Below are 142292 nucleotides of genomic sequence, written 5' to 3'. Positions count from 1 at the left end.
CTCTTTCGTGACCCACATCAGGGACTCAGGGGCTCCAGTGCCAGGGAAAGACATGGCAGAGTGCAGACAGCAAAAGAGAGCCGGTTGACCCCTCCTGGCCTGCCTTCATGGTGGAAGAGCGCACGGGACATCTTCAGAAGCCACAGAGTTGGTGTCGGCAGTGCTCACTGAGGAAGCCAAAGGCTCAGAAGGCATGGGGGCATGAGCGGCTGATGGAGTCACTGTTTGTGAGGCCCCCACAGGCACTGCAAGACTGATGGGGCCATGTGCAGATGCCTGAGCTCAGCATCCGACACCCGGGTGCATCAGGTCAATAGTAAACGCTGTCCAGGGCTAAGAAACCTAACAATTGTTCACAAAGCCAGGACCCTCAGCACACCCCGCCTTGCTCCCTCGTCTCCTTCCCTTCTCCCAGTTCCAGACAGGGCACCGGGCTCCAGCCTGAATCATACCTGGTGCCTGCTCTTGGGGACTTCACAACGTGATTGGGGAGGCACACAGGTGAACAGAGAGTGACATTAGGGAAACAGGTTCTCCCAGAGAGGTGCCTGGAGCTAAGGGAAGGGAGAGCTGCTGGCTGGCGCTGAGGGAGGAAGGCTGCCCGGAGGACACCCTTCAACTATCCTGCCAGGTAATAGAGACAGCAATGATCATAAATGCTACTGAACGCCTACCATGGGCTAGGCACTGTTCTGGATGGAAGGACTTGCTGAACTTCACAACATCTATATAGAGTAGGTATTATTTTCCCCAAGTTAAAGATGGAGAAGGTGAAGGCACAAAGGGATTGAATAAATTACCTCGAGAATTCAAAGCCTCCTCTCCCATGTGCTGGCTGTGAGGCCCTTCAACTTCACCCTCGCCTCTCTGTTTCTCAAGTTGCCTACCTGAGAAATGGGACCAGCACCATCTGCCTTAATGAGAACTGATTCGACATGCTGATTCCTGGGCCCTACCCAGGGGTAAGGCCCTGGGGTAAGGGCCTTTGGGGTAAGGCCCAGGCATCTGTTTTCACACGCCCTCCTGTGCTTCTGGTACACCCCCAAGTTTGAGAAGCACTGTGCTAACCCTGCGGGTCCAGGCCCAGGCTGCCCAGCAGAATCACCTGAGATTTACACCTGATCACACCTGATCAGATTACACCTGATCAGTTTTGTAAATCACCTGAGATTTACAAAACTGCTTCCTGGGTCCACTTCTGCCTCAGGCTCAGTGCGGGTGGGGCCCTGTTATTCCATCTTCTCTAAACTCCCCCACGTGATGCCAATGCGTGACCAGCAGGGCATGCTGCCCCATGGCATGGCTTTTCATCAGGATTCATGAGAAGAAATGCCAAACGCCTAGCACATAGTAGGACTCCAATACCTGGTGGGGCCAGGTGAACCCCAGTCCAAGCCTCTTGGCTTCAAGAGCCGCACTTGCCTTCCCATTGCATGGCAAGCCTCCTAATCCAAAAAGAAGAGATACTTTGTCTCTCCAACTTTTAATCATACCACTTGCTCATTAAAATCCCAGGCTTTTCTAAATTACTGAAGGTCTCTTGTGATCATATTTTAATTTATCTTTATAAATGTGACAAAGCTCCAATTGTGTAGCTCCCTAAGCAGGGCCTGCCTCAGAGATGTCAAGGATCCGTGATGAGGCTCGCTGGAAATGCTGTGGACCCGGCAGGAGGGAGCGCTGCAGGGACGGGCTGGTGGTTTGCTGGACTCCCCAGAGGGGAAGCCTCTGGGCCAGCCCTGAGCAAGATTCACAAGTTTTATACCTGCTGTCAGGGCAGGAGGACAGTAATGACCTACAGAGAAATCTCCTAATGACTTTTAGCAAATAGCAAGGGGTGAGGGGGATAGCTTTGAGCGAGAAGGATCAAGCTGACAATCTCGTTATCAGGTTGTCAGGAGAAACAGAGTCAGACAGTGGCTTTGGCCAGTCAGGACTTTAACTCAGGCCGGGAGCAAAAGTCTGATGTGGAGACCAAAGGGAAGCGTATCCACATGTGGAGGAAGGAAAGGCACCCACAGGGAAACAGAAGAGGTTACTGGCCGCGTCCAACCAGAAGACAGAGGGCAGGAGGGGAGGAAGGCTCAGAAGTTCTTCTTAGAGGGGTTGTTGCGTTTTAATGGAGGCAAGGAGTTCTTATCCCTTGGACATCATCTCTGTGGACCAGCCGGACCCCTGATGTGTAAGAGGGGCAGTTAATGCACCACAAAAGTGTCGGTTCCTTTCTTCCGTTCACTAAGTATTTACTGAGCACCTGTTCTAGGCCCTGGGGAGATGGCAGGGAACAAACTCAACCAGATCTCTGTCCTCATGGACTCACGTCATGGTGGGGACACAGACAAAAGGCAAGGAGAAGCAGCTCTAGCAGCCTCCAGCTGGACAGGCACCCAAGATGGGATTGCAGGCAGCAGGACCACAGAGAGGCATGAGTAACCTAGACGGTCATTGGAAGCTTACCCAAGAAAGTTGCCTCAGAAGCTGAACCTAGGAGGACAAGCAGCGTTTAAGGAATTGGGGAAGAGATGGTGGAGGGGGTTGAAAACCAGCCGGTGCAAACACCCAGAGACAGACGGCACAGGGGCCTTTGAGGAACTGGAGAGCCACGGGGCGGCAGAGTTCAGCACGTGGAAGCAGGTAGTGAACAAGCCTCCCCAGGTCTGCCCAGCGTCCACTGAGGCGTCAGGGGTCTCAGGCCCTGTGGCAGGTACTTGGAGGCCAGGAGGTGATCAGAACCAGTCCCCATCCTCTGGGAGGTTAACGCCAGGTGACAGGGACTGGCAGATCGATATGACGCCACAGGGGGGCAGCAGAGATGGTGATGCCTCTCCAACGTGGGCCCGCCAGGGGCCAGCTCCGCTCCCGGTGCCACGGTGCTAGCTCGCCGCCTCTCCCGATACGGGGGCGAGTGGGGCTGGGTGGGTGGGTTGCATCATCACCTCCTTCTTATCGAAGAAGAAACCAAGGCACAGCACCAAAAGGCAAGGGGACTTGCTCAAGGTCCCAAAACCAGCAAGGGGCATCAGCAGGCCCTGAACCCATCCATCCAGCTAAAGAACCCCTGCGCTTCCCCCATACACCCACAGGCTCCTGAGGGCTGACATGGGCCTGCGTGACGAGTGGCCTGAGCCCTGCTCCATGCCAGGGCCCCTGCCTCAACTTTCTCATGCATCAATCCTCACCCCACCCCACGGGGCCAGGATGATTATTACCACCAACAACACCTGGGGAGACTGAGGCCAAGCTCTGTGATCCACCAGCTCTGCAGCACATAGCATGGGCCCACCCTGAACCCCACTGCTGCCCAGCCCCCTATGCACACATATAAAGTGCCATGGGAACGGAGAGCAGGGGGCAGCAGCCAGCTCTGGCCAGTGTAGGTTGGAGGCAGGGAGTGATTTCTTCTCCTCCCACCAATCGGACGTTCCTATTCTCACTGGGTGGAGCATGCTATTTCTTAGAGGAAACCCTCAGCACGTTGGAGCCTGGATCACACATGGTCCTCTCCTGATGGGCACTGGTGGAAGTCCAGGAAAGTGGCCCATGGCTGAAAGGGGCAAATCTTTAGGATGAGAGTGCTGACTGCAGTGCTGACTGCACCCTTTCAGGTGGTCCTGAGGGGAGATAACAACAGCTGCCTAGAGGCGGCTGTAAGGGCTGCGACAAAATACCAGACTGGGTAATTACAAAGAACAGGCCAGGTGCAGTGGCTCACGCTTGTAATCCTAGCATTTTGGGAGGCTGAGGTGGGAGGATCACTTTAGCCTAGGAGTTCAAGACCAGCCTAGGCAACATGGCAAGACCCCATTTTATATTTTTCAATACAAAATATATTTTAAAAAATTAGCTAGGCGTAGTGGTGCATGCCTGTAGTTGCAGCTACTAAGGAGGCTGAAAGGGGAGGATCTCCTCGAGCCTGGGAGGTTGAGACTGCAATGAGCCACAATTGCGGCACTGCACTCCAACTTAGGCGAGAGAGACCCTGTCTCAAAAAACACCCCAGAAATTTATTTCTCATGGCTGTGGAGGCTGGGAAGTCCCAGATCAAGGTGCCAGCAGGACTGGTGTCTGGTGAGGGCTGCTTCCTGCTTCCAGGATGGTGCCCTCTTGAGCGACAAACACAGTGTCCTCACTTGGCAGAAGAGAAGGAAAGGTTGGAAGGGCAAGAGAGTCCACCTTTCCACTTCAAGCCCTTAATAAGAGTGCTAATTCCATTATCATCGCCTCCCAAAGGCCACTTTGCACTGCGTTGGAGATTGCATTTCAGCATGAATTTTGGAAGGGATGCTATCATTCAACCATAGCAGAGGGGGTAGCGAGGGCAGTAATGACGCCTGCCTACAAAGTGGTTGTTCTGTAGGTGAAAGCGCCCATCACAGTCAGTGTGTCCTAAGTTTTTTTTTTTTTTTTTAAATGAGCCCACAGAGATGGTCGAGAGACTGAACTCAGGTCCTGGCCCTGCAGGAAATGAATCACCGAATGTCTCTGTGCCTCAGTTTCCTCATCTGTTCAATGAGAATGATGATGGTACCTGGGTTGTAGGTTGCCATGCAGATAAATGAGTGTCTATGTAATGCTCAGAAGAACACCTGGAAGGCATTGACTGTGTTGTGTGCTACAGAGGGGGTCTTCACATGGACTTATGATGAGATAACCCATAGTAAATCCCTGTTGCATCACACAACCTCAACTATGGGATGACAATCCATGGAGTCTATTCTGAAGTCTCATTCCAGTCCCCTGAAATGCCTAGCTGGGGTACAGTGCATATTCATTCACAAGGCAAATGCTTCCCAAGGCTGGGAGCTGAGCACTGAGTCCCTCACCTGCCCGAAGAGCAGCCACCCAGCAAGCACACTTCACCTCCTCACCCACTCTCCCAGCTGGCTCCACTTGGCCACTCCCAGCTGTGCACTCCAGGCCTCAGTTTCCCCTTCTCTCAAGTGAGAGGGCGAGTTACATTAGGACTTTCATGGAATGTTAGCCTTAGGAAGTGCTCTCTAGAAATGCACTGTGTTAGGAAGGACCATGGGCTCCATCATACCGTTTACAGAGTCATGTGATGCTTGCATATTAAGGCCTGCAAAGTTCTGCAATTTAAAAACCTGTTTGACTTTGATTAATTCCATTGTCCCTCAACTCTTTGACCCTGTGGTTTTTATTTCTGCTTAACAGCTAGTTACACCCCAGAGAACATAGGCCATTATGGAAATATGTGCTGAGTATGGTAGAAGGAAGACAGAGGGAAGAATTTATTCACCTGACATGTTGGCATCAGAGAAAAATACACTGGAGCAGGTCTTGGATGGTGAGTAGGATCCCAGGGGAGGTGAAACAGAGAGTGCAGCACACACAGGGACAAAGGCATAAAGGCGTGTGGTCCACACAAGGAGTGGCAAGTAGCCCCGCCATGCGGGGCCGAGCCGTGGCCATGACACTGGAGGGAGGCAGGCCCAAAGGCCACAGGTCTTGGGTGCTAAAGGGTTTGTGCCTTGTTCTAAGTTCAAAGAGGACCTTCTAGGGATTTTAAGAAAAGGAATGGCATGGTCAGGTTTGTGTTTTTAAAAGTTAATGCTCGGCCGGGCGCGGTGGCTCAAGCCTGTAATCCCAGCACTTTGGGAGGCCGAGACGGGCGGATCGCGAGGTCAGGAGATCGAGACCATCCTGGCTAACACAGTGAAACCCCGTCTCTACTAAAAATACAAAAAACTAGCCGGGCGAGGTGGCGGGCGCCTGTAGTCCCAGCTACTCGGGAGGCTGAGGCAGGAGAATGGCGTGAACCCGGGAGGCGGAGCTTGCAGTGAGCTGAGATCCGGCCACTGCATTCCAGCCTGGGCGACAGAGCAAGACTCCATCTCAAAAAAAAAAAAAAAAAAAAAAAAAAAAAAAAAAAAGTTAATGCAGTCAGCTTCTGAAAGTTGGGAGGCCATGGGGAGGTGTGGAGAGGAGGAGACAGAGGTGGGTCCCCAGAAGCACCTCTTGTGCAAAGTGAGAAATGGAGGAGTCAAACACAACCCGAAAGTGGTAGGAGAAACAATGATGCCACTTCCCTAGGTCAGGAACACGTAAAGGAGAAAGTGCCTGGTGCAACTTTGAACATGTGGCCTCTGAGGTGTCTGTGGGACATCCTGGAGGTATGAGTCAGGACAGGCCAGGCTGAGCTGCAGTAGCAGATTAACCCCAAATCTCAGTGGTGTAACCCAAGCAAGGTTCATTTCACTCATTCACAAAGTCTGATGCAAATGCAAAGTCAGGTGGCCTCCTCTATCCTGTAGTTTTGCAATCTGGAACAAGAGGCCTCTAAAGTCACATAACAGGAGAAGAGAGAGCTAAAGAATCACACAGGATGTTTTATAAGGATGGGTCCTAGAAGTCGCTCCATCCCTCACATCCCAGTGGCCAGACCCAGGTTCGTGGCCTCTACCTACAAGTAAGGCTAGGAGATGTGGGAGCACTGGACATTTGGTGAGCCCTAGCGACCACAGACCATTATGGAAATATGTGCTGAGTAAGGCAGAAGGAAGAGAGAGGGAAGGATTTACTCGTCTGAACGAATTTGCCTGAAGTGTTACCTTGCTATCACGGAAGCTTGGGAGGTCTTTGGAAATGACCAGATTTTAAGGGCTTGGGATACAGATTTGGGCATGACTGCTGAATGAGATCACCCAGGAAGAAAACAGAGAAGGACGGAATAAAATGAGTAACACCGTAACTTCCTCTAAGGTTGTATTTAGAAATTTCCAGAGGATGACTCAAAATTTAGTTAAAAAAGAAACTCTTGTTTCCAAATATCTGATTATTTGTTGTCATATAGAAAAGGCGTCCAGATTTTTGCTGAATTTTTCAGTTTCCATATGGTTGCTTGGCGTCGCATAGGAAGCTAGCAGTAATTGGCAAGTGTTTAAGTATCAGGCCACTCTATGGCATTCTCACGGTAAAGGGCCAATGGCCTCATGATGATAGGTTTCTCTGAAGGAGAGATTTTCAAAGCCCTCAAGTTTAACAGACATTTTGAAAGAGACCTCACGGTATTCCTGCCCTTGAGATCCATTTTGGAAATCAACATTTTTGCTACCAAACTCTTGACTATGAAATTGATTTTTTATTTAAATGTGTTGCGCATTTGCAATTTTTCACAGAGAAAATTTTGGTTGAAAATCATGGTTTGAGACATTTCAGCTTGGGAGTCAATTAAAATTCAGTTTTCCCTGGAAAAAGCTATATCCTTAATCAACACTAACAAATCAGCATGAGACATTTCTTCAAACTAGCTCTTGCAAGGCCCTTTCTGGCAACTGAAGTGTCCGCAATCTGAGACTATAAGGGTCATGAGCCCTGGGACCGTGTTTTCATTTACCTCTGTATTGCCAGAGCTGCGTGCAATGCTGGGCACACAGTGGGAACTCAGTCAGTATTTGTTGGATGGATGCATGGATGGGTGGATGGATGGATGAATGAGTGGATGGATGCATGGATGGGTGGGTGGGTGGATGGATGCATGCATGGGTGGGTGGGTGGATGGGTGGATGGATGGATGGATGGATGGATGGATGGATGGATGGATGGGTGGATGGATGAATGGATGGGTGGGTGGGTGGATGAATGGATGGGTGGGTGGGTGAATGGATAGATGGATGGAAGAATGGGTGGGTGGATGAATGAATGGATGGTGGATAGATGAATGGATGGGTGGGTGAGTGGGTGGGTGGGTGGGTGGATGGGTGGGCGGGTGTGTGGATGGGTGGGTGGGTGGGTGGATGGATGGGTGAATTGGTGGATGGATGAATGGATGGGCGGGTGGGTGGGCGGATCGATGGATGGATGGATGTGCCTGTCATACTGAAAACTGGATGTGGACTTCTAAACTACAATTACTAATGCAATTTGCTGGATGGGGGAAAAGCAATTGACTGGGAGTCAGGAGATCCAGATTCCAGTGTCATCTCTCCATTGACTGAGGTTTGAGAACTTGGGAAAATCCCTTTCCCCAAAGGTGCTACCTCTTTTCTCCTCTACTAAATGAGGTTTCATCCAGCCCCAGGCAATCTTTTCAGCCTCATATCCAACCACTTCTCCCCTACCCTATCCTGCCAAGGATGTTCATCTTGCCCACCACATTTCCCAATCAGGAATGTACTTCTGGATTCCCAGCTATGGCCAGGCAAGGAGGTTAACAAATTCTCTCCACAAAAGTCAAGTATACAGCTGCATAAAATTGACCAAAAAACCCAGCCATTTCCACACTCTGAAAATCATCCAACAGCATGCACCAATCTGAGAAGTGCTTATTCGTGAAAACTGCTGAATTTCAGTTAGAAGCAGTGGGAGTTTGTAAAATTCTGACCCAGGGCTGCTCCCATACTGCCCTCCCAGATGGATAGACTTAGAGATTCTTTAGGGCAGGACAGGCCCTGAGGACCAGCAGCTGGTGGGCCACAGTTGACAGGAATCACACAATTTGAAACAATGGGTAATGCTCACGCCTAATGGCATTGTCAGCAAAAGTGGCAATCTGACAGGCTGTGTGGAATGGCTGGGGTTGTGTCTATACATGATGGAGACTGGAAAGGATCCAAGCCAGCCATGATTTCTAGCTAGCTGACCCTAAGGCCACATGCACACACGCAGGAAACATGAACAGCCTAGTAAAAAGTAAAAGCCAGGCAGACTTGGAAGTGGCCAGAATTATGAATGTGCTCCCCTACCTGTGTACAGGTCTTTAACAGAATATAGAAGCCTTATTAGCTTGAGGTGTTTCAGAATAACCTCTGATCAAACACCGGCTGACCTCTATACTATGGACACACAGGGGAACAAAAGCCAGGCTTTAAAAAAAAATAAGGAGATATATATGGCTAAAATATATACATATTTCATATATAGCTTATATATATATATATATGTATGTGTGTGTGTGTGTGTGTGTGTGTGTGTGTGTATTTTTTTTTTTTTTTTTTTGAAATGAACTCTCTCACTTGTCACCCAGGCTGGAATGCAATGGCACGATCTTGGCTCACTGCAACCTCCACCTCCTGGTTCAAGTGATTCTGCTGCCTCAGCCTCCTGAGTAACTGGGACTACAGGTGCGTGCCACCACGCCCAGCTAATTTTTGTATTTTTAGTAGAGAGAGGGTTTCACCATGTTGGCCAGGCTGGTCTAGAACTTCTGACCTCAAATGATCTGCCCGCCTTGGCCTCCCGAAGTGCTGGGATTACAGGCGTGAGCCACCACACCTAGCCAGAAATACACATTTTTCTAAAATCTGAGCATCAGCAGCTATACACAGCAAGGAAAATGAATTTCCTAGATTTAGCACAGGCGAGTTACTAAACAAATGAACAAGCAACAAACAGTAACAAGCTTCTTGGGGAAAATCAAAATCCAAAGTTGATACAATATGTTACCTAAAATTTCCAGTTTTCAACAAAAAAATAGAGAGAGAGAAATGCAAAAAAAAAAAAAAAAAAAAAAAAAAAAAAAAAAAAAAAAAAAAAAAACTAGGACTATATGACCTATACTCCAGGGGTCAGAGGGAGGGAAAAGTAGTCTCTGAAGGTCTCCAGAAGTTAGATTTGGTAGTGAAAAACTTCAAAGCAACTCTTATAAACATAGTCAAATAATTAACAGAAAGTATGACAATAAGAAATCAATAAATAGAGAACCTGAATAAAGGGGTAGAAATAATATTTTTAAACCAAATGAAAATTCCAGAGTTGAAGAGTACACGAATGGGAAAAAGTCACCAGAAGGGCTCAGTGGCAGATTTGAGATAGTAGAAGAATCAGTGAGCATGATACCAGAGCAATAAAAATTAACCAATATGAAGAACAAAGAGGACAAAAGGGTGAAGAAAAATGAATAGAGCCTCAACAGCCTGTAGCACATCAAGCACATCAATATGCATTTAACAGGAGTTCCAGAGGAGAGGAGAGAGAGAAAGGGGCTACAAAAAAATACTTGAAGGAATAATGGCCAAAACGTTTCCAAAACTGATGAAAAACTTTAATCCAAACATTTGAAAAACTTAACAACCCCAAGTAGGTTAAATATATAGAGATATATACCTAGACACATCATAATCACATGGCTAAAAGACAAAGAGAAAATCGTGAAAGCAGCAACATAAAAACAATTCACCATGTATTAGGGGACAACAATGTGACAAGCAGCTGACTTCTCATCACAGAAGAAAATGGAGGGCAGAAGGCAGTAGAATGACATATTCAAAATGAAAAAAAAAAAAGTCATCCAATAATTCTATATCCAGCAAAACTATCCTCCAAAAACGAAAGTGAAATAAAGACATTCTCAGATAAATAAATATTGTTGGAATTCATTGCTAGCAGGCTTGCCTTTCAAGAGATACCAAAGGAAGTCCATGAGGCTGAAAGGAAATGATAGCAGATGGATGGAAACTTAAATTCACAAGAAGAAATTAAAAGCATTAGAAATGGTAAATATTAGACCAGGCACAGTGGCTCATACCTGTAATCCCAGCACTTTGAGAGGCCAAAGTGAACAGATCACTTGAGACCAGGAGTTTGAGACCACCCTGGCCAACATGGTGAAAACCCGTCTCTACTAAAAGTACAAAAATGAGCTGGACATGGCAGCACGTGCCTATAGTCCCAGCTACTTGGGAGGCTGAGACATGAGAATCGCTTGAACCTGGGAGGTGAAGGTTGCAGTGAGCCAAGATTGTGCCACGGCACTCCAGCCTGGGCGACAGGGTGAAACCCTGTCTCAAAAAAAAAAAAAAAAAAAGGGTAAATCTTACAGTTAATATAAAATACTCTGTAAATATATTTTTCTCTTAAATTCTTTAAAAGACTTGAGTAATAATTATAACACTACACTGTTGGGTTTATGAGAAATATATATAGATACAGATATTTAGATAATATGTATGTAATATATGCGTGACAGTAATAGTACAAGGGGAAAAGAGTGAAGCTGTATTGAAGCAAACTTCCTGTATTTGGTCAGAAGTAAGTTAGTATTAATCTGAAGTAGATTATGACAAGTTAAACATATTTTGTAGTCCCTAAAGCAACCATTAAGAAAATAACTCAAAATACAAGGTTTAAAAAAAAAAAAAAAAAAAAAAACAGGAATTAAAATGGGATACTAAAAATATTTATTTAAAAGAAACAAAAGTAATGAAAAAGGAACAAAGGAAAAAGATGACAACAACAATAACAAAGAGATGTATAGAAAACCCAAAATGGTAAATGTAAGCATAAGGTAATATAAAGTATATTAAGTGTACGTTAAATGTGAATAGTCTACACAGGCCAGTCAAAAGCAGAGATTGCCAGGCTGCATAAACAAGTGATGTGACTATATACTACCTACAAGAGACATATCTTAGATTCAAAAATGCAAATAGGATGAAACTAAAAGGACTGGACAGTAATACACCATGAAAAAATAAATCGTAAGAGAGCTGGGAGTGATCATTTTAATATTAAACAAAAGAAACTTGTAGACAAGAAATAGTGCTAGAAACAAAGAAGAACATTTCATAATGATAAAAGAGTTAACACATCAGGAAGATATAAAAATTATAAATGTATACACCCCTAATAACAGTGCTTCAAAATATGTGACACAGAAACGAAATTAAAAGGACAATAGTTGGAGATTTTAAATCCCACTCTCAATCACCAATGGAACCAGTAGGCTAAGAATCAGCAAAGATATAGAAGACTTAAACACATTAGTAACTAAACCAACATAACTAGCCTAATGACCGCAGGATACACTTTTTTTTTCCCAAGCACACACAGACCATTCTCCAGGAGAGAACGTTGCTAGGCCTTAAAATGAGCCTCATTAATGTCAACAGACTGAAATCACACAAAGCATGGTCCCTAGCCACAATGAAATTAAATCACATATTAACAAAAGTCTATGAAAGCCCAAATATTTCAAAAATAAGCAGCATATTTCTAAATAAATCCAGGGTCAAAGAAGAAATTACCCGAGAAATTAGAAAATATTTTGAAGTGGATGAAAAATGCTAACAATATATGACAATGCATGGCACACAGCTAAGCAGTATGTAGAGGGGAATTTATACCATTTAACACCGATGTCAGAAAAAAAGAAAGGTCTTAAATAGCTTAAGCAACTCGCTAAAGGAGCTAGAAAAAGAAGGGCAAACTAAACAAGCAAGCAGAAGAAAGAAAATAGGAAAGATTAGAATAAAATCAGCAAAAGAAAATCAATGAAACCCAAAGGTGGGTCTTTAAAGAGATAACAAAATTGATAAACTTTTAGCTAGATGAGCCAAAAAAAAAAAAAAAGGAGGAAAAAAGATACAAATGGCCAAAATCAGGCATGATAAAAGGAACATCATTGCCAATCATATGAAATTATTGGTTTATAAGAGATTACTGTGAACAATGCAATATCAACACATGAGACAACTTAGATAAATGAACACGTTCCTGGAAATGCACAGATTACAAAAACCGACTCAAGATAAAATACAAAATCTGAACAGACTTGCAACAATATAAAGGAATTGAGTTAATAATTAAAAATCTCTCCACAATGAAAAGCCAGATCCACATAGCTTCGCTGGTGAATCCTAACAAATATTTAAAGATGAAATAATACCAATCCCTCACAGATTATTTTAGAAAATAGAGGAGGAGGGAACACTTCTCACTCATTGTATGAAGCTAGTGTTGTCCTAAGCAAAGCCAGACGAAAACATGAGAAGAAAACCACAGACCAATGTTCATCATTAAACAAATGCTAAAATTCTTAACAAACTATTAGCAAGCTGAATCCAGCAACATATAAAAAGCACTAGACACTAGGACCAAGTGGGATTTACCCTGGAAATGCAAGCCTAGTTTAACATCCAAATATCAATTAATCTAATACATCATATTAATAGAACAAAGCGGGAAAAAAACACACGATTATCTCAAAGGAAATGCATTTTTTAAAAATTCAGTACCTACTGATTTTTTAAAATTCTCAACAAACTAGAAATAGAAGGGAACTTTCTCAGCCTGGAAAAGGGCATTTACAAAAAACCCACGGCTAAGATCACACTCGATGAAAAAAACACAAAGCTTTCCCCACGTGACCAGGAACAAGGCGAGGATGTCCACTCTCACCACTTTTATTCAACAAACTACTAGAGGTTTAACTAGGGCAATCTGGCAAAATAATAAAAAGTATCAAGATTCAAAGTGAAGAAATAAACTATTTTAACTCATAGATGACATGATCCTCAACATAGAAAATCCCAAGAGATTCATTTAATAACTCACAGGATAAACAAGTTTAGCAAGATTCTATAATACAAGATCAATTTGCAAAAACCAATTGTATTTCTATATTTCTATATACTAGCCACAAACAATCCAAAAATAAAGTTAAGAAAACAATTCCATTCACAATAGCATCAGAAAGAATAAAATGCTTAGGAATAAATTTAACAAAAGTGCAAGATCTTCACTGAAATCTACCAAACATTGTTGAGAGAAATTAAAGATGACATAAATAAACGGAAGAACATTCCATGTTCATGGATTGGAATATTCAATATCGTCTAGATAGCAAATTCTCCACAAAGTGGCCTATAAATTCAGTGTGATCCCTATCAAAATACTATCAAACCTTTTTGTAGAAGCTGATACGCTGATCCTAAATTTTATATGGAAAGGCAAAGGACGTGGAAGAGTTATATTCCCTGATTTCAATCTTAATATTATGCCTTAATAATCAAGACAGTGGAGCATTCATGGAAGGATAGATGTATAGATTGGCAGACCAGAATTGTAACAGAGTTACAAACATTATGGGCAGTTAGTTTTTGAAAAAAGTGCCAAAACAATTCAATGGGAAAAGGATACACCTGTATCCAGAATACATAAAGAACTCTTAGAACTTAAGAAGACATCTCCCTAAAGCAGACCTACGTAAATGACTACTAAGCACAGGAAAAGATCCTCAACGTTGTTGGTCATTAGGGAAACGCAAATTAAAACCAAAACAAGCTGCTATCACACATCCACTAAGGTGACTATAATGAAAAAGATAGACGTGAAAAAGATACAGAGAAACTAGACGTTCATATGTGCCTGGTGGGAATGTACAATGGCACAGCCATACTGGGAAAAAACTTAGATTCTAGGTCAGGGGCGGTGGCTCACGCCTGTAAGGCCGAGGTGAGGCCGAGGTGGGTGGATCACTTGAGGTCAGAAGTTCAAGACTAGCCTGGCCAACATGGTGAAATCCCATCTCTACTAAAAATACAAAAATTAGCTGGGCGAGAGTTGTGTGCACCCATACTCCCAGCTACTTGGGAGGCTGAGGCAGGAGAATCTCTTGAGCCCAGGGGGCAGAGATTTCAGTGAGCAAAGGCCATGCCACTGCACTCCAATCTGGGCAACAAAGTGAGACTTTGTCTTAAAAAACAAAATTAAAAAATAAAAAATAAACTTAGTTTCTTAAAAAGTTAACTTGAACTTTGCACAATATATTCAACACCTCTTATTTTTAATTATTTTTTGAGACAGCATCTGGCTCTGTCGCCCAGGCAGGAGTGCAGTCGCGCAATCCTGGCTCACTGCAGCCTTGACCTCCCAGACTCAAGCAATCCTCCCACCTCAGCCTCCCGAGTAGCTGGGACTACAGGTATGTGCCACCATACCCAGATAATTTTTCTTATTTTCTGTAGAGACAGGGTCTCACTATGTTGCCCAGGATGGTCTTGAACTCTTTTACTCAAGCAGTCCTCCCGCCTCAGCCTCCCAAAGTGCTGGAATTACAGGTGTGAGCCACCCTACTCAACATCTCAAGCCTTACTCTCCTCGTCAGTGAAACGGCATGATGATAATAGTACCATATCACAGAGATGTGAAAGCAATTTCACTCTTAAGAACCTACCCAAGAGAAATAAAACATGCATCCCCACACAGACCTGTATGTGAATGCCCATAGCAATACGATTCACAGTAGCCAAAAACTGAAAACCATCCAAATGCCATCCACTGAGCAATGGGTAAATAAAAAGTGGCAGATGGATACAATGAAATTCTATTTATCAATCAAAAGAAATGAGTAACTGATCCATGCTACAGTACAAGTCAACCTCAAAAACATTTTGCCACATAAAAGAAAACCACAGAATACTACTCCATTTATTTGAAATGCTGTGTGACTCCATTTATTTGAAATGCCCAGAAAAGGCAAATTTATAGAAACAGGAAGCAGGTCAATGGTTCCCTGGGGCTGGGCATGGGAACTGTGAGTGGCAGCAAGGATACAAACTGGGGAGATGGATGTGTTCCAAAACTGGACGTCAGGAGGGGTGCGCAAATCCGTAAACTGACTAGAGCCCATTGAATGATACACTGAAAATGAGTGATTTCATGGTGCATAACTTGCACCTCAATAAAGCTGCCTTTTTTTTTTTTTTTTAAAGAAAGCAATGTGCTTTAGGCTTTTATTGTTTGTTGGTTCAACTGCCATTTCTTGAGCGTCTAGGCTGCACCAGCTCCGTGCTAGCAGCTGGGGGTACAAGGCTGAAATAATACTGCAAGTGGCTAATGATGGCTGAAAGGTCACTGTGTCTCTGTTTTCCTTCCTTTACCCTCGTCAGCACTCATCTCCCTGTGAAGTGGGGATGGTCGCTGTCATTCCATTTCACAGGTGAGAAGAGTAAGGCTCCATGGTATCAAGATGTTGTCCAAAGTCACTAGCTGCTACATGTAAGAGTTGAGCTTTGAACTCCACATCCCGCAGCCCTGTCCACACTTCTGACCCCCCATCCTAACCCAGCTCATGACCACAGTCGGCCCAGATGCCCCTGCCGCAGGAGCTCGCCCTCGCCCTGCCATGAGCAGAGGCAGAAGAGCCGTCCTTGAGGCGTGGTGCCCTCTCACACCCCCTGTGCCCTGCAGTGCAGCTCCTCTCACTCCGCCTCCCCACTTCCCAGCCTGTCTTCAGGACTCAGTTCTGATACCTGCTCCTGTGTTGAGCTTCCTGCCCCCTGCTCAGAGGCACACACTTTCTCTGCCTTGGCTTGGTTATTGGGGTGCCCTAAATCCAATGACATGTTTCCTTATAAGAGACAGAAAATAAGATGCAGAGAGGAGGGCCATGTGAAGACAGACGCCTAGACTGGAGTGACATATCTATAAGCCAAGGAACATCAAGATTGCCAGAAACTGCCAGGAGAGAGTCCTGGAGCAGATATTCCCCTCCCAGCCTCAGAAATTGCTGATCCAGCCAACACCTTGACTTTGGACCTCCGGCCTCCTGAACTGTGAGAGAGTGAATTTCTGTTCTTTTAAGCTGCCCAGTTTGTGGTCTCGTGCTACGGCAGCCCCAGGAAACAGATACAGGGTCTATGCCCAGTTCATGCCTGTTCCCCAACCCAGGACTGGCCCCATAAGGGTTCAGCACAAACTGGTTCTGTTCAGATGAACCAGATCTGTGTTTGAGCCAAAACCTCATTGTCTCCCCAATTAATCTACTGGAGACCCCTCTCTGAGTCAGCCAGAGGCATTTGGTGGATGGTTTTATGTTTTCTAGAAAATCAGACATTATACCAGTGACCCGCTGGCCCCCGACTGCCCTTTCTTAACTGCAAGCTCGTTGCCTTTTTTATAACAAGAGGCTCCTATAACATGAGCAAAACCAGTAACAGGAGAAAGGCCACTTCGAGTGAATCTGCTTAGAACAGAAATCAAAATGTCATGGTAAATATTGGGGGGAAAGGTGTGGTGGACTTTATGTTAAAAATGAAACAACAGAGGCCAGGTGCAGTGGCTCACACCTGTAATCCCAGCACTTTGGGAGGCTGAGGCGAGTGGATCACCTGAGGTCAGGAGTCTGAGACCAGCCTGACCAACATGGTGAAACCCCATCTCTACTAAAAATACAAAAAAAAAATTATCAGGGCTTGGTGGCGGGCACCTGTGATCCCAGCTACTTGGGAGGCTGAGGCAGGAGAATCACTTGAACCCAGGAGGTGGAGGTTGCAGTGAGCTGAAATCCCATCACTTCACTCCAGCCTGGCCAACAGAGCGAGACCCCATCAAAAGAAAGAAAGAAAGAGAGAGAGAGAAAGAAAAGAAAGAAAGAGAGAAAGAGAGAGAGAGGGAGGGAGGGAGGAAAGAAAGAGAGAGAAAGAAAGAAAAGAGAGAGAGAAAAGGAAGGAAGGAAAGAAAAAGAAAGAAAAGAAAGGGAAGGAAGGAAGGAAGGAAGGAAGGAAGGAAGGAAGGAAGGAAGGAAGGAAGGACAAAGTTGGCACTATGGCTCATGCCTATAATCTCAGCACTTTGGGAGGCTGAGGCAGGCAAATCACTTGAGCCCAGGAGTTCTAGACCAACCTGGGCAACTTGGCAAAACCTGTCTCTGCAAAATATACAAAAATTAGTTGGGTGTAGTGGTGTGCACCTATAGTCCCAGCTACTCAGGCGGCTAAGGTGAGAGAATAGCTCAATCCCAAGAAGCAGAGGTTGCAGTGAGCTGTGATCTCACCACTGCACTCCAGTCTGGGTGGCACAGTGAGACTCTGTCTAAAAAAAAAAAAAAAAAAAAAGAAGAAACAACAAAAGAGAGAAAGCAAGGCTTTTGGAAGCTGAATACTTTCCTCTTCATCATCTCCATCGCCACCATGGTTTCAGGCCTAGATGGCTAATAGTTTACACCCATGCAGTGACTCTGATCCATTGGGAATGTCTGCCTGGAGCTCCCTGTCAAAAATAAGCCTTTGTGGAAAACTGTGCCTGATCAATTAGCAATGTCTGCCCTGGGCTTGGAAATGTCAGCATCTGTATGGCATATTTACAGTCTTGGTTTAAGGTGTTCAGCCTCTCAGAGACATTTGACTTTAGTGGAAGGCTTGGGGGTTGCATGCCGGGTGGGTAAATTTCTAGCACTGTATATAACAGAAAGAGTTATTTTGGGAAGGGACAGGAGGAGAGAGGAGACAGAACTTTTACGGAGCCCCCACCTGAAACTACAATGCTGATTTCCAATTCCACATAGAGGTCAGGTCTGCAATGGAATCCTCCATCAGCCTGCAGGACATCTGATTTTCCATGCAGAATCACAGGTAATTTTCCCTGCTCCCTTTCCAAATCAATGAAATCAAATATGGTTTGAATGGAGAAAAGGATTGCTGAGCTGTCAAGGCAAGTTCAATTTCAGTAATCACATGGAGATCTGTTAGATAACTGTGCCAAGAGGTGAGTGACCATATGATTGAAATACATTTATACTAAAAATATTTTAAAAGCCCTTCTCTTGATTTATACCCAGAAGAAAATATTGCAAAGGAGAATGAGTTTTCATCTCAAGTAGCACTTATTCCTGATCTAACTAAATTAACTCTTATGAACAGATAGTCTTGCTCGGGTGCCCATAATAAAAATAACAATAATGTGCATTTAGAAGGTGTTTTATCCTCTCCAAAGCACAGATCTTTTGCAGTGTGCAATTCCCCTCATCCGTGCTGGCGACCAGCATGACAGGGAAGGAGAGAGAGAACGGAGTCGAGGACATGCGCATCCCTGTGGCTGATCACATTTGGTAAAATCAGCAAATTTCAAATACACGAGAAAGCTGATTTCATGGTGCTCTGAAAGGCCTAGAGGCAAACAGGCCAGAAACTGGGTCTTCCCTTCTGTTATAGACTGAATATTTGTGGCCCCTAAAGTTCATATACTGAAATCCTAACCCAAATACCCAAGGAGATGGTGTTTGGAAATGGGGCCTTTGGGAGGTGATTAGGGTTAGAAGAGGTCGTGAGGGTGAGGTCCTGATCTGATGGGATTGCTACCTTATATGAAAAGACTCCAGAGAGCTTGCTCATGCTCTCTCACTTTCTGTCACTCTCTCTCTACCATATGAAGATGCAGCAAGAAGGTAGCTGTCTGCAAGACAGGAAGCGAGCCCTTGCTGGAACCTGACCATGCTGGTGCCCTGATCTCGTACTTCCAGCCCCCAGAACTGTAATAAATACATGTCTGTTGTTTAAGCCACTCCATCAGTGGGTTTTCTTATGGCAGCTCTGGGAGACTAAGGCAATCCAAAGTTTGAATCTGGGGCTGTGTTGCTCAGCCTGCTGTAGAGGCAACTGGAGAGGTGGCTTCCAGTCTCAATCCTGCCCTAACCTAACCACGGGTGGCCTCAGGACACTTTTTTTTTTTTTTTTTTTTTTTTTTTTTGGGACGGACTCTCACTCTGTTGCCCAGGCTGGAGTGCAGTGGCACCATCTCAATTCACTGCAAGCTCAGCCTCCCGGGTTCATGCCATTCTGCCACCTCAGCTTCCCAAGTAGCTGGGACTACAGGAGCCCTCCACCATGCCCAGCTAATTTTGTTTTTGTATTTTTAGTAGAGACGGGGTTTCACCATGTTAGCCAGGATGGTCTCGACCTCCTGACCTTGTGATCCGCCCGCCTCGGCCTCCCAAAGTGCTGGGATTACAGGCGTGAGCCACCGTGCCCGGCCAGGACGCTTTCTTTCTCAACTGGAGAACATTACCCATTCTCTGATCTGCTCACCTGAAAGTCGTACAGGTAAAAAGAAGTGACTTGTCCAACACCGAAGTGCTGAGGTTCCCACCATCTGTCTCCCACTGCCTCCACGTCCTGCAGTAGTTCTTGGGCAATTATTTTATTCACATTGTCCTGATCTTTTGCCCTGTTTAATTCCTCCCTACTCTCCTTTTAAAAGTGATGCTCATTCAACATCACTTCCTCCAGGAAGTCTGCCCTGACCACCCACATCCTGACCAGGTTCACCCTTCTCCCCACCACCACCACTTCCTGCAACCTCCTGCAGGTCCCATCTATGTTGTCACTGTCTGTTTGCATGTCTGTCTCTCCCGCTGGACCATGAGCTGCTCCAGGGCACAGCCTGGGAGTTATGCCCCTTCAAAAGCACACAGAATAGCCTTCATAGATGCTTATGGAACTGAGTTCAGCATGGGGGTCTCTGGCTGCCACCTGCAAGTTCGGCCCCATCATAGGCTCTGGGAACAGGTAGGAACAGACCATCTCTTAAGTCCAGGGGGACTGGAGGAGACTGAAATCTAGCTAAGCAGATTATCATTAGTTCATAGCCCAACCTCCAGTTCAAAGATCTGACTATCATGACTTTGCAAAGCAAGTCCCCACCCTAAAATCTGCCCCCAGACAGACACAGGAGTCATGCTCTACTGCCAAACACCAGCCCTAAAATCACAACAAGAACCATTGATTGAGCGAAACCTGTGTGCTGGCCTTCAAGCCAGCTCTTGACACCAGTGACCTCCTTGGGTCTTGTGTGACAGGCATCAGCACCACCATTTCACAGATGAAGAGACTGAGGTTCCAAGAGGGACTGACTCAGGGCCCCATTGCTCTCAAGTGACAGAGCTGGGGTTGGATCCCACGCCTGCCTGACTCCAAATCTAGGGGTTCTCACCAGGGTCTGGCCCACCAAGAAGGCAGTCGGATGAGTAGGGGGATTGGGCAGCCACAGGGAGCCAGGCATCGTCCCTGATCCCAGAACTCATGTCCCAGAGCCAATGTCTTCCCTGTGGAAGCTCTTGGTCACTCACTCACAAAGGAGTGAGCTGTTCTTTCTTTTACCCTTGACATTTTTCTTTATGTTGAGATTAGTTTAATTGCAAGAGGCAGCATCACAAGCTGAGCCCACAGCACAGCACAAAGGCACAGAGGTGTAACGGCACAATAAATTTAGGAAACCATAAATAATTTAGGGAGGGGTTTGCTGTGCAGTGGGCAGGGAGTGGCACAGTGGGCGTGAGGCTGGCGAGATGGGCTGGGAGGGTTCTGAGGGCTTCAAGCCTTATTCTAAAGGCAGTGGGGAGCCACAGCGGGTGCTTGAGGCAGGGAGAGGCTCACCCCCAGTGGCCTTCAGAAAGGGTCTCTGGTGGCTGCTCACCTGGCACATTGGTGGGTGACTCTGTGCCCTCGCAGCCTCCATCACCACCTCATTCCTCTTCTCTCTAAGAAGTGTCACCTCCTAGGCCAATGCCAGGAGTAGCTGCCTGCAATCCACCCCAACCCTGCAACATTCTGGGAAGCCAAACCCAAACTCGCTCTTTTCCCTTGGGTTTCCAGGCATTTTTATCCTCAGGTAGATTTTGCCTCAACCCTACTCATGTAATGATGATCATATAGAAAAGCGCCAGGAAAGAAAGCTCAGGCCAGGCCATGAGAGGCATTTGCTCCCATTACAGAAAACAAACAAGACTCCGGAAAGCCAGGGAGGCCATGACAGCTACAATTCCAAGGCTCCCCACATGAATCACATACCTTTGCACTTTTTAACTGCTTTAATCCAAAGGCCCTCAGGCCCTTTGAAAATCTTGAATTAGATTCAGGGAACATTGGCTGCATACTTTCTCTCTAAGCCACGCACCAAGCTGGGCACTGGGTAATTCCAGAATCATCGCGCATTGAGGAAAAACCTGCAAGTCTGCCTGCGTGCCTCACTCAGAGGGGCAATGGAGACGGTTCAAGGGATGGACTTTTGACCCACGTGGGCTGGCTTCCACCAAGCCTCAGAGGCAGGTGAAGCTGCCCAGGTCAGCAGGAGGAGATGTCACCTCTTCCAGGCCTGAAGGAACAAAGGGAGGGGCCTGTTCATGGAAAATAGGGTAATCTGTTGCTATAGGAGGGGCCGCCGGAAGGAGCTGCAGGCCAAGAAGGAGAAGTGCAAGCCAGGAGTGAAGCCTTCCTTGCAGCCCTCCACAGGGACCAACCTTGCTGTCACTACAACCTGGGGTTTCTGGCTTCCAAAACTGCAGGAAAATAAATGCCTGTTGTTCAAGACCCTGTGGGCCTTGTGTGGCAGCCGCAGGAAACTGACACGAAGGAACTTGTCAGGAGCGGCGTAGTCAGCAAGGGTGAGCTGGAACAGAAGCCAGGTCCTTCTGCCTTCAGGACCTGCATCCAGGCCGGGTCACCAACTGTGCTGCTGCCCCAGCCGAGGAGTGCAGCGATATCCAGGCTGAGCCAGCAATGCCTGAATGCTACAGGGTAATAGACGGCTGTGCATGACGCTATGAAGTGGCTGCTGCCACCACAGCCCATGTTGAGGGCCTGATGGACTCCCAGCCAGACCGGGCAAGTCTCGTTCCCACTGCTCCATAAAAGGCCCTTATTAAGAACTTTGCTTAATGCCCCGCGAGACACAGTCTGTGCCACCCCTTATGTCACTGGGGGCTGCTGAGACAGCAGCCTCAAATTCCCCAGATCAGAACTCCAGGGCATGGGGTAAGCCTGAGCCAGGACTCACCAGTGAGGGTCCCTTCTACTCCCTCGTGGCCTTTCCCTCAGGAGCAAAGCTTCTTTTCGGAGCTTCACAGACCAAAAGAGCTGGTCGAGAGAATGACCCAGGGCATTTGGGTTTGGGGCCTGGGTGCCGTTGTCCACCCTGATTTAAATCAAAGTACCCGGCCTGAGACTTGAATACAAGACATTTTATGTATCCTGAAGTCACTGTAACAAAGTCCCACAGCCTTGGTGGCTTCAACATCAGAAACGTATTCTCTCACAGTTCTGGAGGCCAGAAGTCCGAGATCCAGGTGTGGGCAGGGCTGATTCCATCTGCGGCTATGAGAGGACTCTGTCCCAGGCCTCTCACCTGGCTTCAGGTGCTTTGGGGGCCGCCCTTGGAGTTCCTTGGCTTGTGGAAGCCTCACCCCACCTCTGCCTTCACCTGCACACGGCATTCTCCGTGTGTGCCTCCGTGTGCAAGGTCTGCCTTTTTATAAGGACGCCAGGCATACCGGATTAAGCCTGCCCTAATGACTTTAACTTGATCGTCTGTAAAGACTGTGTCTCCAGATAAGGTCACATGCTGAGGTCCTGGGTGTTAGGACTTTAACACATGAATCTGCGGGTGAGGAGACTACATCTGAACCCACAACACAATATAATACACACACAAAAATGCACATGAGACAGACATGCCCAGCTTCCCAATGACCGTGAAGCATTGGCCCATGCAGCCGGGACCACCACCCAGGTCCAGAAACAGCCTCCCCCGCCCCAGAGCCCCGGATGCGCCTCCTGCTCCTCAGCCCCAGAGGGGACCGGCCCCTGGCTCTGATGCTGTGACTGCCTTGCTGTACCTTGTAGTTTTACACCCCACTGTGCACCTGAGCCCAGAGCTCAGCTGGGCCTGTCACCATGGAGGTTCTCACTCAACATCCCACCTGGGAGGTAGGGTCCCACCACACTGCACAGCTCAGTTGACATCCATTTGCCCTTTATGAGCACAGACTGTGCTACAGGGGGCAGGTGTGGGGGGTCTCCTGCTGGAGCTACTACAGGTGGGGCAGCCAGGGCCTCCAGAGCCGGCCTTGCAAGCCTGTGTCTCTGCCCAAGAAGGAGGAGGGCATCGGGCGAGACGGCTGGATCACAGAGGCCAAGGTTTGTACTCGGGACGTTCCTGCAGAAGGGCACATTGGTTTCCAGCGGGCAGTAGCCGCAGAAGGCAAGTTTCAGATGGAGAAAGCAAAGTTAAAGCTCTCTTCTCAAGGGCAGGCTTTCAGTGTTAGAGGGAAGGCCGGCTGTTTCTGGATGCCATCTCTGAGGCACCCATTAGTCAAACTTCGCTGGAGTCACCTCCCCACGGCCTTCACATCTGCCTCACCTGGAGTCACCTCCTCACAGCCCTCACGTCACCCTCACCTGGAGTCACCTCCTCACAGCCCTCAGGTCACCTTCACCTGGAGTCACTTTCTCACAGCCCTCATGTCACCTTCACCCAGAGTCACCTCCTCACAGCCCTCACGTCACCCTCACCTGGAGTCACTTTCTCACAGCCCTCAGGTCACCCTCATCTGGAGTCACCTCCTCACAGCCCTCAGGTCACCCTCACCTGGAGTCACTTTCTCACAGCCCTCATGTCACCTTCACCCGGAGTCACCTCCTCACAGCCCTCACGTCACCCTCACCTGGAGTCACTTTCTCACAGCCCTCAGGTCACCCTCATCTGGAGTCACCTCCTCACAGCCCTCAGGTCACCCTCACCTGGAGTCACTTTCTCACAGCCCTCATGTCACCTTCACCTGGAGTCACCTCCTCACAGCCCTCACGTCACTCTCACCTGGAGTCACCTCCTCACAGCCCTCACGTCACCCTCACCTGGAGTCACTTTCTCACAGCCCTCACGTCACCCTCACCTGGAGTCACCTCCTCACAGCCCTAATCAGCTGTTGTCCAAGGTCCCCACCTCACAGGTGCGAAGTGAGGACATTCGGTGACTTTCCCATCAAGTCACACAGCAGGTCCGAGGTTGGAGCTCAGACCTATTCAACTCCAAACCACATTCAAATATGAAAGAAATGCACAGAAGGCCAGCAGACACTGAGAAGCTTTCCAATCCAACCCTCTTGTCCCAGGAGAAAACCAGGAAGGAAATACTGGACAGCAGCCCAGGAAGGAAACATGCTCCAAACAGGCAAAGCTTTGCCTCCTTCCTCCTCACCCAGAAGCCCTCGCACTCTTGGCCCCTGGGCAGTAGGGAATCGATGTTCCTCTTCTGTTGTATTTAATTGGCACATAGTAGTTGTACATTTGTATGGGGTATGGAGGGATGTTTTGCTACACAGATACAATACGTGATGATCCAATCAGGGGATATATCATATCCAGCACCTCATATGTTTATCCATTTCTCTGTGGTGAGTTCATAACCCTCTTTCCGTTATTTTGAAATATGATTATAATATTGCCATCTACAGTCACCCTGCCGTGCTGCGGAACACCAGAACTTGGCCAGATGTGGTGGCTCACACCTGAATCCCAACACTTTGAGAGGCCAAGGCAGGCAGATGGCTTGAGCCCAGGAGTTCCAGACCAGCCTGGGTAACATGGCAAAATCCCATCTCTACAAAAATGCAACAATTAGCTAAGCATGGTGGTGTGCACTTGTAGTCCCAGCTACTCGGGAGGCTGAGGTGGACTGCACTCCAGCCTGGGCGACAGAGCAAGACCCTGTCCCCAACAAAAAGGAAAAGATAAAAGGAACACCAGAACGTATTCCTCCTAACTGGAATTTTGTACCCATTAACAAATCTCTTCCCATCATCCTCTCCCCTACCTCTAGTGACCACTTTTCTGCTACTTCAGCTTGTTTTTTGTTTTGTTTTGCTTGTTTTTGTTTTTCGAGACAGAGTCTCACTCTGTTGCCCAGGCTGGAGTGCAGTGGCATGATCTCAGCTCACTGCAACCTCTGCCTCCTGGGTTCAAGCAATTCTCCTGCCTCAGCCTCCTGAGTCGCTGGGATTACAGGCACGTGCCACCACACCCGGCTAATTTTTGTATTTTTAATAGAGATGAGATTTCGCCCTGTTGGTCAGGCTGGTCTCGAACTCCTGACCTTGTGATCCACCCGCCTCGGCCTCTGAAAGTGCTGGGATTACAGGTGTGAGCCACTGCGCCCAGCCTTCCACTTGTTTAGCTCCCACATATGAGTGGCGTCATGCAGCACTTGTCTTTCTGTGCCTGACTTATTTCACTTCACACGTCCTCCAGCACATAATGTCCTTCATCTGTTACCAAAAGTGACGAGATTTTATTCTTTTTCATGGCTAATATTCCATTGTGTATTAGACCACAAGTCCTCTGTCCATTCGTCTGTTGATGGGCACTCGGGTTAGTTGCATATCTTGGCTGTTGTTCAGAATGCTGCCATGGGCATGGAAGTGCAGACCTGTCTTCAACATACTGATTTCATTGTCTTGGGAGAAACAGCCAGTAGTGGAATTGCTGGATCATGTGATGGTTCTACTTTTAATTTTTTTTTTTTTTTTTTTTTTTTTTTTTTTTTTTTTTTTTTGAGACAGAGTCTCGCTCTGCCACCCAGGCTGGAGTGCAGTGGCCAGATCTCAGCTCACTGCAAGCTCCGCCTCCTGGGTTTACACCATTCTCCTGCCTCAGCCTCACGAGTGGCTGGCACTATAGGCGCCCTCCACCACGCCCGGCTAATTTTTTTTGTATTTTTTTTAGTAGAGATGGGGTTTCACCATGTTAGCCGGGATGGTCTTGATCTCCTGACCTCGTGATCCACCTGTCTCGGCCTCCCAAAGTGCTGGGATTACAGGCTTGAGCCACTGCGCCCGGCTCTACTTTTAATTTTTTAAAGAACCTCCATACTTCTTTCTATAATTTACCTTCTCACCAACAGAGTACGAGCGTTCCCTCTCACCCACATCCATGCCAGCCTTTATGTTTTGTCTTTTTTATCTTAGCCGGTCTAACTGGGATTCAGCGGTATCTCATTCTGCTTCTTATTTGCTTTTCCCCGATGGTTAGTGATGTCAAGCACTTTTCCATGTACTTTTGGTCATGTGTAGGTTTTCTTTTGAGAGGTTCCTATTCTCCTTCACTCATTTTTTTATCAAATTATTTGTTTTTCTTGCAATTGAGTTGTCGGATACCTTATGTATTTGGGGTTTTTGTTTTTGTTTTTGTTTTGAGACAGTCTCGCTCTGTGGCCCAGGCTGGAGTGCAGTGCGCCTCCTTGGCTCACTGAAACCTCTGCCTCCCGGGTTCAACCAATTCTCCTGCCTCAGCCTCCCGAGTAGCTGGGATTATAGGCACTCATCACCACGCCCAGCTTATTTTTGTATTTTCAGTAGAGACAGGGTTTCCCCATGTTGACCAGGGTGGTCTTGAACTCCCGACCTCAAGTGATCCACCCACTTTGGCCTCCAAAAGTGCTGGGATTACAGGCATGAGCCACAACGCCCAGCCGTCACCTTATGTATTTTGGATATTAACCTTTTATCAGATGTACAGTTTGCAAGTGTTCTCTCTCATTCTGTAGGTTATCCCATCACTCTGTTGATTGTTTCCTCTGCTGTGCAGCTTTTTAGCTTGATGTCACCCTGCTTGTCTATTTTTGCTTTTGTAGCCTGTGCTTTCCAGTTCTTATCCAAAAAAAACCCTTGCCCAGACCCATGTCATGAAGCATTTCCCCTGTTTTCTTCTTGTAGTTTCTTCTAGTTGTAGTTTCAAGTCTTACATTTAAGTCTTTAATCTGTTGTGAGCTGATTTTTGTGTACAGTGAGCGATCGGGGTGTCGTTTTGTGTTTCTGCATGTGGATATCCAGTTTTCCCGGCAGGGAGTCCGTGTTCTGACTCCAGCACACTGCCTCAGGTGTGGGAAACACTCAGGACCACTTCAGTGTGTTTCGTGTGCCATGAGTTATAGATGAGGCCCCTAAGGAGCCCGGTCATGCAGCCGCAGCAGGCACACTAACACGGGAACAGTGGTGTGAGTTACTTCTGGTCTACACAGCAAGTGGACCACACCTCTCTGTTCTCGAAACCTTTGAGGATCTATTCTCACCAGAGACAGCTCAGAGAATTTATTCTTAGGCAGAATGGGGGCTTTGCCCACCTGGTTTCCTGATCATCTCTCCTGCAATCATTCTTACAACTATTCTCAGAGACAAAACCGTGCTGATGTTTAATCCAAAACAGAGTCCCCCGGGAAGAACTTTCAGCACCAGCCATTAGTACCCTGGTAAAATCATGAACACAAACTAAGTACTTCCCCCTCCTCTCAACTGGGGCCTCCCCTTACGAGGTTGTGGTGGCCGTCAACCCAGAATCAGTGCTGTGCAGGTCACAAAGCCCATCCACGATCCTGTGGATGCTCGGGGCTGTCACGGGGAGAGGACAGCAGGAATTTCTGTGGGCTCCATGCTCCCAGTGAGAAAAAGGAGTGTCAGGGAGGCCAAGCCTTCCCTGGGCACGGAGCTAAAAACAGGCCTGAGCTGGGGCCCTCGGCTCACCCTTCTTCCTCCACTCCCTGAGAGGCCTCAGCATGGCACCAAGGATATCCTTCCTTCCCAATCTTCACAGACGGTCAGCATGGCGGGATGGAAATGCTAATGAAGCAGTGAGGTTAAAAATAATAACTGGCCAGCCAGCCGCAGTGGCTCATGCCTGTAATCCCAGCACTTTGGGAGGCCAACGTAGCCAATCGCTCGAGCTCAGGAGTTTGCGACCTGCCTGGCCAAGAAACGTGGCGAAACCCTGTCTCTACTAAAAATACAAAAGTTAGCCAGGCCTAGCGGCACACGCCTGTAGACCCAGCTACTTGGGAAGCTGAGGCAAGAGGATCGCTTGAGCCTGGGAGTCAGAAGTTGCAGTGAACCAAGATTACATCACTGCACTCCAGCCTGGGCGACAAAGCCAGATCCTATCTCAAAATAAGAATAATAACTGCCTGTTGTGGGTTGAACTGTGTACCCCCAAAATCCATATGCTAAAGTGCTAACCCCTGGTACTGCAGCATGGAACCTTATTTGGAAATAGAATCGTGGCAGATGTAATGAGTTAAGGTGAGGTCACCCTGGAGGAGGGTGGCCCCTAATCCAACAGGACAGGTGCCCTGATAAAAAGGGGATAGCTGGACACACAAAAACACACAGGGAGAGCGCCGTGTGAAGAGCGACGCAGGGGTCAGGGAGACAGAAGCCACAGAGCGCCAGGGATTGCCAGCAACCACAAACAGCCAGGAGAGAAGCCGGGAAAAGGCTCTCTCCCTAACCACACTCCAGCCAGGCCCTCCAAAGCCTCTTCTCAAGCAGCCTTCAACCTTGGCCAACAAAAATATAACCTCCCACATGGTTTCTGACAGCTCAAGGCCACATTCCTAGGATGGCGCCAGCTCCCTGAAAGTGCCTGCCTGAGAAACTCAAAGCTGCCAGAAGAATCTGCTGTTGGCTCCTGCCATGCCCAGAGATACAGCCCCATCCCCCAGCCCGTTGGGAGGGCAGGAGCCTGACTTCAATGGGCACCAGCTTGCAGACTCAGGCGGGTTTCACAGGGACTGACCCCCTTCTGCTTTCTGTAATGTTTCACTCTCTGGCTCTACTGAGCTCTGCTCACCCTCTCCCATCCCGTCATTCTCCCTTTAAAACACCCAGGTGGCTGGGTGTGGTAGCTCAGGCCTGTAATCCCAGCACTTTGGAAGGCCGAGGTGGGAGGGTCGCTTGAGCCCAGGAGTTTGAGACCAGCCTGGATAACACAGTGAGACCCCATCTCTACAAAAATACAAAAAAAAAAAAAAAAAATTATAGCTGGGACTGGTGGCAAAGCTCATGGCCCTACTGCTGGGGCTCACTGCATCCTCGACCTCCCAGACTCAGGCGATCCTCCTACCTCAGCCTCCCGAGTAGCTGGAAGCACAGGCGCTTTGCTGGGGCAGGGCTAACCCATGCACCAAGCACCGCCCTGGGCTGGCCTTTCCACGCCTCATCTCATTTACTGCCCCCACCACCCAGACCAGTGACAAATCCACTCCTGAGTACAGCTTCCCCTCCTCTGAGCCACCTCCTCATCTCCCTGCTCACACCCCTCCTCCCACATTGGACTCTTTAACTCCACAAAGACTCAGTTCAGCTGCCACCTCCTCCAGGAATTCCACCCTGATTCCTGAGTCTTGATTCCCTGTCCTGAGTGCAGACAGAGGTCGCTGAGCCCCTGCCCTCTAGAACAGCTGGCCTGGGCATTGCCACCAGGTGGGAGACTGGCACCCACTGAATGGCTCTGGGCACTTCTCATTTGCAAGTCTGTCTCCCCTACTAGCCTGGGAGTCCCCTGAGAGCAGGGGCCATGTCTTATGCATCCCTCACTCATGGTGCCCATTACAGGGCTTGGTGCAAAGTAGGCCTTCAGGGATTGAAGAACGAATGAATGAACAAAGGCATGAGGTGACTCGTCCAGGGTCATACACATAGTTAACAGCCCCAGTACTTCTGACTGCAAGGGCACATCACCACCCTGGCAGCAGCCACTCTAGAGATATGTGCCAGTTCCCTGGGAACAGGCGTCCTGGATTCTCTACACCCAGCCTTGTGCCAGCCTGCAACAGTCATCTTTCAGCAGGAGCAGCTATGGAGTGGTGAGGCTGGCAGTGATCCACCTGTGCTGACTAGAAAGCAAGCTCTGGCTCCAGCCAGCCTCCCTCTGGGGCAGCACCCCTAGCCCCTGAGATGCAGCAGCCCCAAGGCAGGCCTAGCAGGGCCACTCTGCCCTGGGCTTCTCTGCAGCCTCTGACTCCAGGGCCTGGATTGGCCTCAGAACTGACATTGACTCTTCCAGATCTTCAAATTGGGCTTTTCTTTTTCTATTTAAAAACAAAATACTTAATGTAAAAGGAATGCATGCTTGTTAGAAAAGAACCCTGACAATATAGAGGTATATAAAGAAACGTGTAAAGTAAAAACTTGAAGCGCCCCCACTCCCCAGTCCAGCCACTGTGAACCTGTGAGTGTTGATCCTCCCAGACATTTAACCCCCCCATGCACACACAGACACAATGATTTATTTTACAACCTCTCAGTTAAACATTCACACTCTGCCTTCTAATTCCAGTGAAGTCTTATGTACTTTGTCTAGGAGAAGATTCTAAACCATGGAACCCAGCACGTGGCACTCATCAGGATATGGTTAAATTAATGTTCTGCAGTGCACGGAACCCAGAAATGGCAGCCAGGTGTGTTGGCTCACACCTGTAAACTTTGGGAGGCCAAGGCGGGAAGATCACTTGAGGCCAGGAGTTCAAGACCAGCCTAGGCAACATAGCAAGACCTCATCTCTACCAAAAAAGAAAAAAAACTTAATTAGTCAGGCGTAGTAGTGTACCCATAGTCCCAGCTACTCTGAAGGCTGAGGCGGGAGGATGAATCGAGCACGGTAGTTCAAGGCTGCAGTGAGCTACGATTGCACCACTGTACTCCAGCCTGGGAGACAGAGCAAGACTCTGTCTCTGAAAAAGAAAAATAAACAGCATTAGACTCATAGAGAAAAACACGTAATCCTACAGCACTGACACTGCCGTTCCAAAAAGGGAGCTTTGGAGCGTCCGCCGCAAAGAGTCCTCTTTCATTGTTTCACTGAGCAGGTATTTCTCGAGTGCCGGGGACATGTCAAGCATGGTCATAACCACAGGGAATGAGGCCGTGAATACACCAGAAACTGAGCAGTGTGGGGAGAGGGACAATCAATGGAGAATCAATAAAACCCTAAGCATGTCAGACCCCAGGTTCTAAGCCGAAAAGCGGGTAAGGAAGGTGGTGAAGGGCAGGGTGGGAGTGGGGTGAAGGCGGCTGGGTCTCTAATTCCCTGGCCTGTCTCCTCCCTCTCTCTCAGTTGACACCCACCTGCGTTGCCCTGCACTTGCACTCTTGGATAAAACATCACACCCACTGCCTGCCGAAGGGCCAGCCAGGAGCTGGAGAAAATAGCCCAGCCTGCGGGTGAATGTGCTCCCTGCGGGTGAAACTTGACCAGTGAGAAAGAGGAGATGACAGAGCTGGACAGAGGCATCCCCCGCCGTGTGCTGTCACCTGTGGACGCCTCCCAAATGTGATCCCTGCCTGCAAACACCTGCAGGATTCCTGCGTGCTGCAGACCCGGCGGCCGAGTGCTTTGGGGATGGCCATCGCAGTTCACTATAGAACTGGGAACATGTGGGTCCCCTCCTCGTCATCCTCACCACCCGGGGCTTGCACCCCCCAAATGAAGCATTAACACCCCAATCCCAGCCTCAGACTCTATTTTCTGGAGGAGCTCAAACAAGAAGTCATTATAAACATCCCAAGAAGGCAGCAACCCCGTGAAGAAAGGGCATTTGGCAAAGACCTCAAAGAGTGGAGAGAAGCAGCCATGTGGCTATTTGGAGAAAGTGTGTTCTAGGCAGATGTCTTAGTCTCTTCAGGCTGTTACAACAAAATACCATGAAGTGGGCAGCTTATAAACAAGATACACTTATTCTTGACAATGCTGGAGGCTGGGAAGTGTAAGACCAGGGTGCCAGCATGGTCTCGTTCTTATGAGGACCCCTCTCCCAGGCTGCGGACTGCTGACTTCTCACTGTGTCCGCCGCGTCGTGGTGTGAACCCAGAACATCTGAGACAGGTCTCAGTTAATTTAGAAAGTTTATTTTGCCAAGGTTGAGACACACCCGTGACACAACTTCAGGAGGTCCTGACGACATGCACCCAAGGGGTTCGGGCACAGCGTGGTTTTATACATTTTAGGGAGACAGGAGACATCAATCAATATATGTAAGAAGTACATTGGTTCGGTCAGGAAAAGTGGGACAACTTGAAGTAAAGACAGGAAGACTCCAAGCTGGGAGGGGCTTCCAGGTCACAGGTAGATGAGACACAAAGGGTTGGGTTCTTTTGAGCTTCTTATTAGCCTTTCCAAAGGAGGCAATCAGATATGCATCTAGCTCAGTGAGGTGAGCAGAGGAATCACTTTGAGTAGATGGGAGGCAGGTGTGCCCTAAGCACTTTCCAGCTTGACTTTTCTTAGTGATGTGAGGGGCCCAAGATATTTTCCGTTCACAGTGGAAAGGGTCAATGCATCCCCTCAGGCTGCTTTTATAAGGACGCTGATCCCATCAGTGAGAGCTCTGTCCTCACAACCTCCTCCCTCCCAAAGGCCCCGCTCCTAAAACCATCACCTTGGCCCTAGGATTTCAACACCTGAATTTGGGGAAGACACAAACTTTCAACCACTGCAGCAGAGGAGGCAGCAGGTACAAAGGCCCTGAGATGGGAACATTGCTTGGTTCGTAAGAACAGCAAGGAGGCCACCGTGGCTGGAGCAAGTGAGCAAGGAGGAGGGGAATATGAGACGCTATCAGAGAGGAGGCTGGAGAGGGAGCCATGTAGGGCCTTGGAAACCATCATGGCCTTGGGCTTTTGGTCTGAGTGCAGTGGGAAGCCATTTCCAGGCAGATTCTAGGCAGATGTCCTTGTCCATACCCCAAATTTTGAGGTCTTCAGCAGTGGAATGATGTGGTCTGACTTAAGTTTTAAAAAGATCACTCTGGCTGCTGACTTGAAAACAGACTAGAGGACAGTGATGGTGGAGGCAGGGAGGCCAGGGAGGAGGCTGTCTCAGTAATCCAGCTATCAGAGGGTAGGGGCTTAAATCAGGGTGGAATTAACAAGAAAAGAGACACTAGAAGAGGGTATATTTGGATGGCCCCCTGTGCTGACATTCTGACCGTGTGGCATGGGAGGAAGATGCCATTCCAGGATGACTCCAAGGCTTTTGCTCCGAGCAAGTGGTCTGATGTCATCTCTGTCTGCTGGTGGCCTGGGGCACTGGCTATCCAGGATGGCCCGGATGGCCTGGTGAAGTTGTAACTTCACCAATTAAGATGATTTGCCACAGTGCAGTATCTGCAAGGATCTGTCCACTTCTGGCTCACTCTCACCGGTGTGGTCCAGCCCCTCAGGGTTCCAGCTCATGGCACGTTTCCCAAGACAGTTTCCCAGGAAGAGTCCTTGCATTGGCTTCCCGTGGCTGCTCTAACAAACTACTGCACACTTGGCAGCTTAAAGCAACACATATTCACTTGCCTATAGTTCTGGAAGCTAGAAATTCAACATCCCTTTCACTGGGCCAAAGCCAAGGAGTGGGCAGGGCTGCACTTCCTTGGGAGGCCCCAGGGGGAATCTGTGTCCTTGCCTTTCCCAGCTTCCAGAGACGGCCACATTCCTTGGCCCGTGGCCTTCCCTCCACCTTCAAAGCCAGCAGCACTGCATCCTACTGCGGTGGTCACGTGGCTTCCCCCGGAGGGTGCAGTCCCCCTCTGCCCCTCTCACAAGGAGCCTGTCACCACATACGGAGCTCACACAGCTAATCAGGACGTTCTTCCATCTCAAGACCCCTCATCACAGCTGCAAAGTCCCTCCTGCCTTGCGAGCTAACAGTCTAGTTTCCAAAGACCAGGACCTGATATCGTTAGGGTCCAGCCTACCACAGCCCTGGACTCCCATCCCTTAGCCATACGATGCTGTCAAAGCCCCCCACCAGTGTCTCCAAGAGCGTGCTGTAGAATCACAGTACCCCAAATGCTGCCCTGACTCACCCTGAGCCTCTCTCCTCCCTGGATCCTGCCCCACCATTTCCTGTCTGGTTACTTCTCCAGCACCCCCACACAGAAGTCCCCGTTGTTATCGCTGTTGCATTCTCTAGCTGTCCTTGGAGGCAGGGTCAGTCCCACTCCGACAGGAAACAGAAGTGCATCTTACTCTTTCTGTGCTGAAGCGGTCGCGGCCGGGAGTCAGGTCCCGAGGGAGAGCCTCCCGGGACTGACCATTAGGTTTTCTATGTGCCAGCATTGACAGTAGACTCCTGTTAGTGCCCATGGTTTTAATTTAAAAATCAACAACTTATCGTAATTACAGCCACTTTAGGGCTGATAATCATTACCCCATTTGGTAATACTTAGAGCCATTATTTATTAATTACAAAAATACGTGACAGATTCCGGGCAGGCCCTTTCCCAGTTATTCTTTTAACTCTTACACTAAGCCTGTGGTGTCAGGACCATCATCATCACCCTGAAATGGAGAAACTGAGGCTCGACGAACTTGGGTAGGCCGCCAGGGCGGTACAGCCAATAAGCGGCAGAGCAACGGTTTGGAGTGTTTCTGACCCTGCAGCCTTCACCTGCGTGACACTGTGCCTAAGAACTCGAACTCAGGAGAAATTGAGCAGGGTCACACAGCACATGCACTGCAGAGCCCGGGCTCCTCAAGTCACATCCTGCCCCCTCCCCAGTAGTTCTTCCCCTTTCAAATGCTTTCTCCAGCACAAGCAAGTCAGCAGTCTTGGAACTCAGAAACAAGGTCAGTTCAAGCCACCTTAGAGGAAGAATTTTTCTTCCCATGAGTCTTCAGAAAACTTGGCTCACACAATACAACCCCAGCCTCCCTGAGCAAGGGGAATTCTCCCGGAAACGCACTCAGACTCCACCCGCACCATCAGCTCTCCTGGGTCTCTACCTGTGCCCCGTACTGCAGATCTCAGACCTGCAGGCTCCATACTCATGTGAGCCAATGCCTTGTAATAAATCTGTTTCTACATATCTACACATCCTACTGGTTGTGTTTCTCTAAGAACCCTGACTAACACAATTGTGCTGTGACTGGACAGGAGAACATCCTTGCTCCTGAGGTGCAGGCTGCAGCATTTGGGGATTAAACATCATGATGTCCGCAACTCGCTTTCAAATGGCTCAGCAAACCAAACTGTGTGTGTGTGTGTGTGTGTGTGTGTGTGTGTGTGTGCACGCACACGCGCGCACATGTGTGGGCGTGTGTGCATGTGTATTATAGATACTATTCCATGTGCATATGCCCATAGAATATAGAATATATACACACACATATACATACAACATGTGTGCATGTACATCCTATGTATATGTGTGTATATATGCTGCATTTTTTTTCTATGTATGTATGTATGTACTAGAGACAGCGGGAACAACCACGGGTAAATGCTAAAGTTGCTAGACCGAGGGAAAAGCATACAGATTAACATGATTCTATGTTGTCAAACTTTCTTTAGATTTTCAACGTTCCAAAACAAAAATACAGGGCAGGGGCTGTCTGACCCCTTTCCCTGGCTCTCAGGATCAAGTCAAGACTCAGAGCCTGCTCTGGGAACAGCTGGGTGTTGGAAGGGATCCGATAAGCTGCCCCCACTTTCCTGCCCTGATTCTGAACCAGCTGAGACACAGAACAAAGGAGCCAGCAGATGGGAACAAGAAGTCACCTTGAAGATGGGCAACACTGGGGCCGGAAGGAATGGGGATTAAGAGTCATACCCAGTCTAGACCGAAGCAGCCTGCCCCTGAACGATTTGCTTCTGCACACTCGGCTCCGCTTCCTACAACACTGGACCAGGTAGAGCAGAAAGGAGAGCAGATCCAAAGATCCCCCTACCCCACACCCTGGACCTTTGGTATCCAGAAACGTGGAGCCAAGAGAGTCAGCCAACTTGCAGGTAACCGCCCCATCCCTGGGGAAGAGTCAGGGACAGAGCAAGGAGTGAGCAGCCCCGAGGAAAAGCCCAGCTCAAGGAAGCCAAGGTGCACCCCTGAGGCCCTGCAGCTCTGCCCACCTCACATCTGACTTTGCCCACCTTCTACTCTGTGCTCTACTCCCTCCTGAGCCTCTTAGGGACCCCAGACCTACCATGGCCTCAGCTGAGATTCTCGTCCTTCCAGTCTCTGTTGCTGTCACTGGCTCTCTGGGGCCTGTGTGCCATTTTACACAGGGGTGGGTCCCTCCCCCAACCCCTGGGGTCACTGCTGGTGGCATCTTTGCCTGCTGCCCAACTGCCTTGGAAAGGGAACTTGAGAGGTGACTCAAGCCCAGCCACCTTCCGTGATGGAGACAGGGACACAGAAAACTCACCATCATTGGCACAGCAGACTCCTGCTGTGACCCCTGCTAAAATAAGCATGAAGGCCAAGCTAGATACCAGATAGAGCTGGATATGGGTGTAAGGTGAGTGTGAACAGACCTGGGCATGAGATGAGCACGCAGGACGGATCAGCACTGCTGCTGCACCAGGAGCTCCTTACCTCCAGCCTCGCCATCCACACCTCCCTCTAGTATGTGGCTTCGACTTCTGCTTAACAGGAGAAGCTCCGTCTAGCACCTATGGCGTGGCTGGACCCCAATCATCATCCCCCAATGTAGGGACACAGAGAAGGCTGCTCACTGCTGAAGCCGCCAGAACCAGAGTGAAGCAGCCAAGGCAGCTACCCTGAGACCTGCTCACCCCTGGTTGTACGTACCAGAGAAAACTACACACTGGATGGGGAGGGGACTGGGTGAGGACCCTGTAACTCTGCAGCATTATTCAGGGTGGCAGGAGTTGGAGATAGCCTGGGATCCTTTCCTGGCATGCAAGGTGGGTTAGACCACAGGGTGCCCTGCAGTCTCTGGAGGCAGCAGAGATGTCCCTGAAGTTCATAGGGATGGAGCTTTAAAACCCAAACCCAGTGAAAGCAAGTAACTGGGAGCTGTACAGTACAATGCCACTGACGTGGATATAACTTACATGCCTATGCAGGTGTTTACCAAGAGCCACATGTACATATCGGGTACAGCAGCACCATGCCTGATAGCTCCAAACCAGAAACAACCAGTACCCATCCTCTGTAGAACAAATAGTTTGGGGAAGGAGGAGCAAGGGGGGTCTTTACAGATGCTGGTGAAGTTCTGTTTTTCCAACTGGGTGCTGATCTCACAGGCTAGTACATTTCGTGAAAATCCTTCCAGCTGTGCACATGACCTGTGCACTTTTCTATATGTATTCTCTATATGTATGTTATTCAATTAAAAGTTCACTCAAAATACATGCACATTATTAGAGATCAATATACACTTTACAACTGGGCGCAGTGGCTCATGCTTGTAATCCCAGCACTTTGGGAGGCCGCAGCAGGAGGATCACTTGAGTCCAGGAGGTTGAGGCTGCAGTGAACTGAGATTGCACTACTGCACTCCAGCCTGGGTGACAGAACAAGACTCTGTCCCAAAAATACACGCATATAGATTTATACACACGCACACCGTACATAAGCAAAAATGCACATTAAACAACCTGAAGAAAAGTGAATGAAGCGAGGGGTAAAATAAAGGTGAGCACCCAGGTAGACGTGATGCGCGAGAGGCCCGTGGGAAGTGTGTGCCGTGAACCGAGGTGGACAACAGACTCAACAGTTGGCCACTGATGACAGAACAGAGGAATCAAGGGGGTGAGGTGAAAGGGACACAACAGGGCAGAAGCAGCCCCCGGGCCACGGTGGCCAGACTGGGTTACATAAAGAGCCAGTGCCTTCCCTTGTCAGATAGGTGGGAATTTAAAAGGTTGCCAGCATTCAGCACCACAAAAGTGTGGGAAAATGGGGACTTTTGTGCCTTGTGCAATGGGACTCTAATTGGAATGGCCCTTTGCGGTGATTTCGACAATCCCTACGGAAGCTTTAAATATGTGACTTCGTTGACCCAGATATTCTGCTTCTGGAAAAATACTTGGTTGAAGACTTGCAGGCACACACAAGCATGATGTCCCCCGATGGTGAGGCAGCAATGTGCGTGCTAGCCAGAAAACCATAAAACACGGAAGTATCTCTCCATATTGGACCTGTGAAGTAAGTGGAGGGTCGATCCGATGGAGACAGACCCCACAGCCACTAAAGAATGGGGCGGCTTTGTGCAAACTTACACTCTAAAAGCCATTGACAGAGTAAGCAGGGGAGCCAGGTGCCAAACAACAAGTCCCACACCCTCCTGTCTCTGGAACGTAGAATTATGATTGAATACCTGCATGCACATCTCAAGGACTCCACCAAACTGTGACGAGTGGTCACTGCTGGAGTGGAGTTAGGTGGTCAGGGGTTTTCTTTTTATACCCATCTAATGTTTACATTCTTTATGGAAGGCACACACCATTTCTGCAATTTTTTAATGAAATCTGGGTATAAAAGATCCTCCCATATGGTTTACATCTGCTGGGACAGAGTTAGTCTAAAGCTATATTTCAATTCCCTATCATGAGATGCAACAGGGTAAAACCCTTCCTGACCGACAGTTCTGTTTGCACATTGAGAAAGTTTGCAAGCTGGGAGCGGGAAGGTCAGTTCCTAGTCCCGGAGGTACGAACTGGGCCCTGGGTCTCAGGTTTGCTAGCAGATTGCAGTTCGAGGAGCCGGACAAGATCATTTTCAACTTCCCCTCCAGAATCTTGTTCTAGCAGTCATCCCCTCTCCCGGACACCTCCTCAGCTCAGCCCCTGCACCCGGCCCTCATAACCTGCAGCCCAGCCCCAGAAAGACTGTGGTTTCCTCACCTACTGGAGGGCCGTGACCTCCGAGTGCAGTGAAGGCTGAGCGAGACCCAGGACCCAGTGTTGCTGCTGAGCTGGGACGACACGGCTTCTTGGTTTCCTGCTGTAACCTTTGCCCTCACAGTTCCCCTTGGGGTGAAGAACACACCTCAGCCCTAGCTGCTGCTCCTTCCCTCCTAGACGGCTTCTTGTCACCCTTCAGAACTGAGCTGAGATGCCATGGGGCTGGAGGTGGGAGCTTGTCACCCCCAGACCATCCCTCCGGCTCTCAGTCATCTGTCTTGTCATTAGCAAGTTACTTGTCAGTTACGCCCACAGGTCTGGGGGCCACTGAGGTTTGCAAGGGTGTCAACTCATCTCTTTTATTATCCTTCAACTTTTAAGTTCAAGGCACATGTGCAGAATACACAGGTTTGTTACATAGGTCAGCGTGTGCCATGGTGGTTTGCTGCACAGATCACCCCATCACCCAGGTAGCTCAGATATGGTTATGGGAGGAAGGGAGGGAATTGCCTGACTGCCACGACCACTTCTTTCCCACTTCTCTCGGGGCCTCCACTGGTTAGTTCCTGTTTGCCCTGTGGATACCCCACCTTTCTGACCTTCGAGGACCCCACCCGCACCTCCCCTGCCCTCTGGCTTCCAGGTGGGCTCAGCAAATGGGAGACTGGAGGCAGGAAGGTAGGATAGAGGATTTGCTCCCCACAACTTTCCCCACTTCCGGCCCTGGCACTGGGATCTGCAGCCACTGTGCTCCTCTTCTGCCCACAGCCTCACTGCTCGGGTCACAGCCTCCCATCCTCGGCCTCCTCAGACCAGCGCCTCCCCTACCTGGTGGGGCCCCTCAGCCTCACCATGCGTCCACGGTCTTTCATTAGTCCCTTTTCCATCGAGCCCCTCTGGAGGGGGTCCCTAATCCCCGGAAACTGTGATTGTGACCTTATCTGGAAATAGGGTCTTTGCAGATATAACTCAGGTTCTCTGGATGAGATAGTCCTAGCTGAGGTAGACCCTAAACCCACAATGACTGGTGCTCTTCTCAGAAAGAGGAGACGGGAGAGAGACAGAGACACAGGGAGAGGCCATGCGAAGATGGAGGCGGAGGCTGGAGTGCAGCAGCCGCAAGCCAAGCAGTGTGGAGGATGGCCCACAGCCACCAGAAGGCCGGCAAGAATCAGACCCGCCCTCAGTCCCGGGCAGGGCCAGCCCTACCTACACCTGGACTTTGGACTCCTGGTTTCCAGAACTGTGAGAACTGTCGCTTGAGGGCAGCCAGTTTATGGTGACTTGGTTCTCCCACCTTAGGAGACAGAAGCTCCCCCTCGTGGGCTGCCTGCTCCCCTCTGGGGCCCGGGCAGCCGTAGGGCTAGGGGAGCAAGGTTGACAGCTGATGGCCTCCCCTGCCCTGGGTCCCCCATCCCGGGAGAAACCCAGCATCGTTCAGCAGCCACCTTGTTTTCCCCGAGCTGCTCCACTGGAGCGTGGATGGCAGACGCCCACCCAGTAGAACCCGTCTCTAAGAACAAAGCCGCGGCATAAGGGGGAGAAGCCAGGGGACCTGAAATCTGCCCCCGATGAACGTCCGCACTTCACATGGCATGTGACGAGACCACATCCTCCGTCACAGCCCTGCTGGAGCCACCTTGGAGAGAGGCTGTCGGAAGCCCGTGGCCCAGGCCAGGGGCGAGTCCCACCAACCCTTGTTTCTGAAGGGGCTATCCTGTGGTGCATTAGCCCTGCCCTGCTGGGTTCCAAGCAGCTTCTCCTCGAAGCTCTCAGAAACATCAGTGTGGCCAGAGCTTAGGGCGGATCCCCCAGGCCTCGTGCCAAGACATAAATCTTGGCGACCCCAGTTTTCCCACTGGCCTTTAGCTGCTCAGAACTGCACGACGCTGCTTCTGGACACACACATTTGGCAAAAGCAAATGTTCACCAGGGCTCTTCCTCGTCAGGAGGAAAAATGGCAGAAGCGTCCTCAGTTCAGCCAGTGTGGTGCACTTGTCTTCTCCTCTCCGTGGGTCTGCTCCTGAGCCCCGCTGTCCTCTGTGTTTAGCTAATCCCAAGGCTTTACGGGGTTCATCTTTTGTCTTCCTTTGCTCAAGGGCAGTAGTCCCTGCCAAAGACAGGCTCTTCCAACAGACAGCCTCCTCCTTCCCCAAAGTTTACCCCAGTAAGAAACCCAGCCCTAACCTGGCTGGGCACCTGCCCAGGGCACACCGGCGCCTCTGTGGTGAAGCTGAATTTTCATGCTTAGTTCAGCTCAGCTGGACACCCCAAGCAGACCAGAGCACGAGTAGGCAGCAGGGCTGGGAGGCGTTTACTCTTACGCCCCTTAACAAATGTGCGCTCCCAACGTGTACTGGCCTTCCCCAGCAAGACTTCACCTGACTGGTTTACATGAAGCCCGGGGACCCCAGTGAGTGCAGAGAGCCAGGCCCATGTGAAACAGCAGCAGGGGAAGGTGGCTTGAGGCCCCTGGACACAGACACCAAGCTCCCCCAGTGCCAACCAGGACCTTCCCCACAGATGTCGGATGTGTTCCTGTGAGGCTCCGACCCACCCAGAAAAGCCGCCTCCCGTGCCAAGTCAGGAAACGTAACCTAATCGTGTGTCCTAATCTCTTTCCATAAGGACGCCAGTCCTATTGGATCAGGCTCCACCCTAAAAACCTCATTCTGCCTTAATGACCTCTTTTTTTATTTTTTATTTTCTTTGAGACAAAGTCTCACTCTGTTACCCAGGCTGGAACACAGTGGTGTCATCTTGGCTCACTACAACCTCCACCTCCCAGGTTCAAGCCATTCTCCTGCCTCAGCCTCCAGAGTAGCTGGGATTACAGGTACACACCACCACACCGGGCTAATTTTTGTATTTATAGTGGAGACAGGGTTTCACCATGTTGGCCAGGCTGGTCTCAAACTCCTGACCTCAAGTGATCCTCCCGCCTCGGCCTCCCAAAGTGCTGGGATCACAGGCGTGAGCCGCCACGCCCGGCCTGGACTTAATGACCTCTTTAAAGGTCTGTCTCCAAATGCAGTCTCATTCTGAGGTCCTGGGACTTAGGGCTTCAGTATCGGAATCTGTGGGGGACACAAGTCAGTCCACAGCACTGAGCATCTCCATTCACTCAGCAGAGTGAGAACCCTCCAGGTATTTCTAGGGGGTTCCTTTGACGGAAGCTGTGAAGCTCGGAACATTCTTCCAGTAGCAGAGTCCGTCCAGGTCCGTTGTTTCCTTCTCCCCTCCCCTTTCCAGGCTGAGACGAGCAGCACCTCCCAGCCCTCCTTGCGTCTGGGTAGGGCCGTGGGCCTGGGTCTACCCCCCCACACAGTGTGGGGAGATGTGAGGTGCACCACTCTGGGACCCAGCCAGAGCATCCCAGGGGTCACTGCCGCTCCCCGGTCCACCTCCATTCCCCACGGTGTAAGGGAGGGCGCCCCGGTCCGGGGCCACTGCTTAGAGAGAGTTGCCAGGAGGGCCAGTGCCAGAAGCTCCCATGCCGGGCTCCTCGGTGCCAGGCTCTGAGCTCTCGGGTTATTTGTTACCGCAGCACATCCTTGTGTCCCTCACATTCCCATGGGCCAGATAATCGCTCGTCACCCCACGGCAATGCCAGCAGCAGCCATTTACCAACTCACACAATCCTCTCTCGTGCTCCAAACAAACATCTCCTGGGCACCAGCATGCCAGGCTCTGCAGCTGAGTCCCGGGGTGAGAATCAAACTGACTCGTGACATAGGGGAGATAGGGAAGCCCAGGAGGGACACCGACCAGGAACTTGGGACGAGGGAAGCCCCAAGTGTCCTGGTTAAACAGGCAGATGCTGGCTTCAGACAGGCCTGGTTTCAAATCTCAGCTCCACCTTGTGATAGCTATGAGACCTAGGCCATTCCCTTAAACCTTCTGAGCCTCAGTTTTTACACATGTGAAATGGGGCCCAAAGTCACAGCAATCCTACAGGGTGGTGTTGTGGGTTGAGACAATGAATGGCAAGGGCTTACTTAGCTCTACTCCCAGCCCAGTGGAAGAGAGCAATGAACACGGACAATCATTGTCACTATTGCAATTGTTTTGCCATAAGCTGAAACCTGAAACCTGAACCAGGAAAAGCAGTGTCCTGTGCTCAGGCACAGAGGCGAGAGGGAGGGCAGCGACACACCCAGATCACAGGAGCCAAAGGGTTGGAGCCAGGGTGCCTGGGTGAGCGTGGCCAAGACAGCCCTGCAGAGCCAGGCTACAGACCTGGGCCCTCCGGTCCTGCAGAGCTGCAGGGTCAGGCTTGCCTATGATGGACTCACTCCCACTAAAGTGTGAAGGGCACACAGAGGCCAGCGACGAAGGAGGCTCTGGAGATCCAAGTAGGGGATGGGGGTCCCAGGCCTGGGCAGGGACAAGGGAGGATGCCACAGAGGTGAGAACTCTTTAGAAGGGAGAAACAAGAACTGGCACCTGTTGCAGCAGGCAGGATGAGGCCGAGGGTGGGGTGGAAGTGTCCACGCCATCTTTCGCCATCCACAGCCATCTGGAGGCTCAACTCTCACCCGGTAGAGCACTCGGGCCACCAATGCACGAGGCCACTGAACACCAAGGAGACGTGGGAGTTGGGTGTTGGGAGGCAGATCCCTGCACCCACTGAGCTTCCAGACCCTCTAGCAGTCTGAACTCACAGGATGGTTCTCATCTATGTACACAAGTGAAGACAATCAATCTCTATTTGGGGGCGGGAAAGGGGGATAAGCATTGTTACCCATGGGAGACATAGAACGATGGCTCCGAGACACAAACATGATGAATAGCTGGGGGTGTGATTGATGAGGGGAGATTCAAGAAACCGAAGCTGGATAGCCAGAGGGGGAAACTGTGTCAGAACAGAGGTGCGCGGAGGGGAGGAACACTGGCTCCGAGAAATTCCACTGCGGGGCTGATCCATCAGGTGACACCGGGAGAAAAGCTGACAAATGAACAAGCAGTCTGTAAGAAATGACTTTTTCATGTCTAGAAGGGATTGCCTGCCAGGTAGCAGAGAAATGCCCCATGAGAAGCAGAGACAGGCAGCCCCAGGCCCAGGATGGCAATTAACACGGGGCCTGCCCATGGGTGGGAAGCCAGGCCCTTGGTGCCCAGAACTGGCATGCACAGTGTGGGATGCAGGACTCTGCCGCTGACAGAGGGGCTGATGGTCCTGTGACCTGGCCCTCAACTGTGCCTGTAGTAGTCAGGGCTCTCCAGACGAACGGAACAGAACCAGAACGCAGAGTAGAGGGGCTGGTTATTTTTAAGAAAATCTGCAGGGCAAGCTGGAGACCCAGAGAAGAGCTGATGGAGCAGATGTCGCAGCTTGAGTCCTAAGGCTGCCCACGGAGAGAATTCCTTCCCCCTTGAGGTGGTCAGGCTTTTCCTCTTAAAGTAATCAACAGATTGTATGAGGCCCACCCACATTGTGGAGGGTCCTCAACATTACTCAAAGCCCAGTGATTTAAATATTACTCTTGTCTTAAAAAATTACCTCCATAGCAATATCCAGACAGGTGTATGACTACATGTCTGGGTAGCGTGGCCCCGCCAAGCTGACACATTCCATTAACCATCCAGGGCCCCCGTTGGGGCATATTTGTCCTTAGAGGCTCCTGTGTGCCCCGCCCGGTGGGGGGATGTGGTTGCAGAGGACACAGTACCACTCTCAGGAGCCCACAGTGAGATGTGCAGGAGGATAAATAGCCCCTCTCCTCTCGGCCCACACTCCTGTCCAGCCGACAGCCCGACGCAGGGTTCACACTCTCCTAGCTCAGAGTATGGGCTTTGTTACAATTAGGCCAGGATGAAAGAAGGGGCTCCTTGTTTCTCTACCCCAGAATGAAACTCACTCAGCAGGGCTGAACAACCACGGGCCCCTCCATTCACCCCAGCAGCTGAGGGCAGTCCAAAGCTCACCCTCTTTCTCTCTCCCTCTCTCCAGGCAGATCCTGGAGAACCTTAATAACAGATACCTACTCTATGCCAGGCACCATTCTAAGTCCAGTAAGTAACAATTCACAGAACCCTCTCAAGAGTGCAATGCCCATTTCATAGATAAGTAAACCAAGGTGGGGAGGTGAGGTAAGTTGCCCAAGGTCGCAGCCAGGATTTGGACCCAAATGGTCAGGCACTCGCCCCCAACCCTGCAGACTGCCTTTCAGCAGGAAAGCAGGGAAGGGGCTGAGCATGCCATCCTCCCCGCCAGACTCACTATCTGGGAGTCCCTCCTGCTTCCCAAGGGAGGTGAAAAGGGGCTGGGGAGAGAGGCAAGGCGGGGTGGGCGCTGGACGTCAGTCCACCACAGGGTTGCCAGATACAACCGGGATGCCCAGCTAAACTTGAGTTTTAGATAAGCAACAAATAATTTTTCAGTATATCCCAAATGTTGCATGAGACATACACTGAAAAATTGTTAATTGTAAATCTGAAATTTAGGTTGAGCTGGGAGCCCTGTGTTTCTGAGTGCCGAATCTGACCCTGCTTCGCCAGGATTCCCTCCACGTGGACATGGTGGGTACATGGGCTCATGTTCCTGCTGACAGCCATCAGTGTCCATTAGAAGGGAGCCCCAGGGCTGTGGGAGCCTGAGGGGACATCCTTGCAGGGAGTAGATCTCAGGGGTGTTACCCTCATCCATCATTCCCCCATGCTGGGCCCCCACTCAGCGCCAGGCTCAGGCTTGGGTGCTGGGACACAGACAGGCTTGTGAGGCACACACGGAATCACAAAGCCGATGACAAGGGCAGGCCCGTGGACTTCGTGGAGGAGGCGGCTTAGCTGCCCAGGGGCAGCAGAGGAGTGACACCAGGCTGGAGACTTGAGAGACCCTGGCACGTCTGCATGGGCATGGCTGGGCCTCCGCTTCCTCACCTGTGAACTTGGAGTGATAACCCCTCTTCATAGTGGAGCGAGGCACGTCACTGCTCTTGGGGAGCTCAGGGCTGGCTCCATCCTAGGCATCCATGCTGTGGAATCACAGGGCATGAACAGATGCCTCCTCAGGCAATCGCCAAGGTCATGGGGGATGATGGGAGGCCGGGAAGGCCTGAAACTTCCCTCTGGGACCAGGGACTGTGTTGGGGCTGAGGGGAGCCAGGTGGGACAGGCAGGGAAGACAGCAAGGTCTCCCAGGGAGGCCAGCGCTCAGAGAGCAGCAAGGACAGGAGCAGGAGGGCTGAGAACTTACAGGTGAGAAGCCATCAGGATGGGGTGGGCACTGCTGAAGTCGAGAAACCTGGGTCAAGCAGACCCAGCCCCCAGTAGGGAGCGAAGGCAGGTGTGGCCAGCCCTGGTTAGCCCAGGAGAATCTGGGCTCTGAGCCGGCGGCAGGTGGCCTCGAAGCTCCCAGTCCTACTTGGGGGTTGGACCTCCAGTCCGCCACTTACTAGCTGTGTGACCTCAGGCGAGCCACTGAACTCAGTTTCCTCATCAGTAAATGGAGACAGTAACAGTGCTTGCCAGTAGGAATGTTGTGTGACTTCCAGGAGATCACGGGAAGAAAAGCACTCAGGCCTCACCTGGCTGGAAATGAGCCACCTCTTGCCATCACACTAACAAGGCCACCCCAAGGCACCTGCTTTCTTAAATTAGGTCTAAAATATGACACCTTGGGAAACATAAGGCAGTAACTACTAACAGCTGGACACGCCCTGATACCATTTTGGTCCATTTTTTCAGGATTTTTCTTCATATTTTTTTCATGTATGGATCCTATGGTATGCCTAATTCTGTTTTGCTTTTTTCACTTAAAAAGTAACCATAAGCATTTTTCTGTGTTACTAAATTTTTCCATCACCATTTTTATTAAAATGATATAAAATGTTCTAGCATTTAAATATATAATAATTAATTATAGCCTATTGTTTCGAGAATTCTGATAAAAATATTTCAATAAATATCAGAATATTGATTCTGATAAATATCTTTTCTCTTGCTTTTGTCCAAATTATCTTTCTTCCCTTAATTCCCCAAAGTGGAATTTCTAAGCCAAACAGAAAAGCTTTCGAGAAACAGTGACAAATCACCTTCCAAAAGCTTGTTTCAACGTGGCTACCTAAAAACTGGGTGATGGCCTCTCTACAGCCTCAGGACTCCACAGTGCGCGCTTCTGGGGGCTACTATCAGCCTTGGCTTTATTTTGGCTCTATTTTCCCTTACTCAACTCCCACACAGCAGCAGTGTTGAAAACGGCCCCAGATGGGCAGAGCAACACGGCACACACCTGGCTACTTACAGCTGTTTGAGATCTTTTTTTTTTTTAACTTTTTATTGTATTTTATGTTTTATTTTTGTCTCCAGCCTCTTGGAGGAGAGATCTTTTTATTATAAGGAATAAAACATGGCTACAACAGACCTGCTCCGTGTTCCTCCGAGGGCACTGTCCTTCCTCCCTCTTCCCAGACAACAATTACGGGAAGCTGGTACGCAGCCATCAGTGTTCCACTGTTTTTACTTTTGCTACTTATGTGTCCATAAAGAAAATAGAGAATTATGTTGTGTTTTTAAAATGCACTTGGCCGGGCGCGGTGGCTCAAGCCTGTAATCCCAGCACTTTGGGAGGCCGAGACGGGCGGATCATGAGGTCAGGAGATCGAGAACATCCTGGCTAACACAGTGAAACCCCGTCTCTACTAAAAATACAAAAAAAAAAAAAAAAACTAGCCGGGCAAGGTGGCGGGCGCCTGTAGTCCCAGCTACTGGGGAGGCTGAGGCAGGAGAATGGCGTAAACCCGGGAGGCGGAGCTTGCAGTGAGTTGAGATCTGGCCACTGCACTCCAGCCTGGGCGACAGAGCAAGACTCCGTCTCAAAAAAAATAAAATAAAATACAATACAATAAAATAAAATAAAATAAAATAAAATGCACTTAAATGACTTAAATCATAACTCTGCAATCTGCTTCTTCTCTCAACATTGCATTAATCCAAGCTAAATAACAAAGCAAACAAAACAAAAAACGCCTTCTCCGAGGCCTCTTAACAGCCCCGACAGGACCTGTGAGTCACCTGCACCAGAAACTTCACTTCCCCACTATTTCTCTCTTCCAGAAAACAAAGTTTGTTCAAGGGAACACATGGATGTTTCCTAATTCCTTGAATCGTATGGTAAGGGGGAAAACGCTATATATCAAAACTTGCAAAGTGCAACAGAAGTTGTTCTAAGGGGGAAATTTGTAGCCTTAATATTTTGTTTGTTTGCTTGACACAGAGTCTCGCCCTGTCGCCAGGCTGGAGTGCAATGGCGTAATCTTGGCTCACTGCAATCTCCACCTCCCGGGTTCAAGCGATTCTCCTGCCTCAGCCTCCCGAGTAGCTGGGATTACAGGCGCCCGCCACCACATCTGGCTAATTTTTTGTATTTTGGTAGAGACAGGGTTTCACCATGTCGGCCAGGATGGTCCCTAACTCTGTCCGCCTCGGCCTCTCAACGTGCTGGGATTACAGGCATAAGACACCACACCTGGCCGTCTTAATATTTTATATTAGAAAAGAAAGGCTGAAAACTAATGAGCCAAGTAGCCAATAAAATAAAAATAACAACTACAGAAACCCAAAGTAGAAAGAAGATGACACATAAATGAAACAGAAAACAAAGAAGCAATAGGAAAAATGAACGCCAATGTTTGCTATTTGGGGAGACTGATAAACACGTATGCTAATCTCTGGCAAGAGCCATCAAGAAAAACATTAGAGAATGCAAAAATAAACTATATTTGGAGTAAAAACATGAACATGAGTACAGATATACTAGAGATTAAAATACTAATAAAATATGATAAGCATCTTAATACATTTTAAATGTAAAATGAAATAGGCATTTTTCTCAAAATAACCATAATAACTGAACTGACTCATAAATTAAAAATTTGAAGAACTCCACTATTTAAAACAAGATATGCAAACCAATCGTTTCTCATAAGGGGCCAGGCACGGTGGCAGTGGCTCATGCCCATAATCCTAACACTTTGGGAAGCTGAGACGGCTGGATCACTTGAGGTCAGGAGTTTGAGACCAGCCTGGGCAACATGGCAAATTCCCATCTCTACTAAAAATACAAAAAAAAGAAAAATAGCTGGGTGTGGTGGCATGCGCCTGTAATCCTAGCTACTCAGAAGGCTGAGACAGAAGAATCACTTGAACCTGGGAGGTAGAGTGAGTTGATATCACGCCATTGCACTCTAGCCTGAGCAACAGAACAAGACTCCATCAAAAAAGAAGGAAGGAAGGAAGGAAGGAAGGAAGGAAGGAAGGAAGGAAGGAAGGAAGGAAGGAAGGAAGGAAGGAAGGAAGGAAGGAAGGAAGGAGGGAGGGAGGGAGGGAGGGAGGGAGGGAGGGAGGGAGGGAGGGAGGGAAGGAAGGAGGGAAGGAGGGAAGGAGGGAAGGAGGGAGGGAAGGAAGGAAGGAGGGAAGGAAAGAAGGAAGGAAGGAAGGAGAAAAATCTAAGAAATATATGTAAAACCTTTATGAAGATTTTTTTAATGGAGGTATCATACATACACAGTGAAGCTCACCTTTTTTAGTGTATAGTTTTATGAGTTTTAACAAATCCATATAGTCATGGAGCCACCACAATCAGGATAAGGAACATTTCCATCAGCCCAAAAGGTTTGCCCTGAAGCTGTCACTTGTGGCCAACACTGTGTACCCAGTGGAATGTGTATGATACACAGAAAATTCTGTCCTGCTCCAAGGGGCTGAACCAGGGCTGGGTCAGTGGTGACAGGCACAGGACAGATAAGAGACCTTCCGTTAACATGACTCTGGTTAAAACTAAGGTTTTCAGGCATGAAGGAGTTGGACGTTCTATACAGCGGAGCCATAGCCCTCGCCACCCTGCGGGTTTCTCTGACCCTGAGACCTGATGTACAGAGCGGTTAAGAGTCACACAGCCCATAAGCGGCAGAAGTCCCAGCACTCTGCCCCTCAATCTGCCCATCGCAGTCACTTCCTCCCAACCGTGGACTCTTCTTCCCGCCCTTTCCCTTCAAGCTGGGGGCCCAGAAGTGTGCGGAGGACAGTAAGGGGCCTCAAGTGTGGACATCACATGAGTACTGAAGAAGGACCCCCAGTGCTTCCATGAAATGAGGCCTCCAATTGCAAAGCTGCTTTCTATCAGATGAGGTCATGGACAGTAGCGAGGGACAGCAGTGGGGTGAGTGGGAGGCAAACAGTCTGGTCTGCTGGAGACTTGGCCACCGGGTGTCCGCAATGCCAGCCTCTACCACTAAAACATTCATGTTCCCGACAGAAGGGGTGCCTGGCTGCCGACCCACCCCACCCGGGACGAGGCAGCCCCCAGTGGAATGAAGGACTCTGTGCCCAGTGCTGTCTGGGGCCTTGGCACCAGGTCCTCAGCAGCTGGGCCAGCCCTGCTAGCCCCTTGTCCTGGAAGAGCCCCAGAGAATAGGGACCATGCCCACACTCAGTGTGTCCCCAGCACTGCACGCAGGCTGGCACACAGCAGCCACAGGACTCAGGGGCAGGGTGAGTGGGGCTCCAGGGAAAGTGGGCACCCTCAGGCCTTGGCACACGGAGGCTTCCTGCTCCCACCTCCTGGGAGGCTGCCCTGTCAGGCTCCTACCTGGGTTTCCAGGCGCCTCAGTGCTCCCCTGGGATCCTACAGCCCTGCGTGGTGACAGGCGCACTCCTCTTGTCTTCCCCGCTAGCTTTGAATGTCTCCAAGACAAGACACAGCTGGGGCCAGATCCTGTCTTCCTTCACCACTTACTCGCTGTGTGACCTTAAGCAAGTCACTCAACACCTCTGTGCCTGTTTCTTCATTTGGAAAATGAAGTTACTAAAAGCACCTTATATGTGTTAACTATGGAAGATTAAATGAATTCATACAAAAAAAAAAAATGTTGTTCCCATCTCTATTTCTAGTGTCCAGGGTCTCAGAATTGCTTGCTGAATAGATGGCTGCCTGGACAAAGGACTTCGTCCCTCTGGCCCCCTCATGTGGACTCTCTCTGGTAATAAGGCTGTTGCCGACCAGTGATGAGAAGCTGAGGAGCATAGACGGGCACCTGCCTGGGTTCAGATGCCAGCTGCCCCCCTCCTTGCTGTGTGACATTGGATGCTCCCTCAGCCTCTCTGTTTCTGCTGTGTAAGTGAGGATGGCTGTGCTCCTGCCTCCCTGCAGAACTGCTGGCAGGTGAAGCAGGCAACACTTAAGAGGTGCAGTGTGGGCCCTCATGCAGATTTGAATAAAAATAACTCCCCTTCCCCTTGGTGTCCCCTTCCTCCCTCTAAAGGCTGATAAAGAAAAGCAGGGAGGGCCGGGCGCGGTGGCTCAAACCTGTAATCCCAGCACTTTGGGAGGCCGAGACGGGCGGATCACGAGGTCAGGAGATCGAGACCATCCTGGCTAACACGGTGAAACCCCGTCTCTACTAAAAAATACAAAAAACTAGCCGGGCGACGTGGTGGGTGCCTGTAGTCCCAGCTACTCTGGAGGCTGAGGCCGGAGAATGGCGTAAACCCGGGGGGCGGAGCTTGCAGTGAGCTGAGATCCGGCCACTGCACTCCAGCCTGGGCGACAGAGCAAGACTCCGTCTCAAAAAGAGAGAGAGAAAAAAAAAGAAAAGCAGGGAGGAGCGCATTTGGAAGCTGGGAGCACAGGAGAGTCATGAGGCCGTGATCGGCACTGTCAGTAGGGACGGACAAATGGAGCAAACCCAGAAAAGGTTCAGCCTGCCCCCCAGTCGGCCATAAAGAAAGCGCTGGAGCCTCGGAAGGAGGTGCCATGCGGAGATACGATTATAGCAACACATGACCCGCTGGCCCCTCCCAAGGGCAACCAGAGACCCTGCCGAGGCTCACAGCACCACAGCAGGCCACCACATAGCCGAGTGGGAGGGGGGCCAAGGAGACCTGCCCCAGATCAGAGCAACCCCACCATGTCCTGGGTCATGTCTTTGACGGACTTGGCTACAGGCAGGTCAGTGGGCCCCAGAAGAGCAGGGAGGTGGGGGCAGAACCAGGGACCACCCTGAAGGCAGCAGTCCCAGCCCAGGTGGCATCTGAAGGCTATAGGAGGAAGGGGACATGAACCAGGTGGGGGCTGGTTCTGTGCACACATGCCAGAGGTCTAGGCATTGCAGTTCCAAAGGCAGCCAGGTGCCAACTGCACCCCTGCCCACAGCCCAGACACCACATGGGGACTCACAGCTGCCTTCTGGTCCCACTCTGGGCAGGTTAAGTCAAATCAAGGGTGACTCTGGGAAATACTCATTGACCTACTCAATAACCAGCATCCACTACATTCCAGGCACTGGCAGGTGCTGCGGACACCGTGGGAAATTAGGCAGACCCTGATCCTGGTCCCTGCTTCGTGGAGCCCACAAGATACAAACAGATGCTTCTTCCAACACAATCCTCCTCCTATTTGCCAAATGGTCCAATGATAATAGGCACATGCAGTCTATTGTAAGTGGCACTGGGCGAGGCTGAAGCCACCTTGAGACCCCTGATTCCAGGGAGGGAGGGGGAACCCGGGGTGTGAAGCTTACAGCAGCCCCAGTGACACATTTGCAGAAAGCCACCCCAGAACCCATGGGGTACAGCAGACAGTGATCACTGATGAAAGGAGCGAACCCCAGTGGCTGTCGGGGCAACAGCTGAAAGGTGCAATCTCGCATAAACACATCTCCCCAAAAGTATCTCCTAAAAAATTACCCAAGCAAGGGATGCTCTGACTCCACGACCCTGCCCAGCTCCGGCTGAGTCCCCTGAGAAACTGTTTGCGCTTGGTGCACATTTTCAATCACGCACGTAACAAATATTTCTCAAAAGCCTGCCATGTCCAGGACCGTGCTCCAGGCAGCAGCCCTGCGGCAGCGGCGAAGCCCACGGGCCCAGGTCTCACGGGGCTGCTGTGCGAGAGGGAACTGTGACGGTGCACTGGGGAGGGCACTCCTGGTGGATGTCTTCTCCCAACAACCCGGGAAGGGCCCGGCTCCTGCCTCCACCGTGGCCAGCACAGAGTAGGTGCTTCAATAAAGAGACAATGGAATCAATAAAGTTGAATCAGTAAAGAAACAAGTGGAAAATAAGATAAGCTTTGTAGAAACCATTTGCTGGATATGAATAAAGTAACTCAGATACAGATCATCAGAGATAGGGCGGCAGCCCAGAGGTGCCGGCAACCCCAGCCCTTTGCGAGATTCACTTTCTATTCTTGCAGCTGACTCTCTCCTGCGGGCCTCCTCCTCTCCTTGGCAGAGTTGCTGATTTCATAAAAACACAGGATGCCCAGTTAAATCTGAATTTCAGGTAAACAAATAATTTTTTAGTCTAAGTGTGTCTCATGCATTATTTGGGATATACTTATATTTAAAATATTCATTGTTTGTCTGGAATTCAAATATAACTGGGCATCCTGCGTTTTACCTGGCAACCCTATTTCCTAGCAAAGCCAAGAGGCACTGGGCTGGTGACCGTAGGATGAGGTGAAGCCCAAAACTGTGGCCGTGACTGCCCGCCAGGAAGAGCATGGGCTCTCTCCCACTACCCCTCCCTCCTCTTGGACTCCCTTCCCCCAGGAGCCCCTCGGTGACCTCGCTCTCTCCTTCTCCCTTGGCTCTCACACCTCTCTGAGGAGGCTGGTCCCTACCTGAAGCCCCAGCACCCGGGCCCCATTCCCCTGTCCTCCCCTTCCTCTCCGCACCACTGTGTCACCCGGCATAGGAGGCGATGAGCTTGTTTATTGTTTGCTGTCACTCCCCACCCCGCCCTGACACACACACACACCATACATCATAAGGGCGGGGCTTCTGGCTGTTTTGTTTTCAGCTGTATCCCCAGCACCTAAAACAGGGCCAGCACCTCGCCAGAGCTTAAAACCTATTTGGGAGATGGAGACACGTGGGGTGGGTTGGCGGGAATAGAAAGCAGGTTCCTGACCCCCCACAGAACAGGGGCCATGACTAGCAGCCTCAGAAAGTGCCATGAACAAAACAGGTGCTGTGGATCTGAAGGTCAGGCTGATGCCTCCCCTCGACTCCCACAGGCACACGCACAGCAAAACTGGAAGTCTTGTTCCCTCCCCTGCACAGTCCCCACTCAGATCAGTGAGTAGCACCACAGCCCTCGCTGGTTCTGGAGCAGAACCCTCTGCACCCCCCGAGTCCTCCCTTGCTTACCCTGACACGGCATCTCCAAGCCAGGTTTCCTACCCTCTTCTCTCCCTTGCTGCAGGCCCAGGCCCAGGCCGCAGAGCATCGGCTTCCCAAAGACTTGAGGTTTTTGCAGAAGCCAAGGACAGCCCTCAGCAGCCAGCAACTCTGCAAAAGTCCCTGCAGGGAGGGGCTGCTGGGGCCTGAGCCACCCTCTAGAAGAGTGGGCCAGAGGAAAAAAGGTGATTGATTCCCCCACATGGACTCTGTCTCTCGGGTTGTAAAGCACTCTCGTGGGCGTTATTTTTATTTCAGCCTCACCACAGTGAGCTGGGCAGGACTATTCCCATGTCACTGGTGTGGAGGTCACTCACAAACCACAGGCCAGCAGCCCCCGCGTTCCAGCTGCAGGTCCCGGGCACCCTCCCCCAGCAGCACATCCACCGGGACGCACATTGCGGGCAGGGCCAGCAGGCGACACGGAGGAAGAGAACAGGAGGGCTGCCTGCTCTGAAAAGTTGGCAGACGACTGCATCCACAATAAAAGACGGGAGTTAAAATATTGAACCAAAAAACGTGAAAGGTTTTCATACAGAAATCCCTTTGGATGCTAAACTTTCACGAGGTACTTGAAAAGGCAGCTATTTTGACTTCAATCACTTTGCAGAGTGGGTTCGCACACAAAGAAGATGAAAAGCGTGTGGGGCTCTGCTGCCCGTAATAGACTCTTCGCTCCTGTTCCATTCTCGTCTGGGCTCCGTGCCCCAGCTCTCCTCACCCTGTGGGGAAAGCCATGCCTTTCCTGCCAGTCCGCTTCTCCACCCTGACCCTGGGGCCTGACCGGTGCCTCCCAGCTAACCCAACATCTGCTCAGCTCCTTGACTGGTTCGTGTGAGCCTGGTCACCAACCTGGGTCTGAAAGAGTGTCTCGGAATCTGCTGCACGGGCCCGGGAAGGGGTGGGGCAGGTGGGGGGTGGCTTGCTCTGCTCTGGGATCTGAGTCCTAAGGGCGGCAGAGACCCAGCTTGCTGGCAGTCAGCTTCCCCAGCTGCATGGAAGAATTGCAAACTGAAGCCAAGGCGGAGAGGATAGCAGACCCAGGAGGTGGAGAGAGACGCAAGGAAACAGCCCCGGGCCCCAGATCCAGCAGAGCCCACAGCCAGCCCGACCCCTGGATGTCCCAATCACCCGAGCGTCTGTCCCTCTCTGCTGGAGCTGGCATGAGCTGCTTTCGGGGACCTGTATTTGCAGGCTCTGCCAAAAATGTCCAAAACCCAGCTGCCTGCAGGGCTTACTTGAAAATACTTCCGTGGTTGGGCTCCATTGACCTGAATTCTGGCACCAGTTTTACAACTAACTGCCCAGGGAATCTTAGCCAGGGCATTGCATCTTCTTGTGACTCAGTTTCCCCACTATAAAACGGATTAAATAACAGAGGTGAGAGCACGTTGAAGTCAAAAGCACTGTGCAGATGAATGCATTGGTGTCTCCACACCCCATGGTCTCTCCCTCCAGACTAAGGCTTCTTAGGAAGAGGAACCTCATCTTCACCTCCTTACCCTCAACACCTAACACCAGATCTGGCCCTCACAGAGTGTTTTAAAAGAATTCTGGATGGATGTAAACCCTAAATGATTGAAAGGTGGTCTCATAGAAACGTGCACACCTGTGTGCATCGCAGGATTCTTCACAATAGCCGAGAGGTGGCAGCAAGGCAGGGTGAGGTGGCTCACGCCTGTAATCCCAGCACTTTGGGAGGCCGAGGAAGGCGGATCACGAGGTCAGGAGTTCGAGACCAGCCTGACCAACATGGTGAAACCCCGACTCTACTAAAAATACAAAAATTAGCCGGGCGTGGTGGCGTGTGCCTGTCATTCCAGCTACTCAGGAGGCTGAGGCAGGAGACTCGCTTGAACCCAGGAGGCAGAGGTTGCAGTGAGCCAAGATTGCGCCACTGCACTCCAACCTGGTAACAGAGTGAGACTCTGTCTCAAAAAAAAAAAAAAAAAGCCAGGTGCGGTGGCTGATGCCTGTAATCCCAGCACTTTGGGAGGCTGAGGCGGGCAGATCACAAGGTCAGGAGATCGAGACCATCCTGGCTAACACAGTGAAACCCCGTCTCTACTAAGAATACAAAAAAACTTAGCCGGGCGTGGTAGCAGGCACCTGTAGTCCCAGTTACTCAGGAGGCTAGGCAGGAGAATGGCGTGAACCCAGAAGGTGGAGCTGGAAGTGAGTTGAGATGACGCCACTGCATTCCAGCCTGGGCGACAGAGTGAGACTCTGCCTCGAAAAAAAAGAAAAAAATGAAAATTCTGACACATGCTACAGCATGGATGTCGTGACACTGAGGACGTTACGCTAAGAGAAATAAGCTGTCACCAAAGGATACATGCTCTGTGATCCCACTGACATGAGGCCTCTAGCAGTCACACTCACAGAGCAGAAAGTGGAATGGTGAGTGCCAGGGGCTGGGAGGGGGATGGGGAGTTGTTGGGTTGTTTAGGGTGTTAGTTTGTTTTGAGATGGAGTCTGGCTGTGCCGCCCAGGCTGGAGTGCAGTGGCGCGATCTCAGCTCACTGCAACCTCTGCCTCCCAGGTTCAAGTGATTCTCCTGCCTCAGCCTCCTGAGTAGCTGAGATTACAGGCACGTGCCACCAGGCCCAGCTAATTTTTGTATTTTTAGTAGGGATGGGGTTTCACCATGTTGGCCAGGCTGGTCTCAAACTCCTGACCTCAGGTGATCCACCCGCCTCAGCCTCCCAAAGTGCTGGGATTACAGGCGTGAGCCACGGCACCTGGCCTGGGGAGTTGTTATTTAATAGGGACAGATTTCAGTTTGGGAAGATGGACAGAGTTCTAGAGAAAAATGGTGCTGATCACTGCATAACATCATGAATGTATTTAATTTCACTGAACGATACACTTACAAATGGTTAAGATGGTACATTTTATGTTAGATGTTTTACCACAATTTAAAACAGAAACCTGGAAAGCATGAGCTTGAAATATATGGCACGGGAAACATTAGGCGATTTCAGCAAACAAAACTGTGAAGCCCAACACACCCGGCTTATTTGCCGTGGAAATTGCTCTTGGAATCATGACAGGAATCCTTTGGCCTTTGCAAAAATAATAGTCATGACTAAAGTAGGCTCAACAAAATATCTCCCTCACTTTGAAACCACAGCTGTGGGCCCAGCGGCACTGCCTGAGTACTCACCCTCACCGAGCCAGGCGACGCGATCGCTCAACCTTCACGAAGGCAGTGAGGTGGGGCCGTTCTCCTCCCTACCATCAGTGTGACACCCGTGAGGCCTCAATCGCTCCCGTGACTTGCCAAGAACACACAGCCAGTGAGTAGAGCCAGGCCAGGACTGGCCCAGCCACCCCAGCCGAACCTCCTTGCTTTTTAGCTGTTTCTGCATTTGCAGAGGTTACAGAGTTAACAGCAACAGTCTTCGAGGTTCAGAGTGAGCCCTTCCACGTTATATTTTATCAACTTATATGTGGTTCGGAGGTAGGAGATGGGACTCGACTCCAGAGGGGCTTGGGCACGAGACCAGATTGAGGACTGGCTAAAACAGACTGGGCCAAAGCAGCTTTCAATCAGGCACACCCACCGGTAGGCTAGATCGATTTACTGTTGCCATGGCAACACCCAGACGTTACCACCCCTTTTCACAGCAGTGACCCAACGATTACTACCCCTTCCCTAGAAGTTTCTGCATGAACTGCCCCTTAATCAGTTCCCTTAATTGCCTGCCCTGCGTTGGTTCCAGCTTTTTCAATGCATGTGTTTCAGTTTTGCAATCTAAAAAAAAAAAAAAGTTTCAACAGGAATATTCATTTACACAAGGAGGTAGGATTCAACAGGCAACATTCAGTACAGGTTTTTATTATTTACAAAGATCTTAGCAATTAAAAGTGGGTATAGGCGGGGCACAGTGGCTCAGGCCTGTAGTCCCAACACTTTGAGAGGTGGATCATGAGGTCAGGAGTTCAAGATCAGCCTGGCCAAGATGGTGAAACCCCATCTCCACTAAAAATACAAAAATTAGCCGGGCGTGGTTGTGGGCGCCTGTAATCCCAGCTACTCAGGAGGCTGAGGCAGGAGAATCGCTTGAACCCGGGAGACGGAGGTTGCAGTGAGCCGAGATCACGCCATTGCACTCCATCCAGCCTGACAGCAGGCTGGAAAAAAAAAAAAAAAAAAAAAGTAGGTATAAATATGGCTGGTACTCTCTGCCCACGGGGTAGCCCTGCTCTGCGGGAGCAGTCACGGAGCTGTAACACGGCCACTTCAGTAAAGCTGTTTTCTGCCACCTCTGGCTGTCCTTGAAGTATTTCCTGAGCAAAACCAGGAACACTCGCAGGCCAGGCTCCACTTTGGGGCTCGCCTGCTCTGTGTTGGTTCCAGTTTTTTTCAATGCATGTGTTTCAGTTTTGCAATCTAAAAAAAAAAAAAAAAAAAGTTTCAACAGAAACATCCATTTACACAAGGAGGTAGGAGTCAACAAGGCAACACTCAGTACAGGTTTTTGTTATTTACAAGGATCTTAGCAGCTGTCTTATCTGGTCTTCAAAACAACCTGGCAGGTACATATTGGCCCATTTTGGAGATGGGGATGGAGTTCGGATGAGATTTACTTCACTGTCCAACTAAAAAGTAATAAATTTGGCACGAACCCGGGACTTCCACCTTCCAGATTCAGCAGAGCCCAGAGCTCAGCAGCTGCGCCTCCTAATTATGTGAGCCAGGAACTCTTCCTCCCACCTGGCGGCCTCTCCCCCTCCAAGGCTCCTTTCACACCCAGGTCATCACACACCTCTGGCGCCCTGCTTTGGAATTGGAATGACCTCCTACATAAAGGCAGGGTGGTGATCCATCCACCTCTGAACCCTGAGCACCTGACGCTAAAACCAGGGGCTTAAAAATATACTGAAGGAGCAGAGGGAAGAAACGGGGAGGGAGGAAGGAAGAGAAGAAAGGAGACTGGGGGACAATTGTTGGCATATTGACCAAAGGGAGACTACTGGGCTGGAGAGTCCCAGCAGGGGTACTGTCTTTTCCATGAATCTCTTGTGATTTTGTATTGTAGCTATTCCAGAAGCATCCAGGATAGTATCGGTAAAACAACAATTGTCTGTGAACGACACACCCACAAAGCAGCCAAGGTTGAAAATTAGATAAGAGTTCTCTCCGCCGAGACTGGTGGCTCACACCTGTAATCCCAGCATTTTGGGAGGCCGAGGCAGGCAGATCACATGAGCTCAGGATTTTGAGATCACCCTGGCCAACATTGTGAAACCCTGTCTCTAGTAAAAATACAAAAAAAATAGCCGGGCATGGCGGGCGCCTGTAATCCCAGCTACTCAGGAGGCTGAGGCAGGAGAATTGCTTGAACCGGGGAGGCAGAGGTTGCAGTGAGCCAAGATCACGCCACTGCACTCCAGCCTAGGCGACAGAGCAAGACTCCATCTCAAAAAAAAAAGGAAAAACAAGAGTTCTCTCTGCCCAAAGTCTGCCACCTGTGTCTTTGTGCAGGGCAGGCTGGGCATGCCGGCGAGTTGCCACCTCTGGGACCAGCCCCCAGGCTGTGATGGGCAGGGCTATTCCCAGCTTTCTTGCCCCTGGGCAGTGCAGCTCCAAGGCAGGTTCCACACAGTGGGAGTGAGTCCAGTGACCCACGGTGGTCACCTGCCCCAGAGAAGGCGTCCCTGCTTGGCTCCTTCCTCTCCCTCTCTCATTCCTCCACTTTCCTACTGGCACTTCCCAGGATCGTCTCCCAAGTAACCTACTTGCATGCAAAACTTTATCTCAAGGTTGGCTTTTGGGAACCCAAAGACAAAAAGCCAGGCCTCTCCGGGCCCATGAGGGGCACTGAAGTTGAGCAAGAAATAGGCCTTTGCTTCAAGCCCCTGGTTGGAGGTTGGCGTCACCTGTGGCAGCAGCATGACTTGTGGAGCTGGAGGTTAGGAGCCTCATTCGGAGGTGAGGGCATCATGGCCCAGGGAGGCAGAATAGGTCGCCTGAGGCCACAGGCCAGGAAATGGTAGGCTGGGATGGTCCTTGGAGCTGTCTCACTCTGGAGCACAAGCTCTTAACCACCTACTCCGCTGCAGCAAGGAGGGAGGGAGGGACAAGGACAGAACACGGAGGGAGAAAGGGGACCTCCCCCAACCTTAAAGGCTCCCTGCAGCTTGTGCCTCACAGCAGGGACCAGGCCGGGGCCTGTGGTGGGGGCTCTGGCTGCACCATGAGCCAGCCAAGGGCACACAAGCCTGCCCAGCCCCCATGTCCTCGGGCCACTGCTTGCCTTCATTTCTTGCCCCTGCCGTCCGTCAGAGGTGGGGACACAGCCTTCACCTTGGCAGGGTCTAAGAGAAATGGTGATGCTCAGAGTCTCCCAGCACAGCAGCACCCCCTTCTCAGGTGTCTCAGGAGAAAGCGGGCTGCCCTCGGCATGCAGGCACCCCACTGAGGATGGCCTTGGCACCCCCTCCTCAGGCCTTCCTGGGGACGGAGCTCTGTCTGTGGGGGGTCGGGAGGGAGGTGGAGACCTGGATCTTTGCTCGGACACTGCCTTGGGTAGGCTGAAGGAGCCTCGCCAGTGGCTCGGGGTTTGCTTTCCAGAGGCTGTGGTTTCCCTGGCAGCTCAGCACAGGCCCTGGAAATTCACAACGTGCTTTGGGGTTTGTTTTTGTTTTTTTTTTTTTTTTTCAGAATCTCATATAGTTTGAGAGAGAGAAATGAGAGAGAGAGAAAAAAAAAGAGGAGACGGCAAGGAGAGAGAGACACACCTTCTAAAGACCTCTAGGGTCCTATTCACTCCTTGCTCCAAGCCTGGGGGTTTCCGGGAGGCTGCAGAGGCTCATGCTCAGCCCGTGTGCCCAGCAGGAGGCCCTGTCCACAACTGGACAGCCTGAGGGCAGGGGCTGGACGAGCCGGCCCTGACTGTGGCCATGGCTGGCAGGCCTCGTTCCTCTGAGCTTTCTCTCGGCGCCTGGACCAGAGCCTGAAGTGCGCTCAAGACTCTCCGGTCTGGATTTCCATTGTGGCTGCTTTCCAGTGGCCCCAGGGGCTGTGAGGTCCTCCAAGGTGGGCAGGGCCTCCCAGTGCCCACCGTGCCTGGTGCGGGCGAGTGAGGAACAGAGCTGAGCTGGGAGCCACGCACCCTTGCTCCAGGCTCCAGCTCTTCCCTGGCCTGGCCATTCCAGCCTCGGCTCCCGGCCCACTCACTCCCCACTCTGCCAGGAGGAATCTGCAGGGCCTGGGACCGTGGCCTACAGGGAGCAGTGGGACGAGCCAGGGCCTTTCCTGAAGGACACCTGACTCATAAGAATGGTGGGAGCAGCCTTCTGCCATGTGAAAGGCCACCGTGGTGAGGAGAATGGCCAGGGAGGGCCCTTCACTGACAGGTAGACCCTATGGAGCCAGAATTCAGTTCAGTCCAAAGAAAAACTTTCTGAGAGGCCCGAGCCTCCAGGCCTGGGCAGATGGAGAGTTCCCCGTCACTGGAGGTATGCAAGTAAGGGTGCCCACCTACAGAGAGGGTTTAACGGGGGTAATGAAAACAGGGTTGGAGGCCTAAATCAGGTCGTGTGTGTCACATGCTTTGTCCAGGGTGGGTAGAGTGGCAGGTGCTGTCCTTCACCTCCCCAGTAGCCACCATCCATCCTGCTTTCCAAACCCCAAACTGTCAGAAAACCCCCCGAGATTTCCAGATCGCGAGGAAGGTAAGGTCCACCCCCAGTGAAAGGGGGTGAATCCTGATTGGTCCACGTCAGCCCTGGTAACTGCTCATCGTCCATGATTGGTCAAAAGGCAGGCATATGACCCAGTTGTAACCAATGAGGTACAAGGGAAAATCTGCTGGGAGGAGCTTTCCTTCCTGAACGCAAAAGCAAAGACCTCAAGAAGAAAACTGTCCTCCATCTTCCTGCCTGGGACATGGATGTGATGTCCGGAGACACAGCAGCCTCAGCTCTGGTGGCATGATGCAGCAGCCCAACCCTCCAGACTTTCTGTTGCGGAAGAAACAAGAATTCCTGTAGGTTCAAACCTAGCAGGTGGGTTTTCTGTTACTTGCAGCTAAAGTCATTTTCTACGTTACCTACAAATGGTCAGCTCAGACCCAGTGACTATAACCACCCCCACCCCCATGCACCCAGAAGCCAGAACCACAAGGAGGGGGCTCTAGATACACAGCCTGTTTTCCTGTCCCACGTCTTCATTCTTCCCTCTTTCCTCCTCCCAGGTCTGACTTCCCACAGCTACCCAATGCCTGTACCCAGCCTCCCTCCTGTTCCCAGAGCTCCCACTCATCCCTCAGACCTGAGGCAGATTTCAGGGGCTGCACACCAGGTCCATACCCCAACCACATCAAGGGGGAGCAGTGTTTCTGCAGACCCCACACAATTAATCCTACAGTCCCCAAAATGTGGCGGGCACGCCATTTGCTCACAACAGGGACAAGGGTGCAGGAGGGGCAACCACCCCGCTGATGGATCACCACACACGCTCTGGACGCCAGGCCTCCCCTGGGCCCTCAGCATCTTCCCCAAGGCGGCAGGGAGCCATCTGCGGGGCTGGGCAGGACCTTAGCTCTGCAAACGGCTGATCCCAGTGTGCGCTTCTTGCTTCGCTGACTTCCTCTCAGTGCTGAAGGGTGCAGCCCTGACTGTGCTCTGATCATATTTTGATTTATAAAATGTGCCTGGATTATAAACCCTCAGAAACTGGTGACCCTCAGAGTGTGAAGGCTGAGTGATAGCACAACTCAAACCATCACCACTGCAATTTTCCTCTCCATTACTGAAGCAAAACACCCTGACTTGCGCTGCATCCTGAGGGCTCATCAGCTGCAGCCCTGAGAGGAAGAGGGAAGGTGAGCTTTCTGAAGAAGACCCCAGCTTTACCCCGTGTCCTCTGCCAGGGGGACGGCAACTTCACATGACTGCACTTTATTCTTGGCCTCTTTCTCCCACAGAACCACAAGATTCTGCAGATGAGGAAACTGAGGCTCAGAGCAAATAAGCAGTCTCTCCAAGGCCACACAGTTAAGTAGAGCCTGTTTCAAGTAAAGCAACCAAGCCAGCCTTCTCCTTGCCGTCTGTATTGCCTGTCTCAGGCTCAGGAAGTTGCCAAATTTAGGAGCTGGAAGTGCAGCAGGAGTCTAGCACAAGACTGCATGCTCACCCTGAGAACCTGGGACCACAGAGGAGCCACACTGGCAAAATCCCTAAGGCCTCCTGTGGAAGATGGTGGAGGGAACTTGGGGCAACCAAAAAACCCTCAAGAGACCAGGACTTAGACATTCAAAGAAAGGGAAGGGCAGAAGTGAAAGAAGACGATGACTCAGCTAAATGAAATGTCAACCTGAGACTAGAGAGAGCACATTCCCACAGAGACTTGCCAACAAAATGTGCTGAACTCAAGCAACCTTCCATCCATCCATATAACCGTGCATCCATGCATCCTTCCATCCCTCCATCCCTCCATCCACCATTCCTCAGTCCATTCCTCCATCCATCCAACCTTCCATCCACCCACTCACCAACCCATTCATCATCCATCCATCCATCCACCCACTCACCAACCCATTCATCTATCATCCATCCACTCATCCATCTACTCATCCATCATCCATGCATTTATCCATCCAATATCCCCCATCCCTCCATCCATTCATCCACCATCCATCTTTCCATTCATCCATCCATCCATCCTTCCATCCACCCACTCACCAACCCATTCATCCATCATTCATCATCCATCCATCCACTCATCCATCCACTCATTCATCATCCATGCATTTATCCATCCAATATCCCTCCATCCATCCACCCACCACCCATCTAAACATTCCTTCATCCATCATCCTTCCATCTACCCACCAATCAACTCACCCACCCATCATCCATCCATCTCCCATCCATCTCTCCATTCCTCATCCATTCTTCCATCCACCCACCCACCAACCCACTTATCCATCATTCACCCATCCATTCACTCATCCATCATCCATGCATCTATCCACCCAATATCCACCCCTCCCTCCAACTATCCATCCACTCACCGTCCGTCTATCCATTCCTCTGTCCATCCATTCTTCCATCCACCCACCCAACAACCCACCCATCCATCACCCATCTATCCTCCATCCATCCATTCATCCATCATCTATCCATCTATCCATCCAATATCCATCCATCCCTCTGTACTTTTGTCTGTCCATCCTCTCAACAAGCATTTACTTCCTCTGTGTTGGGCACCACCCTCAAGAAAGTCAGTCCAATAAAACAGAAGCACAGAGACAACCTTGGTAAAAGTTAATAGGGCTGTGACAGAAAGAAGCACTAAGGTCTGAGGAGACCCAGGAGGCACCCAGCCCACACAAGGATTGTCTAGGAAGGCTTCCTGGAGGGGGTAGCACCAGATCCAAATCTCAGAGGATGAATAAGGCACCCAAGCAAAAGAAAATGGGCATTTCACACCAAGAGCAAAAACAGGGCACTGCAAAACTGCTTGTTGCGTTCGAGGGACTAAAGGTGGGTCCATGTGGGCTGCAGGGAAGGGCATCTGTGCAGGGGTGGGGAGAGAGAGGGTTGAAGAAGAGGGCTGTGATGGAGGGTTAAGCTCCCTTTTGAGAATCTTGATGTAGAACTGAAATCTGGGGAAAATGTGGTCCCCAACTTTGGGGAGATAAGCACCAGGGGCAACCAGTGTGGCCCTTAGTGAAGAAGACCAGAGAGAGGAGCTTAGAGCCACAGCCACCAAAGAATGCGGGAGAGGCATGAAGGCTGCCCACCCCTAGCTGGGAAGAAAGAGCAGGGCTTGTGCTTCTAGCCACGGCCAGGTGAGGGCTGGAACTCCAAGACCCCCATCATCAATGTCTCCTTACCCCAACACTGGAGGTCCCAACCAAGGACAAATCAAGACTCGGATGTGTTTCACTGAGTCAGCACCGTGTTTTTAAAACCGTTAATCTGAATGTCTTTAGTCAGGAGTGAAATCAGAAATAGTTAATAACTGCAACAGCCCAGCACCGACTGATCCGAGTGGACTCGAGCCTTGGTACTGGAGCAGGTTCCAGAAGGCCCTGCTGGCCAGGGGCTGACCCTTTCGCTGCTGAGTCCAGAGGGGTTCGTGGGGGTCCAGGGCAGCAGAAGTGCAATCAGGGGCTAAGGGCCACAGCTTCTGACCACCCAATGCAGAAGCATTTGATCATCTTGACAGCTGGTGTGGCCATGTCAGTGCAGGCAGGCCGTGTATCAGTCCTGCCTTTGAACGGGGTCCGCAGGCTCCACCCAGTCGGCCACAGTCCCCACAACACCCTGTCGTCTTACACCTGGCAGATGACGTGTTTGGGTTCTTAATACTTCGTCTTACAGAGCCCAGAGAAGCCACATCAGTGGCCAGTGCCCCCTAGACCACAAGCTGTAGGGTCTAGATAAGAGGACGGCTGACACCAGCAACATGTGTCCTTGGCACAAACTACACGCCGGCCTCTCAGTGTGTGCACGTTCCTGGAACAGGTGTCCACATCTTCAGCCCAGTACAGCGCCCTTGCAGGGGCAATACTGGCAACCGTGCCCGCGATCACTGAGTGTGCACTGTGAGCCCCGTGCAGGGCTGTAGCTTCCTGGACCCACGCAACGTCCTGGGGGCCTGGGGTGTCCCCTATTGTTTTTAGGTGAGGAAGTGGAGGCTAAGAGGTGTGGGTAAGTGAGTTGCCCCTGGCCACATAGCCCAGTGGGGCTTAAAACCTGGGTCCATCAAACTCCAACACTGGTGCCCTTGCCCCTTGCCCCAGACATCCCCAGAGAAGTCTTCGGGTAACAGAGCAGCCTGTGACAGCAGCGAGGGGCCAAGAAGCCACTGGGGTCACCGGCCATGCCGAGCAAAGGAGCAGGATAGATGGGGAAGTCCCAGGTGACATCACACTCACCTGCTCCTCTCAGAAGTGATTCGGCCGCTACGATGACCCTGGAGCTCGGCTTGCCAGCTCGGTGGATTCTCCCACAGCCCAGAAGGGAAGCCTGGTGAGCCCCATCTCCTAGGCGGAATAGAGGCCCGAGTCACATGGCAGAAGGTGGTGGAAGCAGGGCTGGGACCACAATATGCCCCATGGCTCTTCCTCATCCCCTCCACATCACCTCCACACTGCCCTCATGTCACCTCCCCGGCATCTGCACGTCGTCACCTCCACATCCCCTATCCAATGCCTTCATGTCACCTCCACGTCACCTCCATAGCATCACAGTGACATCCCCTCGCCTCCATAACACTGTCACATCACCTGTACGTCACCACCACGGTATCTCCACATCCCCTCCACAGCAGCTCCGCGTGCCTCCTCCTCACCTCCGTAACACCTCCACATCACCTGAGCTTTACTCCACAGCGCCTCCACATTGCCGTCAATATTGCCCTCTCTGGCTTATATCTTCTTTCCATCTTTTTTTCGTTCCGTGTTTAATAATTCTTTTCTTTTCTTTTCTTTGACACAGAATCTCACTCTGTTGCCCAGGCTGGAATGCAATGGCACAATCCTGGCTCGCTGCAACCTCCGCCTCCTGGGTTCAAGCAATTCTCCTGCCTTAGCCTCCTGAGTAGCTGGGACTACAGGTGTGCACCACCACGCCCAGCTAATTTCTGTATTTTTAGTAGAGATGGGGTTTCACCATGTTGGCCAGGCTGGTCTCAAACTCCTGACCTCAGGTGATTCACTCGCCTTGACCTAATAATTCTTTCCATTTTTCTGACTTCATTTTTTCTGATCGCACTAAGTCCCCCAAATATCATTGTCACCCCTTGGACTTTTAGCTCCTCCCTTGCAGGGATTCCTCAGTGCCTTTGTTCATGTCGTTGCCTCACCCAAGGGCTCAGGGCCCAAGAGGGCATGGGGCCTCCACCAAGAAATGACATTAATAATTAGATAATTGATCATTAATCGTTGTGCTCCATAATAGACAACGCATATTTGCCGTGGCAACTGGAACATCACCCAGACCTGGCAGAACAGCCAGAGGAGGCTGAAAGTGCAGGGCTAGCCCCGCCGATGTCTCAGGGAACGGGCAGGTGGACATGGCTCTGCACTTGGTGAGCAGGGGAAGGGGGCAAGAATCCCCAACTCTACTCTCCCTGTGGGAAAGTTCACTTCCCGTCTATGGCTTTTTTTTTTTTTTTTTTAAATCAATTAATAAGTGAGCCTTCTTTTCTATCAATTTAAAAAATTCATCTTGGCCAAGTGTGGGGGCTCTCACCTATAACCCCAGCACTTTGGGAGGCCAAGGCTTGAGGCCAGGAGTTTTGAGACAAGCCTGGGCAACATAATGAGACCCCATTTCTATAAATAATAAAAAGAATTAGCCAGGTAAACTGGCAGTGTACACCTGTGGTCCCAGCTACTCAGGAGGCTGAGGTGGGAGGATCCCTTGAGCCCAGGAGTTAGAAGTTGCACTGAACCATGATGGCACCACTGCACTCCAGCGTGGGTGACAGAATGAGACCCTGTCTCAAAAAAAAAAAAAAAAATTGAGTCTCTGTAATGATGCTTTTGCCAAATACATAACAACCAACATAAAAAGTAAATAAATAAGCCAGATGCAGTGGCTCTGGCCTATAATCCCAGCAACTCAGGAGGCCGAGGCAGGGGGATCCCTTATGTCAGAAGTTCAAGACCAGCCTGGGCAACATAGTGACACCCCGTCTCTTGAAAAAAATGTTTAATTAGCCGGGTGTGGCGGTGCATGCCTGTGGTCCCAGCCACTCAGGGGGCTGAGGCGGGAGGATGGCTGGAGCCCAGGAGGTGGAGGCTGCAGTGAGCCATGATGGCACCACTGCACTCCATCCTGGGTGACAGAGGAAGACTCCAACTCTAAGAAAAATAAATAAAATTAATTAATTAAATAAAATGAAACCTTCAACAACAACAAAAAAAACTCCTATTTCAGGCCCACATCTAATGCCACCTCCTCGGAGAAGCCTTCCATGATACGCCCCTGCTCAAAATTCTCCCTCCTCCTCTGATCTGCAGCCTCTGACAGCTTCCCGCGGTGGGGTCCGGGTGGCTGTGCAGGCCGTGACTCATGCTTGTTGAGGACCCTGGCATGACACCCTCCATTCAGGTGGGATCAGGGGCAGAACAAGGGCCAGTGGCCAGAGCTGTGGGAGGGGTGGTTGGCTCAGTCCCAGGGAGAGCTTGCTCTCGGAGTTGTCCACAGAGGCCTCCTGGTCAGGCAAGGAGCTCCCTGTTCCTGGGATGGGCAAGCCAGGCGGGAGGGGGACCGTCCTCCTGCGCAGCCGTAACAAAGCCCTGCAGACCACAGGGCACAAACAACAGAAATGGTTTCCTCATGCTTCTGGAGGCTGGGAGTCCAAGGTCAGTGTGCCGGCAGGGCTGGTTCCTTCTGAGGCCTCGCTCCTTGGCCTCCGTCCTCACAGGGTCTTCCCTCTGTGTGTGTCTATCCTAATCTCCTCTTCCTATAAAGACACCAGTCAGACTGGACTGAGGCCCACCCAAATGACCTCACTTTGCCTTAATTATCTCCTTCAAGCCCCTCATTCCAAATGATCCTGGGGGGCTGTGAGGGCGATCTGGCTGCGACGTCTGTCACACCATCGATTGCTAGGGTTGATTCAGCTGACCTTGCTGACCAGACGGGTATCCCCCTCCTCCCTCACTGCTCCACGTGCGTCCCGCCCAAAGCTGCATGCTGTGTCGACCATCCTGACAGAGGAGGACCAGTCTTCGGTCAAGCATATATGAGTAGCTGCACTCCCCTGCTAAAACTCCAAACAAGCTCTCAAGGTCCAAATGACACTGGGGATTAGGGTTTCAACACAGGAATTTGGGGTGCCCAGTGCAACCCATAAGCTATGGCCTCCCGTGGGATGGGTAGACTTCAACCATTACAGCTGCAACTTCCAGCTGGAAGCCATGACCCGTCTTTTGTGGCTACCCTAGAGATCAGGAGACCTGGGCCCTCATCCCAGCCCCTTTGTGCCTGTGCTTTGGAGCCTTGGCTGAGTCTCTGCTTCCGTGAGCCCCTCGTCCTCCCCATTCTGTCAGGATATGTGGTCCAAGGCCCATTGTGGCCCAGGAAAGGGAGGGTGTCCACCCAGCACCTTCATGGCCAGCTCCAGGGCCGGCACAACTGGAGCAAAGCCACTCCTGGTCCCCGAAGATGTGGGCACAGAAGGCCAGGAGGGCATCCCCCTTCACCACTGCTGCCATACTGGCCACCGCTTGGTGATTCCACAGCAGTCATGCATCACAGACGACCATTCAAGTCACTCTGCCTCAGTCCACTGGCCCTGCCTCAGAAGGCTGAGGCATTGCTAAGGTCATGGTTCCCTCACCGCTGGGGGGAGGCCTGAACCACGCCACAGTAGACAGACCCATGGTGCTGCCTGGTTTGCTAATACTGTTTATCATTCCATCCTTATTAGAAAAACAAAGCAGCAAAGGTTCATTGCGGAAAATTTAGAAAATGCAGAAATGAACAGAATTAAAGTCACTTGCCATCCCCATGCCCAGCAAAATGACACCTTGGCATCCTCACCTCTCTCTTGCTTTGTGCAAAAATGGCCCGATGGCAGCTGGCCCACCAGCCTTGGGCTCCCCAGCCACAGAGCATGGCCTGGCACCAGGGACTTTGCTGCAGGTTCTGCAGGAGCCTGGGAAGTCGAGGCTTTCACGGCCACACCCACGACAAGCCTCTCGACAGCCTGTCCCCTCAGAGATCACCTTCTCCGAGCTCTCCCTTGGCCACACCATCCCCCAGGGCTGCCATCCTTCTCTGTCTTTGCCCCACCCCACGTCCAGCCCCCTTGTTCCAGCTCCTTCTCTGCAGGGTCCCCAGAATCAGGCCATAGCCACACTCTCATCAGGCAGCTTGGCACACGTGCCTCCCCGATCAGAAGCCAGCTTTCATCAAGCGAATGCAGCTCAACTCTCATTAGTTCAGCAGCTGCTAGGTGCCAGACCCTGCATCAATGCTAGGGATACACAGGGAAACAGTCCTCAGCCTTAAGGACCCTGTAGTCTGAGGGTCACAGTTGGAACGAACCCATGGAAAGGCGCAGGCACGGCATGTGATGGGCCACTCTGCAGAGGAGGTCGGCTTAGAAACTGCCTGTCTAACCATGGACAGTAAGCACCGTGAGGGCAGGGGCAGGCTCGTCCTCCTGCCCCCTCCAGGCCCCTTCACAGTGGTGCCCAGCCCAGAGTGGCCCCCATCCTAGGCTCAGCACTGGCTAAGAGCTGCCCCCAGGGTGCACTCATTCCAGGCACTGGAGGCCGCTGTGCACATGGACAACAGGGCTCTGGAAGCCCCGGCGTGGCCCCAGAAGAGACTCGGGTGCTGGCCAGGAGACCTGAGGACTTGCGTACAGAGCCCTCTGCTCCACGCCCTGAGATAGTCCCTCCATCTCGTTCCTTGATTTTCTACAAAATTAGAATTTTGCTGTATAAACATCTCACATTTTGCCTTTTTGGAAAGTATAACCCATGAGGTGTTCTGTCCAATTTAGAATGTTCCCACCCACGGCTGCAGGATGCACTTGGCTGCTTCTCTTGGCCAATGTCCAGGTGTTGTATTCGTCCATTTTCATGCTGCTCATAAAGACATACCCGATACCCGGCAATTTACAAAAGAAAGGGGTTTAATGGACTCAACAGTTTCACAAGGCTGGGGAGGCCTCACAATCATGATGGAAGGTGAAAGTCACTTCTTACGTGGCAGCAGCAAGAGAGAGAACTTGTGCAGGGAAAATCCCATTTTGAAAACCATCAGATCTCTTGAGACTCATTCACTACCACAAAACAGCACAGGAAACACCCACCCCCATAAATTCAATCACCTCCCACCGGGTTCCTCCCACAACACATGGGAACTGTGGGAGTTACAATTCAAGATGAGATTTGAGTGGGGACACAGCCAAACCACAGCAGGTGTTTTGTTTGGTTTCTTCTGTTGAGATGGCCTCAAGGCATAGGGAAGCATCCTGGCCCCCACCTAAGCTCAGTGCCCTGAAGGCTGAGCTGCTCTGGGATCCGGCAGTGTCCAGCTCCTGCCTTGTGTGTCCCCATTCAGTGACAGGAGCCCTGTGGCCGACCTATTGCGCCCCACCCCCATCCCCAGTTAATGGAAGGAGTGAAGGGATTCAGGGAGAGGCCTGGGGGCCAGGGCAACCTGGCAGCAAGGCCTACTCCCTTGGAGTCTAGAGCAGACGCAAATGATTTGTATCTGCCAAGGGCTCTGAGGACTAGGAGGGAGAGGGTCCCCTCCCAGGGCACACAGCAAGGGTCTCGGCCCCTCCTGATAGCTGCCTCCACCTTCCACCTAACCCTGCTCAGGGGATGGAGAGCTCAGATTACTAAATTAAAGAGGCAGCACCCCCTCTGGACTGGATTCTGCTCGGCCAGCGGCATGGGTGGGTGCACCTGCTTCCGTAAAACCTCTCTTCTGCCAGCCTAGGGCTTCTATCTTTATGGGGAAGAACCCCCAGTGTGGGAAGACAGGAGCAGGCTCGGGGTGTCAGCAAGAGCCTAGAGTAGGGTAGGGATTGGGGCCCGGCAAGAGGCACCTGGAGAGAGTCATTCATTCATTCATTCATTCATTACCTCCCTCACCGGGTGAGTGGCACCTACACCAGCCAGGTTCTGTCTAGGTGCCAGGGACACAACAGTGGCCAAGTCCCCACCCTCACGAGCTGATGCTCCAGTGAGGGAGGAGGAGACAATAAGCCTGTGCCCAATACAAAATTCAGTAACTGATGAAGACAGAGAAAAGCAGGCCCCGATCCCAGAAATCGTCTAACACCTGCAGGGTTTGGACTGGCCCTGGAGGAAGCGGGGGCAGGGATGGCTGGAAATGAGAGAGAGCCAGTTCCACCTGCGATCTAAAAGCCTTCTCTGGAAGGGATGGACAGAGACATATTGGAGGGAGGTGCCAAGACCAGGCAGAAGGTGGCTGTAATAACCCAGGGAGAGAGGCTGGTGGGCTGGCCCTGGCAGCTCGGGGAGCAGACAGGAGGGGTGGGTGGAGGAAGCAGCCAGGGCCAGGTGACCAGCACGCACTGCTGCACACCCGCACCAGGGAGCAGGCAGTGAGCTGGCCCTCAAAGTCAGACACCACCCACCACTGCTGCCCCGGGGACAGGCTGGACAGCAGGGCATCTTCCTGCTGACCCTGGCAAACCTCGTGTCAAAGGTCAAGGTTTTGAGCAGAAAAATTCACCAAAGAATAAGGATCTGGTGGGGGGAAACAGGAAAATGATTGCCTCTGCTTGGTGGATTCCATGCTGCTTTAAATAAGGGGCTGAAATGCGCATGACTGTGTTAGGAGACGGGAGATCTGTGCACAGTCACAGTCAGTCCTGGGGAGGGGGTGTCCACAGGGGTCACGCCGGCTTAAAGAGGGGAGGACAAGAGCCGAGGTGTGGTAGGGGTGGCTGGAGCGGAGCCCAGTGGATCCGGCAGTAAGAACTGCGTGCCTCTCAGGTGCTGCCCTGCATGTCGGGGAGGAGAGCAGGGGGAGTCCGAGGCCGGACAGGAAATGTCCCTCCTGTGACCTGGGAACCCCAGCAATGGTGCCATTCTCATCCTCACTGTCAACAGGACAGGCGCTGTTCTCACCCCACACCGAGCAATGCATGTCATCCTCTCTTCCACTCTGCCAGGGAGGAGCCATTCCTCCCCCGTTTACAGATGAGGAAACTGAGGCCCAGACTACTTAAATAACTTGTCCAAGTTGTGGTTTGTGAGTCACAGACCCAGGACCCAACATCAGCCCACCCTTGAGCCAATCAGCACAACCCCTGCCTTCTAGGCTCGGAGGCATGAGAGCAGCCTATGTGAGCTGTCTCCGCCCCGCGGTCCAAAGAGGCGCGCCTACTTCTCCCCATCAGATTGGCGAGTCCTGAGTGGAACCCTGGCACGTCCACAGGGATTCAGAGGAGACTCTGATACAACCACACATGTGCATACACACACTCACATACAGACACACACACTCATACCACACACACAGACTCTAAACCAGAGAAACAGTAGCTTCAGCCACCGAGTGGCCACAAAGGTGTCTCCGCTGGGGAGATGGTCTGAGTTAGTCTCTGACTTCCCTGTGGATTGAAAGCCAAGACAGAGAAAAGGGAGTCTGGCTGGGAAAAGGAATGAGGGCTGGTGGGGAGTTCCGGGAAGCCACTTCCTATCCTGGGACACCAGGCCCCAGGAGTCCCCAAAGCCCAGGGCCACAGGTGCCCTCTCCATGGCACTCCCCAGCCCTGGGACAGCAAACCCCTCTGCCCGCCTCCCCTGGAGCCTGTGCTTGCCCCTCTCGGGCTCCCATCACAGGAGGCCCCCTTGTCTCTAGGCACCCACCAGAGCCCACGCCAGATCCATTGAGTCACCAGTGTCTCAGAAAGCTGGAAGGACCCTGCACACAGGGGAGGTAGTCTTCTCAGGGCCTTCTAGGGGACCAGAGGGGCATTTAAGAGGAAAGAAAACCCACCCTGAGCTATAAAACGAAAGCAGGGGCAGCTACTCACCCCATGCAGGGAGCCCCAGGCTGGGCACTGTCCTGGAGGGTCAGATGTCCAGCCCTCATATCTGCCTTAATGCCCACAAGCCCAGAAGCGGTCTGGCCAGAGGAGGCCAGTGAATGCTCTCAGCTCAAAGTCTAGATGATGGGTTCCGGAAGAGCCAGGGCCAGCAGGAATCCGGATGGGGCCCTGGGGGATCATATATGGGGGTGTGCATTTGATCATCACCTTCTCTGGCTCCTGGGAGCTACAGTGCTCTAACAGCGTGGAGCGCCCAGGCCCAGAGTGAGGGGTCTTGTCCGAGTCACAACACAAGGTCCCCAGGTGCCGTTGCCAAGTCCAGCGATAGGGCAGTGTGTGAAGGGGGATTTTTTTTTTTTTTTTTTGAGACGGTGTTTCGCTCTTGTTGCCCAGGAGTGCAATGGTGCAATCTGGGCTCACTGCAACCTCTGCCTCCCAGGTTCAAGCATTTCTCCTTCCTCAGTCTCCTAAGTAGCTGGGATTACAGGCAGGCGCCACCACACCCAGCTAATTTTGTATTTTTTTAGTAGAGACGGGGTTTTACCATGTTGGTCAGGCTGGTCTCGAACTCCTGACCTCAAGTGATCGACCCGCCTTGACCTCCCAAAATGCTGGAGTGAGCCACCGCACCAAGTCAACAAAGGTTTTTGTTTGTTTGTTTTTGTTTTTGTTTTTGAGACAGGGTCTCACTCTGTTGCCCAGGCTGGGGTGCAGTGACGCAGTCTTGGCTCACTGCAGCCTTGACCTCCAGGGCTCAGCTGACTCTCCCACCTCAGCCTACTGAGTAGTTGGGACTATAGGCGCATGTCATCACATTCAGGCAACTTTCATATTTTTAGTAGAGATGGGGTTTCACCATGTTGCCCAGGCTGGTCTGCAACCCCTGGACAGAAGCAACCTGCCCATTTTGGCCTCCCAAAGTGCTGAGATTATAGGGGTGCACCACCTCACCCGGCCAGGAAGGGGGATTTCTACCTCACCCTGCCCCATGGCTGCTCCACCAGCCTCAGAGATGGCGGGGTTCCCCACCAGCCCAGGCTGAATGCAGAGCCCCAGAGAGCAGGTAATTCAGGGCACACATATTCACATAGTTCCCTCAAAACACTCATGGGCCAACGAGTGCAAATGTGTTTGACCACTGGCACAAAACAGTCAAAACTTGACCAGGCGCGGTGGCTCAGGCCTGTAATCCCAACACTTTGTGAGGCCAAGGCGGGTGGATCACCTGAGGTCAGGAGCCTGGGCGACAAGGTAAGACTCCATATCAAAAAAAAAAAAAAAGTCAAAACTCCCGCTCCGCCTGGGCTTTCTGAAGACAAATCTCCCAAGGCCACCAGCCACTGTCAGGGAGGATGTGGCTACCACAGGGTGTCTTCTTTGACAGTGGGAATAAAAAAGCAGGGACAAGGATAATTCCACCTTCTCTAGCTAAGGAGCATATTGCACACAGTTCGTTGCATTGATTTTTTTCAAAAACATAAATAGCATGTGCAAGATATTTCCAAAAACAAAGACAAAATGGGGGGAATGTACTTCAGTCCTCTGTCTTGGCTGAACTCTTTGCAGAGTCAGGGGAAGGTGCATGGTGGCTCATAGCCAAACAACGTGTGCTGGCTCAGGGCCAAGCCCAGCAAGCCACGCTCATCACCTCGAAGCAAACCACTTGCTTCCAGACGGGGCCAGACACCTGGCAAATGGGCCCAACGCGTCCCATAATTCAAGGCTGGCATGGAGGAAGTGAAGGCAAGGAGGGCCCGGAGAGAAGGCTGGACTCCAAGGGGGTCAGGGGCTTGAAGGAGGCCCCTCTGCCGCTGGGTCATTAACCCCAGTGTGTCAGGAATCAAAAGAGTATAGGAGGGGCCGGGCACGGTGGCTCACGCCTGTAATCCCAGCACTTTGGGAGGTCGAGGCGGGTGGATCACGAGCTCAGGAGATCGAGACCATCCTGTTAGCAATACGGTGAAACCCCGTCTCTACTAAAAATACAAAAATTAGCAGGGCCTGTTGGCGTGTGCCTGTAATCCCAGCTACTCGGAAGGGTGAGGCAGGAGAATCACTTGAACCCGGGAGGCGGAGGTTGCAGTCAGCCAAGATCATGCCACTGTGCTCCATCCAGCCTGGACAACCTTGTTTGAAAAAAAAAGTGTATAGGAGGTGAATGAAGACAACGAGGAAGGGAGGGACAGGCAGGGGCAGTGACGGGAGAGGAAAGGAGAAAAAGAGTTCCCTCAGACCTCTCGGGGCACCTGCTAGCTCTGGGTCACTGTTCTGCCCAACAGCCCTGACAGGCCCTTGTCCTCAGCCCAAGAGGCAAAGACCTCCCACTGTAGCCAGGACACTGATGGAGAAAGGCACAGAGGCAATGCCTAAAGCAGCTTGGGCAATCCAGGAATGCTTCCTGGGGGAAGTGACAACCAGGCTGGGACCTGAGTCAAAAGATAGCTATTAGCTAGGCAATGAGCTTGGGTTGGGGTATTCAGGAGGGGAGGAAGGAACATTCCAGGTAAGTCAGCAGAATCTTCAAAGGCCAGTGCAGCAAAGTAGAGGGTCTGCAGGAGCTCAACGTGGCAGAGGGCTGGGGTGCAGGCAGAAGGTTGATGCTGGGGTGGGCAGGGGTGCATGGGGCCAGCTATCCTAGGGATGTGAACTTCATCCCATTGGCAGCAGGGAGCCACCCAGGACCGTGAGAGGAACCACCTGACTGGACACATGGAGTGGCCAGCCAACAGCACCTCTCCTGTGTTCCAAGCCAGGGGAGAAACCACACACAGGACTTGGCAGATGGGAAACCAAGATACCCCCTTATTGCTAAGGAAAGGGATTTTGGAGAATATGGCTTCTGTCTGCAGGCCAGTGAGAGGCCTAACATGAGCTCCAGTGTTGGACAAACTGACCATGGGCCTCCACAGCCTGGGCAGGTATCTGTCGTCATGGGGCAGAGGGAAGATGGTAGGCCCTGTCGGCCGATCTCATCTACAAACTCTCCCTCTGAGTAGGAGGAGGGCGCCCGGGAGAGGCTGAAGGAGGCCCTCCCCAGTGGAAGGGAACATCAGGAGGGGTTGTCAGGCGCCAGCTCCTGGCAGAGCCCACAGGCTGGATGGAGGAGCTTGGGCGTACAGAAGCCCAGAGCCCCGCCAGTCCTCCAGACAGCTCCTCTGTAAGGACTGAGCCAGATGCGAGAACCTGAGGCAGCGTCTGTCCCACAGTGTTTAGGACTCAACTGCCATGTAATCCAGGCATAGAAAACTAACACCGGGGGACAGGCTTTTGTGGACTAGCAAGTCAGGGACAGGACTAAACCCATGCCCTGGGCTCCTGACTCCCTGCCCCACAGCTTTTTCCCTCACAGCGTTGTCCTCTTACACTTTGCCCCCCAGGACTTCCTCATGCTGAGTCTGGTGCACACGGCCAGTGCTCCCGGCAGCTGTCCACAGTCATCTGCGTGACCAAGTGCTGCAAAAATGTCACCAGAGACACGAATCCCAGAGTGACAAACAAGACACGATCACCATCAGGCCTGAGCCCACTCTACAGATGGGGTAAGAGGCCAAGCAGCCTGACCAGCGAGTTCTCAGCCCAAAGAGCATCCCTGCACTCCTGAATCCTCAAAAGAGTATAGGAGGGGCCGGGCACGGTGGCTCACTCCTGTGGGAGGCTGAGTCCAGAGAGATGTCCCAGGCTAGAGCCAGGCTCCGCGACGAAGGCGGGGCAGGGGCGGAGCCAAGGAAGGGCGGGGTTCAGGGCAGGGGCGGGGCAGGGCGGGGCCAGGGCCCAGGTGGGCGGGGCCCAGGTCTTTCCCACCCTCCCTGCCATTAACTCGGAGCCCGGTGCAGTGGAAAGCGGGCCAGGAAGCAGAAGTCCAGGTTCTAACTCTATCACAAAGCAGTGCACCCAAGCAACCAGGCAGCTTCCGAAGACCTCGTATGTGCCCCGCCATGTGCTGGGTGCTGGGGATACAGACATGAAAAGAAAAAGACTCAGCCCTGCCTCCAAGAGCTCACAGTCCCGCTGACGGTTCAGTCCTCTTCTCTCTCCGGGCCTCACTGCCCCCATCTGGGAGAATGACAGATTGGACTATCATGACCCGCCTCGCCACCGCTGCGGAGACGCCCCTGGATCACGCCCCTGCCTCTGAGGCCCTGGACAGGGCTCAGGGCCCAGCCCCCAAAATTGCTCAGGGTGAGGTTGAATGGATCGACCACAGCAAGGGTCACCTCACAGCAGGAGACAGGGAAACTGAGTCCCAGAGAGTCAAGAGAGTGCTTCCCTGAGACCTGGGTAATACTGGAAGCTGGGCTTCCTTCCACCAAGAGCTCTTCCCCCTTTTTTTAAAAAAATTATTTTTATTTTTTGTTTTTGTTTTTTGAGACGGAGCCTCGCTCTGTCGCTCAGGCTGGAGTGCAGTGGTGCAATCTCAGCTCACTGCAACCTCCACCTCCCGGATTTAAGTAATTCTCATGCCTCAGCTTCCCAAGTGGCTGGGATGACAGGCATGTGCCACCACACCCAGCTAATATTTGTATTTTTAGTAGAGAAGAGGTTTCACCATGTTGGCCAGGCTGGTCTCCAGCTCTTGACCTCAAGTAATCCACCTGCCTTGGCTTCCCAAAGTGTTGCAGTTACCAGCGTAAGCCACTATGCCCAGCCCAAGAGCTCTTTGCCTTCTGAGAGCAGCATCCTGCGGAGGCAGAAACAAGTATCTGCCCTCTCCAAACCTGACTTCTCACTGGCTTCCCCCAACAATCGCACTGCAGGTTCCGCAGGCTTTTCCTTCCTTTTCTTCTCATCCTGTCCCCTCCCTTCCCACAGCTCTGGAACAGCAGCCTTTATCTGGGCTGTCTGAGCTCCTGGTTGCTCCCCAGAGACAGGGGCCTGGCTGTGTATTGGCATCCACAGCACATGATAAGGGCTATGGGATTTGGGCGACCTGGAGGGTGAGGAAAGGAAAGGTGCCCATGTGAGGACCAGGCTTCTGGAGAGAGGGACTGGCAGGAGGAAGTGCTGCCTGCTCTGAAAAACCACAAGATGCTTGTGAACAGCCAATGCTGCTGCTATCCAAGCTGTTATCCTGTGAGGTGCCTGAGCGGCGCCCTGAAGTTTTGGAAGGTGGAAGATGAGTTCTCTGCAAGGAGAGTCTTCCTTGGTGGGATAGGGGCCTCACCCAGAGCCGGAGGGCAGCATAACACTCCTCGCAGGCCACCTGTCCGCAGAGTTCACCCTCCTCGGCCTCCTCTCTCCCTCCTCCCACCAAGGTGGGCCCTTTGTTCTCCATCTGACTCACCAGGGCTCCTTCCCCCATCCTACCCCACATCAGCCCTGCCTCAAGCTGGAGGGGACATGCTGGGGGAGCTGGGGAGTCGGTTTGGGTCCTGCTTCTGAGAGGCGAGAGCTCCAAAGGACCCCTCCCTGTCCAACCTGTTTCATCCCCAGATCGTTAGAGCTGACAGAGGGTCTGCCTAACTAAATCCCACTCCCCTACCCCTCCACTAACCCCTGCCCCCAACACACACACACACACTGGCTCCAGCTGTCCTCAGGGTCCCAATGCCCTCTGGACACTATCCCAGGACAGCCCCTCTAAGTCTGCCAGTAGCTACCATACCCCTCCCTCCTTCTCCAAGCTAAATGGCCTCTGTTCCCTCAAAAACAAAGAACTAAAGGCAAGCGCTAGAATGATGAAGCTCTTAGAAGCAACAGAGTGCTGTGTCTCCAGGACTTCATGGAGGCAACGGCCTCTTAGCCTTGACACCAAAGCATGAGCAACAAAAGGAAGAAGAAAGAAATTGGATTTCAGCAGATTCAAAACAGCTGTGCTCCCAAGGACACTATCAAGAAAGTAGGCTGGGTGCAGTTGCTTACGACTGTCATCCCAGCACTTGGGGAGGCCAAGGCAGTTCAATCACTTGAGGCCAGGAGTTTGAGATCAGCCTGACCAACATGGCAAAACCCTGCCTCTACAAAAAACTATAAAAATTAGCCAGGTGTGATGGTGCGTGCCTGTAGTCCCAGCTACTCAGGAGGCTGGGGTGCAAGGACTGCTTGAACCTGGGAGGTAGAGGTTCCAGTGAACCAAGATTGCGCCACTGCACTCCAGCCTGGGCAAAAGAGTGAGACCGTCTCAAAAAAAAAAAAAAAAAGTAAGTTAGTAAAAAGATAACCAACCAGATGGGAGAGAATATTTTCAAATCTTATTTCTAAGAAGGGCTTTGTATCCAGAATTTGTAAAGAACTCAGGTAACTCGACAATAAAAAGACAACCCACTTTAAAAATGGGCAAAGGATCTAAGCAGACGTCCTTCCAAAGAAAATATACAGATGGCCACCAAACACATGAAGACACCCTAGACATTATTAGTCACCAGGGAAATGCAAATCAAGACCACAAGGAAATGTCATTTCACATTCAATGAAAGGCTAGAATCAAAGTCAGGGGGAAAAAGAGGCAGATAAGTGTGGGTGAAGGTGTGCAGAAATAAGAATCTGATACACCGCTGGTGGGAAGGTAAAATGCTGTAGCTGCTCTGGAAAAGTCTGGTAGTTCTTCACAGGTGAAACACAGAGCTACTATAGAACCCCACAATTCCTTCTCTAGGTACACATCCAAGACACGTGAAAGCAGGCCAGGCGTGGCGGCTCACACCTGTAATCCCAGCATTCTGAGAGGCCAAGGCGGGCAGATCATGAGGTCACGAGTTCGAGACCAGCCTGGCCAACATGGCGAAACCCTGTCTCTACTAAAAATGCAAAAAGCAGCTGGGCGTGGTGCCGGGCACCTGTAATCCGAGCTACTCAGGAGGCTGAGGTAGGAGAATCATTTGAACCCCAGAGGTGGAGGTTGCGGTGAGCCAAGATCATGCCACTGCACTCCAGCCTGGGCAAAAGAGCAAAACTCCATCTCCAACAAAAGAAAAAAAAAGGAAACATACGTCCACACAAAATGTACATGTAAATGTTCATGGCACCATTATTCATAATAGCCGAAAGGGAGAAACAACCCAGATGTCCATCCAATGGTGAATGGAGAAACACAGCGTGGTCTACCCACACAACGGAGCATTATTCGGCCATAAAAGCAAGCAGGCCCTGACACAGCATGAATGAACCTTGAAAACATTATGCTCAGTGAAGGAAGCTACACACAAAAGATCATATATGATTCCACTTATAGGAAATGTCCAGAACAGGGACAACTACAGACACAGAAAGTCGACTATAGGTTGCCAGGAGCTGGGGGAAGGAGAAATTTGAAGTCATGAATATAGGTTTCTTTTTGGGGTGAAGAAAATGTTCTAAAATTAATTTTACTGGTGGTTGAACTTGTCTAAGAATATACTACCAGTGACTTACATACTTTAAAAGGGTGAATTGTATGTGAAGTATATAAAGATGTTTTTAAAACAATTTTTTTTTAAGACAGAGTCTCATTCTGTCACCCAGGCTGGAGTGTAGTGGTGCAATCTCAGCTCACTGCAACCTCTACCTCCTGGGTTCAAGCGATTCTCCTGCCTCAGCCTCCTGAGTAGCTGGGATTAGAGGTGCACCACCATGCCCAGCTAATTTTTGTATTTTTAGTAGAAATGGAGTTTCACCATCTTGACCGGGCTGGTCTTGAACCCCTGACCTCAAGTGATCTGCCTGCCTCAGCCTCCCAAAGTGCTGGGATTACAGGTGTGAGCCATCACACTCAGCCTAAAACATTTTTTTTTTTTTTTTTTTGAGACAGAGTTTCATTATTGTTGCCCAGGCTGGAGTGCAATGGCACAATCTTGGCTCACTGCAACCTCCACCTCCCAGGTTCAAGTGATTCTTCCACCTCAGCCTCCCAAGTAGCTGGGATTATAGGCATCCAGCACTACGCCCGGCTAATTTTGTATTTTTAGTAGAGACAGGGTTTCACTGTGTTGGCCAGGCTGGTCTCAAACACCTCACCTCAAGTGATCAGCCTGCCTTGGCCTCCCTAAGTGCTGGGATTACAGACATGAGCCACCACACCCAGCGAACACATTTTTAAGGAAAAGAAGAAAGGCAAATTATTGACCTCAGCTTTCACCTTAACAAACTAGAAAAATAAGACCAAATGAAACCTGAAATAAAAAGGAGAAAAGAAATAATAAAAATCAGAGTTGAAATCAATGAAACAACAGAAAATAATAGAGAACATCAATGAAAGGGAATGTTAGTTCTTGAGAAAATTGTTAAATTTATAAATTCTAGTTAGATTGATCAGGAACAAAAGAGAAAATAAGAATGACCATTATCATAAATGAAATGGATAACTTTATTACAGATTCTACAGATATTTTTAAAGTCTGAAGCACAGACCTTTAATATAAAAACAGTTTTTAGTTCTGTCTAGGGAGGTAAGATCTCAGGAAAAAGAAACGAAACATCAATAAAAGCACTTTTGCTCTGTTTTACAAAATTGAAAATCAATCCTGTGCCTTGTCCGGGTTGTTTTAGGTACACGAGTGTAAAACTGTATGGTGCCCACTGTAATAGATGAAGCCCAGCTTTACACTGTATTCTGATCATGTGCTTATGTTTTCATCTGTGGGGTCCCCAGGACCCCTGCACACAGTAGGTGTGCAGTAAACGTTAAGTCAAGACCATTGGCACTGTCTTCCTAATGTGCACTAGACTTCTGTAATGACACAAAAGTCACCACCTGGAATCCACGTGGGTTTCTGTATCCTCCACCACATGTTCACCAGGCACTCCTCTGTGCAAGGCCCGAAACAACAGAGGAGGACAGAGATTTGGGACTTTGAGTTAATCATGGGAGTTCGATGAGATTTTGGACCCAGAGTTGACTCTAGAAGACTTAAGACCTTGGGGAATGTTAGGATGGGGTGAAGGCATTTCGCCTGTGGGAAGGACATGAATTTGAAGGAACCTGAGTGTGGACTGTTATGGGTTGACTAGGATCCTCAAAAACCATGTTGAAGTCCTAACCTTCACTACCTGTCCTTCTGACCTTATTGGGAACGGGGCTGTGCAGATGTCACGAGTTAAGATGAGATCACACTGGAGATTATGGCAGGCCCTAAGCCAATATGAGGGGAGTCTTTATGAGCAGTGGGAAATCCGAACACAATACAGGGAAAGGGAAAATCTTTCTGGTGTTTTATGTACTTGTATTAGTTTCTAAGGCTGCTGTAACAAAGTACCACCAACTGGGTGGCTTCAACAACAGAAATTTATCATCTCACAGTTTCGGAGGCTGCAAGTTCCAAATCAAGATGTTGGCAGTGGGGGTTCCTTCTAGGGGTGCTAGGAGGAATCTGTTGCAAGGCTCTCTTCCAGCTTCCGGAGGCTGTTTTTGCTCACAAGCCTGGGCAGTCTTTGGCTTATGAAAGCATCTCCCCACTTTCTGCCTTCATCTTCATGTGGCGCTCTCCCGGTGTGTGTCTCTCCAAATCGCTCCTCTTTATAAGGACACCAGTCCTCCTGGATTAAGGCCCACCCTAATGATTTCATTTTAAGTTGATTGTCTCAGCAGAGGCCCCATCTCCAAATCAGGTCACATTCTGGGATGCTGGGAGTTTGAATTTCAACATATGAATTTTGGGGGACAAAATTCAACTTGTCTCACCAGTTCAGGTGGCCAGAATTGGTTCATTTCCCATCTTAATTGTAGATTTACAATGTAAATGAGTCATAAATTGTGCCAATTTTGTTTTGGGGAGAAGCATTTAATTTGTTGGTCTTATATATTTTACTACTTACAAGAAATTAAAACTGCCGAAGTACGAGTTCTCAAAGAGGTTTAACTGGCTTCCATTCCTGGCTCTCTGCCCAGATTCTCCTAAACACATCCATTCCTGTTTCTGGCAGAACTTTTGCAAACCCATCCCAGGTAGGTTTTTACATTATTAATTTTTTTAATTGCAGCAAACTATATCTAACATAAAATTTGCCATCTTAGCCACTTTTAGGTGTACAGTTCAGGGGCATTAAGCACACTCACATTGCTATCCATCTCCAGGACGTTCTCGTCTTCCCAAACAGAAACTCTGTCCCCATTAAACACTAACTCCCGGCCGCCCTCCCCCAGCCCCGACACCCACCGTTCTACTTTCTGTCTCTGTGTAATACCTGCCTAGTCTGGATATTTCATATCAGCGGACAATCGTTGCTCTTTTGCGTCGGGCTTATTTCACTGAGTGTAATCTCCTCAAGGCTCATCCATGTTGCAGAACGTGTCAGAATTTCGTTCTTTTTTAAGGCTGAATAATATTCCACTGTATGTTTACACCACGTTTTGTGTGTCTGGTCATCACTGCTGGCCATCTGGGTTGTTTTCACCTCCTGGACAGTGTGAACCGTGCTGTCGTGAACACCGGCAAAGACGTGTCTGCTCAAGTCCCTACTTGCAGCTCCTTTGGGTAGATGCCCAGGAGTCCAATGGCCCATCAAAAACGAAAAAGCAATTTTAACGTTCAGACATCTTTAGCATGGTACACTTGGATTTCACCTGATTATCTAATAAATTAGTGGAGACCAAAAAAAATCTCCTCATTGATTTCTAACCTGAATCGCTTCAAACCTCAGGCCTGTTTCTTGGAGAAACTGATTCAGGGCTGCCAGGCCTCGTTCCTGCATCTTTCCCGGCTTTGCTCGGCTCTGTCATTTCTCGGTTAGAGAGGCACAAGGTCAAAACGATGACAGCCCGGATGCTTCTAAATGAGGCAGCTCCTGAGGACTCCCATGCTGCAGGTTTACAGTCCAGCTGTTCCACCAATATCAGAACCAGCTCACACTTCCTGCGTGCAGACTGTATTCAGCAGGGATCAAAGCTCTGCTAGAGTGCTATTGAGAAAAGAATCCTGGGGTTAAAAACGAGCAGCCGAAAAATCATAGAGGGAAATCAGATGTCGCTTATATTTGAAAAATAACACCAGGATTGAGGCTCCCAGTGCCAAGGCATGCACACGCATGCACACACACACACACATGCAGAGACACACATACACAGAGACACACACGTGCACACAGAGGAAAGGGCTCCTCGTAGGAGTGAAGCTGAGGGCCGAACCATGAAGCAGGAGGAGCAAAAGCATCGTGTTCTCTGCCCTCTGGGAGCTTAGTGTCTAGCACTGGGGACGCCGCCGGGTGGCAAGGCCACCACCATGCCTGGCTGTGGCTGAGACAGCCGTCGGGATCCCCCAGCAGTGAGGGGGCTGTGGCCAGCTCTGGCCAGTGGGCCTTGAGTACCAGCAACATGTGCTCCTTCTATGGGAGTGTCCTCTCCTCAGAGGCACCTGCTGCAAGGGCCACCCTGTCTACTGGGTCCTGGGTGACCACCCCCACAGACACAAACAGGAGCAACAAATAAACCACAGCGGGAGTGAGTTGTGAAGACGCTGTACCCTGCCTAAAGCGGCAGTGAGCCCCAATGGTCCTCCCCGGCACACTGGGCACTGTCTCACCTCCAGGAGCATCTCCCGTGTTTGCAAGTGGGGGTGAAAATCCTCACGACAATGTGGGGACAAAGGGGTGGCCATGGCCACAGCCAGCGTCATGGCACTCCCCTTCCTGCCCCCGAGACCACACACCGTGGGAGGCTAGAAAACTCCTCCGAGCCTGCCAGCTGCCCGAGGACTGCCCCTCCGTGTGGCTGGGATGCACTGTCATCATGGGTGGGGATGTGCTTGCACTTTCTCTTTTTCTTTTTCTTTTTCTTTTTTTGAGATAGAGTTTCGCTCTTGTCACCCAGGCTGGAGCACAATGGCACGATCTCAGCTTCTCAGCTCACTGCAACCTCCACCTCCCAAGTTCAAGCAATTCTCCTGCCTCAGCCTCCCGAGTAGCTGGGATTACAGGTGCCCGCCACCACGCCCGGCTAATTTTTGTTGTTGTTGTATTTGTAGTAGAGACGGGGTTTCACCATGTTGGCCAGGCTGGTCTCAAACTCCTGACCTCAGGTGATCCACCGGCCTCAGCCCCCCAAAGTGCTGGGATTACAAGCGTGAGCCACTGCCCCAGTCAGGGCTTGCACTTCTCAACAGCTTGCAGTTGTGTGGCTGCTGCCGAGAAAGAGATTCTGTAAAAGGAAGCCAAACTCAACGGCGAGCGCCTGCCCTTGCCTTTGGAATTTTCCTTTGAAGGATGACTGTGTCGTCATGTTGACGAGGTTTAAGGGCAGGGCGGTTTTTCCAGGTGGAAGCCCCCTTGGACATTATGCTGCGTTTTAAGGGGGAACAGTCTTCTAGAAAGTGCAAAGTGAAACCACTTGGTGTGGGGTTTCCAAAGCCTGTTCAGCTCTGTCCCCTGATCGTTGTTTTGTTTAGCTTGGTATGGATATCCTGGTAATTGGTTTTAAAGGTCAGGCCCGAGTCTTCATGACATGCTAGTGAGGTGCTGCATTCTCTGGCGTGCAAGCTTTTTCTCAGGTAAAATGTCTTTCCTCTCTTACAGTTGGATGCAGCAACATCAGAGGGGTGATTACCCCGAATTGCCACAGAGGTTTCCAGCCCTGGAAGGAAATTTGGAGATCAAGGCTGAGTTGGCCTCAGCCAAGTGAAATGGGAATCAGCACCATTACGAAGAAATTCAATTAAAATAAAAGGCACATCATAAACTTTGACTGGAAAACTCCAAATGGAACTAATATTACCTTGGTCAAATTACCTAAATAATTACTTTCATTTTTCATTGCATATTGATAGAAAGGACCAAGCTACTTTAAAATGAGTCCCAAAATGTAACCATTTCATCTTCTCAATGACTCCTAAAACCTTCTCCAAATGACCAGATGCATTAGCTAGCTATTGTCACATAACAAATTACCCCAAAACCTAACAGCTCAAAACAACAATAAACATCCTCCCCAACTTTTGATATTTGCTGTCTTTTTCATTTCAGGCTTGGGCCGGGCAGAGGTGTAGTGATTTCACCTTGCTGTTTTAATTTGCATCTTCCTAATGACCAGCACAATTGAACACTTCTTCCATGATGGCTGACAATTTAGCTATCCTCTTCTGTGAAGTATCCCCACGGGGTTGTCTCTCTTTTCCTTCATAAGCTCTAGTTCTCTGTACTGGCTGAATACAAGTTCTGTTTGGGATATGCATATATATTGCAACTATCCTTCCCACTCTCTTGACAGTGCCGATGAACACAACTCCTTGTTTTCAATACAGTTCAATTTATCAATTTCTTGGTTAGCACTTTTGAGCACTGTTTTAAGAAATCTTTAGGCCGAGCGTGATGGCTCACGCCTGTAATCCCAGCACGTTGGGAGGCCAAGGCAGGCAGACCACAAGGTCAGGAGTTTGAGACCAGCCTGGCCAACATGGTGAAACCCCATCTCTACTAAAAATACAAAAAATTAGCTGGGGGTGGTGGTGGGCGCCTGTAATCCCAGCTACTTGGGAGGCCGAGACCAGTGAATCGCTTGAACCTGGGAGTGCGGAGGTTGCCATAAGCCAAGACCACGCCATTACACGCCAGCCTGGTGGCAGAGTGAGACTCTGTCTCAAAAAAAAAAAAAGAAAAAAGAAAAAGAAATCTTTATTTGCTCCAAGGATACAAAGACATCCTCCTATATTTTCCTCTAAAAGCTTGATTTGTTTTCACTTTTCACACTTAGCTCTGCAGTCCATATGGAATGGGTTTTTTGGTATGGTGGGAGGTGGATCAAGACAAGCCTTTCCCATACAAATCTCTAGTTCACCCAGAATTATTTATCAAAAAGACCATTTCCTCCTTTCGCCCATGAGATAGGCTTCCTGTTACTTTTGTTGTTGGTAGAAGTGGATTTTGGATTACTAGAAGTGATTACAACAATCTGACATCCCTTTAGTGATTGACACATGTATATACATCTACACTCATTAAGACTTGTGCCAAAGATTAGAAACATTTAAATGTCCACATACGGAGTCAGATGAAATTACGATTACACTGAGATAACAGACCACCATGAAGTCATTGAAAAGCCTGAGTAGATCTGTGCGCATAGATATGAACAGTCTTGGGTTGTATTAGTTACATTTTAAAAATAGGGTTGGGCCGGGTGTGGTGGTTCACACCTGTAATCCCAGCACTTTGGGAGGCCGAGGCGGGTGGATTACTTTAGGTCAAGAGTTCAAGACCAGCCTGGCCAACATGGTGAAACCTCATCTCTTCTAAAAATACCAAAATTAGCCAGGCATGGTGGCACATGCCTGTAATCCCAGCTACTCAGGAGGCTGAGGCAGAAGAATTGCTTGAACCTCGGAGGCCGAGGTTGCAGTGAGCCAAGATTGCCCCACTGCACTCTAGCCTGGGCAACAATAGTGAAACTCCATCTCAAAAATAATAATAAAGTAAAAATGGGCTGAGTGCAGTGGCTCACACCTGTAATTCCAGCACTTTGGGAGGCCGAGGCAGGTGGATCACCTGAGGTCAGGAGTTTCAGACCAGCCTGACCAACACGGTTAAACACCGTCTCTACTAAATACAAAAAAATTAGCTGGGCATGGTGGTAGGTGCCTGTAATCCCAGCTACTCAGGAGGCTGAGGCAGGAGAATGGCTTGCATGCAGGAGGCAGAGGTTGCAGTGAGCCGAGATTGCGCCATTGCACTCCAGCCTGGTAAACAAGAGTGAAACTCCATCTCAAAAAAAAAAACGAAAAAAATAAAAATAAATAAATAATAAAAATTAAAAATAGAGCTAAGTTCTCATGTAGAAAAAATAAAAGGGACAGAAAATGAGGAGCAGAAGAGCCTGAATAAAAGGCAACATTTGGGAAAAAACGTGGGTGTTGTATACATATTCATGACTGTTATATAAAATATCTCCAGAGGCACCCACAGGAAATGATAGTGACAGTTGCCCTGGAAAGAAATTTAGAGACAGGCACAGGAGGGAAACTGTCCTGCAGATGTATTTTTATTTTTATTTTATTATTATTATTATTATTATTATTTTGAGATGGAGTCTCGCTCTATCGCCCAGGCTGGAGTGCAGTGGCGAGATCTTGGCTCACTGCAACCTCCACCTCCTGGGTTCATGCCATTCTCCTGCCTCAGCCTCCCGAGTAGCTGGGACTACAGGTGCCTGCCACCACGCCCGGCTAATTTTTTTGTATTTTTAGTAGAGACGGGGTTTCACTGTGTGAGCTGGGGTGATCTCGATCTCCTGACCTCATGATCCGCCCACCTCGGCCTCCCAAAGTGCTAGGATTACAGGTATGAGCCACCGCGCCCAGCCAGATGTATTTTTATATGGTTTCAATTCTTTTTTCCCAGGTGCATGTATTTCAGATTTTTATGTACTAAAGTACATATTTATGTTTGTAATGTACATATTATATATTAATGCACATATACATTTAATATATTATACCTTAAAATACCTTTTCATTAAAGTCATATAAACTTTTTAAAAAAGGTTAACGTATGCTCGTTATTAAAAAAAAGAAAAGTTGGACAAAATAGTAAAGCGCAAAGAAGAAAATAAAATTAGCCCAGATCCCAATCCCCACAAGTGACCACTAGCAACCTTTCAGTGTCTTTTCTCCCAGGCTCTTGTACATCATTGAAATCGTGGTGTAGGAACACTCTTGTATCCCACAAGTTTCACAAAACTGTACCAAAGATTTTCTGTGTCATTAAACCTCCCACCCCAGCAGGCTCTGTAATGCTGGCTGTTTCAAGTCCTTGCTGTAAGTGATAATGCGCTTGTCAGAGGCGTGTGAACCAGAGCAACTCCATCTTGAATAGAAGCTGGGTAAAATGAGGCTGAAACCTACTGGGCTGCATTCCCAGATGACCAAGGCATTCTAAGTCACAGGATGAGATAGGAAGTTGGCACAAAATACAGGTCATAAAGACCTTGCTGATAAAACCGTTTGCAGTAAAGCAGCCGGCCAAAGCCCACCAAAACCAAAATGGCAATGACAGTGACCTCTGGTCATCCTCACTGCTGTACTCCACCAGCACCATGACAGTTTCCAGATGCCATGGCAACGTCAGGAAGGGGAGGCATGAATAATCCCCCCCTCCCGCTTGTTTCACGTATCATCAAGAAATAGCCATAAAAATGGGCACCAGCAGCCCTCAGAACTGCTCTGTCCACGGAGTAGCCATTCTTTTATTCCTTCACTAATAAACTTGCTTTCACTTTGCACCGTGGACTCGCCCGGAATTCTTTCTTGTGCAAGCTCCAAGAACCCTCTCTTAGGGTCTGCAGCGGATCCCCTTTCCTGTAACATCTTTCTAATGACCACGAAGGGACTATACTGCAGAAACCCCTGATCCAAAAGCTAACTCTGGGTAAGTGGTGGGGTCCAGTAACATCTTTCTCACCAACCACAAAAGGGACAACACTGAGGAGACCCCTGACCCAAAGGAAATACACTGCAGCACTGATTGGATGACTTTGGGTAAGTGGTGGGTACCTGGGTAAAGAATGGGATTGGGTTAGAGGCCCAAATTAAGAGGATTAGAGTCCCTTCTAAGATTTAGGGGGTTGGAGGGCTACAGTCCCTTCTAAGATTTAAGGGCTTGGAGGGTTACAGTCCCATCTAAGATTCAGAGGCTTGGAAGACTAGAGTCCCTTCTAAGATTCAGAGGCTTGGAGGGCTAGAGTCCCTTCTAAGACTTAGGGGATTAAAGACTCAGTAAAGTCCGTCTCAGCTAAGAACAGGTTTGGCACTATGAGATGTTAAAAGCTATTCTCTTTGGATTAATCTGCCTTGCACTTTGTTGCTGGCTGTGGGTGACAGGGTTAGGCGTGTACAGGATCCTGGGACGTGGGGAGCTTTTTCCTCCCTAAACGGGGAAACTGGAGCGCTATGGGACGGCTGGAAAAGATTCCTTTGCTAGCGACAAGCTGCCGCCTGAATTTTTCATTGTCGGCTGCAACGAGTGGGTCTTTTCTGGCCTCCCTAAGCTCTTCCCCTTTCCTGCCCTGCCTCAGGCAATACTTTCCCTCTCTACTTTTCCTTTCTATTTTTTCTGTTACTCAGGGCAACCATCTTGCCCAGAGACCACGTGCTGAAACTCCAAATTGGAAGTTGGACTAAAGATGACGGGGCCCATCTGGGGGCAAATTTAAGCCTTGCCAGTTTGATATTGCGTGCTAAGCAGAGTGGCTAATGTCTATGTTTGATCACATGTATTCTGCTCTGGCCAAAACAAAAAATAATAATGTCCTTTATGATGTGGCTTGGCCCCCAGGGCAGTGGTGCCACAAGCCAGATCACTAGGGCTGCTCAGGGAAAGGGAACCCAGAAGTCTGGCACATCGGCAAAAGGGTAAGAATTTCTTACCAGTCAGATTTCTGGCTTCTCTCTCTGCGCAAATGGTTGAATGAACGGGGAGAGAAACAAACAAATAAACAAACAAAAAAACAGTGTTTATCTCATCTGTCAAGTTTTGATTAATGAGAAAAAGAATTCTAAGGCCAGGCTGGGCGCGGTGGCTCAAGCCTGTAATCCCAGCACTTTGGGAGGCCAAGGCGGGCAGATCACAAGGTCAGGAGATCGAGACCATCCTGGCTAACACAGTGAAACCCCGTCTCTACTAAAAATACAAAAAACTAGTGGGGCATGGTGGCAGGCGCCTGTAGTCCCAGCTACTCCAGAGGCTGAGGCAGGAGAATGGCGTGAACCCGGGAGGCGGAGCTTGCAGTGAGTGGAGATCGAGCCACTGCACTCCAGCCTGGGAAACAGAGCGAGACTCCATCTCAAAACAAACAAACAACAAACAAACTAAAGAAGAAGAATTCTAAGGTTAGCCTTAAGCTGTTGTATTTTGTGCTATGAATTCATTTTTCTGTGTTGAGGGGTACTTCAGGATAAAACATGACCTTAAAACACCGGTAAGCCCACTTTTCAAGACAACCCCGCAAGCTGGTCAGTAACAAACTTGGCTGCAGGTCCCTGAAACAAACAAAAAATTGGATAAAGTCTCCACCTTGTTTTATGTCCTTGGGAGCTTGACCTTGTAACCACATGGCAGTACTTTTGGTGTCTGCCTTCCAAGGAAAAGGAATTTTAGGGTTTATGCCATAGTTAGCTCTCAAAATCATATTAAATAAAAAGCCTTTGCAAGTTCAAAATTAACTATTCTAGACTCCTTCTGGGAAGGGAAATGGAGGCTGCCCCGTGCTAGAGCTCAGTAGCTAAGGTTTTGCACTTTCACAGTCACGGTCCTGGTTCAATTCCCCACCTAGGAAGTAAGTCCTTTCTGGTTTAATACCTGCGTGGCCTTGTCTATTTTCTCCTCCTCTGTGGACTGTCTTAAATTTTCCTTTCTCTAAGCCCCTGGGAGGTTACCTTCGGTAAAGTTCAAAGGCCAGAAATATTGGCTGTTTGGCATAAGAAATTCTAAAAGGACTTTATTAAAGAGTACTACGGTTAAAACCAGTTTAATTAAAAGTGGATATTCAAGCTCTAACAGCCTGGACTCCTTGAGAAAAACAAGAGGCACCAGAGACCCCTTTCCTGGCCCTGTTCTTCCAAGGGTTCCCCCAAAAAGCCAGTCATCCAATTAAGAAACTTAAAAACTGGCAAATGAAAAATCTTACAACTACTGTAGTAATCTTCTTCTGTCTTTCTGTGTAGCCATATATGTGTTCTGTGTAATGTTTATATAAAAGAGCTCTAATTAATTGGCTTAAACAAAAATAAGCACTTAAATATTTTGAAGGCAAAATGAAAACCGCAATGCCTTTTAGTTCATGTAACTTTAGTAATCTTTGGGAAATAAAAATAGCTTTAAAAATTATTGATAAAAACATTTAGTCTAAATTATGCAGGTCAGATATTAAGTTTGCTAAATGCTTTAAGGTCATAAACTGCTTCTTTAACTTTAAAAACTTGTTCAATTTACCTACCTTAAAGCTATTAGGTTCTAGATAGGCCTGGGGACATGTGGAATTAGCCATGCTTCCTAGCTTTACAAAGATTATAAAGAAAGAGATTTTCTATAAGAAAGGATCTTGGGCCGGGCCTGGTGGCTCACGCCTATAATCCTAGCACTTTGGGAGGCCGAGGCAGCTGGCTCACCTAAGGTGTCAGGAGTTTGAGACCAGCCTGACCAACATGGTGAAACCCCATCTCTACTAGAAAATACACAATCAGCTAGGTATGTTGGCGCATGCCTATGATCCCAGCTACTTGGGAGCTGAGGCAGGAGAACTGCTTGAACCCAGAAGGTAGAGGTTGCAGAAAGCCAAGATCGCACCATTCCAATCCAGCCTGGGCAACAGGAGTGAAACTCCATCTCAAAAAACAAAAAAAAAGAAAGAAATAAAAGAAAGGATCTTGTATGGTAAATTCTTGTCCTAGGCCAGGCACAATAGCTCATGCCTGTAATCCCAGCACTTTGGAAGGCCAAGGTGAGCAGATAATCCTGAGGTCAGGAGTTTGAGACCAACCTGACCAACATGGTGAAACCCAATCTCTACTAAAAATTACAAAAAATAGTGGGGTATGGTGGCATGAGCCTGTAATCCCAGCTACTCAGGAGGCTGAGGCAGGAGAATTGCTTGAACCTGGGAGGTGGAGGTTGCAGTGAGCCGAGATTGCGCCACTGCACTCCAGCCTGGGCAACAGAGCAAGACTCCATCTCAAAAAAAAAAAAAAAAATTTGTCCTAAAGTAAAACGACTGGTTGTTTAAAAGGAGAAATGTTTAGGGCAAGTCAGAAAGTCCAAGAAAGTCTCAGGTCGTTTAAGTTGTGAAAGGATTTGTGAAAAGGAATTTATGCAAGAAATGTTGTACAATTCAAGGGTTGTTAGGCCTTCTAAATGCTTCATAAAATGTCACTATGACTCTTACTGTACAACTTGCCTGCTTTACAGCTAGGTAAGGCCTGGGGACATGTGGAGTTAGCCACGCCCCCTAGCTATGCTAGAGTCAGCTCTAAATCTGCGCTTCTGCCTGGTATGTCCTAGGCAGGCTCCACACCTAGTACATAATTAAAATCTCAAACTTACCAAGGTTTTTGCCAAAAATAAAAGTTGAAAATGTGTTTTTGGTGAAAGACTGTAAGATCTGATATAACTGGTATATGTTCCAAATTTATGGGAAACTCCTATAATTATAATATGACTTAGTGTTGTTATTAATAATTGTTATGTAAAAATTTTTGTGCCACAGAAGTAACCAGATTTCCTTATTAACTGTGGCTTTTTTGTTTGTTTGTTTGTTTTGAGACGGAGTCTCACTCTGTCGCCCAGGCTGGAGTGCAGTGGCACGATCTCAGCTCACTGCAAGCTCCACCTCCTGGGTTTACGCCATTCTCCTGCCTCAGCCTCCCAAGTAGCTGGGACTACAGGCGCCTGCCGCCACGCCCGGCTAATTTTTTTTTGCGTTTTTAGTAGAGATGGGGTTTCACTGTGTTAGCCAGGATGGTCTCGATCTCCTGACCTCGTGATCCACCCGCCTCGGCCTCCCAAAGTGCTGGGATTACAGGCTTGAGCCACTGCGCCCGGCAACTATGGCTATAATAGCAACTGTCCTACAACTTTTTATCATCCACAGATAATCATTGTCTTATTTTAATCCTCTTTAGAAGGTGGCTTATAATCAACTATAAAACTCTAACAGGTGTTCTTAAATGCAGGCTTCTAATAACTTTGGAAATTGTAATATTAGAATAGAGGAAACAACTTTCAGAACTCTCATGAAGAGCTGGAATGTTCATGAATATCAAATAGAACAGGAGTTAACTGAATTAACTGAACCAACAGAAAACTGAAGTAATCTTTTTAACTTTGCTTAAAATGCTGCTGATTCCTTCTTTTGCTTTTCAGAGTGAAGGAAACTTTTGAGCTATTTACAGCTTTTAGCAATTGAGTAAACTATACTCCTGTGAACAAAATTTGAAGCATATTTGTTTCTCTCTACCTGATTCCTCCAAAATTTAGAAACTATTTGTGAGTACTCTTAAATTATGGCAATATAGGTTTTTGCATAAGTGCAATAAGAATCTATTTTCTGGGCTGGGCTCAGTGGCTCATTTCTGTAATCCCAGCACTTGGAGAAACCGAGGTGGGCAGATCACTTGAGGTCAGGAGTTCGAGACAAGCCTGGCCAAAAAGGCAAAACCCCATCTCTACTAAAAATATAAAAATTAGCCAGGTGTGGCAGCACACACCTGTAATCTCAACTACTAGGGAGGCTGAGGTAGGAGAATTGCTTGAACCCAGGGGGCGGAGATTGCAGTGAGCTGAGATCAAGCCACTGCATTCCAGCCTGTGCAACAGACCGAGACTCCATCTCAAAAAAAAAAAAAAAAAAAAAACAGGGGTATGGGGTGAGAATCTGTTTTCTTTTGTAACAGGACACAATTGGAGAAATTTTACCAAGGCTTTAACTGGCATGGTGTGCTTTCATTTAAGGAATCAAACTTAACTTGTAAAGCCAATAAAAGCCCCTTGAGGAATTGGTCTGACCTTGTCTGCAATAGTCCCTGTATAGGGTTTCTGACCTGTGGTAAGTAAAGAATGTCACTTTCTGATAGGTCCAGGAGCCCCAAGTTATCTTGGGACCCCAAGAAGAGAATTTACTCAACTCGTAGGTATTTGAGGGTACAAACCTATGGCTGAGCTTGGCTTTAAAAAGTCTTATCTAAAATGCCTTCTATGGAACAGAGTTCCAGCAAAGCCAATTTTAAAAGAGCCTATGTGAAAAATAATTATTCTGCACTTTATACAAATAATCAGGCCAAGTATAACAAAGCAAATCAGTCTTACCATGATTTGTCTTTGGTAAAAATGAGAAACTGGAGAGAGAAATTTCAAGAACTATGGTACACCTGTTATTAAATTCTAGTCTCATTAGTTAAGTTTGTTTCTGCAATTTAGGCTAACCCTGCTTATTCCTGTAAACCAACCTGTGATCTCTGCCTGCTGCTCAGAAGAAACAAGAGGGATGGGTAATGTAAAAACCTGGTTCAGTATTCCAATTCTGGGCACATTACAATCAGCTAACAACCCCATGTCAGCTTAGTTCCAACTAGTCGCCCAGTTCATGAAAAGCCTTCTAATTTAGTTTACTTGGAATAACTTGATTTATTTTGCTTTACTCTTATGGAATATATTGTTGTTATACTCTTTGTGTAGGAATACAGGACAAGCTTACTGAATGTTTTCTTAAATGCTTATTAATCTTCCAGATATCACCTTTTGTCAAGACTCAAGAATTATGAACGTACCCTACCATACCAAAGCTTTCCGAGTGAGCTCTTCTCTACCCTGAATGCAAGAGACCCTCAGAGTTAGGCAGGAACATCACTATCCCTATTCAGCCTGAAGAAGTCACAGAAGATGGACCTTCATCCCTCTGCAACCCTTAGGATTAAAGGTTCTCTTATAAAAGGGACGGGGGAAATGTCAGAGACCTGTGAACCAGAGCAACTCCATCTTGAATATGAGCTGGGTAAAATGAGGCTGAGACCTACTGGGCTGCATTTCCAGATGTTAGGTAGTCTAAGTCACAGGATGAGATAGGTCAGCACAAAATACAGGTCAGAAACACCTTGCTGATAAAACAGGTTGCAGTAAAGGAGCCAACCAAAACTCAGCCGAGAGTGACCTCTGGTCGTCCTCACTGCTACACTCCCACCAGCGCCATGACAGTTACAAATGCCATGGCAATGTCAGGAAGTTACCCTATATGGTGTAAAAAGGGGAGGCATGAATAATCCACCCCTTGTTTAGTATATCATCGGAAATAACCATAAAAATGGACAACCAGCAGCCCTCGGGGCTGCTCTGTGGGTAGCCATTCTTTTCTTCCTTTACTTCTCCAATAAGCTTGCCTTCACTTTACTCCATGGACTTGCCCTGAATTCTTTCTTGCGTGAGATCCAAGAATCCTCTCTTGGGGTCTGGATCAGGATCCCCTTGCTGTAACACTCTGAAGAGTGTTTGTGTCCTGCCTGAGCATTTCCTCAGTGTACACTTCAGGAGGTGGAAGTGTACATTGTTAAGGTCCTGTGTGCACGCTGGCAGGTTTCCCTTCACAAAAGTCACACCAATCTGCACTGCCGCCAGACAGAATCTCCTCTGATGACACACTCAGGCCGCATGTGCACCCCCTTGTTCTCTGCCCCAGCCATACTAGGAGAGACACAACCGGTGGGACTTCCCAGACAGCTGACCCGTGGAGCAGTGCGGGAAGCACACTCCTGCTGCTAACGTGCACAACGGGGCACCAGCTAAGCTACTTTAGTCAAGAGGAGCAGCACCACCTGGGACCTGGGGACTCAGCCTAGAAGCAGACATAAAACTCTTTGAAAAAGCTGTAATCCCAGCTACTCAGGAAGCTGAGGTGGGAGGATCAATTGAGCTAAGGAGTTCAGGCTGCAGTGAGCTGTGATCACACCAGTGCACTCTAGCCTGGGTGACAGAGCAAGACCCAGTCTATAAAAAAAATAATAAGGATGGTCATAAAAAATCTGAAAAAAAAATTCTGGAGCAGGGAGGGCAGCGAAATACAGCCCACTGGTCAAACAGGCCCACTATTTGTGTTTATAAATAAAGTTTTATTGGCACACAGCCACAGCCATTCATTTATCTATTGTCCACAGCTGCTTTGGTGTTATAACAGTGGAGTGGTAACACAGATCATAAGGACTGAAGAAAACTGAAGTATTTACTCTCTGGCCAGTATTCACTCTCTGGCCAGGAACATTTGCTGACCCCTGATCTAGAGTGTATGTAGCTAAATTAGCATTCAAGGGTAAGGGTGAAAGAATGTTATTTTCAGATGTCCAAGCAGTGTACTCCCCACAGATCTCACTGAAGGCATTGCCACTGCACTTCAGCAAGCACATTAAAGCCAGGAGGAAATAGTAAAATGTGAAGTATAATGGGGACCACATAATCACCCACCTCAGCTGCAAGCTCAGCATCCCCCTTCCAAAGCTGCCTGCATCTGGTGACTGAGGGAGGTGAGGGACAGAAGCCCAGCCCTCCCAGTCCCATGGGGACGCTCTGATGGGTCTTCACTCCAGATTCCACCCTGCCCCTAGGCTGGCAGAGACATGGAATCTCTTCCTCTGCCCAAGCCTGCTTCACTTCCCTTCCCTCCGCAATGGATAATCCGCGGTAACAGCTTGCAACCCAAGCCCCATCTCGGCAGCCACCCTTGGGGAACCCACCCTGCAGCACACACTGTTGAAGTCTTCGGTAAAGCAAATTTGGGTTTTATTCTTGGTGTGATGCAAAGCCACTAGCAGGCTTTGGGCAAAAAAAAGAGCCATGATCTGATTTATCATTTTGTAAGACAACTTGAACTGCTTTGTAGAGAATCAACTGGGAGGCAGAGAAAGTTCAAGGGTGGAAGTAGGGGGAAGAGATAAGAGCTTAGTGTACTCATCCAAGTGAGATGTACTGCTGGTGTGGAGTAAGGTAGTAGATATTGATATGACAGGAAATGAGGTGTACTGGATATATTTTGAGCAGAGTGCCCTTAAATACTGGGAGCCTGCTGCAAGCAACATACTAAATACCAAAACTTTCAAGTCAACCTCATTAAAGACAGGAACAAGGGGCTGGGCATGGCAGCTCACACCTGTAATCCCAGCACTTTGGGAGGCCGAGGCGGGTGGATCACTTGAGGTCAGGAGTTCGAGACAAGCCTGGCAACATGGTGAAACCCTGTCTCTATTAAAATACAAAAATTAGCCGGGGTTGGTGGTGGGCACCTGTAATCCCAGATACTCGGGAAGCGGAGGCAAGAGAATTGCTTGAACCCGGGAGGCGGAGGTTGCAGTGAGCTGAGATCGTGTCACTTGCACTCCAGCCTGGGCAACAGAGGGAGACTCCATCTCAAAAAAATAAATAAAATAAAAATAAACAAAGACAGGAACAAGGCAACAAGGGCCACCATCATTGCTAAAATTCAACACTAGGTCAAGGCAAATGCAACAAGACAAGAAAAATGAAACGTGAATAACAGAAAAGAAGATGCAGAGAAGCCACAACTGGCTGTGCAGTCCCTGAAAAATAATGTTATGTTGATTGAACACGATTTGAAATACAAAGAGAATTCCGCAAGGTCTGGCAAGACTGGGAATTTCAGGGCCGATTAAGGAAGAGGTATGACCACCAGGTGGCGCTGGCACACTGTGCGCGTCCTTTGGGCTGCTTTTTGACAGCTGGGACACTTTCCAGAGAAGACAGCAACCGGGCCACACTCAGAAGGGAGGGAGGGCAAGGGGACTCCGGGAGAAGGGACTCTGTGAGGGGCTTACCTATCTAGGTGAACCTCTGGGTCAGAAACCTTCAAAGGGCAGCAGCCATTTGAAGTCTTGACCTCTCTGTAGCCCCAGGGTTCATCTTATCTGTGGCTGACAGATGTTGGGTGCAGTTTGGTGGAGTGGGGCAGACTGTACAAAGCAGGCAGGCTCTAAGTGGCTAACGATATGCTTCTCTGGACTATATTTAATGCAAATGGATGTGTGAAAATTTGAGTTTGGTGCTGGCTGGCTTTGAGCTAACAGCCCCAGTCTGTGAAGAAGTGAAAACATGGGGCCAATATGCAGGACCCACTTTACCCCTTGGACATAACAGAAGGTGACCAGGTATAAAGTCAGCATATAAATACCAAAAGGGTTCCGACACCCAAGCAATGGCCAACTTGAAACGTAATGGAGCATCCCATTCACCAAAGCCACAAAACGCACAGAATAGCCGGGATAACTCTAAAGAAAAATATGTGCAAGAAGACAGCAAAGCCTTTCTAAAAACCTTTTCAGAAGACAGGAATGAAAGGAAATGATGTCACTTTTCTGGAAGAGATGATTTGATATTATAAAGGTGCTAATGCTCCCCCATTAATCTATACGTTTAATCCTATCACAGTCAAAATTCCAACCGATGTTCATGGTAGTAAGAAGCCAACCCTAAAGTTCACCCAAAAGAGAAAAAGGAGTTTAAGATTTGTGCAAGGGGGGGACACGGTAGCTCACGCCTGTAATCCCAGCACTTTGGGAGGCTGAGGTGGGCAACAGAGGGAGACTCCATCTCAAAAAAATAAATAAATAAATAAAATAAACGAGATCAGGAGATTGAGACCATCCTGGCTAACACGGTGAAACCCCGTCTCTACTAAAAATACAAAAAACTAGCTGGGCATGGTGACAGGCGCCTGTAGTCCCAGCTACTCTGGAGGCTGAGGCAGGAGAATGGCGTGAACCCAGGAGGCGGAGCTTGCAGTGAGTCGCAATTGTGCCACTGCACACCAGCCTGGGTGACAGAGCAAGACTCCATCTCAAAAAAAAACAAAAAAGATTTGTTCAAGGCAGAAAAAAAAGAGAGAAGACAAGTAAACAGAACCAAGAAATTTGGTTTTAATGACAAAAAAGGAAACAACCTAAATATGTTCATCAATAGGAAAATGGTTAAATAAATTAACAGCTTGCCATTAAAGAAAGTATTCACCAGGCATGGTGGCCCACACCTTAATCCCAGCACTTTGTAAGGCCAAGGCTGGAGGATCCCTCAAGCCTAGGAGTTCAAGATCAGCCTGAGCAACAGAACAAGACCCCTTCTCTTCAAAAAAATTAAAAACTATGGCTGGAAGCAGAGAGCCAAATCATGAATGAACTTCCATTCACAATTGCTACAAAGAGAATAAAATACCTAGGAATACAGCTAACTAGGGATATGAATGACCTCTTCAAGGAGAACTACAAACCATCCCTCAAAGACATCAGAGAGGACACAAACAAATGGAAAAACATTCCATGCTCATGGATAGGAAGAATCAATATCGTGAAAATGCCCATACTGCCAAAAATAATTTATAGATTGAATGCTATTTTCATTAAACTGCCATTGACATTCTTCACAGAATTAGGAAAAAACTATTCTAAAATTCATATGGAACCAAAAAAGAGCCCAAATAGCCAAGACTAAGCAAAAAGAACAAAGCTGGAGGCACTACGATATCTGACTTCAAACTATACTACAAGGCTACAGTGACTTCAAACTATACTACAACGCTACAGTAACCAAACAGCATGGTAGTGGTAACCAAAACAGACACATAAACCTATGGAACAGAATAGAGAACTAAGAAATAAGACCATACATCTACAATCATCTTACCTTCAACAAACCTGACAAAAACAAGCAAGAGGGAAAGGATTCCCTATTTAACAAATGGTGGTGAGACAACTGGCTAGTCGTATCAGAAAATTGAAACTAGATCCTTTCCTTACACCTTATACAAAAATTAACTCACGATGGATTAAAGACTTAAATGTAAAACCTGAAACTATAAACACCCTAGAAGAATATCTAGGGAATACCATTCAGCTCATAGGCATGGGCAAAGATTTTATGATGAAAATGCCAAAAGCAATTGCAACAAAAACAAAAAATGACAAATGAGATCTAATTAAATTAAAGAGCTTCTGCACAGCAAAAGAAACTATCATCAGAGTGAAAGGCAGCCTACGGAATGGGAGAAAATTTTTACAATCTATCCATCTGAGAGAGGTCTAATATCCAGAGTCTACGAGGAACTTAAACAATTTACAAGAAATAAACAACCCCATCAAAAAGTGGGCAAAGGACATGAACAGATACTTTTCAAAAGAAAACATTCATGCAGCCAACATATGAAAAAACAGCTCAACATCACTGATCATTAGAGAAATGCAAATGAAAACCACACAAACTACCATCTCATGCCAGTCAGAATGGCAATTGTTAAAAAGTCAAGAAACAACAGATGCTGGTGAGGCTGCAGAGAAGAAGGAACAGTTTTACACTGTTTGTGGGAGTGTGGATTACATCAACCATTGTGGAAGACAGTGTGGCAATTCCTCAAAGATCTAGAACCAGAAATACCATTTGACCCAGCAGTCCCATTACTGGGTATATACCCAAAGGAATATAAATCATTCTATTATAAAGATACATGCACGTGTATGTTCACTGCAGCACTATTCACAATAGCAAAGACATGGGATCAATCCAAATGCCCATCAATGATAAACTGGGTAAAGAGAATGTAGTACATATATACCATGGAGTACTATGCAGCCATAAAAAGGAACAAGAGCATGTCCTTTGCAGGAACATAGATGGAGCTGGAAGCCATTATCCTCAGCAAACTAACACAGAAACAGAAAACCAAACACCACACGTTCTCACTTACAAGTGGGAGCTGAATGATGAAGACACATGGACACAGGGAGGGGAACAACACACACTGGGGCCTGTCGGGGCGGGGGAGCAAAGAAAGGGACAGCATCAGGAAGAATAGCTAATGGGTGCTGGGCTTAATACTTAGGTGATGGGCTGATCTATGCAGCAAGCCACCATGGTAGACATTTACATATGTAACAAACCTGCACTTCTTACACACGTACCACGGAACTTAAAGTAAAAGTTGAAAAAAAAAACTACAGCAGCTGACGGCCGGGCGCGGTGGCTCAAGCCTGTAATCCCAGCACTTTGGGAGGCCGAGACGGGCGGATCACGAGGTCAGGAGATCGAGACCATCCTGGCTAACCCGGTGAAACCCCGTCTCTACTAAAAAATAAAAAAAAATTAGCCGGGCGAGGTGGCGGGTGCCTGTAGTCCCAGCTACTCGGGAGGCTGAGGCAGGAGAATGGCGTGAACCCGGGAGGCGGAGCTTGCAGTGAGCTGAGGTCCGGCCACTGCACTCCAGCCTGGGTGACAGAGCGAGACTTCGTCTCAAAGAAAAAAAAAACAAAAAACAAAAAACAAAAAAAAAAACAAAAAAAAACTACAGCAGCTAATTACTTCCTAAGCAATTTGAAAAAACTATCAAATGAAACTAAAAACTTTCAAAAAAGAAAAGAGGCTGGGCGCAGTGGCTCAAGCCTGTAATCCCAGCACTCTGGGAGGCCGAGACGGGCGGATCACAAGGTCAGGAGATTGAGACCATCCTGGCTAACCCGGTCAAACCCTGTCTCTACTAAAAAATTCAAAAAACTAGCCGGGCGAGGTGGTGGGCGCCTATAGTCCCAGCTACTCGGGAGGCTGAGGCAGGAGAAGGGTGTAAACCCGAAAGGCGGAGCTTGCAGTGAGCTGAGATCCGGCCACTGCACTCCAGTTTGGGCGACAGAGCAAGACTCCATCTCAAAAAAAAAAAAAAAAAAAATTGGCCGGGCACGGTAGCTCAGGCCTGTAATCCCAGGACTTTGGGAGGCCGAGGTAGGTGGATCACCTGAGGTCAGGAGTTCGATACCAACCTGGCCAACATAGTGAAACCCCGTCTCTAGTAAAAATACAAAAAAAAATTAGCTGGGTGTGGTGGCACATGCCTGTAGTCCTAGCTACTCAGGAGGCTGAGGCAGTAGAATTGCTTAAATCCAGAAAGCAGAGGTTGCAGTGAGCCATGATCACGCCACTGCACTCCAGCCTGGGTGACAGAGCAAGATTCTGTCTCAAAAAGAAAAAAGAAATTATTTTAATTTTTAAAAAATTAAAATTCTTTTTTTTTTTTTTTTTTTTTTTGAGACGGAGTCTTGCTCTGTCACCTGGGCTAGAGCGCAGTGGCGGGATCTCAGCTCACTGCAAGCTCCGCCTCCCGGGTTTATGCCATTCTCCTGCCTCAGCCTCCGGAGTAGCTGGGACTACAGGCGCCCGCCACCTTGCCCGGCTAGTTTTTTGTATTTTTAGTAGAGACGGGGTTTCACCGTGTTAGCCAGGATGGTCTCTATCTCCTGACCTCGTGATCCGCCCGTCTCGGCCTCCCAAAGTGCTGGGATTACAGGCTTGAGCCACCGCGCCCGGCCTTAAAATTCTTAAAATAAAAAAAAATACTTAAAATTAGCCAGACATGGTGGCACACACCTGTGGTCCCAGCTACTCAGGAGGCTGTTGTGGGAGGATCCTTTGAGCCCAGGAGGTCAAGGCTGCAGTAAGCCAAGATCACGCCACTGCATTCCAGCCTGGGCAACAGAGCAAGATCCTGTCTCTTAAAAAAAAAAAAAAAAAGAACGCTTATGGAAATAAGTTTTTTAGACAGCAACTGTAGAACACTGAAATAACAGAAAGCCATTTTTATTACTTGTACAATTAGAACCGTCTTTCTGAATAATGCAGAAGATTCTGCCCTGGCCCTAATATGGCTGGTCTTTCTAACAGACCTGCCCAGCCATGGCAGGAGGTCAAGACACACATTTTCTTCCCATCTCTTTCCACTCTATGCGGTGGGACCGTAACTGCTCCCCTCACCTCACTGACACCTCGGTGACATACCTGGCTGACACTCCACCCATCCCTGTCTGCAGAGGGTGATGACGCCCCACCCCACACCCCAGTCCCACCACCCGCTTGCAGAGCTGCTGCAGGGCTGAGATCAGGAATCTGGAGGGCTCAGCCCAGGTCCCAGCAAGCAAACCCAGCTCCACTCGCAGAAATTGCTCCTCTCACTTGGGCCATTGTTGCTGAAGTTACTACCGTCGCCTCACGCAAGGTAATTGTGAGATTCGAGGGGCTGCAGTCCACAGGCAGTGTGGTGTTTGTGGGTGCCCTGATCTCTGTCACCGCCCGTTGATGCTCGGCAGCTCATTCATCTGCCCGTGTGCCCTCCTGCACACAGGTGAGCTGGATCCTCCTCGGTGCCTGCAGCCTGGGTGGTGGGTGGTACCGGGTGTGGGGCCAGCCCAGCCTGGCCGTCCACAGCTGTGCATCCTCTGGCCACAGCTCTGGTTCAACCTCTCATCTAGAAAACCCTTGCAGGGACCCAGTGAAATAGGCCTACTGTGGGTGGCAGCATGCTGCGATGACACGAGGGACAGGAAAGTCTGTACTGGAAAGAGGCTGGGGCCTGACCCCCCCACCCACCTTAGTCTGTCAACTGGGGTTACGATGCCTGCCGCAGGGGTGGCTGTTGACCTATTTTGGTGAAGGCTGTCAGCTGTAAGTGACAGAAGCTCAACTCAAACCAAGGGAAGCAAATGAAGCCAATTTGTAGTTGGTTTTTCAGCGCTGGGGCGGAGCTGGAGGCGCCTTGCAGGAATGGAGCAGACGCTGGCAGAGCCAAGGGCTTGGTACTGGAACCGGCACTGAGACTTCCAGGGTGTGTCTGCAGGACCCTTTGTCTTGTCTCCCCTGCCTTTCAGCAGCAGCCAGGCTCCCTCTGTGGGGGAGGGGGCAGAGAATACGAGTGGGGGGGGTTGGGGGTGCCCTTCCCACCCAGGGGACCGTGGCAGGGACAGCTGCTCTTCCCAGCCTCCACACAGCCTTTCCAGGGAAGGACCCGACTGGCCCTGCCCAGGTCACATGCGCAGACCTGGTGTCAATCACTGTCACCAAAGGCTGGGCATCCCTAAAAAGCCTGGGTCCCAGGCACAGCCCTCAACAGAGGCGGGCATAGCCTGTCACAAGAGGAAGGGAATCGAAGCACATGCTGGAGAGTGAAAACACACTAACAAAACCAAGCAAAACAATGACTAACGACAGAAAACGACGACACTGGCTGCAAGGCCCACTGCACTAGGGCATGTGATGCCTGGAAGAGGCCCAAGCACGCAGTAGGTCTCAACAATGCAGATCGGCGTTGTGACAGAGAACTGGCAAATGGGGTTCTCTTCCTCCCCGCCCCCACTGCCACCACTGTCACCACTCACGAGCAGTAAATTGTCCTCAAAAATGCTTTAAAACATTAGTCATATTTTCCAACCCAACTTTTGAGAAACAGTATTTGGGCCATGAGTGTGTGCTGCACACTCCAGGTGCTTCCGCTCGCAGATGTGGGGTTTGGAGCTGCCCACCGTGCAGCACACGGTGGGGCAGCACACAGGGGCCAGCACACAGTAGGGCAGCGCACGGTGGGGTGACGCACTGGGGCAGCACACAGGGGCCAAGACACAGTAGCGCAGCGCACAGGGGCCAGCACACAGTGGGGCAGCGCATGGGGGCAGCACACAGGGGCCAACGCACAGTGAGGCAGCACACAGGGTGCCCCCAGCACACAGTGGGGCAGCGCACGGGGGCAGGGGAGCACACAGCGCAGGAGCAGAGTCAGGTTCTGGGCTCAAGGTCAGCCACAGGGTGGGTGGAGGGGCTTCTCCCTGGAGGCCTGGGTCAACTTCCAATTTGCCTCTCTGTGGGGTGTCTGGCTTTGCTTCTGTTGCAAGGGAAACCTTTCATTTGGAAAATTCCCTTAGAGGGTGTTTTCCAGGTTGCCTAAGAGGAAGCAGTCAAATCCCGGACACAGCTATCACCAGAAGCCAGGGTGGTGCGGGGCGAAGCTTGGATCTCGTCTGCACAGGCCTCCAGAGGCCCGCCCTCCTGTGCTTGCTCATTTGGCAGCCGGGGCCGCTGAGACAGTGGAGGACAGAGCGGACCCCTGCCCCGTGCTGCTGATCCTCCACCAAGGAGACCTCCAGACACCAGCCGCTGGGGAGATCATCCACAGTGACACTTTCCACCACGGAGAGGAGTGGCAGGTGGAGAAAGGGCCGGTTGTGGGCACAGCCTGGGGGGAGGTGCCCATCACACACCCTGGCCACAAAATCCTCCAGCACACAGATGGCATCTAAACTTCCCCGAGCCCGGAAGACTCCCCAGCTTGGGGATGCACAGAAATGAGGGTCTGGAAGACATGGCCCAGGGTCCACGCCACCGTAGCAGGGGGCAGGTGCTGCGGTAACGAGGAAGCCTGTTCTCATCCCGCTCCATTCAAATGTGGGGAAAAGAAAGAGAGATCAGATTGTTACTGTGTCTATACAGAAAGAAGTAGATATAAGAGACTCCATTTTGTTCTGTATTTGAGATGCTGTTAATCTGTGACCCTACCCCCAACCTTGTCCTTGCAAGAGACATGTGCTGTGGTGACTCAAGATTTAACAGATTTTGGGCTATGCAGGGTGTGCTTTGTTAAACAAGTGCCTGAAGGCAGTATGCTTGTGAAAAGTCATCACCATTCTCTTAATCTCAAGTACCCAGGGACACGTACACTGCCAAAGGCCGTACACTGCCAAAGGTTGCAGGGACCTCTGCCTAGGAAAGCTAGGTATTGTCCAAGGTTTCTCCCCATGTGATAGTCTGAAATATGGCCTTGTGGGAGGGGAAAGACCTGCTCGTCCTGCAGCCTGACACCCATGAAGCGTCTGTGCTGAGGAGGACTAATATAAGAGGAAAGAAGGCCTCTTGGCAGTGAGATAGAGAAAAGCATCTGTCTCCTGCCTGTCCCTGGGCAATGGAATATCTCAGTGCAAAACCCGATTGTACGTTCTGTTTACTGAGAAAGAAGGAAACCGCCTTAGGGCGAAAGGTGGGACTTGCTAGGGCAATGCTGCTCTTTATGCACTAAAAAGGTTTATGGAGATATTTACATATGCATATCAAGGCACAGCACTTTTCCTTAAACTTATTCATGTCACAGAGATCTTTATTCATATGTCTTACTGCTGACCTTCTCCCTATGATGATCCTATTATCCTGCCACTTCCCTTTTTCTAAGATGGTAAAGAAAATGACCAATAAATACTGAGGGAACTCAGAGACCGATGCCGGCGCGGGTCCTCTGTATGCTGAGCGCCGGTCCCCTGGGCCCACTTTTTCTCTCTCTATACTTTGTCTCTGTGTCTCATTTCTTTTCTCAAGTCTCTCAGTTCCACCTAACAAGAAACGCCCACAGGTGTGGAGGGGCAGGCCACCCCTTCATTCAAATACACTTTTGCCAATCCAAGACACACAAAGATGCTTTAAGAAAAAAAAAAACAGGCCGGGCGCGGTGGCTCAAGCCTGTAATCCCAGCACTTTGGGAGGCCGAGACGGGCGGATCACAAGGTCAGATCGAGACCATCCTGGCTAACCCGGTGAAACCCCGTCTCTACTAAAAAATACAAAAAAAACTAGCCGGGCAAGGTGGCGGCGCCTGTAGTCCCAGCTACTCGGGAGGCTGAGGCAGGAGAATGGCGTAAACCCGGGAGGCAGAGCTTACAGTGAGCTGAGATCTGGCCACTGCACTCCAGCCCGGGCGACAGAGTGAGACTCCGTCTCAAAAAAAAAAAAAAAAGAAAAAGAAAAAAAAAAAAAGCAGGGCCGGGTGTGGTGGCTCACACCTGTAATCCCAGCACTTTGGGAGGCCAGGACGGGCAGATCAATTGAGGTAAGGAGTTCAAAACCATACAAAAATTAGCCTGGCGTGGTCGTGGGCAGCTGTAATCCCAGCTACTCGGGAGGTTGAGGCAGGAGAATCACTTGAGCCCAGGAAGCGGAAGTTGCAGTGAGCAGAGATCGTGCCGTTGCACTCCAGCCTGGGCAACAGAGTAAGACTCCATTTAAAAAAAAAAAAAAAAAAAGGAAAGAAAAGTAAGTAAGTCGTTACTTACGTTACTTAATGGTAAGTCTGTTAAGTAAGTTGTTTAAGAGCTGGGCAAAATGATAGGTTTCAGTTTCCCCCAGAATCAGGGCACAGGGACGAAACCCGCACTCGGGACAATAGGAGTGGGGGAATTTGGGTGGGTGTCAAAAACGTTGACCACGGTGCTGAGTCTTGGAGGCTCCCACCCCATTCCACCCCTGCCTGAGGCTTGGGTGACAGAGGAATGGTTGGGGGGTCAGAGAGGCTGGGGTCTTCCAGGGACAGAAAGGACTTGGGCCTCCGCCCAGAAGAGCTGCCCCTGCAGGGCCAAGGGAGAGAGGTGGGGCAGGGCAGGTCTAAGAAAGGCCCTGGCCATACCCATCCTGGCCTTCCCTGGCCCTGGGCATGGTGTAAACCATCCTCCCTGACACCCAAGCATCTTTAGTGGGATATTCCTTTCTCAAGAATGCAGCGTGGGGCAGGACTTCTCTTCAGGGCTTGGTCAGCAGGCCCTTCCTGCCTCAAGGCTGACTCAGGGCATCAGTTATGCCCACGTCCTAATCCCTGGCACCTGTGAATGTCACTCTATCTGGCAAAGGCACCGTGCAAAGGCAATTGCATGAGGGCTCCTGAGAGGCGAAGTCTGTCCTGATCCTGTGGGCAAGTCCTGAAAGAAATCAGGCACATTCCTCAGTCCTAGGCCCAGTACAAACAACATACATCTCTCAATTTCCTGGGCCCAGTACAAACAACATATATCTCTCAATTTCCTGGGCCCAGTACAAACACCATGTATCTCTCACATCTCTCAACTTCCTGAGCCCAGTACAAACACGTCCCACCATATATCTCAACTTTAGAAAAACACCACCTGGAAAAATCCCTGATAACGACACAGCTGTTTGTAGTTTTACTGAAAGCACGGGAACCAATAGATCACCGCTAAATGTATAACTTAATATGTTAACCAATTGTAATGCTGTAACCTAAAGAATTCCCTTGTTCCTCTGTAACCTTACAAGTTCTATTTACATCGGGCTATAAAAAGCGAGTGCACACATTGTTCGGGGCCCTCTTGTATGCTGTGGAACGGAGGGACCAAGTTCGAACTTGCAGTAAAGATCCTTGCCACTTGGCTTTGACTCTGGACTCTGGTGGTCTTCTTTGGGGAATAAACGGTCTGGGCATAACAGTCCTACTGAGAGGGGGCAGGAGGGGCAGGGAGAAGGCCACATGAGGATGGAGAGAGAGACTGGAGCGATGGAGGAAGGGGCTATGAGCCACAGCATATGGGCACCACACCACCTAGAAATTGCAAAAGGCAAGGGAACAGATTCTCCCCTGAAGCCTCCAGAAGAAGCCAGCCCTGCCAACACCTTGACGTTAGCCCAGTGAGGCCGACTTCAGACTCTGACCTGCGGAACCATGAGAAGATGGAACGTTTATTGCTCTCAGCCTCGGTGTGCTCATCTGTTATGGCAGCCACGGAAGCTCCCATGTGGCCACGTCTCTGCACTGCAGATGCTGCAGGCAGGGCTGGCACAGACTTGGGCTCGAACCCTGGCTCCAGCACTTGCTGGCTGTGGATGACAATGGCTCAGGTTACCATTCTGCACCTCAGTTTACTGACAGTGAGGTGGGGAGAATAAGCACCGGACCCCCGAGACTATGGAGATGTTGGATAAGTGAACAGATCCCCCAGTCTCATCGGCTGCTGAGGGAAAGCAATGAGATCCCAATAGTGAAGGGGCCCAGGGAAGGGGGGTAGAAGGGCCATAGAGGCTTAGGGAGGAGCTGTTGCTAGTGTCCCCAAGCATTCTTTCTCCCGTCATCTGCAGGAACAGAATTGTCAGCAGGAAGTGGACCCTTGGGAATAAAGACTACATTTCCCAGCATCCTTTGCAGCCAGGTGTGGCATGCGACCACATTTTGGCCAATAGGATATAAGGAGACAGCTGCAGTGCATCCCTGCCCTTCCGCCCCCTCCTGTCTGGGATGTTCCTGGAGCTCCCCTCTCACAGTGAGGTGCAGGCCACACCCTGAGGAGGGCAGAGCTGAAGGCTTGGAAGGAGCCTGGGTCCCTGATGACCTGAGGCCACAGAGCCATCACGGGAGCCATGGACTGCCGGACCCCTGGACTTTGGCACATTAGAGAAATAAACGTCTCTGGCTGAAGCTACTGTTGATGTGGTTCCCTATCCAGAGGGGCTTAGGAACTAGAGTAGCAGCAGGTGTGCCTGCTGCTCCCATGTCGTCCTGTGGGGCCCTGCATCAGCGTCCAAGATTCCTGACAGCCACCCCCAGGCCTCTAGTGGCAAGGGAAGGGGCAGAGGGTCAGGAGGCCTATAAGCACCCCCAGCCTCGGCCCCAGGGAGCCCCTCTGCCCTCAAGCACAGCTCCTGAGAAAGCACCACACACTGTAAGCCTTCCATAGCACCCACTCCCTGAACACCTGCAATGGTGGTGACCGACGTCACTGACAGCGGTAAGCATCTGGAAAAAGTGCGACAAATAACACGAGTGTACTGGCCCACTGTACCAATGAAGAGAACAGGATTCAGAGAGGCTCTCTTCATCTCTGCCCACCGGCAGCTCACACGGTCCGAGCTGTCACCTCATGATGCCTTTGGCTCCAGTTGTGGGTTTGCGATCAATCCAAGGGCAAGGGCAAGGTCAAAGGAAGGTAGCGAGTGCCCCACCCCCCACTTCCTCAACAGGGGCAAGAGAGAGGAACCAGGGGGCAGAAGGGAACCAGAGGGGAGAAAGGCTAATGTTCTTAAATGATCCTACCATTCAGTTTCCAACATTTCTATAAGCATCTATTATTTCGATCATGAGAAACGCTGCCTCCCACCAATCCTCACCCACAGTGCTTTTCACAGTTCTGACTTTTTTCCTGCCTAATGACTGATTCGACCCACACACAGGAGGGCTCAAATCACAGTAGGCTTCTAAGGAACAACTTAATCAGCTTTTGATTCCACTTAGCTCTCACTTCCATGGGCTTTTAAGATCTCCTCGAGCTCCATGAAGTTTGCCTCCTCCTTCCTTCCCTGTCCTTCAGGCCAGCCCAGGACCCCCTCACGCCCACCTCTGTGGCTGCCCTGGCTGCAACAGGGAAGAAATGACTATGCCAACGGCAGGCACCTGAGTCACACCTGGGTTCCACAAGGTCCAGACAGCCATCTTTCTCCTTCGATTAGTATCAAGGAAATGACTGTTAATTAACTTTGCATTTGCTCATTCCCCGTGCCACTCATTATCCCAATTAAACTACCTCTTGTGAAGTCTGGCTCTTTTTGCAAAAAGTTATTTCTAATTATTTCAACTCGAACGTCTGTGGCCCCTTATGCTGCTATTTTTCTTACCCAGAACATCATTTTCGGTTTGGAACCAGCATGCGAGGGGGAAGGAGTGGTGGCTCTGCTGCCAAGCTGTCAGTTAACGCTTTTCCAGGCAAGTCTCTTAACCTGGGAGCCTTGGTTTCTTCTGTGTGATGGGTCCGGGGATGTTGATTGTAGCAACTAAACAAACAGAAGCAGGCCAAGAACAAGGCAGGCATGAAGGTGAGAATGGGAACCAAAGGTTTATGATGAATCTATTCTGAGTACCAAAGTCCAAAATAAAGATAAAATGGGGAGAAAAAAAGTAATGCCTGCCCCACAGGGTTATTATATGGCTTAAGTGATTTAAACTGGGTTCTCCACTCCAGGTCTTACAAGGTCTAAATCAAGGTGGTGGCGGGGATGAGCTCTTACCTGGAGGCTCTGGGGGAGCATCCGCTTCCAGTTGCATTCAGGTGGCCCCGAAAGTCCAGCTCCTGGTGGCTGCAGGCCTGGGGTCCTCATTCCATGGCTGGGGGCCACTCCTTGCTCCTATAAGTCACCCACACACCTTCCCACACAACCCCTTCCTCCTTCAAACCAGACATGTTAATTCCAGTCTTTCTCACACATTGAATTTGACCTTCCTTTCTGCTGACAGCTGGAAAAGCTCCTTGCTTTCATTAGGCTCAGGAGATCAAGCCCACCAGATCATCTCTGATCTCAAGGTCAGATGGCTTGGGACTTTCATTCCTTCATCAAAGTCCCTGCACAGCAGCATCTAGGCTAGTGTTTCACTGAACAGCCAGGGGTACGAGTCAGTGGGCCCACCTTTAGAATTCCGTCTGCCATGCCCATCATATTTGTATCTTTCTAAATTTGCTTCTTTCAAAGTCGAATACAAGGATGAAAATCCGTGCCCTCACCGAAGGGTCAGAGCAATGCCGCTCATGGCAGCAATCACCCTGTGCTGGACACATGTGGGTTCTGTCTTCAGTCCTGACGCAAAACCTGGGATCAGTCAGGAGAAATACATAAGAATTCTGCCTTCCTTTCACCCACATGACCTTGTGCAAGTCACATCTAACCTGGCTGAGCCCAGTCCCCTCCTCGCCACAGTTGGGCTGATCCACAAGAGGACACCTTTGAAGCATCCAGCACACAGCCTGGTACCCCGGCAGTGCTCAGCTGCTATGAGCACCACGCCCACGGTCGACAGGCCGTCAGACCATCTGCACGACGTTTTTTCCTTTTTAACCACCACCCAATCCTTGCTAGGGGCACCACGTGCTGTACAGTCGGCTCTTCCGGCACCCCAAGTCCCTGGCTAGGCCACTCATGCCCATTGCTGGACATGTGCTCAGACGACTGATCCAAGAGTCTTCCACACAGGCAGCTTCACCTCCACGTGAAGATAACTTGCACTGTGCTGCAGTTCCAGACCTCAGCGAGCTACCTAAGCAGGTAGGTTCCCAAGAGCAGACTGCCTTTGGAGCAGTTCCTGAAGCGGCCACGAGGTGGCAGGCCTTTCCCTGGCGGATCAGAGAAATCCCGCAGTTCGGGATACAGACACAGGGCACGGCCTGGCCTCAGCGGAGGTTCACAGTCCCCAAGGTGGCATCCCCACTGGGACCACCTGTGCTTATCTGTCTTGAGGCACAGCAGCTACAATTCTTCATCAGGCTCGGAGCTGCAAGACGCCCATCTGATTCCTTCTGAGCCCCAAAGAGGAAGGAAATGAACATGTTTGTGTTTTAAATCTCACAACAAATAATAAGGTCTCAGTTTTACAGGTGAGCAGATCAAGGTTGAAAGCAATGAAGTTACTTGGTCACAGCCAATAAGAAGCATGAGATACTGTTTTGGTTTTGTTTGTTTGTTTTTTGAGATAGAGTCTTGCTGTCATCCAGGCTGGAGTGCAGTGGTGAGATCTCAGCTGACTGCAACCTCCACCTCCCGGGTTCAAGTGATTCTCCTGCCTCAGCCTCCCCAGTAGCTGGGATTACAGGTGACTGCCACCATGCCCAGCTATTTGTTTTGTTTTGTTTTTTAGTAGAAATGGGGTTTCACCATGTTGGCCAGGCTGGTCTCGAATTCCTGACCTCTGATGATCCACCTGCCTCGGCCTCCCAAAGTGCCAGGATGACAGGAGTGAGCCACCGGGCCCGGCCGAGACACTGTTTTAAATTTTATTGCAAAAAGGCTGGCCGTGGTGGCTCATACCTGTAATCCTAGCACTTTGGGAGGCTGACGACGCCGGAGTGCTTGAACTCAGGAGTTCGAGACCACTCTGGGCAACATGGTGAAACCCCGTCTCTACTAAAAAGACCAAAAATTAGCCAAGCGTGGTGGCACACACCTGTAGTGCCAGCTATTAGGGAGGCTGAGGCATGAGAATCACTTGAACCGAGAGGCAGAGTTTGCAGAGAGCTGAGATTGCGCCACTGCACTCTAGCCTGGGCAACAGAATGAGACTCTGTCTCAAAATATATATATATAAAATAAAATAAATTATATCGCAGAAAACTACAAACACATGCAAAAGAAAATCGTCATAACTCCTGTGGCATTCATCACCCAGCTTCAACCATTACTAACAGTTGCCACTTGTGTTCCACCTGTCCTTGAATTTTTTTTCATGGAGAATGTACAAAGTGAATACCAGACATAGGGGCAATTTACTGTAAATACTTCCTTTTGCATCTCTGAAGGTTAGGACATTTTACCCACCAGCCATTACTGCTCCCTACCAAAAGTATCGATAACTCCCAGTTTTCATCTAATACCCGGTTTATATTCCAATTTCCCCCACCTATCTCTCAAATGCCTCGTTTAAGCTGGTTTGTTGTGTCATGATCCAAGCAGGTTCCACACATTCAATTCAATGGCATCTTTTAAGCTCGTTTATTCTCTAGTAGTTCAGTTCCACTTTCTTTTTTTTCCTCCAGGCTCTAATTAACTATATTATCATCATAATTATACTATTATCTTAATTACTGGTATTAATTGACACAGTCATTTGTCCTGTACAACATCCCACATTTGGGGTTTAGTTTTTTGCGTCTTTCTGCAAGGGGCATATTAACTGGCAAACAGTAGGTGTTAATCAGCATGGGTTGAATGGTTTCAATGGGAGAAAAGCAAAAGAATAAAGGTTTGGTCCTTTACTCAAATGGTTCTACTTTCACTAATGTAACAAGCAGGCAACACTCCACTTGAGAAGCCACCAACTCGCGCCCTGGGATCCTGGGTAGGGCACGGGCTCTAAGTCTGGGATCCTGGGGAAAGCATGGGCTCCCCTCTCTGGGATCCCGGGAAGAGCACAGGATCGAGCCCTGGGATCCCGGGGAGGGCAAGGACTCTTAATTCTGGGATCCTGGGGAGGGCACGGGCTCCAGTCCTCAGATCTTGGCAGTCAGAACTGCACTCCAGGCTACGCTGTGCTGAAGCGGTGAGCCAGGCCCTATCTCCCACGGAAATCCCGCTTGGGGGCCGGCACCGGGACCATAAGAACACGCCGCCCCTGCTCTTCCAGTACCTCTGCTCTTGGGGGTATGCGCTACAGCAGCACGGACCTCGGTCAGGTTATGAAGACGTGTGCATTTGTGAGCTTCAGTTGTGCCCCAATGTTTTCTATACGCTGTTCTTAGTCTGTTTTTCGTGTTTTGAGAAAACTGAAGATAACAGAAAGGTACAAAACACACGCCCATATGCCCATCATCCAGCATCAAAACCGCCAACATTTTGTCCCATTTGCTTCCTGGGTTTTGTTTCCCGTTTCACCAGAACTCACTGGTTGAGACGGAGACCCCAGTGCCTTCTCCTCTCCGCCTCCGGCGCCCGGAAAAGCAGTGTCGGGGTGGGGGCACCTTCCCAAGCGGTTGCCTCCGCGGTTATTTCTCAAACACCTGCGCCGCCGTTTGGATGGCGCTCGCGCCGAGGCTTCATTTTCATTTAGCAAACATGGAGTGCTCCGCGCCGATCTGGAGCCAGGGTGTGAGGGTGAATAGTGCTCCCCACGCTCGTTCCCAGAGCAAAGGGAGGCCCGGAGTGTCAGCGCAGTGGCGGGTGAACTCCGGGAAACGGGAAACTGGCACTGGGCTCCTACCCAACAACCGCCTCCGAAGTCCCTCCCGGCTCGCAATGCGCACGCCCCAACCCCGGCTCTGGGCCCACCCCCTCACGCTGCCTCCTCATTGGCTCCTCCCGGCATCGCCGCGCCTACTGGAGGCTCCTCCCAATGCTCACTTCACCTTTCACCTCTTCGGGGCCGCCGGTAAGCTTCAGGCCCCGCCCACCGGGGGGGTGGAAATGCTCTTCCGTGACCCACAATTATTGGTGACTATTGCCTGTCCATAACAGGAAAAGCGGTTACGGATTGGCTGAGGCGAAGTAGTAGGGCGGGAAAGTGGGTCTAGCTGCCTGCACGCACGCTTGGTGCGTGCGCGGCGACGGCGGCAGGCAGTGGCAGGCAGTGGCAGTCATGGCGGCTCAGTGCGTGAGGCTGGCGCGACGCAGTCTTCCGGCTTTCGCGTTGTCTCTCAGGTAAGGGGCACTTGGCCTCCCTAAGCTGAGGTGGGAGCGCGACCTCCCGCTCCGATGGGGACCTTCCCTGGCCCCGGGGCCTCCTCCCCGGCCCCGGAGCTGGGCATCTCAGGGCTCGCGGTTCCCCGCCGCGGGACGCGGATCGCCCCGCTGGGGCCTGCTCTGCGGCCAGGCTGTCCGTTCGGGGCTCTGGAGAGGCCGAGCATGGCCGCCTGGGCGGGAGGGGTGGAGTGGGCGGGCGCCGTGTCAGGAGAGTACCGCAGCGCGGAGGCGTCTGGCTCGGAAGGTACGGTGGTCCACGTGCGCGTGTGGTCCAGGGCCAGCGGCGACGCCTCGCGCGCTTTCACGACCTCGGCGCTCAGGGGCGCAGAGGCAGCCGCAACTTGTGCGGTTGAAAAAGCGACCAAAGAAGCCCGAGACTTGTCCAAGGTCGCGCGGCGAGGCCGAGCCCGGCTGGGTGTGCCCGAGGCAGGAGCTGTTGTTACTCATTTCTGTGCGGTGGCTCGAGGCCGGGGCTTCGTGTCGCAAGGTGCGTGTTGCCCGTTCACGGGCTTTTTCCACTCGGCCTCGAATTCCTTAACTCCACCTTCTCCAGCGTTTGAGGTCAAAACAGCAGTCGAGCCTGTGCCGCTGTTGGACGAAGAGTTTGTTGAGACAAGCGCACATTTCGGGCCTGAGGGCCACGGGAGTCAGTGCCCTTTTTTTTCCAAACCTGCTGCTTCTGCTTTTTAAAAGTTCTACCTCAGAAGTTAGTATGGCAAGTACTTGCTGGAGGAGCTGCCTAGAACCAAGTTATTGATTAGAGAAGCCACTGAGGGCCAAAATTGGCCAAAAGCTGGGCAATGAGATGCGGTTTTTCCCTGAAAGAGAGCAGGTAGGTGAGGTGAAGATCACTTTCAGTCGAGGTGAGTAAGGGGTAAGTGCGAGCTTAAAAATTATATCTTAAAAACATAGGAGCCAAGAGCAGCGACCAACGTGGAATACTTGAGTAAAAAGAATTTGGTAAAGTAGTTGTTGGTTTTGTATTGGAATTAATTGCCAGGAAAGCGACCACCGAGTCAGCATCATTTCTGTCTTTAGAATGGTAGTTTTATGGAAAGATGCTCAACTAGGGAAAGGGAGGAGAGCTGACTGGTAGTCATAGCGCTCAGAGGAGTTACTAGGCTTTCTGAGACTCAGTTTCCCTCTGCAGAACGAGATGGCCCTGGGTGTGGGTCCTGTTGCATTCCTGGCCACACTTTGTGGTGGCTGTGCTTTGGAAAGGGGTCAGTGCAGAGGTGACCTGCAGAAAGGCTGGTGGCTGCCACACCCCCAGGCAGAACAGCTGGAGAGGGAGGTGGGCTTCACAACAGTACACTCAGGTTTTATTTAAATTCTTAGTTTTTTAAATTCACAAGAGTAAAAATATAAAATGGTCATCGCTCTCCACCCCCATGGCAAAACTGTAATGGATGGGTCCACTCCACTTCTTTCCACAGATCTACGATAATAATAAGTACACAGGATTTCTAGTTTGTCTTTACAAAAATAAGATCCTGTTTTGTGTATTTTTCTGTAAGTTGCATTTCTTAACAGAACACCCAAAGTATCCAATAAATGGCAGTTTAACCCATTTTTAGGAGCTGCATAATATTCCAGATTGTGTTAGCAAGTTTATTCAACCATTTCCTCACTGGCAAATATTGTTTACAACTTGTGGCTCCGCAGTGCTGCAATAAACAACCTTGACTGTAAGTTCTGTGTGCTGGCAGCCTTCCTATTCGTTGAAGCAGTTTTAATCTGGGAAGGAAATTGAATGTAGCTTATTTTCAGATTGGACTGGCCTAATTTAAAAAGAGGTCCTGGCCGGGTGCGGTGGCTCACACCTGTAATCCCAGCACTTTGGGAGGCTGAGGCAGGCAGATCACGAGGTCAGGAGATCGTCGACCATCCTGGCTAACATGGTGAAACCCCGTCTCTACCCAAAAAAAATAACAAAATTAGCCAGGCGTGTTGGTGGACGCCTGTAGTCCCAGCTACTCCCAGTACTGGGGTGAGAGGGGTCTCGGGCTTGTGAACGTGGGGTTGAGGCGGGCAGATCACGAGGGGAGGAGATCGAGACCATCCTGGCTAACACGGTGAAACCCCGTCTCTACTAAAAATACACACACAAAATTAGCCAGGTATGGTGGCGGGCGCCTATAATCCCAGCTACTCCGGAGGCTGAGGCAGGAGAATGGCGTGAACCTGGGAGGCGGAGCTTGCAGTGAGCCAAGATGGCGCCACTGCACTCCAGCCTGGGCAAGAGAGCCAGACTCCATCTCAAAAAAAAAAAAAAAAGAAGAAGAAGAAGTTCTCTGGTCCTGGTGAAAAATCTAGGTTTTAAGACTTTATTTTATCATTCGTTAATGGCTTTGTGACCTGGGCTTATCACTTGGTCTTGGTCTAGTTCACCGTACATACCCCATGCTTTCCTGTCTTCATGCCTTTGTCCAAGCAGTTTACTCTTCTTGAAGCTGCATCTATCCCGTCATTCCACCTCTGATCCCTTTTGTGTAACTCTTAGATGGAGTTTTCCTCTTGTTCCCCAGGCTGGAGTGCAGTGGCGAGATCTCGGCTTACCGCAACCTCCGCCTCCCGGGTTCAAGCGATTCTCCTACCTCAGCCTCCCAAGTAGCTGGGATTACAGGCATGCACCACCACGCCCGGCTAATTTTGTATTTTTAGTAGAGACGGGGTTTCTCCATGTTGGTCAGGCTGGTCTCGAACTCCTGACCTCAGGTGATCCACCTGCTTTGGCCTCCCAAAGTGCTGGGATTACAGGTGTGAGCCACCAAGCCTGTTTTAATCACTTTTAAATCCCAAATTACAGTTCTTTGTGTTTAGATACCTTTTTTTTTTTTTTTTTGGCAAGATCTCTGCTGGGTCTATCTTTGTTATCAGGATCAGCAATAGGCCGGCCTCACTCTAGTAGTAGCTATTCCATAAGTAGGTGGTTAGGTCTGGGCAGACTGTCTCAGTCACCTTAGAATGGAAAGAGAAGGAGGTTAGTACTGTTGTGTACCAAGTACTGTAACTTGGCACATTGACCTGTAAGTTTAGGCATGTACTACAGAAGATCTTATAAAAATAAAAAAGACAGGCACAGTGGCTCACGCCTGTAATCCCAGCACTCTGGGAGACTGAGGGGGGAGGATCACTTGAGCCCAGGAGTTCGGGTTTACAGTGAGTTATGATTGTACCACCGTACTCTAGCTTGGGTGACAGCGAGACCCTGTCTCTAAAACTACATAAGAGAGGCCAGGCGTGGGGGCTCACGCCTGTAATCCTAGCACTTTGGGAGGACAAGGCGGACAGATCACTTAAGGTCAGGAGTACAGGACCAGCCTGGCCAACAAAGTGAAACCCCATCTCTACTAAAAATACAAAAAATTAGCTGGGTGTGGTGACGAGCGACTGTAGTCCTAGCTACTCAGGCGGTTGAGGTGGGAGTATCCCTTGAACCCAGGAGACGGAGGTTGCAGTCTGGATGACAGAGCAAGACTCTCTCAAAAAATATATATAGAGAGAGAGAGAGACAGCAACCCTGTCTTTAAAAAATATATATATATATATGTTTATCTTAGATCTAATAAAGGCACACTGTATATGACTTATAGCTTTTATATTTACTGTTTACTAGTATAGCTTCTATATGTCAAGTACAGTGTGCCTTTATTAGATCTAAGAGAAATGTTTTCTCCCAAAGTAATAGTAAATAGTTTGAAGCTATTTTAAGTTTCTAAAATCATACATCTGACTTTAACAAACACAAAAACAAAGTCTTCGTTTCTCATGAGTGGACTTCCCTGTAGGCCATCTCCCCGCTTGTTGTGCACAGCCACGAAACAAAAGAACAGTGGCCAGAACCTGGAAGAGGACATGGGTCAGAGTGAACAGAAAGCAGATCCTCCTGCTACAGAGAAGACCCTCCTGGAAGAGAAGGTTAAGTTAGAGGAACAGCTGAAGGAGACTGTGGTAAGGACTGTCAGGCTCCTGTGGGAGTGGGCTCGGCTGAACTGTTTCTCTCCTGGGCCACATAAAGGTTCCAGGCTTCATTGGTGACAGACTAAAGCCAGAGTTAAGCCGTTGTCCACGGCCTGCAGTGGGCCCAGGTGGCAAGTTACTGCCAAAGCAAAGACTAGAACCCAAATCCTATGTGGCTGTGGTTCTGGCAAGAGAATGGTCTTTACATGCTGTTATTTGTCATTGAATTAAAACTTAAAATCATCTTTACAAATGAGGAATGCTCAGTATGGTTGTTTAGGTTGGGACTTAGGAGAGGAAGATTTCAAGTACAGGAGTTGGGAGCTGGAGTATGGTTTTATGTCCTGCTCTCACAGGCAGGTAGGAGGTTTGTGAACTAGGAACATGAATTATTACTCCATGTGAAAACACATGGGTGGCACAAATCAAGTTCTTTAAGGATTTGAGAATGATGACAAACCCTGAGTGCTGGCACCATTCCAAACCCGTTACATATGTTAATCCTGGCTGCCAGGTGTGGAGCCAGGGCTTGAACCAGGACCATCTGGACTTGGAGCTCTTACTCCTTGCCACTGCACAGTGATTACCTGAAGACTGAAAATGGATGCAGTGTAGAGGCCCCCACAGAGCAATTTAGTAAATGTTAAAAAGAGAAAAGCTAGCTGGGCGCAGTGGCTTACCCCTCTGATAGCACTTTGGAAGGTTGAGGCAAGAGGATTGCTTGAGCCCAGGTGTTCAAGACCAGCCTGGGCAACATAGTGAGACTCCATCTCTAAAAAAAATAAAAATTAGCTGGGCGTGGTAGTGCACTCCTGTAGTCCCAGCAACCCAGGTGGCTGAGGTGGGAGACTTGCTTGAGCCCAGGAGGTTGAGGCTACAGTGAGCCGAGATTACACCACTTCACTCCAGCCTGGGCAATAGCGCAATATTCTGTCTCAAAAAAAAAAAAAGAGAGAGAAAAGCTCATATGAGTGAGCTTACAGAAAGGTGGTGAGACATGAGGAATATACTAGAACTCAGATGATGATTACACAAGGAGTGTTTGAACTGAGCCACCTCTGGGTAACACTGAACATAGCAAAAGATCGTGAGTGCAGCTTTGATTAAGCTTTCGTTAAGCTACCCTCCTTAGTCATATTTCAAAGGCAGTGATATTACTTCTGTTTTGACTTGCAGTTAGTTACACAGCCATTTTGCGATCGAGCTCGCTTTCCTATGACTTTGTTCCATATTAATATAAATCTCCCAGCCGGGCGTGGTGGCTCACACCTGTAATCCCAGCACTTTGGGAGGCTGAGGCGGGCAGATCAAAAGGTCAGGAGATGAAGACCATCCTGGCTAACACGGTGAAACCCCATCTCTACTAAAAATACAAAAAAATTAGCCGGGCATGGTGACGGGCACCTGTAGTCCCAACTACTTGGGAGGCTGAGGCAGCAGAATGGCATGAACCTGGGAAGCGGAGCTTGCAGTGAGCCAAGATCGCACCACTGCACTCCAACCTGGGCGACAGAGCAAGACTCCGGCTCAAAAAAAAAAATATTAAAATACATATATATGTAAATATATATATAAATTTCCCTTTTTTTTTTATTTTAGGAAAAATATAAACGAGCTTTGGCAGATACTGAGAACTTGCGGCAGAGGAGCCAGAAATTGGTGGAGGAGGCAAAATTATATGGTACTTTCAACATAACATGGTGTTGATTCTGAAAAGAAGATAATGGGGTGGGGAAGGGGAAGGCCATGCACATGGAAGTGTCAGAGAGCAAGCCTGAGGGGCGGGGGGCCTAGCAGTTATTTCCCCTGCATTTTTTTTTATGATGGCCCAACAGCAAAGGTGTCTGGAGGAGCAGAAATAAGTAGCTGAGACTAGCATGAAGAATTGTAAATAGGTGTGTCCTGCCCCACACAGAGATCCTCGGTGGGAACCTGCAGCAGGTCAGCCTCTGATGCCCATCCCCTTAGCCCTCCGGAAGTAACATTGGCATCACTTCAGAACTCCCAGCGTGCTATATGCATTGCCACCTTTGGATGTTTTTGTCACTGTTCTTCCCATTTTTATAGTTGAGATCATTGCGGTTTAGTCACCTGCCACACAGCACAAAGCTGGTACATAACCCAGGCTCCCAACTCCACAGGCTGGTGTTTGAGTGCTGGCTGTGGGTCTCTGGGTGACTGACAGTGGGTATTAGGGATGCGGAACCTAAGGCTCAATGGAGGGTAAATGGCTTGCCCCGGGTCAGACAGGGTGAGAGGCTATGTGGAAACTAAGAACCAGAGTCTGTGCCGCATTCACAGAGATTGAGGCGCTCCTTGAAAGACTTTCTTCCTGGATGCTGTGGCCTGTGTCTTGGTATTCTGCCTCTTTGTGGTAATGTGCTTTGTTGGTTCTTACCCTTTCTGACCTGTAAATGTCTGGGCTCTTGGGACTCAGTACCAGGCCTAGGTTCTCTCCCCTTGCTGTGCTCCCTGGGTGACTTACACACTCTTATGGGCTTAATGGCATCCACACACAAGTCTCAGCTTCAAACTCAGATCTTCTGAGTTCCAGTCCTCTATATCTTACTGTTTACTTGACATCTGGGCTTGGATGTCTCAAGGGTATTTTCCCCCCTACTGCACTCCTTTCTTCACATTTTAGTAAATTCTCAATTTAGTAAATTCTGGGTCTCATCCCACAAATAGCTTTTGAGGATTTTGTGTTGTTGAAGTTACTGAGCTATTGGAATTCTGAGGCAACTGATTTGACAAGTTATTAAATAGCCTCCACATCAGGTCAGCAGTGCTCAGGTTGGAATTGCGCTGTGCAGTTGGTATGGAGTGCAAATGATCTTCTTTAACTTCATCCAGGCATTCAAGCCTTCTGCAAGGACTTGTTGGAGGTGGCAGACGTTCTGGAGAAGGCAACACAGTGTGTTCCTAAAGAAGAAATTAAAGACGATAACCCTCACCTGAAGAACCTCTACGAGGGGCTGGTCATGACTGAACTCCAGATCCAGAAGGTGTTCACAAAGCATGGCTTGCTGAAGTTGAACCCTGTCGGAGCCAAGTTCGACCCTTATGAACATGAGGCCTTGTTCCACACGCCCGTTGAGGGGAAGGAGCCGGGCACAGTGGCCCTAGTTAGCAAAGTGGGGTACAAGCTGCATGGGCGCACTCTGAGACCCGCCCTGGTGGGGGTGGTGAAGGAAGCTTAGCTGCTGTTGATGGGGTGGGTGTTTTTAAACTCACTTGCTGTAACTCTTAAGGCTGGTTCATTGTTTCTCAAAGATCTTTGAGTACATGTGACCTTTTCCCAAACCTTGTTGGAAACCTTAAGCAACCAGTGGCTAAACAGAAAATGAAGCGGGTTGCATAACTGCGTTAATGAACTGTAATTCGGGAGTCTATTCCCTTTTAGTGCCACGCGTTGAATAGTTCCACATACTTAGAAGAGCTCAGCGGGGCTCTGCCAGGTCTCCTGAGCATCCTGAGTAATGTGTCTGCTCAGACTCTGCTGACACCAAAGTATTTTAAACAAATAAAAGGTCTTGGGGAATTCTGTTTGGCTACCTGGACGCACCAGTCTGCACCGTGTGTCCCTGCAGCTCACTGCGGCGCATGAGTGACTGGCATATTTAGCCCATCACAGTTCATTCGCTGAAGGAAAGGCAAGAGTTGAAACATTTTCCATTAAAAAAAAATGATCTTTGTGAAGAACACAGTGAGTTCGTTTGTCATCAGTCAACAGCGGCTGAAACTGACCACTGAGAAATGGGCGTGGGCACTGACAATTCTCAGCACCATTATTTGGCCAGGAATTGAGCTTGGCTTGGCAAAGGTCCTTTTACCCTGTTCTGTTCATCTAAATGCAGACATATTTAAATCATATTCAACTAGTTACTAACGACCTCAAGGTGTATTCCCTGGCAAAATGGACTTTCTCAAAATAGGACTGCACGCTTGGTATACTTTGAATGTTAATGTTTAATTTAAAAATTTTATTTAAGAGGATTAAAGCCCTAATGTTTATTTTCCTACTTTCTGATAACAATTTTGTGTCCTCTCGTGGAGATCCTTGCCACTGAGGCAAGCATGGCTTAGCCTTCCCATTCTCTGCTCCAGCCCTGAAGCTGTCAGCTTGACATGTGCGTGCGTGCACTCACGTACACATGCACACGCTTCTGCACGGAAAGGGAGAGCCATACTCGCCTAGTGCAGCTGCAGCCTGTCATGGCAAGAATATGAAACACCCAGGAGCCACAGCAAGGGCACAGGACTTGCAAAATCGTCTTGCCAAAGGACCTGTGTTCCTCATTTACATGGTCATCTAGGGCTTAGAAAAAGGCTGAATGATTGGAGTCTTATGAAAAAGAAAAGAACCTTTCGCTGCCTTTGCTTCTAGAATTGAAGATACTGGTGAAAGCCATTTGCTGCCTAGAAAAGATGGGGCACAGTTTATTTCACTTCTAATTTTAAAAGATGCAGGTAATGGTCCCATAATACTTCAACCTGGGATACCATTCCCAACATATTCCACCTTTAAGATGCTCAGCCAGGAGTGCTTCAAGAGACACTCCTGGCCGGGCGCGGTGGCTCAAGCCTGTAATCCCAGCACTTTGGGAGGCCGAGACGGGCGGATCACGAGGTCAGGAGATCGAGACCATCCTGGCTAACACGGTGAAACCCCGTCTCTACTAAAAAATACAAAAAGCTAGCCGGGTGAGGTGGCGGGCGCCTGTAGTCCCAGCTACTCGGGAGGCTGAGGCAGGAGAATGGCGTAAACCCGGCTGGCGGAGCTTGCAGTGAGCTGAGATCCGGCCACTGCACTCCCCCCCGGGTGACAGAGCAAGACTCCGTCTCAAAAAAAAAAAAAAAAAGACAAAGCAACTTTAATCTTCTGGAGGAAAAACTGGTTTGATACAAAGTAGCAAACTTTGAAGTATGTCATGACAATCTGTATGTGTGTGTGAACTGTGGCTCACCCCTAGCTCTGTGTAACTCAGAGAAGACACCTGACTTCAGAACCAGAGGTAAGAACCAAGCTGTGACACTCTTTTGTTCTCAACGTGTTTAATATGGAAAAAGGTCATCAAAACGGTAGGCAGGGTTGCTGTTTTTAATACATTCTTGGGATGTTGGCCATTCAGACAGCATTATTTAAAATAGATGAGTTATCCAACTTTTTTGACTCAAAAGATAGTTTGCTTAAATTTTTTTTTTTTTTTTTTTTTTGAGATGGAGTCTCGCTCTGTCACCAGGCTGTAGTGGTGCGATCTCAGCTCACTGCAACCTCTGCCTCCTGGGTTCAAGCAATTCTCCTACCTCAGCCTCCCAAGTAGCTTGGACTACAGGCGTGCACCACCACACCCAGCTAATTTTTGTATTTTTAGTAGAGACAGGATTTCACCATGTTGGCCAGGATGGTCTTGATCTCTTCACCTTGTGATCAGCCCGCCTCGGCCTCCCAAAGTGCTGGGATTACAGGTGTGAGCCACTGCACCTGGCCTAGATTTTAACAAGACCTAATTCCATGGGATTATGGTGGCTCATTTACCATGAGAATTAAAATATAAAAATGTGGAGGCTCTGAGCTGCCGACAGAGCTAAGGACTACCATGATGGGAATAGTCGATGGGCTAAGAGGCAGCCAATCACAACATTACCATTCCCTTGTGACAAAGGGTTGTTACTTTAACATAAATTAATTATACATTCATTATGGTGTTTTAAAACAGTCAAGCCTAAATAAATTCTTCATACCATCAAAAAGATACACATACTAAAAACCTGCTAAAGCACAGTTTTTCATTTGACAGCTCTTGGCCTGGGCCATACACATTAACAGGGATCTTCTGCTTCTTCAAGCTTAATATAATACGTCTGGCAATCATTTTATATAAAAATAAGATTAAATTTAAAACCTCACCAAACTAGGATCCTGGTGTTGTCGAAAATCAGGGAGACACCAGAATAGCTAAAACCCATGGTTCTCAAGCAAGCTTCCATCCAGTCACCTGGAGGGCTTGTGAAAACAGCTTGCTGCACCCCGCCACACACCACTTTGATGCATGAGGCCAGGTGGGGCCTGTGCATCTGCATTCTAACAGGTTCCTAGGGGATGCTGCTGCTGGGCCAGGAACCCCACTTTGAGGACCACTGGGGCTAAGACAACTGTAAAAACTTAGCACCATCTCCATCACTGTTCAGTGGTAGCATCAGCTTTCTGTCATCAGCATTTATTCTGCAGGGGACAATGTGGAGCTGGCCCTCATGATACCACTGCTCAGTACTTTATTGTCAAAAGAGAAGTTCTGGGCTTAGCTAAAAGAGCACTTCTCTGTCAGCATGCAGTATAGTTTACAACTAAAGCCATATACAATATATTTGAAATGTTTTATTTAATGCTGAAAATTTTACCCTAAGGGACAGAAGGATGTGTAAAAAGAAAGGAAAAGGCACAGTAATTAAGTCATCCTTAGAAATGATGAGGTTTTCTTTCTTTCAAATAACTTCACTTTAATGTAACTTCAAGCCCAAACATTCTGGGAGGTAAACAGTCTCTTGGTACCTATGGGGCCCGAGAGGCAAGTCAACCTCCTTGAAGAATGGAGCGCTGGAGTCTGAGCACTCCACAGACTCTTTTTAAAGCAGGGTCTTGGACCGGAGAACCCTGAGCAGCTGGAAGACAAAAGACTTCCTCAAGTTTCAGGAGGAAGGTACCGTGGACATCCTTGAAAGAGGGTCCCAGAGAAAAACTTGTAGGCAGGGCTGTGAAGAAGCCATTTCTGAGTCTGATTCAAGACAGTGAACAGGGAGCAGCTCGAGGCTCAGGGACACCACCCGGGCTCCCTCGTGCTCAGCCAGAACCACCGCCAACCAACCAGTCAGACGGCTCTCGCCTGGCTAGTCTGACGCCTCAGCTGTCACGGGCCTGACGACACTCTTAAAGATGCCTAGCCAGGCAGGCATGCTCACATTTTCAGTGGAAAGGTACTTGCAACTGAAGAAAATCCTGAGGAAGCTGACGCCAGAATTCAGAACTCTTAGCCTTGAACTTTATACAATGGGTTCTTCCAAGTGAAATGCACTGCACATCTAACAGCAGCACCGAGCAGCCCCAGGAAATGGGTTGAGAGGGCCTGGCGGGCCACACGTGTCCTACGTCCCTCCCACTAACGTGCTTTCCCATTCGTGGGGACGTGGCCACTATGGGAGCCTGCCCAAGGGGCACGGCTCTACCCAAAGTGAACCAGCAGGCTCTGGCCGTATTCAAATGAGGCGCAGGGTCAGCTTTGGGGTTTGGGAACTGCAGGCTGAAACTGCTGCCGCTAGTAAAATGGAAGGTCATCTGGTTGCTGTGTTCAACAGATTCCTCTTCAGTTCCCAACAAAATGCCAGCCTATTGTCCTCTGGCCTGATTTTCCTCATCTGCTACAAGGCGGAGGAGTCTGGGCCCAAGCTGCCCCCATGTAAAGTGCCGCGTGCCCGGGGCTGCGCTGGGGTCAGCTGTGGGCAGCGTGGGCTCAGAAAAGGGGAGCCTGCAGGCAGCCCCGCCTGAGAAGAGCTTGCATCACCAGAAAATAGCTGGTGGCTTGTCGGTCCAGCAGGAAAACACTGCTCCTGTCACCCACAATAGCTTTTGTACCAAAGGGAAGAACAGTCAAAAGGAAATTATCCAATCTAACAATAAGCTCCGAACTGAACAGGTAAAGGCAGAGCATCATCTCAGTGTACGACTTGCAGAACTAAGTTAAAATAGACACATTTGCCTCCCCCATGATCCAAGATAAGATTGTTACTATTGCTTCTTTCAGAGGACCATGAAAAGAATTTGTCTTAAAAAAAAGGAACTCCATTTGTTTAAAAAAGAGCAACAATGGGGAAGTGGCTCCCCTCCACCAAGTCATTGTGGCTGGCGCGCCGTCTGAGCATCACTCTGGCTTTCACAGCGTCTCAGCTTCAAGACGCGTCCCTGGAGATCCAGCCGCTTTCTGTGAGGAAATTCAAAATCCTTTTCTTTAGGACTTTGTCCAGGTAGCTAGGAAGGCGGCTTTTCGAGGGGATTCCTTGCCGCTTCTGGAGGTGGTCTTTAATTATAATAGTCTTCACAGTCACGTAGCGGGCTGGACTCAAGTTTAAAGAGCTGCAGAGCACCTTCTCGCGATCCGACAGGAGCTCGAAGCCCGGAAGGTTCTCAATGGCGGCGAACTCGCCGTCTTTGCCGTCCTCCTTTCCCCGTTTGGAGCCCGCTAGGTTTTTGTTCTCCTTCCTCTTCTCCCGTTTATGCCGCGCTGCCTCGTACTCTGCCGACTCTTCCATCTTGGTGATCCCGTTTCGCCGGTACCGCTGCAGTTCTCGGATCTTGGCCCGGAGCATTTTTTCTTTGTGCATGTTTTCAAAAAGGTCATCAAACTCCTTGCATGACATGAACTGGTACAGCGGCCTCAGCTTCAGGCGCAGCTCCTTCTCCTCCTTGGTGATCTTGCGCTTCAGCGCCTTTTCCTTCTCCTTCTTGTCCTTCCCCAGGAAGGCTGGCACTAGATTGTAGTCTCGGGCGATGTTCTTCCGCCGCTGTCTCTCTTTCAGCTTCCGCACGTACATGTCCACGTGGGCGCGCTTCAGCTCGATCTCCACGTCGTCGTCGTCATAGTTCACAGAGAGCCCGCTAATGAGCGTCTCGGCATCCTGGTCGTACTCGATCTCGTAGTCGTCCCGCAGCGGCATGTAGCCCAGCTGCTGCTGCTCCGCCACGGAGATGTCCAGTGGAGGCAGCGGGGTGGTGAGGCTGGGTGAGAGGGGGCCTCCGCTGGGACAGGTGTGGTCTGTCACACGGTTGGGGATGGTGTCAGGGATGCAGGCCTTCCCCAGGTTCCCGTGGATGTACATGCTCACGTAATGCTCCATCACCTCTTGGGGAGTCCGGGAAGCACCGACGTGTGCAGCCATATCTTCCTGCGATGACAAAGGGCAGAGGTTACTTCCAGCGCCAGGGTGTCAGATTTAGGTTCTGCACAGATTCTCTTCACGTTTTTACAAAGGCTGACCTATAGTACTTCCTACAGCACCGTTACCCACCCTCCCCAAAGGCATTCGGTCACACACTCTCTCACGAGCCGGGCTCAGGGAAGAGATGACAATGTTGGAAGCAACACACGTTTCTATACATGAGGAAGTGAAGACCCAGAGAAGCATAAGCTGGCACAAGGTCTTGGGGTGAGCTGGTGGCAGAGCTGAGGCCAGAACCCCTGGCTGAGGTCTGGACTTTGTTCTCGTTCCCCACCTGGGACCAGAGGAGCACACCTGGTACTGCCATTTCGCACCGCCATAAACCCTGCACTCAGGAGCTGTCGATCTGAATGTCCCAGGACACAGCTGGGCAGGCCAGGGAATGCTGAACTCGCCTCATTCAGACTAGAAAACGGGCTTGTCCCAGGGTGTGAGGCCAGGCCAAGTCCACGGCACTGCAGGAGGGGACCCAGTTCTACCATGTTGCCGCCTCCTGGAATAGAAAGGGCCAGGACACTTCTGTGACACTTGTCCTGGCCGCACACCCATCCTGGCCTTCATGCCCCGGGGGGGGCTGGCATGGCCCTTTCCTAGGCAGTAACTGTGGATGATGGGCCTGTGGCTCTTCAAGGGAGCAGGCCTTCATTTCTAGCACCTTCCACGGTTAGCAGCTGGCTGGGAGTCTGCCACCGGCTGAAAGCATTCATCATTCCTACAAGAGGGTAACCCATAAATATAAGGTTTAATGGGAGGAAACTGTATAACTCCCTCAATCTTTTCCTTCTGCCGAGAGGCCTCTTCCTCAAAGTCAACCGCTAAAGCCACTTCAGAAAGTAACTGCCCAAAATGCGCACTCATTCCCTGGCCACCGCCTCTCAGACACCCAGCCCCCACCTGCCTCTGCCCGCCTGGGTGTGGAACGAGCGCTGCAGCGCTGCCTGCAGCACAGCCAGAGGCCCAGCTGGAACCGGAGGGACCCACGCCCCACCAGGCTGATGACTATGAGCTGGGGTCAGGGAAAGAAGTGCTCTGGGCTCCAGGAACGGACCCCACAGCTGGGGCTTCCTCTGGCACAGGTGCCTGGAGCCGAGGTGCTGGGACCCTCCCCCTCCCCCGCCACCTTGGGGCCAGGAATGCCCAGGACTGGCAATTACAGAAGGCAATGCCAAAACTCAACTGTGGGGCCTCTTTGAGACTCATAAAGTAAAAATATTTGAGCTAAATGTTGATTGTGGTCTTAGAGAGCACTGCCTGCTTCTTTTAGAAACATCACTGTTTGCAGCAAATCTGTTCATTTTCTTTCCCCAGGAGGCATTTGGCCTAAAACAAAACACAAAACCAAGTCACAACTATCTCCAGCACCTGCTGCCACTCTGTGTGACCCAGGCTGGTCACTGCCCATCTCTGAGCTCCAGGTGTGTCACTGCCAGAAGAGGAGACATGTGCAGCCCCACGCACCTCACATGGGTGAGAAAAGGCTTCAGGGCCAGAGTGGGCCCCACGTGGCGAGCAAGAGTCCCCTCTCATGGAGCAGCCGGGGCAGACGCCACCGGGAGCTCATGCTCTTCCCCCACAACCTTGGGGCCAGGGAGCCCCAGGATCCGCAGTGGCCTCTGAAACAGGTAACTATCAGCCATGTCTACCTAATGGAAAAACAGTCCCTAATGCCCGCCCTTTAGGAAGGAAAGGGTCTTGTTGGGTGGAAACCCTGGGTGAACATCCTGGGGTGCCTGTAGGGTGGGAATTTCCATCCCAACACCTCATGTCTGTGCTTCCACCCCCCAGGCAGGCAGTAGGGGCAGAGCCGAGCTTGGCCTGTGCAGCTTCTCCAGCCCTCGGCACCAGCTTCTGTCCAAGGCTGCGGAGGGACTGCTGCGTACACAGCCAAGTCAAGACGCCAGTTTCCAGGAGGCTCCGATGGCTGCTGCACTAGGTTCCCAGGCACGTGAGGCTGGGTGTCCCCTTGCCCCAGAGGCTTTGTGGTGCCGGGCTGCTTACCCAAGGTCACAAGGTGAGCCAGTGGGGCCCCCTGGCATTGGCCCTGGTCTCTCCAGCCAGTGAGACTAGCAGGGAAGAGGCCTGCAGACTTCTTACTTGCAGAGATGTTTGTAAAATATCTTACTTACTTGGCAAATTTTCAAGTTAGCAACACTAGGTCAGCCTCCAAAATCCTTCAGAAATCTGGAAGTCTGGGAGCAAGAACCCGTCAGCGTCAGCCGGACTCCTAAGTGTGCCCCGCGGGGTCTACAGCTGTCCCTGGCTCCTGCCTCACACCTCTCAGGAGCTTCCCAGCACCCAGCCAGACATTGCAGGCCTGGCAGCGCCCACCCTGCTGGAGGTGCCCTATGCTCCTTGTGCCCAGACTTAGGGCCGGGGCCCACCTGGTAGGGCGGTGAGGAGGCAGGTGCGGCCACAGTGTGTGCTCCGTCTCGGCAGCTTTCCCCAGCACTGGATGCTGTCAGCTTCCCTCCCACAACTTCCCTTTATCCCTCAAGACCAGGCTGCCAGGTCCAGGAAGCCTTCAGTGACCCCCAGGGCCAGGCTCAACTGTTCCATCACTTGCGGTCCCTCTCAGCTTGTTTCCTGACCTGCCATCCCTCCTTTTGCAGGTTTTACCAATACAATTTAAAACAACAGCAGATAAGTACGTCTATGCCCATCATCCCACTCAGTCCTTGTGTTTCCCACAGAGGAGGAGTGTTGTTACTGCCCTACAGTTTTCAGATAAGGAAAGTAAACCTGAGGGTGAGCCCCCGCCAAGGGCACGAGGCCAGTGAACACTGAGCCACTTCAACACCAGGCAATGTGGCTGGGAGCATACACTCGTCACCACATGCCTCCCACCATCCTGCGATGCAGCGCACACCACAGGGGGCTCCTAGCCGCTTCCTGATGTTGTGGTAAGAGGCAGAGCAAAGCCGGACCACTGGGCTTCTGCTCTTCCTTCTGGAACAAGCATGTTGGAGAGGTGCCACAGCTCCGGCTGACCCTGCCCCCGTGATGTGCAGTGAAGCTCAGGCCTTTGCACCCGGGGTCGTGCCTGAGGCTGCCAGCCCTGCAGGCTCCAGAGCATCTCCCGTCCCAGGCGATGCTGTGAAGCCCTGTGGCCCTGCTGTCCCTCAGTGGCCCCACTGCTGTCCTTTCCTCACCCCTATCTGGTCTTGGTCTGTGAAGGACGAGGCAGAGGACAGCTCATCCCAGCCCCAGGCTGGGCTTCCCCTGGTGGTTTGGGGCCAGGCGTCGTCTCCAAAGGGAGGCGCAGCTCCAGCTCCTTTTGCTCCACATGAAGAAGCCTCAAAAACCCAGGAAGGCTCAGTTACCCGGGGAGCTGGGTGTGGCGAAGTGCGCCCCACCAAGGAAGGGCGTTCTGTGGGCACAGCTCTTAAGGAGCAGCTGGGTACACTGGTGGCCCCTGCAGGGCCAGGAGGAAATAGAATCTGTGGGACAGGGGACTGAACCATGTCCTAAAGAATAGGAGGGAACAGAGCAAGGTAAGAAACACACCAGCCACAGGCTGCAGGTGGCAGCGCGGGAGGGCTCCAAGCCGAGCCCATGCATGCATTTCCCATCTGCACAGGTCAGAGAGCCCTGACATGTCACCTGCCTGGCCATTCCACAGAAGCGTGCAGACATGGGAGGGCCCCACCAGCCACCCGGGCCATCAGCCCCTCTTAGGAGCTCCAAGCCCCACCTCCATGCCCCATGGGCTCCAGGCTGACTAGGCTGTCCTTATCACCTTCCACAGCAAAGTCACTCCAGCACCTCCAGTCTCAGCTCAGCCTCAGACACTGGGCCGACGACTAGGGCCACCTGCAGCTGGCAGCAGGACAAAGCAGCCGGGCAAAGGTAGGCGTGGATGCCAGTAGCCCTCAGGGCTGGCACACCAACTCAGTCACAGCCATGCAGTGGCCCCTAGCTCTTCCCTCTTCTAGCCTTGTCTGTCACCTTTAGAGAGATGACTTGAGGACACTGGGTCACCCTGTCTCTTCCCCTTCCCTCCTCCCTGCTCCAGCAGCTCAACTGTCAGCATAAGCATCCCTCTGATGCTGGAGGTGGGGGACTCACTGACTTTGCAGCCTGTGCTTCCAGGTGTCAGACCTTTTGGAGACCCCACTGTCCCTGGCCACTGCCCCCAGCCTGTTGCAGTAGAAAGCCCTGTAAGCCTCAGTTCTAGGTCTCTCTGAACTCAGAGACCTCAGTGACTTAGAGTTGTCTTTGGCCCTCAAGGTGACTGACACCTTCAGGTCAGATAAGGCTACCTGTGACAGAGATTTCGAAAGTGGCATTCCTCACTGTGGAAAACAGCAGGGTGGTTCCTCAAAAATCACACACAAGGCCAGGCGTGGGGGCTTACCCTAACCCCAGCACTTTGGGGGACTGAGGCAGGAAGATCACTTGAGCCCAGAAGTTCATGACCAGCCTGAAAAACACGGCAAGACCCTGTCTCTACAAATAATGTAAAAATTAGGCGGGTGTGGTGATACATGACTGTAGTCCCAGCTACTTGAGAGGCTGAGGTAGGAGGATTGCTTGAGCCCAGGAGATGGAAGCTGCAGTTAGCCATGATTGTGCCACTGCGCTCCAGCCTGGGTGATAGAGCGAAACCCTAAAAAAAAAAAAAAAAAAAAAAAAAAAAAAAATTTACCCAGAAGAACTGAGAGCAGGATCTTGAAGAGATCCCTGAACACCATGTTCATAGCAGCCTTACTCACATTCGCCAAGAGGTGGAGGCAACCAAATGTCCATCACAGATATGTAGATAAACACAATATGCCACAGAGATGACAATGGATTGTTCAGCCATGAGAGCAAGGCCGTGCCGACACATGCCACAACACAGATGATCCCTGAGAACATGATGCAAAGTGAAATATGCCAGTCGGAAAAGGACAAATCCTGCAGGACCCACTTATATGAGGTCCCTAGCGCCACAGACAGGAAGTAGAATGGGGGTGCCAGGGGCTGGGGAAGGGGGAGGGGGAGTGAGTGTTGAATGGGGACAGAGTTTTAGTCTGGCAAGATGAGAAAGTTCTGGAGGTGGCTGGTGGTGATGGCTGCACAACACTGTGAGTGGACTTAATGCTTCCAGACCTGGACACTTAAAAAGGGTTAAAATGGCCGGGCGCAGTGGCTCAAGCCTGTAATCCCAGCACTTTGGGAGGCCGAGATGGGCGGATCACGAGGTCAGGAGATCAAGACCATCCTGGCTAACATGGTGAAACCCCGTCTCTACTAAAAAATATAAAAAAGACTAGCCGGGCGAGGTGGCGGGCGCCTGTAGTCCCAGCTACTCGGGAGGCTGAGGCAGGAGAATGGCGTAAACCTGGGAGACGGAGCTTGCAGTGAGCCGAGATCCGGCCACCGCACTCCAGCCTAGGTGACAGAGCGAGACTCCGTCTCAAAAAAAAAAAAAAGGGGGGTTAAAATGGTAAATTTTATGTTACACATATTGTACCACAATAAAAATCAATATATTTTTAAATAATTTTGAAGTTTTATAAAGTGACACGTCTTACCACTCTACCCCAATGGTTCTTTTTTTTTTTTTTTTGAGACGGAGTCTCGCTCTGTCCCCCAGGCTGGAGTGCAGTGGCCAGATCTCAGCTCACTGCAAGCTCCGCCTCCCGGGTTCACGCCATTCTCCTGCCTCAGCCTCCCGAGTAGCTGGGACTACAGGCACCGCCACCTCGCCCGGCTAGTTTTTGTATTTTTTAGTAGAGAAGGGGTTTCACCGTGTTAGCCAGGATGGTCTCGATCTCCTGACCTCGTGATCCGCCCATCTCGGCCTCCCAAAGTGCTGGGATTACAGGCTTGACCCCAATGGTTCTTAAAGTGAGGTCCCACAGCGGCTGCATCAGCAGCACCTAGGAAGTTGTTAGAAATGCAGATTCTAAGCCCCACCCCTGACTCAGCAGCTTGGGAGGTGGGGGTGACTCATGTGAGCCAGGCCTCCTGGGTGTCCCGCTGCGGGCTGGAGTTGGAGACCCCCTCTGCGCGCCCTGCCCCTCCCAGCCACTCTCCCATCTGGGCTCTCCCTCCCGCTCCCGCCATCCTTAATGGCGATCCCTGGAACCCCAGCAGGATGCTCAGGCTGGGGCTGACGCACAGTGGAGCCTTCTGCCCTGTAGGGGAAGATAAGGTCCCCCTTCCCATGGTTCCCAACCGTGCCTCACAGCTCCCTGGGGCTCTTTCCATCCATCCAAATTTCTAGACCTCGGCCTCAGGTGACAATCCCGCAGATCTAGGGGGATCCCTGGGAATCCTAGTGGATCCTGCAGCATGGCTGGTGAACAATGAAACGGATGGTTCTAGGCATGCAGTCAGAAGCCTTGGGTTGAAATTCCATGTTCCCACATCACCCACAGTTGTTTCCTCATTTGTAAAAGCGGGGAGCACCTGTCTCGGGGATTAGGGGACAGGGAGATGGTGAGGGGTGCGTGTCAAAGCACCTGCTCAGGCCTGGCACTGGCAAGCAGCCACTGGGTGATCACAGACCCTGAGCCAGCTTCAAACCCCAGTAACGCTTTTGCACCCGGCACCCAGGGCTTTCACCAGCTTCCTCCATCACCCCAAGCTGGCTTTTGCCTGGCCCTGAATACACCAGACTCTTACAAAACCCTTCCTTCCTCCACACTCTCCTCTAACTGCACAGCCATCTTATGTTCTTCCCTCCGCAGGACATCCTGAGGCCCACTTGCCCACACGGCACTGGCCAGGTGAGGCAGCCGTCTTCCTCCTAGCCTGTTCTCACCACAGGGGCTGGTCTGTACCAGGCCCCGAGGCAGTGCTAACTGAATGAATGAGTGAGAGAATGAATGCACGTACAAGGCAGTGATCATCGATGTGTCTGGCCTTCTCCCGCCTCCTGGGTGTCCATCACCATCTCAAAGGGTGCAGCTCTACTCAGGACACCCCATCTGGCTCCAGGAAGGAGCCTGAGTGTTGACGTGTGTGCACAAGGCCTTCCATGGTTCACAGAGAACTTCACACGCTCATCTCATTCAAAACCACAAGGGCCAGCTTGAACCCCACTTCACCACCAAAGCTCTCCTGACCACCACCTGCAGAGGTGCACTGGCCCTCCTCAAGCTCCTCAGTGTCAGTCCAATTTCTTTGGCAACCAATCAACAGCTCCGGCTCCTCTGCCATAGCTGCGACTTGCCCTCAGCTGTCACCTGTGTTTGTGTCTGTGTTCCTGTGCTCCAGCAGAGCCTGCATCCTCTAACTCTTGGAATCCTGCACAGAACCCATCACAAACCGGCCATCTAGAGACGCCAAACCCCGCTGATCTGACTCTGGGTCACTGCTTGCCAACTCTTTCCCATTGTCGCCAAGGTCCTTTAACCTGTTCTCTCTGCCCCTCGCTATGAAACACACACACCAGCACACAGGTTGTCCCTAGGCCCCCAGGTGTCACTGTAAACCCTGCTCGGCTACATCCCGTCCCCTTCAGGCCCCATCCCCCAGCCCTGGTACAAAGTGTGACCACAAAGCTGCCAGGTTTGGCCACAACCCACCCTCTCCCATGAATCCCACATGTAGTAGTACAACCCCCAGGCCAGGTGTCACCATTTGCCATCTGAAAGTAGAACTCAACAGGTCTCATCTGTCTTCACATCACTGTCCCCAGCCCCCACACCATCTCCTTTCACACTCACAGTCGCAGCCCAGGAGCCCAGGCCCTGCCCCCACACTAATCTCCAGCGAATCAGGTCAAGCCCTTCCACTCCATCCACTCCTGTGGTGGCACCGACGGCCTCCCAGCCTGTGACCCACATTGCTTAATGCTCTCACCCATGGGTTAGGGCCCGGGCTTTAAATTCACACAGGCCTGCGTTCATTCCTGGCTCTATCACATGAATGCCATGGAATCCCTGACAAGGCGCTTAGTTTCTTAGAGCTGCTGTTCTTCAACTGTAAGAATAAGAACCCAACCCCCAGGGCTGCTAGGAAGATCCCACAAGACATATGGGAAGAGCCTGGCCCAGAGCGGACAGAGGCAGTGGGACACGCCAGCTCTGTGCACATAGCTGGATACATGCTCAGAAGAGCACCGCCCATCTCAGAGCCGCAGAACAGCCTCAGAGGAAGAAAAATAAAGTCCCAGGGGTTAGCGCAACGAGGTTCTGCCAGGGAGATGGCAGCATGACTGAATACTGGTACCTCACCACTCCGGGGGAGGGGGCGGGGGTCACGGGCCAGCGCACCCCCTGCGCCCTGGCTGCAATGCAGGCTCTCAGGCCTCGCCGTGACCTGGCGCTGGTGCAGTGGGAGAACGCCCTGACCGCAGCCTGGCCAGGCCCCCTGTGCACCAAGCCCAAGCCCAAGCCCCATGCCCTTCCTCTCCTGGCTCTGTCTCCTCTAACAGCTGAGTCAGAATCTGCATTTTCACCAGCTCCCCAGGTGGTCTGTGTGCACACTAGTTGGAAAGTATTGTTTTAGAAGAGAGGCCTCTCCACTTCTAGCCTGGTTTCTTCCAAAACCACATACATGTTTTTGTTCCCCAGGTATTGTGTTCTGTGTATTTTCCACAGTGCCGCAGGGAAGGCAGTGCAGACAGTGTAGTTAAGAGTACAGGCTCTGAAGTCAAACTGGTCCATCCAAAGCCAACTGCCAAGGGCTGTCGGGAAAATGTCCCGAGATATGCACAGATATGCCGGCAAGGCTCTGCGCCTCCCTAGCTGCTAACAGAGAGAGATAACTGCTGGGATGGTGAAGAGAAGAGCCCTTTGAGTCACTGATATGTAAGTGGAAAGATCAATCCCGGGCCATGATTTTGGGGGAGAGCACCCTAGGTAGAAGAACTATAAAACGATCAAGGGAGGTAACAGATGAGATCTCATTGCTCAACAGCTCTAAGGCCGCCTTAACTGAAGTAAAAGCCACCGAGGCCGGTGTGAGGCGCTCTGTACTTCCAAAGCTCGCTCTGGTTATGGTGTGCGGAATGGGGGAATGGGGTGCAGGGGGAATAACGAACAAGGAGGTTCCCAAAGTGGTCAAGGCAAGAAGTAAACATCAGCCGGGACTACGGCTGTAAGAAGTGGTTTGTTCTGGATGTACTGTGAGGAGATAGCTGATAAACTGGATCAGGAACTTAGTGCAACAAGGAACTAAGGAGTAAGTCGAGAGGACACTGAGAGGCAGATAGGACAGGGAGGTGGCTGGACATGGAGGGCTGTTGCTAGGGAGGAGCTCTGGGCCCAGCACCAAGTCAGTACCACACTTTAAGCTCCCTGAATGGAGGGATAAAGGCGTCTCTTTCCTTCAGAGTCCTCCGCCACTGTAGAATGTGCACGGAACACAAGCTCTGTGCATATCCACAAACAGCATGGATGGACAAGACCGGACAGAGTTTCTGAAAAATGGCGATCCCAATGCTGGTGGCCATCAGGTAAGGATTTGTAAAGGACCATCTTCTCTAAGGAGCTGGGAGGAGAATCAAGATTCCAGGGCTTGACAATGGGTATATGAGGCGGTCCTGAGGCTCCTTCAGGAAAGGAAAGCAAAAGGCAATCAAAGCAGCCCAGGCAGGACTGCTGGAGACGTGGCAGCAGAGAGATGCTGTTCCGAGAAGCAGGCACCTGGTGTAGCAGGGGAAGACTCTGCAAAGCTAAGGGCGCTGGGGTGTCGCACTCCCCTGCTTCTCAGGGTGCCTGGGGATGGCCACATGTCTTTGGTGGTTATGAGTGGGAATACGGCTGGAGATTTTCTCCTTTCTAATACGGATGCATGCTTCCAGAGTGAAAGGAGAGCTGAGAAACCGCCCAGAGAGAACAACCATGTTCCTCTCTCAAGGACAGAACCTAGCACACGATGTTGCTAGCGTAAGTGGATCCAGTCCAGCTCTCACCGCTCCCCACACAGAGCTGTCTGTACAAAAACCTCAAACGTAAAGAGAGCAAAACCCAAGCCCCAGGCCTCCCAAACCAGGCCTCTTTGTTCATTCTTTACTGACCACTCGCACAATGTCGTGGGTTGTGGAGACCCAAGCAATAAACCAGGCGCGCTACCCACAAAGAATCTGTGCACTGGCAGACCACACAGGGCACATGCATACAATGACAGAAAGCAAACGGGGCCGCCCCAGAGACCCCGAGACAAGCCGCAGGGCGCCCACCGTTCTCCCTCCCTGGTGCTCCCACCGCTTTCTGTCGAGTCTGCGGGCCTGCCTGACTCCACGAACTCAGGTAAGGCACCGCGTCTTGCCCAACGTCGGCACTCGGCAAACGCCTGTGAAGGCGTCCCTGAAGGTGAGGGAAATGGCTCTGCTGTCAGAAACCAGCGATCAAAGCCCCACTTGGCCCCGTCTCGGCTATGTGACCTTGGGCGCGTCACAGCCTCTCTGAGCATAGGTTCTGACAGGTGCCCGACTATAAACTGGCAGCGTCGCCCTCCCCACCTCGGGGGCCTTCCGGGGTGCCGAGCGGAGCGAGCAGGTCCAGTGCTGACAGCGCGCCCGATTACAGGAGAGGCGCGGGCCTTCCTGCGCCCTAGCCGGGACCCGGCCCCTGTCGCGCCGCTCACCCAGTTTCCGAAGCCGAACTGCTCGATGGCGTCCAGCAGCAGCTGCTCCTCGCGACTGGTCCAGCCGCCCTCGGCCTCGGGCCCCCAGAGCGTGAAGCGCCCGCCGTCCACCAGCTGGTAGCCGTGGTAGCGGCGGTGGTGGCCGATCTCGGCGCCGGCCGAAAAGCACTCGGGGCACAGCTCGATGTCCTGGCACTCGGTGCAGCGGAAGCGCAGCGGGCTCACCTCGGCCAGGCAGTACACGCAGTACTTCTTCCCCAGCTCCGCCATCTTCCCCCGCTCGCCGCCCGCCGCCCGGCCCGCCGCAGCCGCCGCGCCCCTGGCCGTCAGCGCCCCGCCGCCCGCGGGACCCGCCGCCGCCGCCGCGCACAAGCAACTGCCGCCCGTCGCCGCGGCTGCCGCCACCGCGGCCCCAGCCCAGCAGCCGCCGGAGCCAGCCAGCCGGGCCGCGTCCCGCCTCAGTACGCAGGCGCCGTCCGGCCCGGCCCGGCAGCCGCCGCCGCGGCCGCTGTCGCCCCGCCGCATCGCGCAGGCGCCCCGCGGGCGCCACCTTGCGGACGCCCGGACCACCGCTCTGCGCCTGCGCGTACCCCGCGCCGGCCGCCGCCGCCTTGCCCAGAGCCTCCTGAACGCCCCGCCCCAGGCCCAGCGGTGGGAAATGGGCAGGCAGAAAGCCCGGCGGGGGCGCCACGCCCCTCGCGGCGAGAGCCCACGGCCGCTTCCAATCAATCTCGCCTATCGCCAGCTCGCGGCCTCCCATTGGCTTGCTCTCGCCGGGAAGCGGAGAGAAGAGGCCGGACAACGGCCTATCGCCTGGCCAATCGCCGGGCCCAGCGCGCGCGCCCTCGGTTGCCCCGGGAAACCTAACAGCATGCTGCCGGGGTCCGCTGCGCTGGCAGAGCCGGGCGGAGATGGACGGCAGCCCTGAGCACACTAAGGAGCCCGGCGGGGAAGGCGGAGACGGGGAAAGCCTGGCCGCGCGGCCGTCCAAGATCAAGGCCAGCTCTGGCCCTCCGACCCCTCTCGAACCCGGGGAGCTGGAGGCGGAGCTGGAGGCGGAGGAGGAGGAAGAGGAGGCTTCGCAGGGAGGCACCGCCGCGGACGAGCAGGCCAAGGCCCCGAAAGAGCTAACGGCAGCCGAGGATGCGGGCGAGGAGGGGCCAGGAGAGCCGGGGAGGCCGGCCAAGCCCCAGCCCGAACCCGAAGAGCCGGCCGAGGCCGGGGCTGAGGAGCCCGCCCAGCCGGAGTCCGGAGCCGGGCCCGAGGAACTAGATGCGGAGGCGAGGGCGGAGGAGCTGGAGCAGGCGGCGGAGGGCAAGCAAGTCCGGTCCCAGGCCTCTCTGCCGCTGACCAGGATCGGCGAGGAAGAGGCTGCTGCAGCCCCGGAGGCCGAGACAGAGCGGGTGGAGGGGGAGGAGGAGGACGAGGAGGAGACACAGAGAGACGGCGCTGAGAGCGAGGGGAGAGCTGGGGAAGGACGCCCGGCCAAAAGCCAGGAAGAGGGGAAGCCCCTCGGTGGAAGGGACGAGTTTGAGGACCTCGAGTGGTCCGAGGAGGTCCAGAAGCTACAGGAGCAGCAGCTGCGCAGCGACCTCCTGGACCAGTACCGTTCCCTGCTGGTGGAGCGGAACTGCTCCCAGCGCTACAACCTATACCTGCAGCACAAGATCTTCGAGGCGCTGCGCAAAAAGAAGGGCCTGGAGGCCGCTGAGGTGCCTGACCGGGGCGCAGAGGCAGAGGCCCCCGAGAAAGAGCAAGCGTACCTGCGCCATCTGGGCATGCTGGAGGACCTGAAGAAGCAGCAGGCAGACGACCTGCACTGGTACCACCAGGAGCTGGACCAGTTGAAGCAGCAGTGCCAGGAGAAGCTCTCAAGGGTGGAGAAGGAGTGGCGGCGCTTCCAGGCACTCAAGAAGCGGGTGATGATGCAGGCCATGGGCAGCTGTCGGATGAGGGGCGGGCGCCAGGCTGCTCTGCGAGAGGTGGAGCAGATCCAGGCGTTGGAGGATAAAAAGGAGAAGGAGATGAGCGCCGTGCGGCTGGAGAACGTGCAGCTGAAGCAGAGCCTGGTGCATTTTGAAACCAGGATGAGGACTCAGGAGGACCTGACCCAGGGTCTGCTTCTTATTGACTTTGAACAGCTGAAGATTGAGAACCAGACCTTCAATGAGAAAATTGAGGAACGAAATGAGGAACTTTTAAAACTTCGCAACAAGGTGACCAACAGTGTGCAAGTAATAACCCACATGAAGGAAAAGCTGTACTTCATGGACACGGAGAACGCGTGCAAAAAGACACAGCTGGCAGAAATCGAGGCCCAGGTCGCGCTAGGAAGAGACATCCTGACCAAGACGAAGCAAGCCCGAGAGGGGCTGCGGACGGACAACATCAGGCTGAATCAGAAGTGCGGACTTCTAGGCAAGGACTCACTTCTTCGGGACTTGGAAGAAAAGGTGGACAGGACCGAACTGCTCCACCAGCGCCTGGAATCCCTGAAGCGCCACCACGCTGGGCTCACTTTGTCCTGCAGAGGCGTGAGGCAGAAGATCAGGGAGGCCAAAGCCTTTCTCCCCTCTTGACCAGATCGATGAGAAGAGTCTGCAAAACACTTCATCCTCAGGACATGCTATCCTGCTTTATTTACCTTTGTTGCTATTCTTAAAAAGGCCTGTGTCATTTGGGACGGGACTATATTTTGTGTTTATCTCAAAACGTTTTAGCTTCCAAATTAGTGCTGAGCCCAAAACTGGGTTAGGAGTTTTATTTGGGATGGAGCAAAAATAGGTCCAGAAAAGCAAACAAAGCGTGATTTAATGTAACTGACTTCTCATGAAAAACTGTGAAAAGTCTCAAGTCTGAGCAATTCCAAAATTTCAATGACTTAATACTAAGGAGTCCTGTTCCTCTTTCGTATGTAGGAGGGTTTAAAAGTTCAGTGAATGGGAGAGGTACACAAAAACCCTGTGCATTAAGCTAATTATTAAATTATTTGGATGTATTAAACTGTGTAGTCTGGAGACACTGTTTCAGTTAGAAGCTCACTAATCCCCTTAGATTAATTGTAAATTGTTTTATATGTGACTAGCACGAGCTTAGGGGGCAATACAAATATCCAGGAAACAGGAGAAATGATAAACAGGAGAGGAGCTGGTGTTTCCTCATCATCCCTTTTTCAATGAAAGGAAGTTCAGTTTACTCACTGTTGATGTTTGTTTCTGCTTCAATGACAGCCTTCAATTATTATGATTATTCTTATTTTCCTTGAGA

General features: G+C 50.5%; 3 protein-coding genes and 1 long non-coding RNA gene across 8 annotated transcripts; 2 read left to right on the top strand and 2 right to left on the bottom strand.

Annotated features, from left to right (window-relative positions):
* Positions 1-81646: 81646 nt before the first annotated feature.
* LOC115894836 lies at positions 81647-112929 on the bottom strand. Of its 5 annotated transcripts, XR_004055044.1 has the most exons (4): positions 111396-112929; positions 111006-111161; positions 109053-109217; positions 103409-104463 (listed from the first exon to the last, which is right to left on the bottom strand). It is a non-coding gene; the product is annotated as an uncharacterized LOC115894836 (long non-coding RNA). The 5 variants fall into 5 exon arrangements; XR_004055043.1 differs by lacking the exons at positions 103409-104463; positions 109053-109217 and adding an exon at positions 81647-84203; XR_004055048.1 differs by lacking the exons at positions 103409-104463; positions 109053-109217 and adding an exon at positions 85256-85869.
* A 2328-nt stretch (positions 112930-115257) lies between these two features.
* GRPEL1 (GrpE like 1, mitochondrial) lies at positions 115258-123532 on the top strand. The gene is made up of 4 exons (XM_010370028.2): positions 115258-115505; positions 119339-119501; positions 121110-121191; positions 122364-123532. The coding sequence occupies exons 1-4, from the start codon at positions 115444-115446 to the stop codon at positions 122708-122710; spliced, it is 654 nt and encodes a 217-aa protein (XP_010368330.1). The 5' UTR covers positions 115258-115443; the 3' UTR covers positions 122711-123532.
* A 1016-nt stretch (positions 123533-124548) lies between these two features.
* On the bottom strand, positions 124549-139543 carry TADA2B (transcriptional adaptor 2B). The gene is made up of 2 exons (XM_010370029.2): positions 139026-139543; positions 124549-128447 (listed from the first exon to the last, which is right to left on the bottom strand). Exons 1-2 carry the CDS (start codon positions 139293-139295, stop codon positions 127455-127457), a joined length of 1263 nt encoding a protein of 420 aa, XP_010368331.1. The 5' UTR covers positions 139296-139543; the 3' UTR covers positions 124549-127454.
* An 81-nt stretch (positions 139544-139624) lies between these two features.
* CCDC96 (coiled-coil domain containing 96) lies at positions 139625-142028 on the top strand. Its single transcript, XM_010370031.2, has one exon. It carries the CDS (start codon positions 139937-139939, stop codon positions 141602-141604), a length of 1668 nt encoding a protein of 555 aa, XP_010368333.1. The 5' UTR covers positions 139625-139936; the 3' UTR covers positions 141605-142028.
* The last annotated feature ends 264 nt before the right edge of the window (positions 142029-142292 follow it).

This window comes from Rhinopithecus roxellana, chromosome 2 (assembly GCF_007565055.1).
Source record: "Rhinopithecus roxellana isolate Shanxi Qingling chromosome 2, ASM756505v1, whole genome shotgun sequence".
NCBI classification, from domain to species: domain Eukaryota; kingdom Metazoa; phylum Chordata; class Mammalia; order Primates; family Cercopithecidae; genus Rhinopithecus; species Rhinopithecus roxellana.
The sequence above is the reverse complement of the archived record's forward strand: the minus strand, read 5'-3'. Positions and strand labels throughout refer to the sequence as shown.

Excerpts from the sequence above, each read along its gene's own strand:
- TADA2B (XM_010370029.2), bottom strand. The coding sequence starts at position 139,295 with ATGGCGGAGCTGGGGAAGAAGTACTGCGTGTACTGCCTGGCCGAGGTG. Across the intron at positions 128,448-139,025 it reads AGTTCGGCTTCGGAAACTGG|GAAGATATGGCTGCACACGT; the intron begins GTGAGCGGCGCG and ends TTGTCATCGCAG.
- GRPEL1 (XM_010370028.2), top strand. The coding sequence starts at position 115,444 with ATGGCGGCTCAGTGCGTGAGGCTGGCGCGACGCAGTCTTCCGGCTTTC. Across the intron at positions 119,502-121,109 it reads AACAGCTGAAGGAGACTGTG|GAAAAATATAAACGAGCTTT; the intron begins GTAAGGACTGTC and ends TTTTTATTTTAG. Across the intron at positions 121,192-122,363 it reads GGAGGAGGCAAAATTATATG|GCATTCAAGCCTTCTGCAAG; the intron begins GTACTTTCAACA and ends AACTTCATCCAG.
- CCDC96 (XM_010370031.2), top strand. The coding sequence starts at position 139,937 with ATGGACGGCAGCCCTGAGCACACTAAGGAGCCCGGCGGGGAAGGCGGA.